The 144,179-nt window shown below is 48.3% G+C and overlaps 1 protein-coding gene across 5 annotated transcripts; it reads left to right on the plus strand.

Moving 5' to 3' along the window:
- The first annotated feature begins 10,997 nt into the window (after positions 1-10,997).
- On the plus strand, positions 10,998-102,798 carry SLC52A2 (solute carrier family 52 member 2). 5 transcript variants are annotated; one of them, XM_029592303.1, is made up of 7 exons: positions 11,267-11,692; positions 19,096-19,274; positions 28,340-28,471; positions 39,875-40,008; positions 89,108-89,975; positions 98,928-99,051; positions 102,002-102,798. In XM_029592303.1, coding segments are annotated over exons 3-7 (1,341 nt in total). In that variant the 5' UTR covers positions 11,267-11,692; positions 19,096-19,274; positions 28,340-28,469; the 3' UTR covers positions 102,215-102,798. The 5 variants fall into 5 exon arrangements, with proteins under 5 accessions (XP_029448164.1, XP_029448163.1, XP_029448161.1 ...); XM_029592304.1 differs by lacking the exons at positions 11,267-11,692; positions 19,096-19,274 and adding an exon at positions 10,998-11,201; XM_029592301.1 differs by lacking the exon at positions 19,096-19,274.
- The last annotated feature ends 41,381 nt before the right edge of the window (positions 102,799-144,179 follow it).

The raw sequence follows: 144,179 nt of genomic DNA on the forward strand, positions 1-144,179 counted from the left end.
GAGTGGATATGATAGAGGTCTTCAAAATCATGAGAGGTCTTGAACGAGTGGATGTGAATTGGTTATTTACACTTTCGAATAATAGAAGAACTTAGATTGTAAGCCCTCTGGGGATAGGGAAATACTTACAGTACCTGTATGTAAACCGGTGTGATATCTCAATTGAGATCGAATGTCGGTATATAAAAATAATAAATAATAATAATAATAATCGGAGAAAGTTCTTTTTCACTCAACGCACAATAAAGCTCTGGAATTTGTTGCCAGAGGATGTGGTTAGTGCAGTTAGTGTAGCTGGGTTCAAAAAAGGTTTGGATAAGTTCTTGGAGGAGAAGTCCATTAATGGCTATTAATCAAGTTTACTTAGGGAATAGCCACTGCTATTAATTGCATCAGTAGCATGGGATCTTCTTGGTGTTTGGGTAATTGCCAGGTTCTTGTGGCCTGGTTTGGCCTCTGTTGGAAACAGGATGCTGGGCTTGATGGACCTTTGGTCTGACCCAGCATGGCAATTTATTATGTTCTTATGATAATTCAGATGAACATTTTGCCTCGCTTTTTGTATTTTTTTTTTGTACAATTCCCATTCACATATCTGCCACCATACTGAAGTTCTGGCAGAAAAGGATGTTTAGCTATATTTGGAAAGAGAGAGCTTTTGAAGGAGGGTGGGATGATATCCCATGCAGATTTTCAGTTCCAACACCAAAAATGTGCCACTAACTTTCTAGGTTATGCACAAGTCTGACATTTCTTAAAGACACTACTAGACACTAAACAGGTGCACATAACCAAATCTTTATTTGAAAATTTCTGTGAACATGCTGGAAAAATGAAAGGCACAATATCAAAATTGTATTTTTTATTTAATAAACAGCCATCCAATTTGTTTTCACATATCAAAGTCTGGACACAGGATTTGGGGGTAACGCTTAGTGAAGAGGAATGGGACATAGTATTTCATAGGACTGCAAAATATTCTATTTCAGCGGCTATACAGGAACATTGCTACAAACACTTATATAGATGGCACTTAATCCCGGCGAGACTGTCATGTTCCCCAATGTGCCTGATCAATGTTGGAGGAATTGCGGGCAGACGGGTTCATTTATTCATATATGGTGGACCTGCCCCAAGGTGATACTTTTTTGGGATAAGATTAGGTGCTGGCTTGCTGACCTAGGGTTTGGGAGATGAGCCTTTAACAATTAAACATGTTTTGATAAACTTGCCTGCAGAGAAGCTTAGTAAAGCACAAGTATTTAGTTTACAGGTTATGCATTGCGGCGAGATGCGAACTGACGAGGGCATGGAAGCAGCATGAACCTTCGCCCTTAGCAGCAGCTGCAATTCATAGGCTTTATTCCCACTACCGGATGGCTTATCTTGCTACTGTGAAGCAAGCCAGGGTCGCAGCTTTCTATGCAATATGGGACCCCATGAAAGAATGGTTAAAGGGACATGGCTCAATGGGTTAGATCATGTTTGGACTCATCAGCATGGGATAATCTTACAGCACTGATATTACCGGGCCACGGTAAAGCTCAATATGGCTTCCTTACTTGACAGTGCACATCTTTATTTAATATTTATTTAGATTTATATTCTGCTTTTTGCAGCACCTCAAAGTGGATTACATTCAGGTGCTGTAGGTATTTCCCTATCCCCAGAGGGCTTTCAATCAATGGAGGGTGAAGTGAAGTGACTTGCCCAAGGTCACAAGGAGTGACAGTGGGACTTGAACCCTGGTCTCCTGGTTCATAGCCACTGCTCTAACCACTAGGCTACTCCTCTGCTTTGAGTTCTCTCACTTTGGTACTAGGGGAGGGGAGAAGATAACTGGAATGGAACGATTCCACTATAGGAAAGGATAAAATATTAGGATTCTCTATTTGAGGAAGAGAGACAGCTGAGGGGCGATAAGATAGAGGACAATAAAATAATGAGGGGAATGGAACGAGTAAACGTTAATCAGTTTACTCTTTTGAAAAGTACAAAGACCAGAAGACGCATAATGAAGTTACTAGATAATACATTTTAAAACTAATATGAGAAAATATTTTTTTATTCAAGTCATAAAGTTCTGGAATTCATTGCCAGAGGATGTGGTGAAAGCTGTTAGTGTACCTGTGTTTAAAAAGGTTGGACAAGTTTCTGGAGGAAAAGTCCATTAACCATTATTAAGGTGGGGTTGTAGAAATCCAATTCTTATCCCTGGGATAAGCACATGGAATCTCTCTACCCTTTGGTGAAATGGATTGGCCACTGTTGGAAACAGGATACTGGGTTGATGGACCTTTAATTTGAACCAGTATGGCAAATGTTATCTTATATACTTATATACTAAAGTTAACATAGGTTGGCCCATTTCTTAGTTTCCATCCCCTAGGGATCCACAGTCTTTGCCACATGCCTTTTATTAATTCCATTCCTGTTCTTGTCTTCACCACTTTATCAGGGAGGGCATTATTATTATTATTTAATTTTTATATACCGAAGTTTCATGAGAACATATCACATCAGTTTACAATAGTTAACAAATATTCATTTAAAAATATTTGCATTTCCAAAATTAAATGAAGAGAAGTAAATACGAAGTTTCATAATAAACTAATAAAACAAAATAGTAAATTAATTAAAAGTTAAAGAAGCATAACAGTAAGAGCAGAGACAATATAATTAACTAAATGTTAATATAATGATTAACTATATATTAATATATTTAATATATTAATTATATTAAATGTTAATATAATTATATTATAATTAATATAATTAACTAAATGTTAATATAATTAACAAATATAAATTGTTATTTATATTTGTTATTTATATTTGCTGTTCTATTTATACTTGTTATCTATGTTATTTGACGACTTGTTTTAATGTAACGCCATAACCGCGATTGTTCTGTTTCAATGGAAACCGACATGATTTGATATTTTCTTCAAGAATGTCGGTATATAAAAACTCTAAATAAATAAATAAATAAAATAAATGTTTATATTAAAGGGGAATATAATCCTTAGGTTAAAGCTCTTGGAAGGCTTGATTGAATAGCCATGTTTTAATAACCTTTTTAAATATTTTAATGTCAGATTTCATCCTTAGTTCCTGGGCATTCCAGGCATCCACCACCCTCTGTGAAAAAATATTTCTTGATGTCAGCTTTGAGTCACCTTGCGGCTCTTCCTAATCTCCTTTTTCTGCTTCTTTTGCTTAAGTGTGAAGTATTGAGCTGATTGATTCCATTTTTCTCCAGTGCGCTAAACAAAACCATTTGGAGATGGTGGCACGAGTGAGGGCTCGAGCTGATGAAATGATTCCTGTCCCAGTTTGTGGATAACCAGGGAGGTGGGAGAGGGCAGCGTAATAATGTGTCAAGGCCTCCTGTCTTGCGCATGTCACACACTGGTTGTTATTCTTGGGGAAACTGATTAGCAGTGCAGAAAATATCTCCAGTTTCAGAGTGCCCCTGTTGTAAGGGCTTGGCCTGACCTTTACCCAGCTAGGGTAAAGTTATTCTGCACTGGTTGATGGTTGCCCGGTCCCTTCTGTCTGGACGTTAATGGCTCTGTTCATTCCTCGTTCTGACACCCTGCTCTGATCCCTCTTCTGTCTCGTAGACTGTTTGCTGCCACGCGTGTGATCCTCAGGAGGAAGCAAGGCGCTCCAGAACACAGGTACAAAAATGTGTGGGCACAATACTACAGGGAGGTGTGCAGGATACAGAAACTTGTCATTGTTACAAAGGCATAACGAATATACAGAAGTATGTGTGCGATACAGGAACGTGTGTCTCTCTGTACAGCATTGAGATACATGAGTGATAGAAATAAGCAAAGTAAACAAAATGTGACCCGTGAGGATACAGAGACATGTTTGTGAGTGATAGGAGAGCTGAGCATGGGTGAGATAGAGACTGGCATGTGTGTATATGAGTGCGTGAGTGAGTGAGGGATGAGCGTGGGTGCAATTCAGAGACTGTCTATATGAGTGTGTGAGTGACAGAGGGATGAGCAGTATTGTGATACACAGACCAGCGAATGTGATCCTTAGGAATGTAGACAGCCGGGTGGCTGGTGGGCGTGAGGATCGCCTGGTAACTTGCCTACCTGGTGCGAAGGTGGCGGACCTCACGTGTCACCTAGATAGGATTATAGACAGTGCTGGGGAGAAGCTGGCTGTCATGGTACATGTGGGCACCAATGACATAGGAAAATGTGAGAGGGAGGTTCTGGAAGCCAAATTTAGGCTCTTAGGTAGAAAGCTTAAATCCAGAACCTCCAGGGTAGCATTCTCTGAAATGCTCCCTGTTCCACGCACAGGTCCCCAGAGGCAGGCAGAGCTCCGGAGTCTCAATGCGTGGATGAGACGATGGTGCAAGGAAGAGGGATTCAGTTCTGTTAGGAACTGGGAAACCTTTTGGGGAAGGGGGGAGTCTCTTCCGAAGGGATGGGCTCCTCCTTAACCAGGGTGGAACTAGACTGATGTTAACCTTTAAAAAGGAGATAGAGCAGCTTTTAAACTAGAACAAAGGGGAAAGCCGACAGTCGCTCAGCAGCACATGGGTCGGAATGATGAATCTTTGAAGGACACATGAAATAGGGCATCCCAAGAGAGAAGTTGCAATAAATGCCAAAGTGAACCAGGTGCCTTTAAGTAAAGTGCAGAAAGATTCCAAATTACCCCATCAGCTGATGAGCAGGTTAATACTAAGAAGAAACATAAGCTGGGAGAGTTAGTGCATAGCACTGGATGAAGAGGTAGATATAACCGGCATCTCAGAGATCTGGTGGAAGGAGGATAACTAATGGGACACTGTGATACCAGGGTACAAATTATATCAAAATAATAGGATCGATCAAATTAATGGAGGACTGGCACTAGATATATATATAAAGGGAGCATTGAGTCAAACAGGATAAAAGTTCTGCAGGAAACAAAATGCAATGTTGAATCTTTATGGATAGAAATTCCAGGTGAAAAAGGGAATAAAATAGTAATGGGTGTGATATTACCCTCCACCTGGGCAGAATGAACCAAAAGACAATGAAATGCTAAAAGAAATTAGGGAAGCTAACAATTATCAGCAGCACAGCAATGATGGGTGATTTCAATTTCCCCAGTATTGACTGGATGAATTTCACGTTGGCACTTGCTAAGCAGGTAAAGTTCCTAGATGAAATTTTTTTATTTTATTTAGTGTTTTTATTATACCGGCATTCATGACAGGTATCACATCATGCCGGTTTACATTTAACAGGGTGTGAAAAACAGAGAAATACAAAAAACTTTAACAAGTGCATGGTTAGAATATTGCAGTTACAATAAAACAGGGAAGTGCACGACTGGGAGCAGAAGAGAAAGTAGCAGAAGGAGTTTAACCGAGAGCAAATTATTTACAATGTTGTAGCATTAATGTAGTGAAGGAGATTGTTAATAGTGTGTTGGTGAGGTCTGATAGTAAATGGCCGGTAAACATTTCTTAAAAAGCCATGTTTTCAGCCTTTTCCTGAAGGTCGGTAGGCACGGTTCCTGTCGCAGTTCAGCTGGGATGGAGTTCCATAATGGAGGTCCTGCTGTTGAGAAGGCTCTGTCTTTCAGGGATTTGTGTTGAAAGGTTTTGGCGTGTGGAACATGAAATGATTCTTTATAAGACTCTCTGGGTCTGGAGGAGGTATGTTTTTTGAAAGGAATTTGTAAGTTGAGCGGAGCGTGGTGATGGATGACTTTGTGAATAGTAGAGATGGACTTGTAAATGATTCTGTAGTGAATTGGCAATCAATGTAGGTCTTTGAGGATTGGGGAGATGTGGTCAATTCTCCTAGAGTTGGTCAGAATTCTGGCTGCTGTGTTCTGCACCATCTGTAGAGGTTTGGTACGAGATGCAGGGAGACCTAATAAGATAGAGTTACAATAATCTATCTTAGAGAAGATTATTGCTTGTAAAATTGTTCTGAAGTCCTGAAAGTGGAAGAGTGGCTTAATTCTTTTGAGGACATGTAATTTGTGAAAGCAATCCTTGGTGGTTTGGTTGATGAATGCTTTTAGGTTAAGACGGTTGTCAATGATAGCTCCTAAGTCTCTTACGTGAGAGTTTTGAAGGTTGGCTGGTGGGTTTGAGGTGATGTTGTTGTTTTCCGGGGATATAAGCAGGAATTCAGTTTTTGAAGCATTGTGTTGTAGAGTACATGTTGCCCTCCAACAAAAAGAAAAATCTAAGAGAATTATAGAAACTCCAGTAGGGACTCCACATAGAGTCCTACATTTTAACCTGGTCACGTAACGTGTAAGTCAGTTTTTCTAACAGAGCTTCTGAATGTAGCTGCATCCTCCAGTCCCTTAAAGTAGCAACCGATTTCCATTTCCAAGCAATAACAAAGTGCGCAATATGTAGTATCTGCTGCACTACATCCGGCAGTATTTGCGCACCCACGGAGCCCTCCATAAACCTAAAAGACAAAGCGCCGAAGGGAGAGAGAGGGGACAGGCCGCGATCTGTATATTGAAGCAACCGACCCGTTGCCAAAAAACAGCGATCCGAGGGCAGTTCCACCAGATGTGCATATACATCCCAGGGAGATCGCATCCCCACCAGCATAAAGGCAAGGAATTGGGGGAAAATTTAGGGATAGCGATAAATACGCATAGTTGGATGGTCCAGAAGCTCAGTCCGTTTAGCACAAATGGAGGATTTGTGCACATTACACTATATGCTCATCCACTCCTTTGAAGACATGGAAAACCCCAAAGCCATTTCCCCTTGTCGTTCTACCTTTAGTATTGGGTGGAGATCCAGCCCAGTCTGGCAGATAAAATACAAAATAGCACAAGTTGTCTTTCTGGCCGGGCCATCCGCCAACACCAGCTCCAAAGGAGTGGGAGTAGACCATTTCCAGCCCTCTCTCTCCCTCCGTGAAAGATCCTGTTTAAGTCTCTCATAAGATCATGTATTATCGGGAATATCAAACTCATCCTGGAGATCCGTGAAGGTTAATAAATGTTCCCTATCTTACATGTTGCCCAAACAGCGTAGATCCGTCTCCCACCAACGTTTAACCTCACTGCTAAAGGAATGTATCATAAGAGCGGGATTTTTTCATAGTGGGGAAAAGGCCACGAGTCCCGGTTTATTAATGAGCAGTCTTTTCAAACCGTTTTTCATGTCTTAACTGTACAGGCAATAAGGGGACAGTTATGACAAGCTATTCTGCCCCCCAGCAAGAGGGGATCCCAGAGAGAAGAGAAATGAGGTCTGTGCCCTCAGCAAGATGCCTCTTAAATGCTAACCATGGTGCAGAAAAATCCCAGTATATCCATGCGAACACTCCAGAAAGACGGGCAGCCCAGAAGTAAGCCTGTAGGTCCGGGAAAGCCATCCCGCCCCACTTCTTAGGTCTGCACAGAGTGCGAAGACTAACCCTGGCCACCTTCCCCTCCCACAGAAAATCTAAAAGGGCACTTTTGCGAGAAGAGAAGAAAGCAAGGGACATTATTTATTTGGTGCTTTTCTATACCGGCATTCATGATACAATCATATCATGTCTGTTTACATGGAACGGGGGTACAATAACCTTAGATATTAACAAAGCGAAGAGAAGCAGAAGTGACAATAAAACAGGGGTGCTGGAACTGGGCGAAGAGGAAGAACAAAGCATAAGTAACTCAACGGCAATTATTTACATTGTGCTGAATGTACAGTAATGATTGCTATGTTGAATCAGTGAGTTGAAATAGATAAGATAGATGGGGCAAGATATTCATTTTAATCGCGTTAATCTTAACCCCCCCCCCCCCCAGGAGAGATAGCAGCCCCTCCAGTCCAATAAGTCTTGCTTGATCTTGGTCACCACAGAGGCACAGTTCAACCTATACAAGTCACTCATGTTAGTAGGGACTTTAATGCCCAAGTAGGTAAAAGAGTTTGCTGTTTGCCTGAAGGGTGCGAAGCAAGCCGGGAGCCCATGAGACCCACCTAACCGGTTTGGAAAAACCACCGATTTGTGATAATTAACCTTTTAACTCATTTCCCCAAAAGCTGCCAGCTCAGCTAATAATATTGGGCCCTCCTTATGTGGAGCAGATAAGAACAATAGAACGTCATCGGCATAGAGCGAAATGAGATGCCTTCGCTCGCCCATTTGAAAGCTGGAAAGATCTAAATGCGTCCGCAAGCATACAGCCAGAAGTTCGATTGCCAGGTCAAATAACAGTGGTGATAATGGGCATCCCTGTTGGGTACCTTTTCCTATTGTGAAGTAATGAGAGAGAAACCCATTAGTGAGAATTGTATAGAGCACGAATCCATCCCAAGAAAGGGGCGGGAAAACCAATTTTTTCCAATACTGCGAAAAGGCTAATACAGCCGGTCAAAGGCCTTCTCTGCGTCCAGGCTAACCACCAGAGCAGGGGCCCTTTCTTTTTTCGCTAATGAGAGGATATCAAATAATCGACTAGTATTATTCACTAATGATTGACCTGAAATAATAAATCCGGATTGGTCAGCCCCAACCAACGAGCTCATGCAGTTAGCCAACCAAATCTGCAGAGCCTTGGCCAAGATCTTAACATCTGCATTTAGTAAAGAAATTGGGCAATAAGCCTCAGTTTCATATTTATCCCGCCCTGGTTTATGAAGCAAAACGATGGTGGCATCAAAGAGAGTACCAGTAAGGGCCAGAGACATCTGTAGCTCCCGAAAAAAAGAAGCCAGTGGACCAACTAAGTCTGGCAAAAAGTGTTTGTAAAACTCCACCGGGTATCTATCGGGACCTGGGGTCTTCCTACCACGGAGGTTAGCAATTGCCTGTATTTCCAGCGTCGAAAGCGGCGCTGACAATCTTTCCCTCTGGGCCTCAGATAATGCCAGCAAAAGATTCATAGCCAGATAAGACTTGAGCGCTTCCATGGAAATTGGGCCCTCTGCAGTGTTTTGTTACTGAAAAAAGGCCGGAAACCTATCATTGATTCCCTTGGTGGAATGGACCACAGTTCCATCCGCCCCTTTCACCCCCGGCATCAACCTCCTTTGTGACCGGCGACGCAACAATCTGGCAAGCATAGATCCTGACTTGTTGCCAAACTCATAGACTCGCTGCTTAGAATAGCGTAAACCTGTTCTACATCCTTGAGTTGTAATTCCTGCATTTTTCTAGAGTGTGATAGATGCGGAAGGAGCCAGTATGCTTATGTGCCTTTTCCAGATGCCCGATCTGGACCTCCAAAGAATACTCCCACTTGAGCTTTTCTCTCTTTCAATAGGAAGCAAAACCGATTATGCTCCCTTGCAACACTGTTTTTAGAGTTTCTCACACCAAAACCAGGTAATAGTCTCTGGAAGCGTGGATATCGAAAAATTCCTGCATAGCTTTCTGAAGCATGTCACAGAAGGAGTGATTGCACAATAATGAAACATTGAACCGCCAGCTTTTCCCCGCACTGGAATCCGTTCCAAAATTAAGGAGTAGTCGCACAGGATTATGATCAGAAATAATCGTGGGTCCTACATCTGCCAACCCTAGCTGCGGCAAGAGGGAGCAAGAACATAGGAAAAAAAAAATCAGACTATAAGATTGGAAATGGGCGGAGAATCACGTGTAATCTCTTCTGGTAGGGTTTTGCTCTTGCCAAATATCCACCAAACCCATATTGGCCATCAGAGCTCACAGGGCCTCTGCTTCCCCTCTGGACCTATCGCTGGATGATCTGTCCAATTTAGGATCCAACCCCATGTTCCAATCCCCACCCATAATAAAGGGAGAAGATAAAAAAAAAGCCTCAGCCACTTCACATAACTGAGTATAGAAAGCCCTCTGCCCTACATTAGGACCGGAAATGTTAGCCAACACGAAGGATACCCCATGAAGCTCACACTCCTGAAAGAAAACCTCCCCTCAGTGTCCTTCTGCACAATAAGAGGGGGGATCTATGAATCAGAAGGCAAACTCCCCTGCTCTTTGAATTGTATGAGGAGTATTCAGCTCTTCCCACCCAGTCCCTAACAAGCTTAGCATGCTCCGAATCCAAGAGGTGAGCTCCTGGAGAAAAAACACTTCCACTGTTTTCTTTTTAAGATAGGTCAGAATTCTCCTACGTTTAACTGGGGACCCCATACCCTGCACGATTAGGGTGAGAATCTCAACCGGGGCCATGGCCTGGAGTTGAAAAGAGCAAGAACGACCTGAATATAAGAAGAGAAAAGAAAGAGGTCCTGGGATGCAGAACCGACTGTATTTTATAACCTCTAACCATTCCTAACAGAAACTGCCCCCCACCAACCTGACTACTCCAAACCCCCCCCCCCCCATAGTAAAAACAAACCCCATCCCTGAGCCCCGAAACACTGGCCCAAGGGATGACCCCTAGCAACACCAACTAATACCCTAAACCCCACCTAGAAAAGCAAAAGTAAATGGGGGAGCACCAGAGATCCACCCTCCTCTTCCCATTGCCCACCCGCAACCCACCCAAAGAAAAGTCCTCAATCCCCTCCGTTCCAGACATCTGGACAGGAAGCACTGAAGAGCCTGCAGCCCAGTGGGGTCGACATGGAAGGAGAGAAGAAATGGGAGTTGCGAGCGTGGGTATGGAGTGACTCTTGGAGGTGCCAGGCTCACTGCCACAGGAAATGCGGGTGCTGCTGAGAAAGGAAAATACTAGCAGAGAAGACCCCCACCCCGCCAGAAAAAAAATAACATAAGGTCTCCCCGCCCACCAAAAGAACAGTACTGACCCTGCCACCCCGCCTACATATTCCCTTAATGCAGTGGTTCTTAACCCTGTCCTGGGGACCCCCCAGCCAGTCGGGGTTTCAGGATATCCACAATGAATATGCATGAGAGAAAATTTACATACACTGCCTCCATAAAATTTTCTCTCATGCATATTCATTGTGGATATCCTGAAACCCCGACTGGCTGGGGGGGGGGTTGTCCCCAGGACAGGGTTGAGAACCCCTGCCTTAATGAAAGGAAGATGCGCGGGAGGGAGCCAGCACCCGGCGGAAGTTCCTGAAGGAGCGCGTGAGAGGCCCCGCGCGCGGAAAAGATCCCAGCGGAAGTTCCTGAAGGAGCGCGAGCGAGGCCCCGCGCGCTTAACTCCCGCCTGACTTGCAGGAAGGCCGCACTTCAGCCTGGAAAGATAACTATGCGGTGCCCCTGCTGGCCTGAAAGTTTCATGCGCCCGCACTATCACGGCAGGTGGGCGCAATCGGTCTCCTTCGGGACGGGTGCGCGTGCTCGGTCAGCCCGAGCTGAGAATAGCGGGTGAGCATGGGGGCCCGAGCCCTCTCTCCGCCCGCTCCGGCGCTGCTGGCATGCGCAGATCACTGCGCCTGTCCTCCGCCTCTGCCTCGCGCTGCCAGCGAGCAACATCTCCTGCCCTTCAGAGAGGGAATGCGGGCGAGCCGCGGTCTCCACCACCAGCTCCCGTATAGCGTGGAGACCGGAGGGAATCTCGACCGGCTCCGCCATGTTGTCCTGGTCGGAGGCGGGCCCTTTCATCGCAGGCTGCTCTCGCCGCCGCCATTTTTCGGCCTCTCCGCTTAGTGCGCTCCGTCTGCTCCTCCCCCCACAACATGGGCAGGGATTATTTCTTTGGCTGTTTTCTCCACCCTCGTTCGGAAGGATCGGGCCGCGGTCGGAGGGAGCTCTGAGGTGGGAGCGCGAGGTATCGCCACGTGACCGGCACGGTAGGTTTCTGAGGGGGAGGGGCCGCGAGGCTGATTCCTTGCTCTTTAGAGCCCTGGCTTTTCGCTTTCTGTCCCTGTGCGGTGTCAGCAGGGGATCCCCGCACGCACAGCCTCGGCAGCATGAGGACGCCCCGTAATGACACCGAGAGTCCCCCCCCCTCTCATCCCTGCAGCAAGTAGCACCACAGAGAAACACGAGGGCAGAAAAAGACCCAATGCATGGCCCCTCCACCCAACTACTGCAGCTTTATAACTCCCAGCACTGCCTCAGAGATCCCCCCACGTGCTTATCATTTCCTCAATTCAGATACTGTCTCTCTCCTCCACTGGGAGCCCGTTCCATGCATCCCCCACCCTCTCTGTAAAGAAATATTTCCTAAGATTACTCCTGAGTCTCCCCCCTTCCACCCTCTCCCTCCTACTAATCCTCTCTCTCTCTCTCTCCACCACCCTCTCTGTAAAGAAATATTTCCTAAGATTACTCCTGAGTCTCCCCCCTTCCACCCTCTCCCTCCTACTAATCCTCACTCTCTCTCTCTCCCCCACCCTCTCTGTAAAGAAATATTTCCTAAGATTACTCCTGAGTCTCCCCCCTTCCACCCTCTCCCTCCTACTAATCCTCACTCTCTCTCTCTCCACCACCCTCTCTGTAAAGAAATATTTCCTAAGATTACTCCTAAGTCTCCCCCTTCCACCCTCTCCCTCCTACTAATCCTCACTCTCTCTCTCTCCACCTCCCTCTCTGTAAAGAAATATTTCCTAAGATTACTCCTGAGTCTCCCCCCTTCCACCCTCTCCCTCCTACTAATCCTCACTCTCTCTCTCTCCACCACCCTCTCTGTAAAGAAATATTTCCTAAGATTACTCCTGAGTCTCCCCCCTTCCACCCTCTCCCTCCTACTAATCCTCACTCTCTCTCTCCCCACCACTCTCTCTGTATAAGTAAGTGCAAGGTGATGCATATAGGGAAAAATAACCCATGCTATAATTACACAATGTTAGGTTCCATATTAGGAGCTACAACCCAAGAAAGAGATCTAGGTGTCATAGTGGATAACACATTGAAATCGTCGGCTCACTGTGCTGCAGCAGTCAAAAAAGCAAACAGGATGTTAGGAATTATTAGGAAGGGAATGGTGAATAAAACGGAAAATGTCATAATGCCTCTGTATCGCTCCATGGTGAGACCGCACCTTGAATACTGTGTACAATTCTGGTCGCCACATCTCAAAAAAGATATAATTGCGATGGAGAAGGTGCAGAGTCTCCCCCTTCCACCCTCTCCCTCCTACTAATCCTCACACTCTCTCTCCACCACCACCCTCTCTGTAAGAAATATTTCCTAAGATTACTCCTGAGTCTACCCCTTCCCTGTACGTACCTGGATCAGTCCAGACCCTGGGTTATGTCACCAATCCAGCAGAGGGAGGCAGAGAAAACATTCTGCTGACTCTGACTATACCCTGGAGCACCACCTGCAGTCCCTCAGTATTTCTCTGTCTCCCAGCAGAGGTGGACATCCCTAACCCCTGCAGTCTGTAGTAATTTGTTATTTCCCTGTACGTACCAGGATCAGTCCAGACACCTGGGTTGTGACTCCGCACCAGCAGATGGAGACAGAGCAAAACTTGTCGGGCATCCCTACATATAGTAAGGCGCCACCCACAGCTCGTCAGTCTTACTCTGTCTCCAGCAGATGGGGCAGGTCCACCCACAGTCTCTGGTGATCCTGGTTAGTTAGTCAGGAGAGTTTGGTTTTGAAAAAAAAAAAAGAGGGAAATTTATTTCTAAGGCAATTCAGGGGTTTTTCAAGAAGAGGATCCCGTCCAGGTCCTGGAAGCCTCCCAGGGGGGTTGGAAGGTTCTGAGGGGACCATCCCTCCCTGGTTGAGGCCGCTGTTGAGGGCTGAGAGCCCGGCCCTTTCTGGCAGCAGCGTCGGGGGTTGACACCGGGGAGCCCGGTTCACTCACCCCCGTCGGAGAGGAAGAATCAGGACCGGGGCCAGCAGCAAGTAAAAAAAAAAATAAATAAATTTGGTTTTGGTAATTTTATTCACTGTGCCGGCCGGTCGCTCTCTCTCTCTCGCTCCTTGTTCGCGGGTAGAAGGGGGGGGACCGCCGGATCGCCGTAGTTTTTGATTTTCAGGTTTTTTCCTTTGCCTCGCTGCCCGGCCGCGCGCCGCTGAGCAGGGCGCGAATGCCGCGTGGTTCCTCCTGCCGCTCGGCGCGATCGCGAGTGTCGAGGGAGGGGCTCTGTACGACTTGCGTCTCGGGGGGTGAAGGGCCGTCCGAGAGCGGTCAGGGAGTCCGGACTCGGCCGCTGCGTTCGCCGCCGCGAGAGGGACCCGATGCAGGAGGCAGCTCAGAGCCGTTCCCCGCTTAGTGCGGGAACGGCGGCCATCTTGGACACGGTTCGTGAGGCGACGAGGAAGGCCGTGGAGCAGGCCGCGTTGCCGCCAGCACTTTCCCCGCAGCAGCGGGCCCCCGGGGGGGCTCCCCTGGGGGGGGACAGATCGCCTGCGAGTTGCCCTTCTGAGGAGGCCTCCTCGGATTCGGAGGCCTCCTTATCTTCCGGTTTCGCGGGACTGCTGCAGCAATTGTTGAAATACAAACGCTCAAAACGGAAGAGGAAGCCCGGGAAAGCCGGTCATCGCAAAAAACGGGCGGGGGAGGCCATCAGGAGGCCCGCGGACCCGCCCAGGGAGCGTCGGTCCTTGAGGGGGATTCCCCAGGACACCGAATCGGATTCGGTCTCGTCGGCAGTGGAAGAGCCGGACGAGGATCCGGGGGGACCGGACGCGCCCACCGACCCGGGGGCGGGAGGCCCAGGGACGGCCAAAGGAACGCCAGCCGTGGACGGAGACGACCCCAAGGTCGTCAGGTTGTTTAGGAAGGAGGAGCTGGCTCCGTTGATCCCGGCCATTCTGCGAGAAGTGGGAGTAGATGCCTCCCCGGTGGGGTCTCGGTCGGACGCCTCTCGGTCAGACGCCAAGATGGATCCTGTGCTGTTAGGCCTCACGGGACCGGCGGTGGCTTTTCCTTTTCACTTCTCGGCGACAGATATCCTGTTCCGGGAATGGGATACTCCGGAATTGGGCCTGAAGGTCAGTAAAGCGATGGATAAGTTGTATCCCTTACCAGAGGATGCTCTGGAGATGTTACGTTTTCCCAGGGTGGATGCGGCGGTCTCGGCAGTGACGAAGCGATCCACGATTCCCGTTACTGGGGCTATGGCTCTTAAGGATATCCAGGATCGGAAACTCGAAGCGCAGCTCAAGAAGGTTTTCGAAGCGTCAGCCTTGGGAGTCCGCGCGGCTATTTGCAGTAATTTTGCGTTACGAGCCGGTTTGTGCTGGGCTCAGGTGCTCCAGGCCAACGCAGGGCTTTCGGGAGAGGAAGCAACACAAGCAGATCACCTGGAGGCGGTGATCGCTTATCGTGCGGACGCGATGCATGACCTTCTGCGGACGTCGGCCAGGGCCTCGGCAGTTTCGGCTCACCGGTTACTGTGGCTCCAAAATTGGGCAGCGAATGGGTCCTCGAAAGCTCATCTGGGAGCCCTTCCGTTCAAAGGGAAGCTGCTGTTCGGTAAGGAGCTGGACGACCTGATGCGGTCTCTGGGAGAAAACAGGGCGTTCAAGTTGCCTGAGGATAGGCACCGAAGCAGGACATCCTTCTCTGGTAGGGCCCGTTTTCGGGGACCACGGAAGTCGCAGCAGCAGAGGTCGTCTGGGCCCTCCTATCGGGCTGGCTCTGGTTCTTCGAGAACATCGTCGTGGTCTCAGTCCTTTCGTGGCAGAAAATTTGGGAGGCGAGACGGTCCCGGGTCAGGCTCGGGGCCGAAAGCCTCACAATGAAGTACGGCTGGTCCGTTCCCTGCCGCCGGCTCCTCCGGCTGTGCCGAAAGTAGGAGCCAGGTTGGAGCACTTCTACGGGGAATGGACCAGTATAACGACGGATCAGTGGGTCCTCACCGTGATAAGACAAGGCTACGCGTTAGATTTTGCACGGATTCCAGCGGACAAGTTTTTGGTCTCCCCTTGCAAGGGTCGCGGCAAGCAAGCGGCCGTCCGGGATACGCTGGAGCGGCTACAAGACCTGGGTGCAGTAAGACCCATTCCCCCGGGACAACTCCGTCGGGGAAGGTACTCCATCTACTTCATTGTGCCAAAGAAGGAAGGTACCTTCAGACCTATCTTAGACCTGAAAAGGGTCAACAGGTGTCTTAGCGTTCCACGCTTCAAGATGGAAACGATTCGGTCGGTGATCGCCGCCGTGCGGCCAGGAGAGTTTCTGGCGTCCTTGGACCTCACGGAGGCTTACCTGCATATCGGCATTCTGCCAGACCATCAGCGGTTTCTACGCTTCTGTATCCTGGGCCGGCATTATCAGTTCAAGGCTCTTCCTTTCGGCCTCGCCACCACTCCACGGACGTTTACAAAGGTAATGGTGGTGGTGGCAGCCGAGCTTCGCAAGGAGGGGTTCCTGGTACATCCCTACTTGGACGACTGGCTCATCCGGGCCAAATCGGAGAGTCAATGCCGGCAGGCAGTCGAAAGAGTCCTGCAACTCTTGCGTTCCCTCGGCTGGGTGGTCAATCTCGTCAAGAGTCGCCTCGTCCCCACCCAGACGCTGCATTACCTGGGAGCGCTATTCGACACGAAGCAGGGCAGAGTGTTTCTGTCCCAGGAGCGGGTTTGCAAGCTTTAGAGCCAGGTGCGCAGGTTGTTGTCCCTGCGGTGCCCATTGGTCCGCGATCATCTCATGGTGTTGGGATCGATGGCGTCAACGCTGTCCTTGGTTCCCTGGGCGTTTGCTCATCTACGGCCATTGCAATCCGCATTGCTCTCCCGCTGGCGACCAGTGTCGGAGGATTTTCACATGCCACTTCCGCTCACGGATCAAGCGAGATCCAGTCTACAGTGGTGGCTCAGCTCAAACAATCTGACCCGCGGAGTGTCCCTGCTCATGCCCGCTTGGACAGTAGTCACTACGGATGCCAGCTTGTCCGGATGGGGGGCGGTGTGCATGGGCCGCTCGGTGCAGGGACAGTGGTCCAAAGCTCAGTCACAGTGGTCCATCAATTGCTTGGAGACCAGAGCGGTCTTGTTGGCGCTGCAGTCCTTTCTCCCATTGGTTCGGGGGAAAGCGGTCAGAGTGTTGTCGGACAACGCGACCACAGTGGCGTACATCAATCGTCAGGGAGGAACGAAGAGCCGGGCTGTCGCGGAGCAGACGCGACAACTAATGCACTGGGCGGAAAGACATCTGAGCAACATCGCAGCGTCCCATATCGCCGGAGTAGACAATGTCCAAGCGGATTTTCTCAGTCGACATCGCTTGGATCCCGGGGAATGGGAGCTGTCTGAGGGAGCTTACCACCACCTCTGCGAGCGGTGGGGAACGCCACACATGGATCTGATGGCCACCGCTCAGAACGCCAAAACCCCGCAGTTCTTCAGTCGAAGAAGAGAATGGGGGGCCGAAGGGGTGGATGCTTTGGTCCTCCCCTGGCCCACAAACGTTCTGCTGTATGTGTTTCCTCCTTGGCCTCTGATAGGCAAGGTTCTTCGGCGCATAGAGATGCATCCCGCAGAGGTGGTCTTGGTAGCGCCCGAGTGGCCACGGCGGCCTTGGTTCGCGGACCTCCTCCAGTTGACACGGGAGCCCTCTCTCCGATTCCGCGGGGAAACGGCACTTCTACGGCAAGGGCCTGTCTGTTTGGAGGACGCGGATCACTTCTGTCTCGCAGCCTGGCTTTTGAGAGGAAACGCTTGAAGGATAAAGGATATTCGGATGCGGTGGTAGCCACATTGCTGAGTTCTAGAAAGCGGTCCACGTCCTTCGCCTATGTTCGGGTGTGGACAGTGTTTGAGGACTGGTGTAGAGCTCGGGAGCTGAATCCTGTGCGGCCCTCCGTACCGGATGTTCTTGCGTTTCTTCAGGCTGGCCTTGCGAAGGGGCTGTCTTGCAGTACTCTTAAAGTTCAGGTGGCGGCGATTGGTTGCCTCAGAGGTAAGGTGCGCGGTAGGTCCTTGGGGCAGCACCCGGATGTGGCGCGTTTTCTTCGGGGAGCCAAACATTTGCGGCCGCCTGTACGTCAGCCATGTCCTTCTTGGAATCTAAATTGTGTTCTTTCCGCGCTGTGTTCGTCCCCTTTTGAGCCTCTGAGACGGGCGACACTTAAGGATCTTACTCTCAAGACGGTATTTCTTGTGGCAATTGCGTCGGCAAGACGTGTTTCCGAACTACAGGTGTTGTCTTGCAGGGAGCCATTCTTGCGCTTTTCGGCGGCGGGCGTCTCGTTGAGGACGGTTCCCTCCTTCCTTCCTAAGGTGGTGTCAGCTTTTCATTTGAACCAGATGGTTGAGCTGCCCGCTTTTCCGGAGGGAGAGCGTTCTGATCCTGATGCTAGACTATTGAAGAAACTTGATGTCCGCAGAGTTCTGCTCCGTTATCTGGAAGTTACGAATTCCTTTCGGGTTTCGGACCATCTATTTGTTTTGTGCTCGGGGCCAAAACGTGGTGGGGCAGCCTCCCGTACCACGATTGCGCGCTGGCTCAAGGATGCCATTGCTTCAGCGTACATACTGAAAGGGAAGGCTGTTCCCGTGGGTCTTCGGGCTCACTCGACGCGAGCACAAGCCGCATCGTGGGCGGAGTCTTCCCACGTGTCACCACAAGAGATTTGCAGAGCAGCGACTTGGAAGTCACTGCATACGTTTGCTAGACACTACCGTGTGGATGTTCAGGGCCTGGATTCAGGGGGTTTTGGAGAGAGAGTTCTGCGAGCGGGACTCTCTAGAGCCCACCCTCGGTAATTCAGCTCTGGTACATCCCAGGTGTCTGGACTGATCCTGGTACGTACAGGGAAAGGAAAATTAGTTTCTTACCTAATAATTTTCGTTCCTGTAGTACCAAGGATCAGTCCAGGATCCCGCCCGTATAGTCTGTTTGGTTGGGAGTTCTGCAGAGGAGAGTCCGCTCGGTTGGCACTCTATGTTGGTTTCTTGTGTGTTGTTGAGGCCTCTGGTTCTGGTAGTTCTGATCCAGCCGGGGGTTTGTTGAATTGGCCCGGGTTTGGGCCGTCTAGTTAGTCTGAGTTCAATTTTGTGCTTTGACATTACGTAAGACTGACGAGCTGTGGGTGGCGCCTTACTATATGTAGGGATGCCCGACAAGTTTTGCTCTGTCTCCATCTGCTGGTGCGGAGTCACAACCCAGGTGTCTGGACTGATCCTTGGTACTACAGGAACGAAAATTATCAGGTAAGAAACTAATTTTCCTTTTTTAGTCAGGTAGTTTAGGAGTTAATTTTTGTAGACTTTCTATTTCTCTTTAAGAGAGGCTGTTCTTTTCATATAAGTTATTGGGAAAAAAAACAAAGGTTTCTTGTCTTCACAGCTGTTCCACTGCCTCCCGGGAGGTTGCCAGGTCCTGAAGGGACTATCCCTCCTGGTTCTGAGGCTGCCCAAGTTGGGGAGGTTTGAACCCAGCAACCACTCCTGGCAGGGGTGATACCGGGGGGCCCGGCTCACTCACCCTACTTGGAGCAGCTCCTGGAGGCCGCGCCGTTTGGTCAGGTAAAAAAAAAAAAAAAATTATTCTTTGACAGCTGAATCGTGGTTTACTTACCTTTTGGTGTTCGGTGGGCCCATGCCTCGGTGCAGCTGCTCTCCTGCCCCGGACTCGTTTCGCTGCAGTGCTGGGACTGAGGCACTCCTGTCTACTCTGAGGGTGGCGACACAACAAGCTATTCAGGGTGCTTCTGACCCGCCTCCACTGTTGCTGCAGCCGGCGGTCCCTGGAAGGGACAAGCTGCGTGAAACATGGGCCATATTTATCTGCTGACAGCCTGGAGGAGACTTCACATTCTTCTTCTTCTGCCTTTTCAGGGGATTTTATTCATTTTTTTAGCAAAGCTTACAAATCTAGGAAGCTTCATTAAAAAACATAAGTCTCTCATCTGAACAGGGTTTAAAGCCACATTCCTCTAAACGGGCTAGATCTAAGGATTTGGGAGTGGGGTCAGCTCCGAAGCGTCCCCTTCGTCCAGGTCCGGATCAGTCAATTTTTTCTTCTTCAGAGGATTCTGAGCATGTCTCTTTACTTATCCCAGACAAGTCCCTGCCGGATGGGGATTTGGATGGAGACCCTGCTTTGGGTACTAGTTCAGACCCTCACATTGCGGATGGGGATGATCCCAAAGTAGTCCGTCTGTTTAGAAGAGAGGAACTTAGTCCCTTAATTCCAGCAATTTTACTGGAATTGGGTCTGGAGGCTCCAGTGAAGGATTCTCGGATGGGTAACATTGACCCAGTGTTGCTTGGCCTTAGAGGTCCAACGACATCCTTTCCTTTTCATCTTTCTCTCACTGACCTTTTGTACCGGGAGTGGGATACTCCTGAGTTGGGTCTTAAGGTAGCACGAGCCATGGAAAAATTGTATCCATTATCTGAGGAAGCTTTGGAAATTTTAAAATTTCCTAAGGTGGATGCCGCTGTATCAGCCGTCACTAAGAAAACAACTATTCCAGTGACCGGAGCTACAGCTCTTAAAGATCTCCAAGATCGTAAGCTGGAGGTTCAGCTTAAGCGAATTTTTGAGGTTTCTGCTCTCTGTGTGCGGGCGGCCATGTGTAGTAGCTTGGCTTTGCGAGCTGGCCTAAGATGGGTCCAGGCTTTACAAAACAATTCTTCCCTCTCTGAAGTGGAGGTTGCACAGGCTAGACTGGAAGCTACAGTTGCTTACAGTGCAGATGCTTTATATGATCTCCTTAGGACCTCGGCTCGCTCTATCGTTGCTTCAGTATCGGCTCTCAGACTTCTCTGGTTGAGGAATTGGTCTGCAGACTCATCCTCCAAAGCTCAGTTAGGGGCTTTACCCTTTAAAGGAAAATTACTATTTGGTAAGGAATTGGAAGATTTAATTTTGTCCCTAGGGGAGAATAAGATTCACAAATTATCAGAGGACTATCCTCGAAGCTCTTTCTCATCTCGCTCTCGTTTTTGGTCTAACAGAAGATTTCGTTCTTCTCGTCAGTCGGCTTCTCCGGCTAAACAGTCTTCAGGTAGACAACAGAATTGGTCTCAGTCCTTTTGTTGCCGCCGCTTTGGCAGACCTGGAACTTCCCAAGCCTCAGGAGGCACAAAGTCTGCCCAATGAAATGCGGCCGTTCCTTTCTCCGGTTCCCATCATAGGGGGCAGGCTGTCTCTGTTTTACGGGGAATGGGCCAGATGTACATCGGATCAATGGGTTCTATCAGTGATAAATCAAGGTTACGCTTTAGATTTTGTTAGGCGGCTTCACCACCACTTTCTAATTTCACCGTGTTCTTCCCTAGAAAAGTGTCTCATAATCCAAGACTCTCTACAGCGTTTAAGTGACCTAGGAGCTATAGTTCCAGTTCCAACATTGGAGGGGTTGTTATTCAATTTTCTTCATCGTTCCCAAAAAGGAAGGAACCTTTCGTCCCATTCTCGATCTCAAGAGTCAACCGTTGCCTAAGGATTCCAAAGTTTTGGATGGAAACTCTCCTGTCTGTCATAGCTTCGGTACACAGAGGAGAATTTCTAGTGTCTCTTGACCTCACCGAAGCTCATCTTCATATCGGCATTTGCTCTGATCATCAGAAGTTTCTCAGGTTTTGCATTCTAGGGCAACATTATCAATTCAGGGCTCTCCCGTTTGGATTAGCCACAGCTCCCAGAACATTTACCAAGATAATGGTTGTGGTGGCCGCACAACTCCAGGAAGGAGGGACTGTTGGTATATCCGTACCTGGACAACTGGTTAATTCGAGCAAAGTTGGAATCTCTTTGTCGTTCTACAATCAACAGGGTAATTAGCCTTCTGCAGTCACAAGGCTGGGTGATCAACAAAGACAAGAGTCACCTAGTCCCTTCCCAATCTCTGGACTTTTTGGGTGCACGGTTCGACACTCGTCAAGGGAAAGTGTTCCTTCCAGAGCATCGCCTTCTCAAGCTTCAAACACAAATTCGAGACTTACTGTCTATTCCTATTCCATGTGTGCGGGATTACTTGATAGTTTTAGGCTCAATGGCCTCTACTCTGGAGTTGTTTCCCTGGGCCTTTGCACATATGAGACCACTTCAGTCTGCATTGCTTTCACGCTGGAATCCGGTTTCGGAACTATACCACCTTCCCCTTCCTCTTACAGAGACTGCTCGTTCCAGCCTAGATTGGTGGTTACAGTCAGCGAATCTACAAAGGGGTGTACCTTTAGAGATTCCGGAATGGACCGTGGTCACTACCGACGCCAGTCTTTCAGGCTGGGAGCGGTATGTCAGAAAACATCTGTTCAAGGTCAGTGGTCGATCAATCAATTAGAGACCAGAGCGGTTCGTTTAACCTTGATTGCTCTTCATCTTCTCCTTTGCGGGAAGTTGGGCCGGGTTTTTTCTGACAATGCGACCACGCTAGCGTACATCAACCGCCAGGGAGGAACCCAAAGTTTCCTAGTAGCACAGGAAGCACGACAGCTGATTACCTGGGCGGAACAACACTTGCTCAGCATCGCAGCCTCACACATTGCCGGGGCGGACAACGTTCAAGTCTATTTTCTCAGTCGACATCATCTTGATCCAGGCGAGTGGGAACTGTGCGAGGAAGCCTATCAAATGATATGCAACAGATGGTCCATTCCGGCAATGGATCTCATGGCCACATTTCAGAATACCAAAGCCCCTCGCTTCTTCAGCCGCAGGAGGGAAAGAGTAGCGGAAGGAGTAGACGCTCTGGTACTTCCTTGGTGAAGGGATGTTCTTCTCTGTGTTTCCACCCTGGCCTCTGATAGGCAAGGATAGAAGTTCAACAAGTCGACATTGTTTTAGTGGCTCCGGAGTGGCCACGCCGTCCGTGGTTCGCGGACCTGGTCAGTCTAGCACTGGACGGTCCCCTACGATTTCGAGATCTACCATACCTTCTGTCTCAGGGTCCGGTTTGTTTGGAAGAGGTTGAACGCTTCTCTCTAGCGGCATGGCTTTTGAGAGGCGTCTGTTAAAGAATAAAGGTTATTCAGATGCCGTAGTAACTACTTTATTACGTTCTAGAAAGCCTTCTACATCTTTGGCTTATGCAAGGGTGTGGAAGGTTTTCGAATCTTGGTGTAATGAGCATCAAGTAAATCCAGTTCACTCTTCTGTATCAAATACTTTATCTTTTTTACAAGACGAATTAGCCAAGGGTTTGTCCTGTAGTTCCTTACGGGTACAAGTGGCAGCGCTTGGATGTTTTCGCGGTAAGGTTCAGGGATTTTCCTTGGCTACGCATCAGGATGTAGCGCGTTTTCTCAAAAGTGCACAACATCTATGTCCTCCATTTCGGAATCCTTGTCCTGCTTGGAGTTTGAATTTGGTTCTTAGGGCTCTGTGTTCTGCTCCCTTTGAACCCCTTAATCATGCGACTTTGAAAGATCTTACGTTGAAAGTGGTGTTTCTTTTGGCCATTTCTTCAGCTCGTAGAATTTCAGAGTTGCAGGCTTTGTCTTGCAGAGAGCATTTTCTTAGAATTTCTGATACAGGAATTTATTTACGAACTGTACCATCTTTTTTACCTAAGTTAGTGTCTTCTTTCCATTTAAATCAGTCCATAGAGCTTCCGGCTTTTCCGTGTTTAGATCATTTGGATCCTTCCTCTAAGGATCTTAAGAAATTGGATGTGCGACGAGTACTGCTGCGTTACCTTGAAGTTACAAACAGTTTTTGATTGTCTGATCATTTGTTTTGTGGAGAGGCCCTCGCAAGGGTCATAAGGTTTCTAAAGCTACGATTGCTCGTTGGTTAAGAGACAATTCGTTCAGCATATCTTCTAGCTCGTCGTGATCTTCCTGAAGGTTTGAGAGCTCATTCCACTAGGTCACAGGCTACCTCTTGGGCAGAATGTCAGTTAGTTTCTCCTCAGGACATTTGTAAGGCAGCGACATGGAAGTCGTTGCATACTTTTGCTCGTCATTATCGATTGGATGTCCACGCTCCAAGTTTGGCAGCTTTCGGAGAGAGTGTTCTCCGAGCGGGACTCTCTGGGTTCCACCCTAATTGAATCAGCTCTGGTACATCCCAGGGCCTGGACTGATCCAGGTAAGTACAGGGAATGGAAAATTGGTTCTTACCTGCTAATTTTCGTTCCTGTAGTACCATGGATCAGTCCAGACGCCCGCCCTTTGTCTGTGTATTACAATTATTTTTTTGGAGAGTCCGCTCGTTCACTGTTTGGGTGTCTAAACCGCCTTTCATACAGTCTATTTTTCTTAATGTTTTCTTGTTTATTCCCGAGATTTTTTTGGGGGGATTCTGCTTCCATTTAGGATTTGTGAGTTGGAAATTCGTTATCCTGTTTAGATAGCTAGTTAGTATTTTAGTAGTTACATTTCTGCTTCGATACTGTTCAATACTGATGGACTGCAGGTGGTGCTCCAGGGTATACGTCAGAGTCAGTAGAATGTTTCTCTGTCTCCCTCTGCTGGATTGGTGACATAACCCAGGGTCTGGACTGATCCATGGTACTACAGGAACGAAAATTAGCAGGTAAGAACCAATTTTCCTTTCCACCATCTCCCTCCTACTAATCCTCACTCTCTCTCTCTCCACCACCCTCTCTGAAAAGAAATATTTCCTAAGATTACTCCTGAGTCTCCCACTCCACCCTCCCCTTCTACTAATCCTCCCTCTCTCTCTCTCTCTCTCTCTCTCTACCACCCTCTCTGTGAAAAAATATTTCCTAAGATAACGCCTGAGTCTCCCCCTTCCACCCTCTCCCTCCTACTAATCCTCACTCTCTCTCTCCACCTCCCTCTCTGTAAAGAAATATTTCCTAAGATTACTCCTGAGTCTCCCCCTTCCACCCTCTCCCTCCTACTAATCCTCACTCTCTCTCTCCCCACCACCCTCTCTGTGAAAAAATATTTCCTAAGATTACGCCTGAGTCTCCCCCTTCCACCCTCTCCCTCCTACTAATCCTCACTCTCTCTCTCCACCACCCTCTCTGTAAAGAAATATTTCCTAAGATTACTCCTGAGTCTCCCCCCTTTCACCCTCATCTCATGCCTCTCGTTCTAGAGCCTGTGTATGGAAACCTTTGAGATTTTAAATGTCTCTTATCATATTATGCCCTCAAGGGCATGAAATCTCCATTGCAAGAGCAGGTTTATCTTTACAGATGCAGATCACTGGTCTGGCTCTGGGCTTCTGGGTGAGCGGCAGGGATGGCGTTTAAGTGAAGTTTTTCCCCTTCTTCCTTGTTTTGTTTTCTTGTATTGTTCTGCTGCTCCCCTTCATGCCTGTTTATTGTGTTTTGCTGTGAAGCTGTTTCCTTATGCAGCTGTTGAATATGTGGTGATATTTTTCCTGTTTTTTTTCCTTTTTGGAAATTAGATTAAAAAACAGGAAAATAGTTCATGAAAATGTCTTCAGAAGTTGTACTAAGAGGAAGGAATGAAACCGGAAGGGTTATTAAGAGAGTGAATATCCACGGAGACTGTGAAAGGCTGCAGTTGTGACCTGCCCAAAGGGAATCCAGTGCTTTGATTTGTTTATTGATTTAGTTTTCAGTCTTGGTTTTCACTCAGGTTTAAGAGGAGCTTGAGATAACAGCAAGGGAATCCCAATTACAGCTCTGGGAGTAACAGAAGCTATTAAAAGTGTCCCCAGGAAAGGCCGGCAGCCAGACATGTCCTGATTACTGTAACTCCTATAGGGGGAAAGATCAAATCCAGTCCCCATTGCCCCGTGCCCTCACTAAACGAGAGTCGTTAAACAGAGGTTGAGATAGCGAGAGGAAGAAGTGAATCCATAGAGCAACATTAGGGATAACAGTAAAGAGACCCCCACATGCCCCATCCAGTCTGCCCAGAAAATTCTTTAACAGATGGCGGGGAGGGGGGGGGGGAGGGCAGTAACTGCTGCTCCATGCAGGTTACCCCCGTGTTTCTGTTAAGGGCAGTAACTGCCGCTCCGTGCAGGTTACCCCCATGTTTCTGTTAAGGGCAGTAACTGCCGCTCCGTGCAGGTTACCCCCATGTTTCTGTTAAGGGCAGTAACTGCCGCTCCGTGCAGGTTACCCCTGTGTTTCTGTTAAGGGCAGTAACTGCCTCTCCATGCAGGTTACCCCCATGTTTCTGTTAAGGGCAGTAACTGCCGCTCCGTGCAGGTTACCCCTGTGTTTCTGTTAAGGGTAGTAACTGCCGCTCCCTGCAGGTTACCCCTGTGTTTATGTTAAGGGCAGTAACTGCCGCTCCGTGCAGGTTACCCCTGTGTTTCTGTTAAGGGTAGTAACTGCCGCTCCGTGCAGGTTACCCCCGTGTTTCTGTTAAGGGCAGTAACTGCTGCTCTGTGCAGGTTACCCCCATGTTTCTGTTAAGGGCAGTAACTGCCGCTCCGTGCAGGTTACCCCCGTGTTTTTCTTTGTCACCTCAGTAACAGAGACACAAACTCCCTGCACTACCAGCACTCTGTGACACATCACACCCTGCACCCTCAGCTCTGTAACACTCCCTGTCCTCAGAAACTCCCCTAATACTGGGTGCAGAGCAGAATTAGGAGCTTCCCCTTACTACTCACCATGCAACAAAAATATTCACATTCTGGTGTCACCTCAGTAACAGAGACACAAACTCCCTGCACTACCAGCTCTGTAACACTCCCTGTCCTCAGAAACTCCCCTAATACTGGGTGCAGAGCAGAATTAGGAGCTTCCCCTTACTACTCACCATGCAACAAAGAATATTCACATTCTGGTGTCACCTCAGTAACAGAGACACAAACTCCCTGCACTACCAGCACTCTGTGACACAACACCACACCCTGCACCCCCAGCTCTGTAACACTCCCTGCCCTCAGAAACTCCCCTAATACTGGGTGCAGAGCAGAATTAGGAGCTTCCCCTTACTACTCACCATGCAACAAAGAATATTCACATTCTGGTGTCACCTCAGTAACAGAGACACAAACTCCCTCCACTACCAGCACTCTGTGACACAACACCACACCCTGCACTACCAGCTCTGTAACACTCCCTGTGCTCAGAAACTCCCCTAATACTGGGTGCAGAGCAGAATTAGGAGCTTCCCCTTACTACTCACCATGCAACAAAGAATATTCACATTCTGGTGTCACCTCAGTAACAGAGACACAAACTCCCTGCACTACCAGCACTCTGTGACACAACACCACACCCTGCACCCCCAGCTCTGTAACACTCCCTGCCCTCAGAAACTCCCCTAATACTGGGTGCAGAGCAGAATTAGGAGCTTCCCCTTACTACTCACCATGCAACAAAGAATATTCACATTCTGGTGTCACCTCAGTAACAGAGACACAAACTCCCTGCACTACCAACTCTGTAACACTCCCTGTCCTCAGAAACTCCCCTAATACTGGGTGCAGAGCAGAATTAGGAGCTTCCCCTTACTACTCACCATGCAACAAAGAATATTCACATTCTGGTGTCACCTCAGTAACAGAGACACAAACTCCCTGCACTACCAGCTCTGTAACACTCCCTGCCCTCAGAAACTCCCCTAATACTGGGTGCAGAGCAGAATTAGGAGCTTCCCCTTACTACTCAGCATGCAACAAAGAATATTCACATTCTGGTGTCACCTCAGTAACAGAGACACAAACTCCCTGCACTACCAGCTCTGTAACACTCCCTGCCCTCAGAAACTCCCCTAATACTGGGTGCAGAGTAGAATTAGGAGCTTCCCCTTACTACTCAGCATGCAACAAAGAATATTCACATTCTGGTGTCACAAATTCCCTCCATCACTGGCCAATCCAGATCACTTGGAAGTCAGCAGATCGTGCAGAGAAAATCCCACACCCAAGTCTGTCTGGCTAATTCTTGTTAACGGCCCCTTCTCCTGGAATTTATCCAGAACTGTTTTAGGTTCATTCACACGACTTGCCTAGAAATTTCTCTGCACATTCCACAGCTTAATTGTGCATTGACTGAAACTTCCTTTTTAAAATTGGAATTCAGTGTCTGGAACAAGCTCCCCCCCCCCCCCTCTCTACGTCAGGAAGCATGCCGAAAAACTTTAAACAAGACCTGAGAACTTTCCTTTTCAAACAAGCCTACTCGGAACAACACACCTCCCTCCCATAACGCCTATCCCCACTGGCCTTCTCGACACTTCTGTAAAGAGTAATTCTCTTGTAAAAATGATATTGTTAAGCTTCGTATTTTATTCATAAGTTGTGAATCCTTGCAATGTTACCCTGTCTGTATACTCTCATGTTCTTTGTTACACTGTAAAGCACTTGTTGCTGATTTTCGATTTAATGCGAACCAATGAGATGTTCCCAACGTTCATCGGTATGTAAATAAATAAATAAATAGACAGTCTGCTACCAGTTAGTCATTTTCAAATCTCTTTTAATTTCTATGGTATGAGCAGCCACAAATCTCTGTGGCCAGAAATCAAAGCAAAGCTTTGCGCTTAGTGCAAACGCCATCAGGGGAAAAGATAGCCACGGTGTTTGCAGCAGGGCAGAGCGTGTTTGTTTCTCAGTCAGGGACGGCAGGAGACCTCACATGTAGGAGGCTCTGACGCACCTTTCCTGGTTTTCCTTTGCAGTTTTATCACTTACCATGCAATGCATGTTTTCTTTTATTTTGTAACTTTCACAGGCTCTCATGAGAGAGGCAGCAGCGCTCTGAACCTGCACGTCATTCGGGAATATGGCTTGAAAAATATTTTATCTGAGACTGGTTTGAAAAGGATCGTTTTTATTACAAACATTGTTTTGCAGGCTCTCACATGTAAGTAAAGAGTTTACTGTTTACCATTACTGTCAGGGTTACCGTGCTGGCCCCTTACACCATACCCTCTGGTATAAAAGACCACGTTATCACTGGCGCGTCCCCTCGCTCTCTCCACGTTATCACTGGCGCGTCCCCTCGCTCTCTCCACGTTATCCCTGGCGCGTCCCCTCGCGCTCTCCTCGTTACCACTGGCGCGTCCCCAGGCTCTCTCCTCGTTACCACTGGCGCGTCCCCAGGCTCTCTCCACGTTATCACTGGCGCGTCCCCTCGCACTCTCTCCTCGTTATCACTGGCGCGTCCCCTCGCACTCTCTCCTCGTTATCACTGGCGCGTCCCCTCGCGCGCTCTCCTCGTTATCACTGGCACGTCCCCTCGCGCTCTCTCCTCGTTATCACTGGCACGTCCCCTCGCTCTCTCCACGTAATCACTGGCGCGTCGCCAGGCTCTCTCCTCGTTATCAGAAAAGAGGGTTCGCACTCACAAAGCGGGGAGTAGCTTGTTATGGCGGTTACTACCCCAAACCAAATGTGCCTGATACTTCACTTTCGATGCACATCCAGCATGGCTCTCTGCTTCAACGGCATGGGAGAAGACTGATACTTCACGCATATCCAGCATAGCTCCCTGCTTCAACGGCAGGGGAGAAGAAAAACAACCGATAAGGGCTGAATAACATAGTCTGGGTAAAACAAATAAGCATGGGTGTAGCTTGCTTATTGCGGCGGCTACTACCCCTAACTAATCAAGCTAGATATTTCACTTGGATGCAGCTCCATCACTGCTCTCTACATTAAAGGTGGGGGTGGAAGGGAAATAGAACCAAGAGCTAAGAGAAACAGATAAGTATGAGAGAAAAAATGTGTGAAGCTTGCTGGGTAGACTGGATGGGCCATTTGGTCTTCTTCTGCCGTCATTTCTATGTTTCTATGTATCACTGGCGTGTCGCCTCGCTCGCTCCTCGTTATCACTGGCACATTCCAAGGCTCTCTCCATGCTATCACTGGCGCATCTCCACGTTTTCTCCACGATATCAATAGCACGTTCCAAGGCTCTCTCCACGCTATCACTGGTGCGTCCCCAGGCACTGTCCACGTTATCACTGGCTTGTTCTCACGTTCTCCCAGGACAAGCATCCTGCTAGTTCTCACATGTGGGTGACATCATCAGATGGAGCCCAGCACGGAAAACCTTTGCCCAGCCTGCCGCTATCCGCACGTCCATGTGAGCTCCCCCTTCAGTCTCTTCTTTTCCACGGTGCAGTAGCCTTGCAGTTGTGGAGCTCCAAACCCTTGATAGCATCTTCGCATAATTTCGGGGTTTTTTCCTTTTTCTGCATCCGGTCCCCCTTCAGTCGGGTCCTCCGATAGGTGCCCATAGCTTTGGCTATCGTTATTCACGGTCGATTCACAACTCCCGCTTCTCGGTCCCCGTCGGTCATCAACCATGCACGGGTCTCCTTTCTCGATGGTGTCACTGGGTTTTCGGCGATGCCCCCAGTGCCCGCGGATCATGTCCGTCACGGATCCGCATGAGGTCTGTATCCTCTGCCTGGTGGCCTCATAACGTCCGAGGGTGTCATTTGTATGATCAAATGAACCTCACAGGGCTTTGTGCTTGCCTGGATAAAATGGAGAAGCTTTTTGGCTCCACGAAACCCTCCGCTTCGGCATCGGTGTCTTCTACGCCAAAAGACTGTGGGGAATCCCCTGGCGGTTCCGCTCTCCAGTACTCCTAAGGATCGTGGAGAAGGAGATTGATCCTTGGGGGTTTCTCTCCTCCCCCCAAGCTCGGGGGGGGTCATCATCATCCTCAGCGCCGGGTAAAGACCAGACCGAGCACCAGAAAGCCAGGAAGCATCGACACCGGTCACCATCTCATTATGATTCCGGTTCTGGAGTGGCATCGGCATCTGCCGAGCTGCCATCAAAGGGGCACTGGCCACCAGAAGCCCCATCCTCCGGTGCCCCCGGAAGCCCGAGGCGTTCCCCACCGGCAACGGTGCTGGGCGCCGTGCCCCCTCAGGTTCCCTCCGAGGGTGTGCTGGCAACGCCTTGTCCCCCTTCTTCAGTCCTTACTTCACAGGACTTCCAGGAGGAGCTGGACCACAGGGTGCAATTGGTGGTGCTCAAAGCGCTTCAGAGAGTCGAGCTGTTGGTGCCACCAGCCCCCATACCAGTGCCCGAGTCTCCGCCTTCAATATTCTCACCTCTGTTGGAGCATCTGGACATCCTTCTTGGCGCCCTACCAATACAATCGGTGCCCGAGAGGCCCTCATTGCCTCCTCAGCCACCGATGCCTTCCACCGGAGCAATCCCAATTCCCAGGTCCTCCAAGGAGGATGAGGCCATGGGGACCGGGTGCCCATGCCTGCGGTTCCCCAGGCCACTGCTGGGTACACCGGTGTACCATGGCCGATGCCCCCCTCGATGCCTGAGGGCCCATCGATTCTGTCGGTGCCTTTGGGGCCCGGGCCTAGTGCCCCTCCCGGTCCCCTTCCTCAGCGTCCAGATCCTAGTGAGGAGGAGGGCCTCTATGACTCCTCTGACGTATCGTCCGAGTTCTCAGATGACCCCCTCTTGGAGCCTTCCCCTCCGGAGGAGTGGCGCCGCTCCCTGCCTGAGAACTTGTCGTTCGCCAGCTTTGTGAGGGTCATGGCTGAAGCCACACCCTTCCAGCTCCTGTCGAAGGAGGACTCCTGTCATAAGATACTGGAAGTCCTCCAGTTCATCGATGCTCCAAAAGAGATTGTGGCGATGCCAGTCCACGACATCCTTAAGGAGCTCCTCCTCCATATGTAGGAACACCCAGTATCGGTGGCCCCAGTGAACAGGCAGTAGGCTTTGAATGGTGGCACTTACCCCATCAGTTGGCGGTGGTGGAGTCCACACTCAAAAAGGCCAGACGCTCCCGGACATATGTTTCTGCCCCCAGGGGCACGAACATAGGGAGCTCGATTGTTATTGGGAGAAAAATGTTCCAAGGGGCTATGCTGGTGGCTTGTATTGGGCCTACCAGCTGTACATAACCCAATATGACCGCAAGCTGTGGAAGCAGGTCCAAGAGTTTGTGGGGCGCCTCCCCCAGCAACAGCAGGAAGTCCCTCGCGGCCATTGCCACGCTGGGCCTTGAGGCTGGTAGACACGAGGTCAGGTCGACCTACAACGTCTTTGAAACCACAGCCCGCCTAGCCACCAGGGGCTTCAGCACCAGACGGCTGTCTTGGCTTAGAGCCTCCGACCGGAGGTGCGGGACAGACTTGTGGACCTCCCCTGCACAGGAGAGAAATAATTATTATTTTATTATATTCTAACCCAAAGAAATATGTATTTGAGAAACACTGCTTACCAGTGTTATTTGAATCAATATCAGTCAAAAGAGGTACTTTAAGTACACGCCTGCATCATTACTCTCAATCAGCTCCAGATCTCACTGTTCTCCTCAAAAGTATCAAGACAACCTATAAAAACATACAAAAAATGTGATCAATCGCAATCCAGTCTTTCATGCTTTCCAGAGGGTGATAGGGTGTTCCTGGATTGAGGATATTGCCTTCATCATATGAGAGCATTCATATCGCCAATATGAAGCAATAATCCAGTGTGGGGTAAAAACTATCCGGGATATTAAGACCGCTGTTTATTAGAGGATGAAATCCTTCAAAAGCATTTATACGTCACCAATACTCACCGGCAACTGGACTCCCTCAAGAAAAATGTATACAGCTACCTAATAAAAAAAAATGTAAACAGAAGCCAAAAGATATTAAAAATGTACTAAATTTATTTATTTATTTATTTGATGAGTTTTATATACCATTATTTGGTTGAGCCATCATAACGGTTTACAAAAGTGAATAATATCTTGTAACTAGGCATTAGTAAGAACAGTAAACAGATTCTTAATAAATGAGTAGTGATACAGAAACATTTGAACTGTTAAACAATACTCAGGTCTCACAAATATTTTTTAAATAGAAATGCAAATTAGCCCAATTTGTTGCTTTGTATGGCGATATCAATGCTCCCATCCGATGAAGGTAATATTTTCAACTTGGAGAGCACCCTGTTATTTTCTGGAAAGCAGATACATCAGCCTTACCCCCCCTCCAAATCACACACAGCTCTTTTGGATTATTGCATCCCAGATGTTTGACTCTGCACTTCTTGGCATTGAATACCAGCTGCCAAATCTTCCATATTAGGAGCTACCACCCAGAAAAAGATCTAGGCATCATAGTGGATAATACTTTGAAATCGGTGGCTCAGTGTGCTGCAGCAGTCAAAGCAAACAGAACTTTAGGAATTATTAGGAAGGGAATGGTGAGTAAAACGGAAAATGTCATAATGCCTCTGTATCGCTCCATGGTGAGACCGCACCTTGAATACTGTGTACAATTCTGGTCGCCGCATCTCAATAAAGATATAATTGCGATGGAGAAGGTACAGAGAAGGGCAACCAAAATGATAAAGGGGATGGAACAGCTCCCCTATGAGGAAAGGCTGAAGAGGTTAGGACTGTTCAGCTTGGAGAAGAGACGACTGTGGGGGCATATGATAGAGGTGTTTAAAATCATGAGAGGTCTTGAACGAGTAGATGTGACTCGGTTATTTACTCTTTCGGATAGTAGAAAGACTAGGGGGCACTCCATGAAGTTAGCATGTGGCACATTTAAAACTAATCGTAGAAAATTCTTTTTCACTCAACGCACAATAAAGCTCTGGAATTTGTTGCCAGAGGATGTGGTTAGTGCAGTTAGTGTAGCTGGGTTTAAAAAAAGTTTGGGTAAGTTCTTGGAGGAGAAGTCCATTAACTGCTATTAATCAAGTTGACTTAGGGAATGGCCTCTGCTATTACAGGCATCAGTATCACGGGATCTTCTTAGTTTTTGGGTACTTGCCAGGTTCTTATGGCCTGGATTGGCCTCTGTTGGAAACAGGATGCTGGGCTTAATGGACCCTTGGCCTGACCCAGCATAGCAATTTCTTATGTTCTTATGTTTGGGGACAAGGTGAAGGAGGTCATGGGCAACTGAAGGATCAGCATGATACCCTTCGACAATTCTCCGCCAGCCCCTCTGAGGCCCCTTCTACTAGGAAGTCTTCCAGGCCAGGCTCTCGAAGCCCTTCTACTGGCCAAAGAAGTACTTCCCTCCAGCTGCCCGTACCCGGCCACCCCGGCCCAATACCAGAGACCGCAGCCGGCAGCAGCAGCAGATACCGAGGGCCCAACCAGTCCCACAACAGGCCCTGTCCCCCCGGCTTTTTGACTGGCGGCGAGGGGGCACAAGCCAAACGCCGGTTCTCATGGCGGCCAATTCCCCAGTCGGTGGCAGGCTCCTTCACTTCGCCAGTCGCTGGGAAGGGATCACTTCGGACTGGTTGGTCCTATCCATTGTCCACCAGGGCTACCGCTTGAACTTCAGCAGGCTCCCAGAGACCACTCCCCATGTCCATTGTGGGATTTGTCCAACCATCAGACCATCTTCCAGTCAGAACCTTCTGCCCTTCTAGTGGAGTGTACGGTAGAGTCGGTTCCCCGCAAGCAGTGGGGGCACGGCTTCTACTCGAGATACTTCCTCATTCCAAAGAGGAACGGCGGCTTGCCCCCATGCTCGACCTCAGGGTGTTAAACTGTTTTCTCGTAAGAGAAAAATTCAAGATGGTCTCTCTGGGCAATCTGATTCCACTCCTCCGAAGAGGAGACTGGCTCTACTCTCCTCGACTTGAAGGAGGCTTACGTCCATATTGCAATTGTCTCCAGCCACAGGAAGTACTTCTGCTTTCTGGTGGGGACGGCTCATTTTCAGTACAAAGTGCTGCCCTTTGGGCTGGCATCAGCCCCATACATCATCACGAAGTGATTGGCAGTGGTGGCTGCCTACCTCAGGTGCCGCTCGGTCCACGTCTTTCAATACCTGGACGACTGGCTGATCTGGATGATTCACACTCCGAGGCCATGAATGCTCTAGCCTTGACAGTCAACACCTTACAGACCCTGGGATTCATTGTCAGCTTCCCAATTCACACCTCAATCCATCTCCACAGCTGGACTTCATCGGTGCCAGGTTGGATACAGGACAGGCGAAAGCCTTTCTGTCCAGGGATCGAGCGGTCGCCTTCTCTTCGCTGGCTACCCTCGTTTGCAACCGGGTGACAGTACCAGCCCTTCTGCTGCTGGGCCATATGATGGCCTCAGTCCACATGACCCCCTTGGCTCGCCTCCGCATGAGGGACCCGCAGTGGGCCTTACGGTGTCAGTGGCGACAGGTATCCCAGGATCTGGAAGCGCCGGTGACTGTCACAGACCCTCTCCATTTTCCCTAGCCTAGTGGGAAGTCCTATCCAATCTGGAAATAGGACTCCCATTCCAGCCTGCTCCGCCCCAGGTGACCCTCACCACCGATCCCTCACCTCAGGGGTGGGGGCCCACAGGGACGGCCTGCATACTTAGGACCTTTTTTTTTTTTTACTGCGGCTGAATCCCACTGCCAGATAAACTTTCTGGAATTGCGGGCGATCCGGTATGCCCTGTGGGCCTTCCAGGACAGGTTGTCCTCCAAAGTTGTCCTCATCAAAACAGACAACCAGGTGGTTATCTGGTACATCAACAAGCAGGGAGGCACGGGCTCCTTCACCCTCTTCCGGTAGGTCTGGGATTGGTTTTGTCTCCAAAGGGATGTACCTGCGGGCCACATACATGCCGGGCCACCAAATCATGTTGGCGGACCACCTCAGCCGGTCCTTCTAACCACATGAGTGGTCCTTGAACTCAGCTGTGACAGCCAGCCTATTCTGTCGTTGGGCAGGCCAGACATGGACCTGTTCGCCTCTCCCCACAGTCACAAGGTGAGCATGTTTGTCCCTGATCCTGGGGAAGGACCGGCTGGCCTGGAACACCTTCTCCCTTCACTGGGAACAAGGCCTCCAGTACGCGTACCCCCCAATTCCACTCCTCTCGAAGACTCTGATGAAGCTGCGAGAGGACGGGGGGACCATGATCCTGGTGGCATCTTCCTGGCCAAGGCAGGTGTGGTTTCTTCTGCTCCAGGACCTGTCCATGAGTGCACTGGTTCCACTGGGGACGGCTCCCGACTTCCTATCGCAGAACCAGGGCACCTTGTGCCACCCGAACCTCTGGGCCCTGGCCTTCAAGGAGTGCATGATCCTCCAACCCCTGCAGCTCTTGGACGGGGGGGGGGTCTCCAGGGTCTTGATTGAATCCCAGAAACCTTCCACTCTGAGATCTTATAGCTGGAAGTGTTTCTCCACCTGGTGCTGGGGCCATGGACTGGACCCTTCCTCCTGCCTGCTTCCCCGCCTGCTGGATTATCTGTGGCATCTGTCCAAGTAGAGCCTCCAGATCAGCTCGGTCCTAGTACACCTCAGCGCCTACCACCAGGGGTTCAGCTGGGGTGCCCATCTCAGTCCAGCCACTGGTCGGATATTTCATGCTGGGCCTGGTCCAACCGAAGCCCCCGCTTCACCCGCCGGCAACCCCGTGGAATCTCAACGTTGTCCTAGCGGGGCTCATGTGACCTCTGTTCAGCCTCTCAAATCCCATGACCTGAATTCCTCACTTGGATAGTTTTATGTTCCTGGTGGCGATCACTTCCACTCGCAGGGTCAGTGAGATCCAAGCCCTGGTTACGTATGCTCCCTACACGAAATTCTTCCACGCATCCAACGTTTCTTCTGCCGAAGGTGGTGACTGCTTTCCACATCAACCAGTCAATCCTCTTCTCATGTTCTTCCCATGGCCTCATTCCCTCCCAGGGGAACGTGCTCTCCACACCCTGGTCTGCAAATGGGCGCTCGCTTTCTACTTGGATTGTACAGCGAGGCACAGACAGTCCACCCAGCTCTTTGTGGGGAAGCAGACCCTTTCCAACTGGCTAGCGGATTGCATTGCCTTTGCTATGAGTAGGCAGGCCTCCAGCTGGCTACCAGGGTGAAGGCTCACTCTCTGCGGGCTATGGCGGCATCAGTGGCCCACAGGCGGGTGGTCCCTATTGCCAAAATCTGCAGAGCTGCAACCTGGTGTTCACGCCATACATTTGCGGCTCTCTACTTTCTCGACAGGGATAGTCGTCAGGACAGTGCCTTTGGTCAGTCTGTCCCGAACAATCTATTCCAGTCCTGAACCCAAATGTCTCTTATCGTGCTCTCTGAGGGGCCAGACTGCCCCTGCTTCCACAACGCCGCAGTTGTGTTGTGCCCGTTGACACCTTGTTCTGCCACTGTGGGTCCCTCTGTTGCCAGGAGGCAGTCTGGAGCTCTGTACTCACCCACACGTGAGAACTACCATCCTGCTTGTCCTAGGACAGTGACGGCTAACCTATGACACTCGTGTCAGAGGTGACACGCCGAGCCGTTTTTGCTGACACGCGTAGCGTTTTGGGACTATCGATTTTTTTTTTTTTCGGCTGCGCCAACCCTATAAAATTATTTTTTTAGTTTTTTAGTATCCCTCCACCCCCCCCCCCCCCCCCCCAATGCCCCAGGGCGCAGGGAGGCGCATGCGGCGCAGTGACAGGCAGATAGGCAGGGCCGTGGTGAGGCTCACGTCACCACAGCCCAAACAAAAAGATCGTGTTGAACGCGCTGATGCTCCTCCTCCTTCCTGCCTGTGCGGCCCCGGAAGTAAACGTTGCCGGAGCCGCGTGGGCAGGAAGGGGTGAAGCATCAGCGCGTGCAGAAGAGGAGCATCGCTTGCACTTACGGGCCGCCGCGAATCTCAAATCACAGCGGCCCGAGAAGAGGAAGAAGCCCGGTAGCAGGGCCGCTGCAGAGCCCATCCTGCGCGACCCGCGAAGAGGAGGCCCAGAGGTGAGAGAGAGCTGAGGGTCTGTGTGTGTGCGCGCGTGTATGAGATGAGTTGAGAGATTGTGTGTGAGAGTGAGGACCTGAATGTTTGCAGAGACTGCATGTGCTTGAGCAAGACAGCATGTGGGAGTGAGAGAGAGCCTGTGTGTGTGAGAGTTAGACAGCATGTGCAAGAGAGAGACTGTGTGTATGAATGATTGTATGAGAGAGAGCATGTGACAGTGAGAGCCTGTGTGTGTGAGAGTTAGACAACATGTGCCAGTGAGAGCCTGTGTGTGTGTGAGAGAGAGCATGTGACAGTGAGAGCCTGTGCTTGAGCAAGACAGCATGTGGGAGTGAGAGAGAGCCTGGGTGTGTGAGAGTCAGACAGCATGTGCCAGTGAGAGCTGTGTGTGTGTGTGTGGGTGTGTGTGTGAGAAATGCATGTGAGAATGAGAACCTGACTGTGTGTTTGAGGGAAGAAGATGGAGCGAAAAGAAACAGAAAAAAGACAATATAAAAGGAATTGGCAAAAAAAAAAAAAATAAGAAAGGGAAGGTGGAAAAAATAAGAAAGGGAAGGTGGAAAAAAAAAAACAACCTGTGACCAATCAATTAGAAACTAAGATCAGACAGCAAAGGTTAAAAAAATATATATATTTTTAGTGACTGGCACATGTAATCTTTGGGAATGTGCAAGAATAGTAACATCCCCAATAGTCATGTGGCAGCAGTGACAGTGGCAGCAGAGGAATGAGAGAGGTTCCGAAGTTGCTGGCAAAAGAGAGGGGGGTCTGCCTTTAATGTGTGCATGTGAATGAATGGGACTCTGCCTGGGGGTGTATGTGTGTGAATGCATAGGTGCCTTCCTGGGGGTCTGTGTGTGTGAGAATGAATTGGTGCCTGCCTGGGGGTCTGTGTGTGTGAGAATGAATTGGTGCCTGCCTGGAGGATGGAGCGGGAGTGGTGTGAAAATGACTGGGAGCCTGCCTGGGTGTATGTGTTTGTGTGTATGTGAGGGAGCCAGTGAGTGTGAGAGCATGAAGTGTGTATGAGAAAATCCACGGGAGTAAGAGTTTGTGTGGAGGGGGGGTGGGGGGTGGTGGGGAGAGAGTGTTTTAATTGAAGATTTAGCCGACGAAATTCAGCAACAAAAAAGTCACTAAGCAGGCAAGGTAAAGAATTATTTGTTTTTGCTTTATTAATAAATACAGTACATATATTAAAATTATAACTTGTTATTATTAGAGCTACAATATCACAATTATGGATTTTCTAGAAGTGACACACCACCCGAGTTATGCTTGGGTTTTTTTGAATTTTGACACACTGACTCAAAAGGTTTGGCCATCACTGTCCTAGGAGAACAGAGTTGCTTACCTGTAACATGTGTTCTCCTAGGACAGCAGGATGTTAGTCCTCAGGAATCCTGCCCACCTCCCCACAATGTTGGGCTCACCTTCGTTTTGTTTAATTTTTCGCTCATATTTTGCTATCTTACGAGACTGAAGGGGGTGATGTCACCCACGTGTGAGGACTAACATCCTGCTGTCCTAGGAGAACTCCTGTTACAGGTTAGCAACTCTGCTCTCTCTCCACGTTATCCCTGGCGCGTCCCCTTGTTCGCTCCACGTTATCCCTGGCGCGTCCCCAGGCTCTCTCTCCACGTTATCCCTGGCGCGTCCCCTGGCTCGCTCTCCACATTATCCCTGGCGCGTCCCCTCGCGCTCTCCACGTTATCCCTGGCGAGTCCCCTCGCGCTCTCCACGTTATCCCTGGCGCGTCCCCAGGCTCTCTCTCCACGTTATCCCTGGCGCGTCCCCTCGCGCTCTCCACGTTATCCCTGGCGTGTACCCACTCTGACTGCATTTTATCACTGGCACGTCCCCACTCTGCATTTTATCACTGGCGCGTCCCCACTCTGACTGCATTTTATCACTGGCGCGTCCCCACTCTGACTGCATTTTATCACTGGCGCGTCCCCACTCTGACTGCATTTTATCACTGGCGTGTACCCACTCTGTCTGCATTTTATCACTGGCGCGTCCCCACTCTGTCTGCATTTTATCACTGGCACTTCCCCACTCTGACTGCATTTTATCACTGGCGCGTCCCCACTCTGACTGCATTTTATCACTGGCACTTCCCCACTCTGACTGCATTTTATCACTGGCGCGTCCCCACTCTGTCTGCATTTTATCACTGGCGCGTCCCCACTCTGTCTGCATTTTATCACTGGCGCGTCCCCACTCTGTCTGCATTTTATCACTGGCACTTCCCCACTCTCTGCATTTTATCACTGGCGCTTCCCCACTCTGACTGCATTTTATCACTCTCACGACCCCACTCTGTCTGCATTTTATCACTGGTGCGTCCCCACTCTGCATTTTATCACTAGCATCTCCGTCACACTGTCTGTATTTTGCTGCTGTCTCCTCTGGTAATAGAGAATTCCCTGCAGTCTCTTCCTGGAGGGATGTCCTGCACCGTTGCTAGCTGAGTCGGGAGAGGCTGGTGGTGCAGGAAGTCAATCAGGACCTGAATATTTGCAGACTCTGATCTCTGTCCTTTCCTCTCTCCTTGTTCCCTGGCTGCATTAGGAAGATGCCGGCGTCTTTGACGGGCAGAGAGCTGGTCTCGCACATTCTGGTGGCGTTGTTTGGCATGGGATCCTGGGTGGCAGTGAACTCCCTGTGGGTGGAGCTCCCCGTGGTGGTGAAGGATCTGCCAGAAGGTGAGATACTCCTGCATGTTTCTTTCAGCGGTATGAAGGTGGGGGAATGGGGAGCAGCACCCTAAGTCAGAACAACTCATCGGTAAATGAACCTGATGACGGTGTCCCGCACCAGTCCAAGCTCTGGGAGAATAATGGGGAAGCGTTTGAGGGGAGATCAGTGGTGATGTCTTATCTTGTTTATGGACTGTTGATTGCAGTATAAAAAGTTTTTTTTTAATTATATTTTGGGGCTGAGACATCCAACTAAAAGGGTAATGTAAGGACCTAAAAGCTTGGTTAGTGTTGGTCCGCCTTAATTATAATTGATGGTCTCGTGTGTTTTACTAAGAAGTTTTCAGATCCGCTGTATAGATTGAGGGCTGCAAACACGGGGTATTGTGTGTTTGTGCTGAGTGTGCAGTACCACACAGCGCTTACATAGTGACGGGGAATATTCAGTATATGCAGTCGCTTCCAAAAGTATTTGTCACCATAAAAAGTCATCATGTGTGAGTGCATTACAAATTCACTTACCTAGATTGCTCCAGACAATATGTGTATTCCAAACCACTATGTCCTTAAAGTACATTTTCAAAGTCACAATTCACTGTTTCTCTGCATTTTTGTAAGAGAAAATAAAAACCTGAAACATGGTGCTTGCATAAGTATTCAGCCCCTTCAGGCTAGCACTTGGTGTGACCACCTTTTGCTGCAATAACAGCTTTAAGTCCCTTGGGGTAAGTTTCTACCAGCTTGGGACACTCTCTGGGAGTGATTTCTGCCCATTCTTCCTGGCAGATTTGCTCCAGGCTGTTCAGGTTGGTTGGATGACGCTTTTGAACTGCAATTTCCCTGTACGTACCAGGATCAGTCCAGACGGTGGGTTATGTCCCCCGTCCAGCAGATGGAGTCAGACAAGGCTTCGGAGGGTGCTGTCATATTAACCAGTGCACCCTCTGCTAATCCTCGGTATCTTTCTGACTCCAGCAGATAGGAGTAGGGGAACCTGGTGCTTCCCCTGTCTGGAGGATATTTCCTCCTTGCTACTTGCCTTATTCGTTTTGTCTTAAGGTTGCATCAAGTTGTTAAAAAAAAAAAATTAAAAAAAAGAAAGGGACAGAGGAAACAAAGTTTTAGATCCTCTAGTTCAGCGGTTCTCAACCTATGGGTCGCGACCCCGGCGGGGGTCGAACGCCCAAAACACAGGGGTCGCCTTGTGTCGCGCGCTCCCGGTCTCTCCCGCTGCCGTTGCCGCCGGGCTGTCAGCACGTTCAAGCCCAGCGGGAACGGCAGCGGCGCTAGAAGAAGCTGTGCACCCGTGGCTGGGCCTTTTCTTCTTCCTGCGCCTGCCCCCCTCCCGTGACCCGGAACAGGAAGTGAATCGCGGTGCGCGGGAAGGAGAGAGAGCCGCGCGAAAAAGTAGCAGCAGCGGCTGCAGCATCGGTCCTCGAGCAATAGAAGCAGCCGGAAATGGAGAAAGGAGACAGCAGCATGAGCCTCCCGTGGCCGATGGGATTCTTCTTTCTTGGCCAGCGGAGGCTGCTGCAGCTCCCATTTGTGCTTGGGGGGGGGGGGAGGAAGTGAGTGAGAGAAAGAGAGAGAAGCAGCCAGCCAGCCTGTGTGATTGACTGGTCAGAGAGCTGATGTGTGTGTGTGTGAGAGACAATGAAAGTGATTAATCAGGGAGATGACCGATGTGTATGTGAGAGTGTGAGACATTAGTCAGGGAGGTGACTGATGTGTGTGTGTGAGAGAGAGAAAAAGCATGGAAGTGAGAAGTCTGGGTATGTGAGAAAGCATGGGCGTAAGAAGCCTGGTGTTGTGGGGGTGAAAGAAAGCATGGGAGTGAGAAACCTGGGTGAGTGTGCATGCATGAGAGAGAGAGACTGCTTGATAAGGTGATGGTGCGTGTGAGAGAAAAAGACTGGTGTGTGTGTGTGAATATGAGAGAATGTGATTCAGCAAATGAGAAGCCTGTGCACGTGGAGAGAACAAGCATGGGAGTGAGAGACTGGTGAGTGAGTGAGTGTGTGTGTGTGTGAGAGAGAGAGAGACAGAGAAAGTGATTATGAGAGTGAGAAGCCCATATATGTAAGTAGAACACGGGAGTGGGAAGCCTGTGTGTGTGTGTGTGTATGGCATGAGAGAAACTGTTCAGGAAGGTGACTGGTGTGTGTGTGCCAAAGACTGTTTGGGAGATGATTGGTGTGTGAGAGACAGAAACTGGTCATGGGGGCATGACTGGTATGGTGTGTGTGTGTGAGAGACATGGGCACTAAGGAAGAGCACCATAAGTATAGAGCTTAGCTTCTACTGCTGCTTCTGGTGTGTGCCACGGCCTGCAGGGAAGGGGAGTAGGAGAGCTGCTGGAGGGGGTAAGTAAAGGTGGCTTTTTAAGTTTATTTTTCTTGACTGCCATTTTAATTGTGTGATGTCTGCTTTTTTGAAATATTTTATTGGTGTTTGGAGAATGTTTAATAGTTTTTATGAGTTTTTAATTGTTGGATGTTCATAGCTGTTTTGAAACATTTATTCTGCTTATTAGTATAGTTTTACAATTATTTCTGTGTGGGGATCTATAGCTGCTTGCTAGTTCTGTTTTCCTAATAAAAGGTGTATTGGTTTTTAGGACCTGATTTAATATTTGTGGTGTTGCCTTTTCATAGATAGGGTTGCTCCTGTTTGAGTGTATTCCATAATACAGGTGTAACTGTGTGCGGATTAGTTTATGTGCATTACTACAGATCCTGGGAGTATGTTAGGTCGGTTCTGTGTCTGTTACCGAGATGAGATATTTTGCTAGCATGTAAGCGTTTGTATCGGTCTTATTTGTTGTGTTTTCTCAGAGGACATGCATTGGTGGTAAACTGCTGTCTTTTCATAAGTAGGGCTATTGAGCCTGGAAATAGAAGGAGTTTGAGTTGCTGTTACTGAGATGTCACCAGAACCAGAATATCTTTTTTGTAGGGTGAGTTGTATGGGGAATGTCATAATTCTGCTTTACATCCATTATTGTGGGTCAGGGGGGTTCCTGTGGATACAAACTGTACTTTTACATCTAGCCCCGTGACGATCATGGGTCAGTGTGCCATGCATGTGAGAACCTATGGTGAGTTGAGTTACATTCACATTATAAATGTCATAATTAAATGATAAGTGTGCACTAAAATCCAACCCCATCCATAACCCCGCCCCCATATGACCAAAGCCCCGCCCTCACCCCACCCTCACGGGGCGGGGCGAGGGGTCACCGCAACATGAGGAACTGTATTGCGGGGTCACGGCATTAGAAAGGTTGAGAACCACTGCTCTAGTCGGAGTTTTGTGTGGCTTGCAGATAGTGCTGTTTGGTCACCTCTCCCTCCCCCATTCCTCCCTCCGTGGGGTAAGTGTTCTTTGTGATTTTCCTCTCATTTCTTAATTCTTTCACAAGTTCTGGTCTTCTCACTGTTCTTAGGGAGGTGGATGCTGGTGGTGCCAGCCTCTCCCCCCCCCCCCCCCCCCCTCGCCACGTCCGGCCCCGAGACGCGCATTCCCCGGGGCCGCTGCAGCAGAGAGGTCTCATTCCTCTGCTGCCAATCACCTGGAGCAGCAGTGTAGCGGAGGTGTTTTCCCGCTCCCCGCAACGCGATTTCTCTGCCGGCACCGTAGCAGCTCATCCCCCCCCCTCTCCCCCGTTTGCCTCCAAGCATGCCGCGGCCGTCCCAATGCGCGGCATGTGGCGAACCGGGGTCGCTGTTGTCCCGCGAGGGTCTATGTTCTAGGTGCCTCCCTGGTGGGGAGGGCCCCTCCTTGCCGCCGGATAGACTTTCTTCACGTGCCTCAGACATCAGGGGCCGGCCCCGTCTCCGTTTTTCAGCAAGAACGGCGGCCATCAGAGGGTCAAGAGGAGGATTTCTTCGAGATGCCACCACCGATTTTGACTCCGGTCCCTTCCCTAGTTCCCCCAGGAGACTCCTCCACTGCCCCCCCCCCCCCCCCCCCCGGGACCCCCAGCTTTTTCGGCGGAGTTCATTGTTCTTACCCACAATGCCTATTTAGAACGACTGTAACATCCCAGGGCTCTCGCACTGGGACCACTGCCAGCCAAGGCCCCCCGGTTATCAGAGCCTCCTCCGGGGGACAGGACACAACGGGGGGTGCGCCAGGGACCCCTCAGGGGATGCCCAGGGTACACTTTGCCCCACCTCCGGTGGGAGGGGCGGGCTGTCTTCCAGATCCGGGAGGGGATCAGTCGTTGCCACATCTGGATGACCCTCTCATGGCAGCGCAACTGGAAGGAGATGACCTGAGGGTCCTCTGCATCTTTCAGAGAGAAGAGCTAGATGCTCTAATCCCTTATATTCTGCAGGAGCTGAACCTCGAACCCCCCCCCCCTCTACCCTCCAGGACCCTCCACTCCAGTCGTCGCCTCATCCAGCAAGAAGGGGGACCCAGTGCTAGCTGGCCTGCGCCCACTGTCCCGGGCCTTTCCCACACATTCCACCTTCCTCCAGCTTTTGGCCAGGGAATGGGATACTCCCGAGGCCTCACTCAAGGTTGGACGGACAATGGAAAAGCTTTATCCTCTCCCCGAGGATTTCTTGGAGCTTCTCAAGGTCCCTAAGGTGGACTCAGCGGTGTCGGCGTTACCAAAAGGACAACAATACCGGTTTCTGGCGGCACGGCCCTGCGGGACCTTCAAGATAGGAAGCTGGAAGTCTACCTCAAGAGAGTCTTTGAGGTGTCTGCTCTGGGAGTCCGTGCTGCCATTTGTAGTTCACTAGCGCAGAGGCAGGACTCCATTGGGTCCAGCAGCTCCTCACCTCTCAGGACCTGCCACCGGAAGAAGCAAATCAGGCGGACCGCTTAGAGGCCATCATAGCCTATGGGACGGATGCTCTATATGACCTGCTCCGCGTTCTGGCGAGAGTCATTGTTTCTGTGGTCTCAGCGACGCGCCTCCTATAGCTTTGCGACTGGTCGGCAGATTCCTCCTCCAAGTCCAGCCTGGGATCTCTCCCTTTTAAGAGCAAGTTTCTTTTCGGTGACTATCTCGACCAGATCATCAAGTCCCTGGGGGAGAACGTGGTCCATTGCCTGCCCGAGGACCGCCAGCGGACCACCAGATCGTTTAATTCCTCCAGAAGTCGGCCCCGCCCACAACGCCGCTATTGCGGCGTCAGACAGTCAGCGCCCTGGACACCTTCCAGATCCCAGTAGTGGCCCTGTTCCTTTCGCGGCCGCAGACCACCTTGAGAGGGGACGTCTCAAGGGGCCTCGTCCAAGTCCCCTCAATGACGCCAGACTCACCCACTCCTCGCGGCCCCCCCCCCCCCCCCCACATCGGAGGACGAATAGCTCTCTTCTATGAAGAGTGGGTCCACATCACCTCTGACCAGTGGGTCCTAGACATCTTAAGGAGCGGTTACGCCTTGGAGTTTGCTCGCGTCCCAAGGGACAGGTTCCTCTTCTCGCCTTGCAGACCGATTCACAAGCAGCTGGTTGTTCAACAGACCCTGGACAGACTCCTGGACTTCTGCGCCATCTCTCCCATACCCTCCGGAGAAGGTGGGCTTGGGTCATTATTCAGTCTACTTCGGGTACCCAAAAAGGATGGCGCCTTTCGTCCAATCTTGGATCTCAAGGAGGTCAACAAGTCCTTTCGGGTCCTTCATTTCCGAATGGAGACCTGCGCTCAGTTATTTCGGCGGTACATCAGGGAGAGTTCCTCGCCTCCCTCGACTTGACGGAGGCCTATCTCCACATCCCCATCCACAAGGCCCACCAGAGTTTCCTCCGTTTCAAGATTCTGAGCCAGCACTTACAGTTCCAGGCTCTCCCCTTCGGCTTGGCGACCGCCCCGCAGACATTCACGAAGATCATGGTAGTGGCGGCTGCTCTCAGACGGGAGGGGATCTTAGTTCATCCCTACCTGGACGACTGGCTCATCCAGGCGAAGTCCCTCTCCCAGGGGCAGATGGCGATCACCCGGGTCGTTCAACTACTCTAGTCGCTTGACTGGATTGTGAACTTCGCCAAGAGCAGTCTCAGTCCTTCGCAGCACTTGGATTTCTTGGGAGCAAGCTTCGATACGGTCCAGGGCAAGGTGTTCCTACGACCGGACAAAGCGCAAGCCCTCCGAGAGCAGATTCAGTGCTTCGCCGCGCTTCTGACTCCCACATCTTGGGATTATCTACAGATTTTGAGATCCATGGGTTCTACTATCGCTCTAGTACCATGGGCCTTTGCGCATCTGCGTCCCTTACAAGGGGCACTGCTTTCTCGCTGGAAACTGGGCTCGCAGGACTACCAGCTCATCCTCCCTCTTCCTCAGCTTGCCAAACCAGCTTGCGTTGGTGGTTGGATCCACTGATCTTGCACAGGGCACCCCTCTTGAGATCCCAGAGTGGGTGGTGGTCACTACCGATGCCAGCCTGAACGGTTGGGGGGCAGTGTGCCAACGGAGCTCAGCACAGGGGCAGTGGACAAAGGCACAGGCAGCCTGGCCGATAAATCGTCTGGAAACAAGAGCGGTACGTCTGGCGCTCATACACTTCCTGCCCCTTGTGCGGAACCGAGCGGTAAGGATTCTGTCGGACAACGCGACTACAGTAGCTTACATCAGCCGCCAGGGCGGTATGAGGAGCCGGCACGTGTCCCTCGAAAAGCCCGCCTGATGTCGTGGGCAGAGAGGTACCTCATGCACATTGCAGCCTCCCACATCGCAGGCATAGACAACATTCAGGTGGACTACTTGAGTTGACAGAGACTGGATCCCAGAGAGTGGTCTCTCTCCGAGGCGATGCAACTCCTCATTCGTCGCTGGGGGACGCCCCGTCTGGATCTCATGGCAACGTCTCACAACACCAAGGCATCAAGATTCTTCAGCCGCAGGCGAGAGCACGGCGCAGAAGGTGTAGACGCTCTAGTTCTCCCTTGGCCGGGCTATCTTCTTCTATACATCTTTCCTCCATGGCCCCTAGTGGGCAAGGTACTGCGGAGAATAGAACTACATCAGGGTCCCGTCATACTGGTGGCCCCAGAATGGCCACGGTGCCCTTGGTTTGCGGACTTACTCAACCTCGCAGTGGATGGCCCGGTACGCCTGGGCCACCTTCCTCACCTGCTCCATCAAGGGCCGGTATTTTTCGACCAGGCAGAACACTTCTGTCTTGCGACCTGGCTTTTGAAAGGCGCTGGCTTCAGCGCAAAGGCTACCCTGACGCAGGAGTCTCGACCCTCCTCAAGGCCCGGAAGACCTTGACGTTGGTCGCCTACGTGAGGGTCTGGAAGGTCTTAGAGTCTTGATGTACCGCCCATGGCACTCATATCAGAAGGGTCTCGGTGCCTCAGATCCTTGCGTTCCTGCAGGACGGCCTGGAGAAAGGACTCACCTATAACTCCCTGCATGTACAAGTTTCCGCACTGGGCTCGCTCATTCAGTCAACCAACCATCCCTCTCTGTTATCTAATCCGGATATTGCCTGCTTTCTCAAGGGGGCGAAGCATCTACGGCCCCCGGTTCAAGATCCATGTCTCTCCTGGAGCCTTAACCTGGTACTCAAGATTCTGGCAGGTCCTCCCTTCGAGCCCCTGCGTAACGCCATCATCAAGAATCTCACCCTAAAGACGGTCTTCCTGGTGGCCATCTGCTTCGCACGCCGCATCTCGGAACTACAAGCACTCTCATGCACAGAACCCTACCTCCGTTTCATGGACGCCAGGGTATCCTTACATACAGTGCCTTCCTTTCTCCCCAAGGTCATCTCAGCTTTTCATGTGAATCAGACAGTGGAGCTCCCATCCTTCTCAGCCGATGAGTCAAGATCTCTCCGTCTCTTGGATGTCAAGCGCAGCTTAATCGCTACCTGGAAGTCACCAACGACTTCAGTGTCTCAGACCATTTGTTTGTCCTTTGGTCGGGACCAAGGAACGGGTCTCAGGCCACGAAGACAACGATTGCCAGATGGCTCAAGGAAGCCATGGTGGCGGCATACATTGGAGCGGGTTGGATTCCTCCGTTGGCCGTCAAGGCCCATTCACTTCGTTCTCAGGCAGCATCCTGGATGGAATCCCAGTCTGTCTCCTCTCGAGAGATTTGCTGGGCGGCGACTTGGAAGTCTCTACACACTTTTATTATTATTATTATTATTATTAAGGCTTTTTATATACCGACTTTCTTGATACAAATCAAATCAATTCGGTTTACAATGAACTAAGTAGAATATACAATTAACCAATCAACAAGAGATACAGAGCATACAGTTACATTATAACAAGGAAGCCTTAACTTGGAGTAGGAAAATAAAGAAGGGGTGAACGGAGCAATAAATATATAAAGTGCAATAAAATAGAATAAATACTATATACAGAGGAGGGGGCAAGGAGCCAACCTCTCTTTAATGGATATTATGCATGAGAATTTGGAAAATTTTGTTTACAGAGATGTGTGGTGTACAATTCTAGATCAGGGAATGGAGTTTGTAGTGGGGAAGGCTTGGCTGAACAGCCATGTCTTTAGTTTCTTTTTAAAAGTTGTTAGACAAGTCTCCAGTCTGAGGTCCGGAGGCATGGCGTTCCACATGGAGGGGCCTGCAGTAGAGAATGACCGGTCTCTGATGTTTGCGTGGTGCACTAATTTGATTGTAGGAACGTGTAAAGATCCCTTGTAAGCATCCCTTAAAGGCCTGGCTGTCGAGTGCAGTCTGAGAGGATGAGACAGATCAAGCGGGGTTTGATGGTGGATATTTTTATGAATGATTGTGAGAGATTTATGTAGGATCCGGAAGTTTACTGGGAGCCAGTGGAGATCTTTTAGAATAGGAGAAATATGCTCTCTCCGATTGGTGTTTGTCAGGATCCTTGCCGCTGCATTTTGTAGCAGCTGGAGCGGTTTAATGGTAGAGGCTGGAAGACCATGCAGAATGGAGTTGCAATAGTCGATCTTAGAGAACAGAATGGCTTGGAGGACGGATCTGAAATCGTAGTGGAATAGGAGCGGTTTGAGCTTTTTGAGTACTTGTAACTTGTAAAAGCACTCCTTAGTAGTGTGTTTTATAAAATGCTTTAGGTTCAGGTGACTGTCGATTAGGACTCCAAGATCTCTGGCGTGTGATATATGTGGAATATTTTGTGATTGGAGAAGTATGGGACTACCTTCTGGAGTAATTAGTAAGAGTTCGGTTTTAGAGGTGTTGAGCACAAGGTTGGATAAGTAGTGGTTTATAGTTTGTAGATGAGCGTTCCATAACCTGAGTGTTGAGTCCAATGATTTGGATAAAGGGATTAAAATTTGAAGGTCATCTGCGTAAATATAAAATTTGAGTTTGAGGTTTGAAAGTAGGTGGCAGAGGGGGAGAATGTAGATATTAAACAGGGTGGGTGATAGGGAGGAGCCCTGGGGGACGCCAAAAGGAGCATTAGTATAAGGTGATTCCATGTTTTTAATTTTTACCTTATAGCCTCTATTACTGAGGAAAGATTCGAACCATCTGAGGGCTGAGCCTGTAATTCCTATGTCTGAGAGTCGGTTTAGGAGGATGTTGTGATTTACCGTATCAAAAGCCGCAGAGATGTCGAGGAGGGCTAAGAGAAATGACTGTCCTTTATCAAAACCAATATATAGTTGATCCAGGAGGGAGGTGAGGAGGGTTTCCGTATTGTGTTCTTTTCGGAAACCATATTGTGACGTGTGAAGTATATTGTGGTCTTCTAGGTAATTTGAAAGTTGCTTATTTACAATTTTCTCCATGATCTTAGATACAAATGGGAGGTTTGATATGGGACGGTAATTGTTGAGTTCTTCCGGGTCCAGGTTGGATTTTTTGAGTATGGGTTTGAGCGTGGCCAATTTGAGTGCGTCCGGGAATGTTCCTTGTGTAAGGGAACAATTGATGATATCAGCTAGATATTTGGATATGTATTCTGGGATGAGAATCAGTAACTTAGAGGGTATTTGGTCCAGAGGGTGGGTCGAAGGTTTCATTCTTTTTATCAGCGATTCTACCTCTAAGGTGTGGGTCGAATCAAAGGAATCCAATCTTATGTCTGAGTTAGGTAGGAGAACTGTGTCCGGAAGAGTAGGATTTGTGTTGACAGGTAATCTGGCTAGGGTATTGGTGATTTTATTTTGAAAGAATAAGGCCAAGTCATTGGCCTTTGATTGAGCTGTATCGTCAGGGATATTAGGAAGAGCTGTTTTGGTAAGTTCCGAAACATAGGAGAAGAGGGCCCTCGCATCATAGAGCATATCGTGGATGCGGTGAGCATAGAAATCTCTTTTTGTTCGAAGTATTGCTGATCTGTACTGGTGGAGAGTAGTTTTGTATATGGAAAGAGTGAGGGGATTAGAATTCTTCCTCCATTCTTTTTCTTTCCGTCTTAGATTTTGCTTCTGAGTGCGGAGTTCATTTGAGAACCACGGTTGCTTATTTTTATGGGAGGGGTTTATAATTTTTTTTTTTGACAGTGGGCATAATTCGTTAGCTATCATTTCAGTGATGTTTTGCCATGAGGTGATAGCTGAATTGGGATTTGAAAGATCCAAGTTTGGGAGATTTCTGATCAGGGATTTGCCAAGATCTTCTGAAGAACAAGTTTTCCTGTAGTATAGAGTTGTAGGCTGATGAGGTGTGGTCAATCCTGTTAATGACCTGAAGGTGGAGTTGATCATAAAATGATCTGACCATGGGACTGGTAGGCATAAGGGGGGTGAGAGTGGGGTGAGATTAGAATTTGTGAAGATAAGATCAAGAGTGTGACCCGCTTTATGTGTTGGTTGGTTAATGTGCTGTTTGAAGCCCATGTCCGAAAGTGCTGATAGGAAAGCATCACAGTTGGTCGATTGAGGACTGGCATCAATGTGGAGGTTAAAATCTCCAATGATTATGGCAGGAGAGTCTAGTTTTAAGTATTTGGCTATAACCTCTATCATGGGAGAGGCATCTTGATGTAAAAGTCCGGGAGGCGCGTAGGTGAGTAAGATTTGAAGTGACTTAGATTTGAATAGGCCTACCTCAAGTTTGGGTATAGTATAGATAGGTTGTTGCTTGAGGTTAAAAAGTTTTTTTGCAGCTATTAGGAGACCTCCTCCTTTCTTTTTCTTTCTGGGTAAGGAGAAGACATCATATGTCTGTGTAGGCAATTGATTTATTAGGACTGTGTCTGAGGATTTTAACCAGGTCTCTGTGATGGCACAGATGTCTGGTTTAGTATCTAGCAGATGGTCATTAAGGATGTGGGGGTTTTTTTGTGATTGATTGGGCATTGAAGAGTGATAAGGTGAAAAGAGCCAAACCAAGTAATTGTGTGACTGGTGAGATCATTACCGGGGTTAGATTTCTACGGGTTATAGGTTGATATCTTAGTGTAGGCTTCATCTTGGAGAAGGAGTTGTGATGTAATATATGTATTGGGTGTCCTTGCAACATGGTTGTATGAGGGAGAAGACTTTGATGGTGTTGTCAGAATCAGGTGTCCTATGACGTTGTGGCGGTAATAGATTGTGGAAAAGTTCTTTAAGGAGGTCTGAATGATATGTTTGGTTGTGTAATCTTTTGCTAGATGAATGCTGAGGCTATTGGTTGACTGCTGAAGTGGCTGGTTGAATGCTGAGACAGTGGGTTGAATGCTGAGACATTGGGTCGAATGCTGACATTGCATGACATTGCATGACATTATCATCTGCACCTACGGTCGTCAACTTCTGGGTACTTTGGCGACAGGGTCATTCGAGCAGGGCTTTCAGGGGCCCACCCGATTTAGGGAAGCTTTGGTACATCCCACCGTCTGGACTGATCCTGGTACGTACAGGGAAAAGAAAATTATTCCTTACCTGCTAATTTTCGTTCCTGTAGTACCATGGATCAGTCCAGACGCCCTCCCTGTTAATGTTGGGATTCTGGGGTTCTCCTGCTTGATCAGTTCCTCTACAATTTTGGTTTCTGAAGTTTGCCTCCGCTTCTTGAGGCTGTTCGACAGTTCTCTTTGCAAGTTAAAGTTGTGGCACCAGTTTGCCTTAATCACTGATAATCTTTTCTGATTCGTACACTTGATCCATCCTCCTTAGATTGTTGTTTTCTGGCTTTGATATTCTCTATACTGAGGACTTACAGAGGGTGCACTGGTTAATATCACAGCACCCTCCGAAGCCTTGTCTGACTCCATCTGTTGGACGGGGGACATAACCCACTGTCTGGACTGATCCATGGTACTACAGGAATGAAAATTAGCAGGTAAGGAATCATTTTCTTTTTCAAATAGTGCCACAGATTCCCGATTGGAATGAGATCTAGACTTTGACTTGGCCATTGTAGAACATTCATCTTTTTGTTCAGCCACTCCTGTGCTGCTTTGTCCTTGTGCTTGGGATCATTGTCCTGCTGAAAGATGAACTTCCCCCAAGGTTTAGTTTTTAGCAGACTAAAGCAGGTTGTCTTGCAATCTCTCCCTGTATGTTGCATTATCCATCCGTCCTTCAGTTTTAACAAGATACCCAGTCATGCTGCCACCCCTATACTTTACTGTTGGCATGGGGTTTGCTGAGGAATGGGCAGTGTTAGGCTAGTGCCACTCACATGGCCAGAAATCTCCATTTTTTGTCTCATCTGACCACAAAACCTTATCCCACGTTTCAGCTGGGTCACTTTGATACTTTCTGGCACACTACAGACGTGCTTTCATGTGGTTTTTCTTCAGTAATGGCTTCTTTCTAGTCACCCTCCCATGCAGGCCAGTTGTATGCAGAGCTCTTGATATGGTTGACTGATGCTCCTCCACTTCAGTGTCAGCCACTGAAGTCTGAAGCTCCTTCAAAGTGATTGTTGGCCTCTCTGTGGCTTCCGTCACAAGTCTCCTTGCTCTGACGCTGAGTGTGATTGACTGATGCACCTCCACTCCAGTGTCAGCCACTGAAGTTTGAAGCTCCTTCAAAGTGATTGTTGGCCTCTCTGTGACTTCCCTCACAAGTCTCCTTGCTCTGACGCTGAGTTTGATTGACTGATGCACCTCCACTCCAGTGTCAGCCACTGAAGTCTGAAGCTCCTTCAAAGTGATTGTTGGCCTCTCGGTGGCTTCCCTCACAAGTCTCCTTGCTCTGAAGCTGAGTTTGATTGACTGATGCACCTCCACTCCAGTGTCAGCCACTGAAGTCTGAAGCTCCTTCAAAGTGATTGTTGGCCTCTCTGTGGCTTCCGTCACAAGTCTCCTTGCTCTGACGCTGAGTGTGATTGACTGATGCACCTCCACTCCAGTGTCAGCCACTGAAGTCTGAAGCTCCTTCAAAGTGATTGTTGGCCTCTCTGTGACTTCCCTCACAAGTCTCCTTGCTCTGACGCTGAGTTTGATTGACTGATGCACCTCCACTCCAGTGTCAGCCACTGAAGTCTGAAGCTCCTTCAAAGTGATTGTTGGCCTCTCGGTGGCTTCCCTCACAAGTCTCCTTGCTCTGAAGCTGAGTTTGATTGACTGATGCACCTCCACTCCAGTGTCAGCCACTGAAGTCTGAAGCTCCTTCAAAGTGATTGTTGGCCTCTCTGTGGCTTCCGTCACAAGTCTCCTTGCTCTGACGCTGAGTGTGATTGACTGATGCACCTCCACTCCAGTATTAGCCACTGAAGTCTGAAGCTCCTTCAAAGTGATTGTTAGCCTCTCTGTGGTTCACTTACAAGACTCCTTCTTGCTCTGGGGTTGAGTTTTGAGGGCTGGCCTTGTCTAGGCAGTGTCTGGGTGGTAGGATGCAGCTTCCATTTCCTCACAATTGATCCAACAGTGCTCACGGGGATATCAGTTTGTAGCCTTTTCCTATCTTGTGCATGTCGATAAATTTTTATCTTTAATTTCCTTAGAATGCTCTTTGGTCTTCATTCTCACAGCTTTCCTTCAGAGTCACAGTCTGACCAATGGTACTAGAATTAGGGGATCTTTTATCCAGAAAAGCTGACCTGTTTTAATGATTCACAGGTAGAGGCCAACTGTAAGCAAAATGTTAGGGCAATATCTGTCATCTGTGTGAACTTAGAGCTTCCACAGAACATAAGAACATGCCATACTGGGTTAGACCAAGGGTCCATCAAGCCCAGCATCCTGTTTCCAACAGTGGCCAATCCAGGCCATAAGAACCTGGCAAGTACCCAAAAACTAAGTCTATTCCATGTTACCATTGCTAATGGCAGTGGCTATTCTCTAAGTGAACTTAATAGCAGGTAATGGACTTCTCCTCCAAGAACTTATCCAATCCTTTTTTAAACACAGCTATACTAACTGCACTAACCACATCCTCTGGCAACAAATTCCAGAGTTTAATTGTGCGTTGAGTAAAAAAGAACTTTCTCCGATTAGTTTTTTTTTTTTAATTTAAATGTTTATTGAAACCTGAATACACAATAACAGATCAAACTGGTACAAGAAATACAACCAAAAGAATTCAAGTCATAGTTGTTTTTGTTCTAATGGAACCCCTAGTCCCCCCCTCCCCCCGGAACGACAGCCGCAGGTATAAGCTGCACAGGAACGAAATCAGATCAGCATACTACAGAACCACATAGGCAAAAAAAAAACTATCACAGATGCATCCTGTAAGGGTTTAACCAAGAATGTTAGACATGTACAAGTAAGGCTCCTGGTACAGAACGTAACATTGCACTACCTATAAAGGTACGCATATTAGCGACACATTAGATTCCTACAGGTAAATAACAAGGTCGGGCATCCTGCACAGATGTAACGTACCAACAATGTTCCCTAGAAACCAGCTGTAGGCATTATAATTGAGCGATGTAAGTCGTAAAAGGGTTCCAGATTTTTTTAAAGGAGGCTTGCCTATGATATTTATCTGCCGTAAGGGACGCTAAATGGTATATGGAATGCAAGTTTACCGTGACCTCAGAAACAGAAGGTAAAGAGGGCGTCTTCCATCTCCGTGCCAAGGAAGTACGAGCCGCTATGAATAACTGGGACCCAAATTTCTTTTGGAATTTATCAAGGGTAAGGGGAAACATATTTAACAACGCCGTTTCAGCTAACAAGGGCACCCCTACCCCTGTAATATCACTTAGCAGGGTAAATATAGCTTCCCAAAATGAAAGGAGACATGTGCAAGACCACCAAATATGTAGATAATTGCCCTCACCAATACCACACCGCCAACAAATCGCAGGTATATTAGGATACATACGATGTAACCTATCTGGGGTAAGATACCAGCGAAAGATCATTTTATAACAGCTCTCCTGCAACTTGGCAGAAATAGAGCAGTGGCGGGCAATAAGGAGAGCCTCATCCCAACTCTTCACACAGAATTGCTTACCCAAATCACGTTCCCATTGTTGTCGATATTTACCATAGGCCTGATCAGGGGGAAAGAAAAGTTGATAAATTTTTGAGATGGCCCCAGTCAGGTCATCCCCCCTTTGAAGATAAGCTTCCAGTAAGGATCTACCCGGTCTGAGCGATCCATTCCGCAGAATACTGCGTATAAAATGTGCCATTTGTTCGTACAAGAGAAAGTCCCGATGGTCCATATTATACAAAGCAAAAAACCGTTCCCTAGGGATAAGGGTGCCCTGCTGCAGTAGATGGCCTACAGTAATAATTCCTTGCTCCCTCCAAAACCCCATGCGAGAAGACTGGAACCCAACAATGAGGTGAAGGTTGTGCAAGAGGGATGTTTGATAAAAGTATTGATGGTCACCCACTGTCTTTGACTTAGCCAGAGCCCAGATCTTTAAAGTAGTCTCCAACGAGTTGGGGAGGCGAGTTACCGCCTTCCAGGTACGCTGTGGCTGCCAGAACATGGCTGCTAGCCCCATGGATCCCACCAAATCCTGTTCGATATGTACCCATTGCTTCAGCGGCGGCTGACGAGCTATATCAAAGATCACTCGTATTTGCCCGGCATAATAGTACCAGGTTAAATTGGGCACCGCCAGGCCGCCTTGATTCTTGGGCAAGAAAAGCACTGACCTGGCGATCCGGGGAGGCCTACGCCTCCAAATGAAGTCAAAGACCTTCTTCTGCCAATTGCGGAGTATCGAGGAGGGAATAACCACAGGTAAGGCAGTAAAAAAATATAAAAATTTAGGCAAGACATTCATCTTGATGACTGCAATCCGACCTAGCCAGGAAAAGGGTACCTTGTTCCACCGACTAAGATCAATGGTCAACTTATGGACCAGTGGAGTGAAATTAAGGGAAAACAACTCAGATAGATTGGCTGAGATCAGAATGCCCAAGTATTTAATGTGTGTTTTGGCCCATCTAAAGGGAAACTGCGATTTAAGCAACCCCTGATCCTGGGAAGATAGGTTAATGTTTAACAATTCGGATTTCTCCAAGTTCACTCGGAGTCCCGCCACGCTACTAAATTTAGTGAGCTCTCTCATGACACCTGTCAGAGAGGTATGGGGTCTAGTGAGAGTCATCAAAATATCGTCCGCAAAGAGAGACAACTTGTATTGTCGTCCTCCCACCTCCACTCCCCGTATATCCTCGGCCGCCCGGATATAGGCAGTTAAAGGTTCTAAATATAGAGCAAAAAGTAAAGGGGACAAGGGGCAGCCTTGCCTAGTTCCCCGACCAATAGCAAAGGGATTCCCATATCCATTATTAACTTTAACTCTGGCTTGTGGGTGGTCATAGAGCCGTTTTAACCAGTTAAGAAAATGAGGGCCAAAATTTAATTTTTGCAAAGTGGAGAATAAGAAAGGCCAATGGACGAGTTCGAAGGCTTTTTCAGCATCGATGGATAACAGTACCATCGGCTCGCCGGCTTCCCGCACCCACCACATGAGGTCCAAGACTTTCCTAATGTTGTCCGCTGCCATTCTGCGGGGAACAAATCCCACCTGATCTGTGTGAACCAAATGGGAAAGGAATCTGTTGAGTCGGAGCGCTAGTATACGGGCCAATATTTTTAAATCGACATTGATGAGGGAGATGGGTCTGTAGGAGCTGCACAAGGTAGGGTTCCTGCCAGGCTTAGCTAGAACCGTAATGCCAGCAACATTAGCTTGCGGGGCCACCACTCCAACCCCCCTGAGGCTATTGAAATAGTTTGTTAGAGGTTCCACAATGGCAGGGGAACATTTTTTATAATATGCACCAGATAGTCCATCCAATCCAGGGGCTTTGCCCGGCTTCAGGGATTTAATAACCTCCTCTACTTCCTCCATTGTAATGGGTAAGTCCAACAGCTGCTGCGTCTCCTCATCTAAACTAGGTAGGCTGATGGCGGCCAGGTAAGTCTCAATATCGCCTTGGCCTATGTTTTTCTCTGAGCTATATAACGCTTCATAGAAGCGCGAGAAGGCCTCCCGGATCTCCACGGAGTCCGTGACAGTATCTCCAGATGAATTTACAATCCGGGAGATATGATTCTGAGTCACCTTCGCCTTCAATTGGCGAGCCAACAATCTGCCCGCCTTGTCCCCTCCCTCGAAATATGCTTGCCTGGTAATATCCATGGCGTGCAGCAGCTGTTTGTTATCCAGTTGCTGAAGTTGGGATTTAAGATTCAGCAGCTTTTGATAACAGGGTTGTGAGTGGGTACGCATGTGTTCCTGCGCAAGCAAGCCAATCTGCTGCAAGAGAGTTTCCCTTTCCTGTAGTCTCTGTCTTTTACACGCTGCTGCCTGTGCAATGAAAGTGCCCCTGATGACGGCTTTAGAACAGTCCCACAATACCCCCGGGGTTATGTCAGGGGTGGCATTGGTGGTAAAATACTCCTGTAACTGCGTTTCTAACGTTTGAATAAAGCGATTTTCAGACAAAAGTGATTCATTTAGTTTCCAGAAGCGAGCACCAGGATCCCTCCTCCCCAAGTCGACTGTTAAACTAATAGGAGCATGGTCAGACCATGTAATAGGTTCGATATCAGAGCCTCTTATTTGGTGGCTCATCCCTTTATCAACTAGAAAATAATCAATGCGGGAATAGCTATGGTGTGGGTGGGAATAGAAAGTGTAAGAGCGAGAGTGGGGATGCATGTCCCTCCATATATCCGCCAGCTGCCATTCATCTCGCAGGCCTTTGAGCCGCGCCCGCCGTGGCTGCCGGGCAGTAGGCAGCTGTATGGAATTATCCTTTACAGTGTTTAGGGTTAAGTTAAAGTCCCCCCCAATAATCAGAGCCCCTTCTGCGTGAGACAGTAAAATGGTCTGTAAGGAGTGAAAGAAAGAAGACTGTTCCTTATTGGGAGCATAAAGAGAAACCAGGGTGTAAACCTGGGAACCAATCCGAAGTTTAAGAAGGATAAATCTCCCCCCTGGATCTTCAACCTTAGTCACTAGATCATATACCAATTGGGAAGAGATCAAAATTCCCGTGCCTGAATATTTATGGTGAGGTCCGCAAGCTGAGGTATATACATGAGGGAACTCTTTACAACGCAATAAATGACTATGCCTATGCTTCAAATGTGTTTCTTGGATAAAAGCAATATCCGCCTGGAGGCGGATCAATTCTTTCCTAAGTAGATAGCGTTTCCTGTAGGTGTTCAGCCCCTTTACATTAAGTGAAATTATTATAGCCATAGATAGAACAGTGAAAGGTGCCTATATGATACCTGAAAATGCCATCAGCATCGCACGAGCTAAGCCTGACCGGAGCGTTTCCAAAGAGTACCATGCCCAAACCCAGAATGTGCAGTAGGCAGAACTGCCAGTGGTGTGGAGTGTAGTGAGTTGATATTGCCTGCATGAAGCTGTCTATTTCCCCCCTGACTAACAACGGGACTCGCTGGTACGATGCGAGACCCAATAGCGGGGTAGCCTAACTGACAACGCATGGACCCGATCCCCCCCATCATCCCCTCCCCCCAGCCGGCATAGTGCTAGCTCTACAAAAAACTTTGCAACGGCAAACAAGCAGACTGTGTGGTAGAAAACATAACTCGTGTCCAAAGTCTCCCCTGATAAGTGTAAAGGATTAAGCTTAGGGCGATAGCTGTTGCCAGACCTATACACAGTCTCCATCAGCCCAGTCCTTCTTGTATCCCCGTGGCTTGAGAGCGCTGCCTCCTCAGTCTTCCTTTACCCAGTCCTGGGCGACTCCATCTTGGGGCCTGCGTGGTCACCGCAGGAGCTGGAACCTTCGGAACAGAAAAAGGCGCCGCCAAACCTGCTTGTTTGAAACTCTCCACTGCTTCAGTCAGCGAGCGCACCCGATACGTAATTCCTTTTCTTTGAAATACCAGGGCAAAAGGAAACGCCCATCGGTAGCGGATTTCTTCATTGCGCAGAGCTGTGGTGACCTCCCGCAGCTGAAAGCGTTTTTGAAGCGTGGACGGGGCCAAGTCATTAAAGATACTGAAGTTTAAGTCCTGCCATTTCAATTGAGGGTGATCCCTGGCTGCTTTTAGTATCTCCTCCTTGACACGGTAATGATGGAATTTTACAATAATGTCCCGGCATTGGTTTTCTTTGCGAGGGCCCAAAGCCCTGTGCGCCCTCTCAAGGTCTATAGTCGGGTAGGTGTGATCTCCCTCCTTAAGGCCGCTCGTGGAGGCTAAGATGTGGTGACAGAGAGCTTTTACGGTGGCCACGCAATCCTTATAAGTCTCAGATTCAGGGATGCCCCGGATACGGAGGTTCGCTCTCCTCGAGCGGTTTTCTAAATCCTCCACTTTGTCTGACATCGATTCCATGTCAGCGAGTAACTGAGACTGTTGTTTAGAAATTAGATCTGCTTGTATGCTCTGGCCCTCCACACGAACGTCCAAGTCATCCACCCGATGTCCCAAGGAATTCAAATCCTCCCGCACGTTTGTGATAGATTCCAGTGTTTCTGCTTTGTGAGACTTGAGGTCCGCTCTGAGTTCTATGAACCAGTTGCGCATCTCAGTTCTGGTCGGAAATTCTGCATGGCCCACGACACCTGGGGAGTCTGCTGGTGAAGCGGCCGACCCAGGCTCCTGCAAAATGTCTGCCGAGCACGCTGCTTGTGCGGCCTGGTCCTCGCTATCAGCCAGCATTTCTCCGGCGACTTTGCTGAAAGCGAATTGTTTTAAATCTAAGGATTTTTTACGATCCGTCATCTTCACTGGGAGGGACACTGATTGTATGCAAAATTTTCTCTCGGCGAAGTCTTATTGCTGCAAAATAGCCGATTTTAGCCGGGTTAGAGGGAGAGCGAGGCGATCAAGCGTCCATTTTGTTGCGCTGCTCGCTAGCGCCCCCTCTCCGATTAGTTTTAAATGTGCCACATGCTAACTTCATGGAGTGCCCCCTAGTCTTTCTATTATCCGAAAGAGCAAATAACCGATACACATCTACCCGTTCTAGACCTCTCATGATTTTAAACACCTCCATCATATCCCCCCTCAGTTGTCTCTTCTCCAAGCTGAACAGCCCTAACCTCTTTAGTCTTTCCCCATAGGGGAGCTGTTCCATTCCCCTTATCATTTTGGTCACCCTTATCTGTACCTTCTCCATCGCAATTATATCTTGTTTGAGATGCGGCGACCAGAATTGTACACAGTATTCAAGGTGCGGTCTCACCATGGAGCGATACAAAGGCATTATGACATTTTCCGTTTTATTCACCATTCCCTTCCTAATAATTCCCAACATTCTGTTTGCTCTTTTGACTGCCGCAGCACACTGAACCGACGATTTCAATGTGTTATCCTCTATGACGCCTAGATGTCTTTCTTGGGTAATAGCACCTAATATGGAACCTAACATTGTGTAACTATAGCATGGGTTATTTTTCCCTATATGCATCACCTTGCACTTGTCCACATTAAATATCATCTGCCATTTTGATGCCCAATTTTCCAGTCTCACAAGGTCTTCCTGCAATTTATCACAATCTGCTTGTGATTTAACTACTCTGAACAATTTTGTATCATCTGCAAATTTGATTATCTAACTCGTCGTATTTTTCCAGATCATTTATAAATATATTGAAAAGTAAGGGTCCCAATACAGATCCCTGAGGCACTCCACTGGCCACTCCCTTCCACTGATAAAATTGTCCATTTAATTCTACTCTCTATTTCCTGTCTTTTAGCCAGTTTGTAATCCACGAAAGGACATCGCCACCTATCCCATGACTTTTTACTTTTCCTAGAAGCCTCTCATGAGGAACTTTGTCAAACGCCTTCTTAAAATCCAAGTATACTACATCTACTGGTTCACCTTTATCCACATGTTTATTAACTCCTTCAAAAAAGTGAAGCAGATTTGTGAGGCAAGACTTGCCCTGGGTAAAGCCATGCTGACTTTGTTCCATTAAACCATGTCTTTCTATATGGTCTGTGATTTTGATGTTTAGAACACTTTCCATTATTTTTCCTGGCACTGAAGTCAGACTAACCAGCCTGTAATTTCCTGGATCTCCCCTGGAGCCCTTTTTAAATATGAGGGTTACATTTGCTATCCTCCAGTCTTCAGGTACAATGGATGATTTTAATGACAGGTTACAAATTTTTACTAATAGGTCTGAAATTTTATTTTTTTAGTTCCTTCAGAACTCTGGGGTGTATACCATCCGGTCCAGGTGATTTTACTACTCTTCAGTTTGTCAATCAGGCCTACCACATCTTCTAGGTTCACCGTGATTTGATTCAGTCCATCTGAATCTTTACCCATGAAAACCTTCTCCATTACGGGTACCTCCCCAACATCCTCTTCAGTAAACACCAAAGCAAAGAAATCATTTAATCTTTCCGCGATGGCCTTATCTTCTCTAAGTGCCCCATTAACCCCTCGATCATCTAACGGTCCAACTGACTCCCTCACAGGCTTTCTGCTTCGGATACATTTTAAAAAGTTTTTACTGTGAGTTTTTGCCTCTACAGCCAACTTCTTTTCAAATTCTCTCTTAGCCTGTCTTATCAACGTCTTACATTTAACTTGCCAACGTTTATGCTTTATCCTATTTTCTTCTGTTGGATCCTTCTTCCAATTTTTGAATGAAGATCTTTTGGCTAAAATAGCTTCTTTCACCTCCTCTTTTAACCATGCCGGTAATCGTTTTGCCTTCTTTCCACCTTTATTAATGTGTGGAATACATCTGGACTGTGCTTCTAGAATGGTATTTTTAAACAATGCCACGTCTCTTGCACACCTTTTGCTTTTGTAGCTGCTCCTTTCAGTTTTTTTCTAACTATTTTTCCCTTTTGAAAGTTTAGCACGAGAGCCTTGGATTTGCACACTGTTCCTTTTCCAGTCATTAAATCAAATTTGATCATATTATGATCACTATTGCCAAGCGGCCCCACCACCGTTACCTCTCTCACCAAGTCCTGTGCTCCACTGAGAATTAGATCTAAAATTGCTCCCTCTCTCGTCTGTTCCCGAACCAATTGCTCCATAAAGCTATCATTTATTCCATCCAGGAACGTTATCTCTCTAGCGTGACCCGATGATACATTTACCCAGTCAATATTGGGGTAATTGAAGTCTCCCATTATTACTGCACTACCAGTTTGGTTAGCTTCCCTAATTTCTTTTAGCATTTCACTGTCCATCTCACCATCTTGACCATGTGGACGGTAGTATACCCCTATCACTATAGTCTTCCCTGACATACAAGGGATTTCTACCCATAAAGATTCAATTTTGTATTTAGTCTCATGCAGGATGTTTATCCTGTTGAACTCTATGCCATCCCGGACATAACGCGCCACACCTCCTCCTCTCTGTCATAGCGATATAATTTGTACCCTGGTATAGCACTGTCCCATTGGTTGTCCTCTTTCCACCATGTCTCTGAGATGCCAATGAAGTCTATGTCATCATTCACTGCTATAGATTCTAATTCTCCCATCTTACTTCTTAGACTTCTGGCATTAGCATACAAACATTTCAAAGTGTGTTTTGTTTGTATTTTCATTCTGCTTTTTAATTGATAGGGATAAGTTAGAATTTTTTTAGCTCTGGTGAGTTTTTAGTCACAGGCACTTGGGCTACTTTTCTAATTATTGGAACCTCACTGTCGGGATGCCCTAATTCTAATGCATCATTAGTATCCTTTGAAGATCCCTCTCTCCGAACCATGCGCTGCTGAGCGACTGTTGGCTTTCCCCTTTGTTCTAGTTTAAAAGCTGCTCTATCTCTATCATCCAGCAGATGGTGCACATGCGTTTGTCTACCGGGGATTGCTTGTAATTGTCTTTATTCTTTTTTTTTTTTTTTTTTTCAATCAGCCCGATGCAATACCAGCGCTTTAAAAAAAGTGTGTCCAAACTGGGTGCACATTTTTTGAATGTGTGCACATCCACCTGTTCTGGGCTCTCGATGCAATAGGCAAATGAGCTATCATGCTGAAAGGGACAGTAATGGGTAATTTGTGCATCGAGCACCCTGGAGAAGTGGCTGTGTGCTGACAAGAGCCTGGCCAGAGCTCCCTCCCCACTCCCGGCAGGGCTGCTCCTGATTGGTCCTGTTCACTGTCACTGCCGGCAGGGGTTCAGATTGGGCCAGACCTTGGGGATGTTGCTTTCTATGGTTCCCCCTATGAGGAAGCACAGAAAGCAGGATTATTTTTTTGTTAAGCCCTTGAGCGGGACATAACCGGGCAGCCAGAACACCCATCCCCACCCAGCCTCGCTGGACTCCAGTGATTACACACAGAGAAATAAACGTGACACATAATTAGGATGAAATGGCCACTGCCCTTTATCAGAGTCCCTAACAGGGGAGTCTAATTTAGGCCTTGAGTCCGGCAATAATGTCCTCACATTGCTACAGGGCAGGTACCGATAACGCTGATTTTCCGCCAAGTGGAACTGAAGGGTCTCACTTTCCCACGAGCCCCCGGACAGGCATCGTGACTGCCAAACACCGGATGGGATCTCGGCCCAGCCACCACAAAGCAAGCCCCGTTGGAGCCCCTCCCCACATATCTAGCCCTTGAGCCATGAAGGCCCCGGACCTGGGGACCAACATTGATCGTTCGTGGCAAAGGAGTGTTGGCCCCTAGGCCTCTCTTGTATATACCAGCACCTCCCAGCTTCCTTTTAACATCTCTGTATTTACAAATGCTTTCCTGGACTTGGTCGCCGCCGCTATAGGAGCCCGGCACACGTGGCCATGATAGTACCCTTCCCCCGCACGTGACGGGCTACAGCTCATGCATCATATCAGTGAATAACCTCCAAATAGCTTGGAGGAACAGATCATTTCCGAAGTTCGATAAGTGTACTCTGTCCGAAGCATATAACTCTGCACAATACCCGTCCACCCATTCATGTCGCAGAGGATAACCATGCCGGTGTTGTATACCTATGGCTACCTGCCGATTTAACAGAGAAATGCTGCTCTGCGTGGCCCGTTTCTAGCTTTGAGAAAAATGCTAGGGCCTCTAGGTGTGAATGAACCATGTTACTGGACAGTCCCTGCTGTTTGGCATGCACTATGTTGCTAATCAAGAGATCTTCTAGTACCTGGCTGCTGGGCCAGCGGTTTGCAATGAGAAACGCCTTCATCTTGTTGTAGTTACGAATGTATGAGTTCCATTTGGGTGGTGCAAGTGACTTACAGCATCTCGCGCGCTGTCCGGTTCCGAAGGACCAAAGCTGTTCCAGGACCTCTCTGCTGTTCGGCTCGGCTTGTGGTGCTAGCTTCCTGAACAGGGACCACGAGGGGCAACGAGAAAGAGAATCCACTGTCTCATTGTCCATTCCAGGAACATGCTTCGTTCGCGTGCAGGCAGCATAAAACAAATTCCCTCAGCAGCTCTGCCACCAGGAGGCACTTGGAAGGTCTGTTTGTTTATTGATTGAACTACTGCAGCATTGTCGCACCAAAACACCACCCGTTGACAGCTGGGGGTGTCACCCCAAATATGTACAGTGACAATGATAGGAAAAGGCTCAAGAAATGTGATGTTCTTGCTTAAGCCCCATGCAGTCCAGCTGTCCAACCAGTGCGCAGCCCACGGTTTCCCTTAAAATAGGCATCAAATCGAATGCCTCCTGATGCGTCAGAGCATAACTGAAGGCCATTGCTGCTGACCAGGCTAGGAAGCCAGACTGAGACACCATGAAAGTCTCTGAGGAAATTGACCATAAATTCAGGTCTTCCCAAATGGGCCTGCTAACCTGCAGGTGTTGGTGGTCACAAACTCAACCTACCATGAACCAAATTAAGCAGTGCAGGCAACGTTGCGTTGGGGGCAGCCGCCCACATGGGTGCAGTGAGCACCCAATTAGTCACAGCGCCTGCATATCCGTGCTGGGGGGGGGGGGTCACCCATTAATTCTGCTTTCTGTGGCTCATCCTATTTAGTACTGCTAGGAAATTAATAGGAGGAATCACAGTAAGCAGGATTTTTTGTATTTTTAGTGTCCGTCCAGGCAGGCATTAAATTTGCAGTGTTAAAATGGGCACCATGGCCACACAGCAATTTTTTGCTTTGGGAGTAATGAATTTATATGTGATGAGGCTATTAGCTGTGTGCTGGTTTTGGACACGCCAATCCCCTTATTGCACGAGGGCTTTTGGACATGCATCCAAGCACGTGTAGAGCTGTGCACTCAGCCGAGCGCACTATATTGCATCGGCCTGTGTTTCTGGAGGAGAAGGCGACTGGATTGCACCGCTTGCCTCCTGAGGTGATACCGTGGTGACCCTCCCTCAGTTGAGTGCTGAAGTCCGATAGTCTTTTGTCAGGCATGGACTTAAACAAAAGAGACAAGTAGCGGTTGCAAGCCGAGAGAGGCTTGGCGGTGAAGGCTTTCACCCTCTCCCTCTGCAGCCAGAGACCCGTTCCTGCTTCAGCTAAGGAGGGCTGACATCAGGTGAAAAAAAAAAAGATAAAACTGAAGACGATTTGGTAGTGAGGCTCTCCTTGCCTCTTTTGCCTTATCAAATGTTTCTCCTTGGGGTTGGTGTTCGGCGTCTTCCCGCTCACAGCTATGGGGAATTCAGTTAGGTGTGGAGGCAACGAAGGCTCAGCAGATTGAGCAGCCTTTTGGCTAGGCCCTGCTCTTCAGGCTTAATGTCTTCACCACGTGGTAGGCATTGGCGGTTTCTTCTGCACACCTACTGGTGCTCCTAGTTCTGCAAATCCTGTTTGTGTGCGTGCTTATGCAGGCTAGTGGTGTGTGCTCTTCTATGCTTCTCTGAGCACATATTGTGCACGCATGGCTCAGCGAATATTATGCTTATATTGTGCGCATAGCTGTGCACATGGCTATGCGTGTATCGCTTTGTGCTCGCAGCTTTTGTGCACGTAGTTAGTTTATGCTTGTGCCTGGCTGTACAGCTGCCCTAGTAGCTGAATGCATATCTCTGTGCACAACTTCTGTGCATATCCAAGCATCTTCTTGGGTGTATATCACACTGTAGCACTCGGCAGCTGGCAGCATGACACAAGCATTGAAGAAATCCATGCGCTTGGCCATTGGGCTGCTTGCCTTAAGGAGATACAGCCGGCATTATTTTACAAGCCTGTATCATCGATGCTTAAGGTGCTTTGCCTTCTACTACTGTGCTGATGCTGGTCCATCCCCTCAGTCTGAGGGGAATAGGTTTGGAAGCGACCCTCCAAGAGTGGCCCCTTCCTAATTGATCCATGGACAGACACATCTTCAGGACAGGCTAGCTCTAGGGATGTCGGGTTTCAGCCTGTGGGCCTGGTATGAACCCATCCTCCCTTTCCTGGGTGGTGAACCTGGCCAAGAACAGCTACAGCCGACTCTGCCACTGGAGTATCCCTGCATTCATTTTGATGCGAAACAGGGCAGAGTGCGTCTGCTAGAGAATTGCATTCCAAAGTTGATTGATCATGTTCTCTCTCGGTGAAGGACTATTCGCCTGATGGTATGGTCTTAGCTTCACGTCCTGGGTTTCATGTCTGCCGCATTGGAGGTTGTTCCCTAGATGGGGGCACATGTGTGCCCTTTCCAGTGCATGTTGCTGCTTTCCCACTGGGGCCCATGGTCGCAGGGCTTTGTGGTCGAGCCACATGGCTGTCCTAAAGTTAGCCTGATAAACTTAACTGGCTAACTTTAAGGTAGCCTGTAGTGCTGCTGTGCCACTAAATGTCCCAGCTAAATTAGATGAATAAGTGTATCCAGCCTAATGTAAGAACATAAGAACATGCCGTACTGGGTCAGACCAAGGGTCCATCAAGCCCAGCATCCTGTTTCCAACAGTGGCCAGTCCAGGCCATAAGAACCTGGTTGTTGTGTTTTGGTGGATCCTTGGGTGCTGTGGAGATGACTACACCCATGGGAGGTGCCCCGTGAGGAGCCATAGCACTGGGCTAGACTCTTATACACAAAACACAGGGATTGAACTTTATTAGACAGCTTGATGTTGGCCACCAGGTGACAGTAGTGAGGCAGTCAGTAGTTGCAGTCTCTGGAACCTCGGCAGAGGGAGCCCTTCTCTCCTGATGAAGTCAGGAGGTTCCGCAGCAGGTCTCCCAGCGAGGAGATACTATGAATGACATAAACTGAGAGTTAGAGTACTCACTAGGTGTTTGCTGTTGATATGCGATTCCACCAGATAAGTTGTAGAAGGAACAGCACTGAGGCAGGGAAAGCAGGCCCTGGAGGAGCGAGTACCTGATCCCTGTAAGGCACCTGAAATAAAGCAGAGTGCCTCCAAGGAGCAGGTACCCAGGTTAGCAGTCACCCTGAAGGGCAGAGAGAGAGCTTCCTGCGGCAGCTCGGAAGCGGCAGAGTTGCTTAGACAGGAACGGATTCGAGTCCTTGCCAACTCAACGAGCTAGCAAATCTGTGAAAGTAAAATACCCAGATGGCATGACGTCAGGATGAGGGAACGCCCTCAAGGTTCGCGCCAAGGGTGGTACAAAGACGTGGGTTGCGCACGCGCACCCTGGTAGGTACCTGGGAGGAGCAATGGCGGAAGGCTGCACCATAGCCGTTCTGGGGACGCCAGAGTGGTCGACTTGTAGACGCTGCGGTAGCCATCTTGCCCAAGTAAGCGGGAGGAGCCGAGAATAAGGTGAAGCAAGCGGGGCGAAGCCGTCGAAGACTGACGGACGCAACACTGGCAAGTACCCAAAAGCTAAATCTATTCCATATTACCGTTGCTAGTAATAGCAGTGACTATTTTCTAAGTCAACTTAATTAATAGCAGGTAATGGACTTCTCCTCCAAGAACTTATCCAGTCCTTTCTTAAACACAGCTTCTCTGAGATAAAGGATTTCTTCAGCATCTCAAGGATGATTAGACCCATATAGAGTTATCCCCCCCTCCCCCCGTCACAGATAATATCTCAGATTTGTAGTGGGGACTGTTACCTTCAGTATCATGTTCTACGTTTTGACCTAGCGTCAGACCTGCATGTCTTTACCAAATGCCTTTCCATGGTGGCAGCATACCTATGTAAACTGGGGTGCATTCATTTCCCTATCTTGACAATTGTCTGGTCAAGAGCACATCACAGGTGGGTGTCACAGAATCAATATGCAAAACCATCCAGATGTTGGCGTTATTAGGGTTCGTCATCAACTACCCCAAGTCTCAATTGAGCCCATCATCTCAGTTGTAATTTATCGGAGCTCTGCTAGACACGACTTGGACAAGAGCTTTCCTTCCACTATAGAGGGCTACCACAGTCACTCAGCAGTGCATGGTTCGGAGAATTGTATCATTGAAGGATACTAATGAAACAGGAGAGTTAGGGCATCCCAACAGAGAGGTTCCATTAAGAGCAAAAACAGTCCATGTGCCTATATGTAAAAAATCACCAAAGCTAATGATTTCCGAATTATCCCTAACAACTGAAAAGCAGGTTGTTAATACAAACAAAAAGCACACTTTGAAATGTCTGTATGCCAATGCCAGAAGTCTAAGAAGTAGGATGAGAGAGGTAGAGTGTATAGCAGCAAATGATGAGATTGACATAATTGACATCACAGAGACTTGATGGAAGGAGGATAACCAATGGGACAGTGCAATATCAGGGTACAAATTATATTGCAATGATAGGGAGGATCAACTTGGTGGGGGTGTGGCACTTTATGTCCGAGAGGGTATAGAGTCTAACAGGATAAAGATCATACAAGAGACTAAATGCTCAGTAGAATCTATATGGGTAGAAATCCCATGTGTGTTGGGTAAGAGTATAATGATAGGAGTATACTACCGTCCACCTGGACAAAATGGTCAGACAGATGATGAAATGTATGAGAAATCAGGGAAGCTAACCAATTTGGCAGTGCAATAATAATGGGAGATTTCAATTACTCCAATATTGACTGGGTAAATGTAACATCAGTACTTGCTAGAGACATAACGTTCCTGGATGTAATAAATGACTGCTTCATGGAGCAATTGGTTCAGGAACCAACAAGAGAGGGAGCTATTTTAGATTTAATTCTTAGTGGAACGCAGGATTTGGTGAGAGAGGTAATGGTGTGGGGCCACTTGGCAACAGTGTTCATAACATGATCAAATTTAAACTAATAACTGGAAGGGGAACAATAAATAAATCTGCAGCTCTAACATTAAACTTTCAAAAATAGAAAAAAACTGAAAGGTGCAACTGCAAAGGTTAAAAATGTTCAACAGGCATGGACATTGTTTAAAAATACAATCCTAGAGGCGCAGTCCATATGTATTCCACACATTAAGAAAGATGGAAAGAAGGCATTCTCACAGGACAAGCAGGATGGTAGTCCTCACATATGGGTGACATCATCAGGATGGAGCCCAATCACGGAAAACATCTGTCAAAGTTTCCAGAACTTTGACTGGCCCCTACTGGGCATGCCCAGCATGGCCCCAACCCTGCAGCCAGCAGGGCTCCCCCTTCAGTCTTCTTTTTTCCTCGCAGCAGTAGCCTCACGATTTAGGAGCTCTGAACACATTCCTGACAGGAATTTTTTCCTCACGGACTTATTTAAAATATCTTGCCCCACAGGGGTCCCTCCTCTAACTTTCTCTGGCCGCGGTACTCCGGTACGTTTTTTTGCCGTTTTTCATCGGTTACCGTCGAGTTTGGCCCTCGCGGCCTACTACTAATCGTCGACCGTACCGCAGCTTGATTTTTTTTTATGGTCATGGCGTCGGGTTTTCGTCGGTGCCCGGATTGTACTCGCACCATGTCTATCACAGACCCTCATAGAGTCTGTGTAATGTGCTTAGGCCGTGAGCATGATGTCCTGACTTGCACCAAATGTGCCCTTATGACACCAAAAGGTCGCAAAGCCAGAATGGAGAAGATGGGACTCCTCTTCCGTGCTCACACCCCGACGCCGTCCATCGCATCGATGTCATCGGAACCGTCGAAGTCGCACCAACATCGACAACCGTCCGGTGACCGCCCGCCATCGACGTCTTCACGGCCATCGACTCCCGTTTCTCCCCCTTAAGATCGAGGGGATCGAAGGGAGAAACATCACCATCGGCATTGTAAGTCTCGGACCGTCGAGGGAGCAAAATCATCGACCTCGCCACCGTCCGAGCCACCGAAGAAGCCCCGTCCAGGAACAGCACCGACCACTCCTGAGGCCACCCTCACCCGATCGGGGTTTGGGAGTCGCGATTCCACCTGTAAAGGTGGTCCCTCTGACTGTGCCTCAGCCTCCCTCTTCCGTCACGGAGCCAGAGCTGATTGCCCCAGGTCTCCAGGAAGAACTGGACCGGCTGGTCCAGGAGGCCATCGACAAGGCGATGCAACGGCTCCAGGTCCCTCCGGCATAGACATCGGTACCGAGAGTGGAACCGGTCACAGACCTGATTCCAGCAGCGCTGGCACTGCTGCTATCCCTGGTGGAGGCGCTCATGACTGCTCTTCCACCGGTGATTCCCGGGTCTCTGGCTCCGGTGTGATCCCCGATGACAGCCTCATCGGGAGGAGAAACACCGTTTCACATCCCTCCTTCGGGAGTTCTGCCTCAGCCATCGATGCCATGTCGTCCCTCGCCACCGATTCATTCATCGGGAGCGATACGCACATCTGCGCCATCGATGCCTTCGATACCGGCACCGATGCCTTCCAGGCCATCCACGGTGCCCCCGGCAATTCCCTTGATTTTCTCGGAACCTCAGCCGGGGCCTTCGGGTATCCAACCCCCTTCTCGTCCTACAGGTCAGCCTACTGATCCTTATGACACCTGGGGTGATGATACTTCCTCAGACACCGATGACTTACCTTCACCTCCCTCTCCTACTGAAAGTAGAAAGCGTTCTCCTCCAGAGAAGGAAATGTCAGAATTGGTCCCTTTCCAGCTTCAGACGGAGCAAGACGATAGGCACCAGATGATGGAGCTTCTCCAATTCCTGGATGCCCCTAAGGTGATCACTTCTATTCCCATTCATCAAGTTCTTCTTGACCTCAAAAAGAACTGGGAAAATCTTGGATCCATTGCCCCAGTACACAGGCCGACACTACTTATCTAGTACAATCAGCCCCTGACTTTCAAAAATCTCAGGTTGACCACCACTCAGTTGTGGTGGAATCAGCTCAAAAGAAAGCAAAAAGGACAAAACTACACTCTTCTACCCCTCCTGTCAAAGAACACAAGTTCCTCGACAATGTTGGTCGTTGTGTTCCAAGGGGCCATGCTTATCTCCAGGATTGCTTCTTACCAGCTGTATATGACCCAATACAACAGGGTCATTTTCAAGCAAATACAGGACTTCTCTGAAACCCTGCCTGACCAATTACAAAACATCTTCAAACCCTTGTTCACAAGGGATTTGAAGATGTCTCCACTAGAGTGTCTGCAGCTGCCATTTCGGCAAGACGCTGGGCCTGGCTCAAGTCTTCACATCCCTCCTTCGGGAGTTCTGCCTCAGCCATCGATGCCATGTCGTCCCTCGCCACCGATTCATTCAAAAAAGATATAATTGCAATGGAGAAGGTACAGAGAAGGGCTACCAAAATAAGGGGAATGGAACAACTCCCCTATGAGGAAAGACTAAAGAGGTTAGGACTTTTCAGCTTGGAGAAGAGACGACTGAGGGGGGGATATGATAGAGGTGTTTAAAATCATGAGAGGTCTAGAACGGGTAGATGTGAATCGGTTATTTACTCTTTCGGATAGTAGAAAGACTAGGGGGCACTCCATGAAGTTAGCATGGGGCACATTTAAAACTAATCGGAGAAAGTTCTTTTTTACTCAACGCACAATTAAACTCTGGAATTTGTTGCTAGAGAATGTGGTTAGTGCAGTTAGTATAGCTGTGTTTAAAAAAGGATTGGATAAGTTCTTGGAGGAGAAGTCCATTACCTGCTATTAAGTTCACTTAGAGAATAGCCACTGCCATTAGCAATGGTTACATGGAATAGACTTAGTTTTTGGGTACTTGCCAGGTTCTTATGGCCTGGATTGGCCACTGTTGGAAACAGGATGCTGGGCTTGATGGACCCTTGGTCTGACCCAGTATGGCATTTTCTTATGTTCTTATGACCTTTGCCCAGAAGTACAAGACAGGCTCTCTGATCTGCCCTGTATAGGAGATAATCTGTTCGGTGAACAGATTCAGCAAATAGTGGCTGAATTAAAGGACCATCATGAGACCCTCAAACAGCTCTCATCGATACCTTCTGACTTCCCTTCTAGACAGCCCTTCAAGAAGGACTCTACGAAGTCATTCTTTCGTCCAAGGAAGTACTATCCTCCTCCAACAAGGTCCTGAGTTACGAAGCCTTATCAGAAATCTCAGCCCCGCCAGCCCCGGAAGCAAAAGCCACAAGCAGCTCCCCAGCCGGGTCCTGCTTCAGGTTTTTGACATTCCCTTGGAGAGCAGCAGCCTGATCCCTCTGCCAGCCATACCAGTGGGAGGTCGATTGTGCCATTTTCACAGCATGTGGCAATCAATCACAACCGACCAATGGGTGCTAGCAATCATTGCTCAGGGTTACCACCTGAACTTTCTTGCTCTTCCACCGGATTCACCACCTCTACAAGCATGGAGAGTAAACGACCACTCTCTCCCTCTGGAGCAGGAGGTTTCCCTTCTTCTCCAGTTAAGAGCAATAGAGCTCGTCCCTCTTTCACAACAAGGCCTAGGGTTCTATTCCTGGTACTTTTTGATCCCCAAAAAATCCGGGGGGCTTCGTCCAATTCTGGACCTACATGCCCTCAACAAGTACCTCCAGTGGGAAAAGTTCAAGATGGTAACCTTGGGCTCGCTTCTACCTCTTCTACAAAGAGGAGACTGGCTCTGCTCTCTGGACCTCCAGGACACGTACACCCACATTGCGATAGCTTCAGCTCATCGCAAGTACCTCAAGTTTTTAGTGGGCCCAAAGCACTATCAATACAGAGTGCTTCCATTCGGCCTAGCATCAGCACCACGAGTCTTTACCAAATGTCTCGTGGTTGTCACAGCCTTTCTCAGGAAAGAAGGTGTTCACGTCTATCCCTATCTAGACGACTTGTTAATCAGAGCCCCAATCCAGCAAGCAGCTCAATCGTCCCTGGATTTGACCCTACACACTCTAATTTCTCTAGGATTTCTCGTCAATTACGAAAAATCCTATTTTAGTCCCATCTCAAACCTTGTCGTTCATTGAGGCAGACTTGGGCACCTTACAGGCAAAAGCCTTTCTACCTAATCAACACGTGCAAACCCTCGTTTCTCTCGCTCACCAGTTGCAGTCTCAACATACAGCAACTGCTCGACAATTCCTTGTCCTTCTCGGACACATGGCGTCCTCAGTCCATCTCACACCAATGGCCCACCTGGCCATGAGAGTCACGCATTGGACTCTGAGGTCACAATGGATTCAAGCGACTCAGCCTCTGTCAACCATTGTTCACATCACCGACGCACTCCGTCTGTCTCTCACCTGGTGGAAAGATCAGAACCATCTCCTCCAGGGACTGCCTTTTCATCTGCCAGATCCTCAACTCATTCTCACCACCGATGCTTCCAACCTCGGCTGGGGAGCTCATGTGAACGATCTGCAGTCACAAGGATTTTGGCCTCCAGAGGAAGCGAAACACCAGATAAATTTCCTGGAACTTCGAGCGATGCGATATGCTCTCAGAGCTTTTCAGGATTCTCTATCAAATCACGTTATCCTGATTCAGACGGACAACCAGGTGGCCATGTGGTACATCAACAAGCAGGGAGGCACAGGCTCCTTCCTTCTGTGTCAGGAAGCTGCGCAGATTTGGGTGGAAACGCTCTCCCGCTCGATGTACCTCAGGGCCACCTACTTGCCGGGAGTACACAATGTCTTGGCAGACAAACTGAGTCGTGTCTTCCAACCACACGCGTGGTCGCTCAACCCCCCGGTAGCGACCTCTCTTTTCCAACAATGGGGTTATCCCCAAATAGACCTCTTTGTGTCCCCTCAGAACCACAAAGTGGACAATTACTGCTCCCTCATTCGGAGCGAGCGCTCTCAGCCCAGAGATGCATTCTCCCTCTCGTGGGCAAACGGTCTGCTCTATGCATTCCCTCCACTTCCTCTTCTCTCGAAGACTCTCGTGAAGCTCCGTCAGGACAAGGGAACCATGATCCTGATACCACCTCACTGGCCATGCTAAGTGTGGTTTCCCATACTCCAGGATCTCTCCATCCGCAGGCACATTCCCTTGGGAATGCACCCGCTTCTGATCACTCAGAACGACGGATGTCTACGCCATCCCAATCTTCAGGCCTTGTCCCTGACAGCATGGATGTTGAAAGGTTAATCCTTCAACCACTTAACCTTTCAGATTCGGTTTCTCGTGTCCTGATTGCTTCACGGAAGCCTTCCACAAGAAAGTCTTACTCCTATAAATGGAAAAGGTATGCATCATGGTGTTCTTCGCAATCCCTTTTCCTGTCCAATCCCAAGGTTTTTGGACTATTTCTGGCATTTATCGGAATCAGGTCTAAAGATCTCTTCCATCAGAATGCATGTCAGTGCGGTAGCCGCCTTCCATAAAGGTGTCGGGGATGTCCCTATATCAGTACAACCCCTCGTAACTCGTTTTCTTAAAGGCTTACTCCATATCAAGCCACCTTTACGTCCTCTGGCCCCTTCTTAGGACCTTAATCTGGTTCTCGGGCAGCTCATGAAACCACCCTTCAAACCTCTTCATTCCTGTGACCTAAAATATCTCACATGGAAAGTGACTTTCCTTTTAGCTATCACTTCAGCCCGCAGGGTTAGTGAGTCACAGGCTCTAGTTACCTATCCGCCTTACACTAAACTCCTGCAGGACCGGGCGGTACTCCGCACTCACCCTAAATTTTTGCCTAAGGTAGTTTCGGAGTTTCACATTAATCAATCCATCATACTACCTATCTTCTTTCCCAGGCCCCACTCCAACCCAGGGGAACAGGCTCTGCATACCCTTGACTGTAAACAGGCTCTAGCGTTCTACCTAGACCGCACAGTTGCCCACAGGAAGAGCACTCAGGTATTCATCTCTTTCCATTCCATCAAATTAGTGCAACCTGTGGGTAATCAGACTCTTTCCTCCTGGTTGGCAGACTGCATATCCTTTTGCTATCAGCAAGCAGGCATTCCTTTTCAAGACTGTGTTAAAGCACACTCTGTGAGGGCCATGGCGACTTCGGTAGCACACCTACGATCGGTGCCGCTTCCTGACATTTGTAGAGCTGCCACCTGGAGTTCTCTCCACACTTTCGCAGCCCACTATTGCCTAGACAAAGCCGGAAGACAGGATTCCATCTTCAGCCAATCTGTCCTGCGTAACCTATTTCCAACGTGATGTACCCACACCCTTCCGCCTGCCCGGTGGGGTTCAGGATGCCCTCTACCAAATTCCACCCCAGTTGTTGTGCCTGTTGCACACCGTTGGGTACATTTGGTGCAGGTTCGGACATCCTCAGCTCGGTACTCACCCATATGTGAGGACTACCATCCTGCTTGTCCTGTGAGAAAGCAAATGTTGCTTACCTGTAACAGGTGTTCTCACAGGACAGCAGGATGTTAGTCTTCACGAAACCCGCCCGTCACCCCGCGGTATTGGGTTCGTAACGTTTTGTTTTATTTTTTCAGCACTGCCTGTAGCTATTAAATAAGACTGAAGGGGGACCCCTGCTGGCTGCAGGGTTAGTGCCATGCTGGGCATGCCCAGTAGGGGCCAATCAAAGTTCTGGAAACTTTGACAGAAGTTTTCCGTGATTGGGCTCCATCCTGATGATGTCATCCATATGTGAGGACTAACATCCTGCTGTCCTGTGAGAACACCTGTTACAGGTAAGCAACATTTGCTAAACGATTACCGTCATGTTAAAAGGTGAGGTGAAGGAGGCTATTTTAGCCAAAAAAATCCTTCAAAAATTGGAAGAAGGATCCATCTGAAGAAAATAGGATAAAACATAAGCATTGTCAAGTTAAGTGTAAAACATTGATAAGACAGGCGAAGAGAGAATTTGAAATGAAGTTGGCCATAGAGGCAAAAACTCACAATAAAAACTTTTTAAAATATATCTGAAGCAAGAAACCTGTGAGGGAGTCGGTTGGACCATTAAATGAGCGAGGGTTTAAAGGGGCTCTTAGGGAAGATAAGGCCATTGCAGAAAGACTAAATGAATTCTTTGCTTCCATGTTTACTAATGAGGATGTTGGGGAGATACCAGTTCCTGATATGGTTTACAGGGGTGATGAGTCAGACGAACTTTAGGAAATCACTGTGAACCTGGAAGATGTAGTAGGCCAGATTGACAAACTAAAGAGTGGAAAATCACCTGGACCGGCTGGTATGCATCCTAGGGTACTGAAGGAACTAAAAAATGAAATTTGTGATCTATTAGTTAAAATTTGTAACCTATCATTAAAATCATCCATTGTACCTGAAGACTGGAGGGTGGCGAATGTAACTCCAATAAAATTATTCAGAGTAGTTAAATCACAAGCGGATTGTGATAAATTGCAGGAAGACCTTGCAAGACTGGAAGATTGGGCATCCAAATGGCAAATGAAATTTAATGTGGATAAGTGCAAGGTGATGCATATAGGGAAAAATAACCCTTGCTGTAGTTACACGATGTTAGGTTCCATATTAGGAGCTACAACCCAAGAAAGAGATCTAGGCATCATAGTGGATAATACTTTAAAGTCGTCGGCTCAGTGTGCTGTGGCAGTCAAAAAAGCAAACAGAATGTTGGGAATTATTAGGAAGGGAATCTACAATATAAATAGGCTCTGACCAACGGCCCGCAAATGCGCAGTAGAGCACGGCTCAACCCGACATGCCACGCGGGCACGAGAGCACGTCAGTCAGAGCGGAGCGGCGCCGGGAGGAAATGGAGCCGTGTGAGGGCTGCGGTGAGGTGCGTGCGCACGAGAGACAGAGACCTCCCATCTCCGTGTCTGCGCCGTCTAGCAAAAGCGTGGCCGCGTTTAACGGGACTCTGGGGTGGCGGGCGAGCGGCCGGGTCTTGCACACTGCATCACAAGCGCTGCAACTTCTTTGTCATCCCAGGTAAGCCTTGAGCAATACCGTAGTTTGCTAACTTCTAACCCCCAGCCCCTCCCCCGAGAACCGCACATGAACGGCAAGTATAGTCACCTATTTCCCACAGCTTGAGTCTCTCCCTCCACCACTGAGGAAGGGGGCGGTTGTAGGGACGGCCGGACCGTCAAGTAAACGTACAGTACACAGGGAGGAAGGTATGCAAGCTTCCCATGTCTGTTTGAGACTGATGACAACACTGTTTCCCTCCTCCCCCCCAGCACCGCCGCCGCCTCAGGCCCTTCGCCGTGCTGGGGGGGGGCAGAAACGGAGTGTTGTCATCAGTCTTAAACACACAACAGTCGTGGGAACTTTGCAAGGTCTGGCAAGAGTACAGCAAACTCCTCAGCGGAGAGGAAACAAAAATCAAGCACGCTGCATTTTTGTTTGGAGAGAGGAGCTGTCAGCGAGGTGCCGCGCATGCTCAAACCACATTGCTTTTACCAATGTCCCACTTAAACTGTCTTTGGAGAGAGCAGCTGTCAGTGAAGTACCGACTGCTGACTGATGTTCACTTACATTGTTATATTCAGCACTTGGTTAGTGCTGAATATAGACTACAGGCAACAAAGCACCCAGTCCTCTTAAACAAAGCCCACTGGCTAAGTGACTGAAAGTTGCCATATTACCTAATTTTGTTATAAACAAATCTTGGTGACCGCTGAATATAGCTACCAGGCAACAAAGCTGACAGACGTATTTAACATAGCCCACTGGCTACGTCACTGAAAGTTGCCACACTGCCTAATTGATTCTGAACAAATATTGGTTAACGCTCAATATAGCCTACAGGCAAGAAAGCAGTCATATTTATTCAACATAGCTCACTGGCTACGTGACTAAAAGGAGCCCCAATACCTAGTTCATTTTGAGCAAATATTGCTTAATGCTGAATATACACTCCAGGTAACAAAGTACCCACATGTATTAAACATAGCCCACTGGCTACTTGACTGAAAATTTGCCCACTCCCTAATTGATTCTGAAAAAAATATGCCACGTAGAAAACAAGAAATGACAGACACGAGCGTGCTGCTCATGATTTTCAGTTTAAAAGGAGGAAAGCTGAAAGCAAAAGAATTAGACGTCCAAACAGATCTCAAGAAGAAAGAAATACAGAGCTGGAAAGACTTCGCAATTTAAGAGTGAATCAGAATGAAGAACAAAGGGTTGCAGAAAGAGAAAGATGTCAAAACTCAAGGATTCAAAGTCGCTTACTCAACCTTGAAATGTCTAGAAAGAAAGAAAGCTTTACAAAGATTAGACGAGTTTAAGGAAAACAATATATACATTAGTGACCTTGGTAATTTCAACCACATCTGTGAACATTGTAATGCAAAACATTTTAAAAATGAACACCCAAGCGACAAAAAGTTTAATGTGTGTTGCAATAAAGGAGCTGTTGTTTTGCCAGCTATAACTACAAGTGATTACATTATTAACCTGATAACTGGACAAGATCCAGATTCTAAAATATTTATGGAAAATATAAGATCTTAGAATAGCGCTTTAGCCTTTGTGTGACTTGGAGCAAAGATTAATGTCCCCAAAGGTTTCGGTCCATATTGCTTTAAAATACATGGCCAAATATATCATCTTTCAGGAACACTTCATCCACCTGAAGATAAGAATCCACAAAATGCCCAGTTATATATTTTGTACAAGTCACTTGCAAATGATGAAAGGATGAATAATCCTGCAAACAAGACTTGCAAATGACATGTAATGGAAAAGTTAGCTGATATTATTGGATCTAATCCCTTAGCCGGCGCATACAAAATGATGCATGAGATTGAAAAAGAACAGATAGAACTACATGGTAATGATGTTAAAACTCCAATATACGTATGAGAATTTTACAAAACAGGGCTTCAGATCTTAGACGATACAATCCACAACGTTGCACTGAGGTTGCTATGGTGTTTGTCAGCCCTGACGGGGAACCCCCAATTGACAGAGATTTATTGGTTCATCTGGGACCTGATGAAAGTGTACTTGGAACAAGTCGAGTAGACTATAGAGACAGAAATTTGGACGCTCTTTGTTATCCTCTTTTATTTCCAAATGATGAACAAAGTTGGGGTATTGGCTTAGCTTTACACAATGTGAGAGCAACAAGCTCAAGGCAAAAATCCCTTAAACATTATTATTCCTGTTATTTGCAAATTAGGGACAATTTTAATCCTTTCCTAAGAGCAGGATGGTTGACACAATAAAACGTTGTCGATGCTTATATTAAAGCTGAAAGCAATGATCTCAACTTCATAAGAAGCAAGCAAAAAGAGCTGAAAGCGTGATGAGTTACAACATATTGCAGACCCTGGCAAAGCCCAAAATGCTGGAACACGGGTTATTTTGCCATCAGGTTTTACTGGTAGCCCCAGAAATATGCAACAATGTTACCAAGATGCTATGGCGATCACACTGAAGACAACTGTTTCATATTTCTATCTCATGTTCGCCTGATCAATTCATTCTTCCATGTCTTTGCTTTGTTTTCCTTCTTTTCTGGTTTCACTGATCCCACCTAGTGTCTAATTTTTAACCGAGCCCTTAAGTCTGAGAGTAATTCTCAACAGATCTTTATGTACCTTCAGTGCTAGACTTCAGTCCATGACCTCTGTCTAATATCGCCTTTAGTTTTGCACTCCTAGTTAAGATTCTTTGTTACCTTGGAATGTTCGCCTACACCAGTGGTCCCCAAACTGTCCTGGAGGGCCACCAGCCAGTCGCGTTTTTGGGATATCCACAATGAATATGCATGAGAGAAAATTTGCATGTTATGGAGGCAGTGCATGCAAATTTTCTCTCATGCATATTCATTGAGGATATCCCAAAAACGTGACTGGCTGGTGGCCCTCCAGGACAGGTTTGGGGACCACTGGCCTACACCATTTTTCCATTGGAATTGACATTTATTTTCTGGTTCAGAAAGTTATTAATTGTTTATTAATAAATACTTACTCGGAACTTGATAAATACTTAACTATTTATTGAATAAGGTTATGTTTCTCAACGGGCAAGTTTGAAGCGCTCTTATACCAGTTACTTTTTTTGCCTCTCCCTTTTGTTCCATGTAACGCTCACATGCGATGTTATGTTTCATTGTAAACCGGTGTGATTTGCATTCTATACAGGAATGTTGGTATATAAAAGTTAAAAATAAATAAATAATAAATGAAATATGGTAAATTTTTATTTACCATACCAGACCTTTTTATTACAATGACCTGTAATCCAAAATGGAAAGGACCCAAAAATCAAATCTGAAGCCGATCGATGATGCTGGAAGCAGAACAAACAATAGTGATCGGTGTATCAAGGGATTCTTTATTGGTATATTGCCAGACTCTGGCCGAGTTTCGCTCCCGCAGGAACTACCTCAGGGGCTACTACAAGAACAACATTAATAAAATTACAGATATACAGTAGACAAATGAACATAAATGTGTGTCAATACAAGTAAAATATTAAAATCAAAATAAATAATAAAACGTGTATATATATTTTCCAAAAATGTACAAAATGACTGTGCTCATATTGTGACATCTATACATATAGGCTAACAATTGATGTGTGACTTCACAATATTTGTTGTGCACGATTTATGTGTATACGTGTGTCTGCAAACAGTGGGCGTGGATTTAATGAGAGAAATCATCAGTGAAAAGAAAACTTGTATCATAGTGAATACCTGTACCAGTGGTTATTTGTCTTATGTAACACTTCAATGTTATGACATTACAACATGTAAATTGTGAATCCTAAAACAGGGAAAACACGGTGTTATAAGGAGAATGTACACACTAAAAAATTGAACATGTAATAATATGAAATTAAATTATCTAAAAATATAGATGAATAAAACATAATAAAAATTTAAAAATGGTGGTAAAACATGGAAAAAATGATAAAAATAGAAAAACAATAATAAAAGGACAAAAAGACAGTAAAATGGAACTCTATGAATAATAATCTTGATTAGATAAAAAACTGATAAACAATTGCGATTGTGTTAATATAAAGTGTACGTCGCAACCACTAACATACCCATAAAATATGTTGGTAAAAGTAATTTAAAAATGTATTGAACGAATAATGTTGAGAATGATTAAAAGCCCTGAACAGTGGCTGAATGCTAATGCTCATGTAGCTTGCTGGTGAGGTAACGTATACAAAAGTATTAAAATTTATAAAAAAAGGACTAGATAGGTTACCTTAGTAGTTGATGTGCAGACCGTATTTCCAAATTGAAATATTAAAATATATGGAGTTATTTCTGAAAAATCTGTTGTAAAACACAACCAAGATACAATAAAAAGAATCGGGTATATTTAGTGGCAAATGACGCCAAAGTTTAAAAGGACCGTTATTGGCAAGGAAAAAAGGATAACCACTAAATTAGAATCATAAACGTGTGTAGAAAAAATGCAATATCGGCAGTGCTCACAAACCGCGGTGGAGACAGACGAATGGAATTTGACTTCAGACAGTATCGCGAATTATTGAAAAGCACCGGGTGCAATTATCAAAGATACTGGCGGCTGCCCTCATATTGGACAACATAAAAATTGCATGACAATTCAATGCACAGTGTCTGTATTTGTAAAGAACAAGGCAAAAGATAACCATCATGGGGCGGATTTTAAAAGCCCTGCTCGCGTAAATCCGCCCGGATTTACGCGAGCAGGGCCTTGCGCGCCGGTGCGCGCAGAGCCCTGGGACTCGCGTAAGTCCTGGGGTTTTTTGTCGGGGGCGGGGCCGATCGATGCTGCGTTTTGGGGGCGGGATGTGGTGTTTTGGGGGCGGGCCCGGCGGCGTGGTTTCGGCCTGGGGCGGTCTGGGGGTGTGGCCGCGCCCTCCGGAACCGCCCCCGGGTCGCGTCTCGGTGCGCTAGCGGCCCGCTGGCGCGCGGGGATTTATTTCTCCCTCCGGGAGGCGTAAATCCCCGGACAAAGGTGGGGGGGGGGTTTAGATAGGGCCGGGGGGGGTGGGTTAGATAGAGGAAGGGAGGGGAAGGTGAGGGGAGGGCGAAAGCGAGTTCCCTCCGAGGCCGCTCCGATTTCAGAGCGGCCTTGGAGGGAATGGAGGCAGGCTGCGCGGCTCGGCGCGCACCGGCTGCCCAAAATCGGCAGCCTTGCGCGCGCCGATCCTGGATTTTAGCAGATACGCGCAGCTACGTGCGTATCTGCTAAAATATGCGTCCCGGGGCTTGCGCGCACCGCTGAGCCTGTGCAAAATAGGCTCGGCGCATGCAGGGGGGGTTTGGGGTAGGTTTTCGGGGGTACGTGTGTACCCCTTTGAAAATCTACCCCTATATGTATAGATGTCACAATATGAACACAGTCATTTTGTACATTTTTGGAAAATATATATACACGTTCTATTATTTTTTTATTTTAATATTTTACTTGTATTGACACACATTTATGTTCATTTGTGTACTGTATATGTATGTCTGTAATTTTATTAATATTGTTCTTGTAGTAGCCCCTGAGGCAGTTCCTGCTGGAGCGAAACTCGGCCAGAGTCGGGCAATATACCAATAAAGAATCCCTTGATACACCGATCACTACTGTTTGTTCTGCATCCAAAATGGAAAGAAATTACTAAAAATATGGCACGTGGTGAAGCACCTGGAAATAGACAAGACTTGGTTGATAAGGTTTTTAAACTTAAAGAACTTATGGAAAAAATTGAAAAGGATGAAATATTTGGAAAAGTAAACGCATATGTTCAGGTAATTGAGTTTCAAAAACGAGGGTTCTCACATGCACATATTTATTTATTTATTTATTTATTTAAGGTTCTTTTATACCGGCATTCAAGAACTCGTTCACATCATGTCGGTTTACAGAAAACAAGGATGCGAAAAATTCAACCAAAACATAAATAAACGTGATGAAGAGATGCAGTTACAATTAACAGGGGCTAATGAACTGGGGTTGTGAGAAATAAAGAGAGATAGAGAAGGTTAATTATATACAAATGATCTTTATATACATATGATCTTTACCTTAGCTTTCAGCGACAAACCAAAAGATGTAGTCACAATTGATTGAATTGTTTCCGCAGAAATTCCAGATGCTGACTTGTAACCTACATTGCACCAGATTATAAAAAAAAACATGATACATGGACCATGTGAAAGAAGAAATTCAAATTCTCCATGCTTAGTTGATGGAAAGTGTTCTAAAGGATTTCCAAAGAAGTTTCAAAATGAAACTGCTACGAATGAGGATGGATATCCTACTTATCAGAGAAGAAATCTAGAACCAGTAACACTTGGTAAACATAGGATTGATAATAGTTGGGTTGTTCCTTACAATCCTTACTTATCACTTCGTTACAATTGTCACATTAATATTGAAATTTGTGCTTCTGTTAAAAGCGTTAAATATTTATTCAAATATGTATTTAAAGGCAATGATTGGACCAATGTGAATTTTAAAGTCGAAGTACAAACTTGTTTTGATTCTCGCTATGTCAGCTCTCCTGAGGCTATATGGAGAATATTTCGATTTGACAAGCATCAGCAAAGCCACCCAATAATGAGACTAGCAGTTCATCTCAAAGGTGAACAAACTGTTCTATATCGACCTGATTTAGAAAGTGTTTCAAGAGCTCTTCAGCAACATCAGGACACCACTTTAACTGCATGGTTTAACATGAATCAAGAAAATGATGCAGCGCGCGTGTACAAATACACTGAGATCCCAGAACACTTTGTATTCAGTCAAAAAGACCGCAAATGTCTACCTAGAAAAGCTGGATTTGGAAAAACAACTGGAAGAATGTATCCCATAAGCATCGGTGATACTAAACGATATTTCTTAAGACTGATACTACTGCATGTGCCTGGAGCAACGTGTTTTGAATTTCTAAAACCCGTTAATGGAGTTCAGTACGACACATACTTTCAGGCTGCTAAAGCACAAGGTTTGACAACCGATGAAAATATTTGGGACGATACATTAGCTGATGCTGCAGGTGCTGCTATGCCCAGAAATTTAAGGGATTTATTTGCTTACATTTGTATTTACAGTGGGCTCACCGACATGTCCAGTTTATGGAATAATCACAAAACAAGTTTAATTGATGACTTTGTAAAAAAAAAAAAAAATGGTCATTTCTTCTCCCATGAGTGCAACCTCTGTGAATCTTATGCATTAAGAGATATACAAGATGTTTTGATGACACATGGAAAAAGATGCAATGGCTTTTCTCTACAAATACCTTTGGCAGACCTGCTGATTCAGTTTAATGATGGAACTAATGTGCAACTTATTTATTTATTTATTTTATTTAATAACTTTTATATACCGACGAACGTTGGGAACATCTCGTCGGTTTACATAAAACAGAACTTAGCAACAGGCTTTACAATTATTGCATAATTAAATAAGGAACATTCAGAACATACAAATAACAGATTAGATTAAATAAGTAAAATTATCAAAGTGGGATACGTGAAAGAGGTTATCTAAACGGGGGGGGGGGGGGAGATTCTGATATATGGGAGGGTATCCACATTTAAGGAGGTATATATACACGTGATTGGGAACAAATATTTATATACAAATTTTTTATATACAATATGTAGTTCTGATAAAATTCACTTTATGGGAGGTAAGGGGAAGAGGAAATTTAAAGTAGAGGGAGGGGGTAAGAAGGAGGTGGAAAATAGGAGGGGGGAGAGGTTAGGAGTTGGAGGGGGTGGGGGTGGGGTGAGAGTGGTTGTGTGAATATTAGGGGTAGGAGTAATTGAAGAGCCAGGTAAGGTGACCCAGGTCTGCGGGGGGGGGGGGGGGGGGTGAGAGTGTAATGTGTGAATATTATGTGTAGGAGTGTTTGAAGAACCAGGTCTTCAGGTTTTGCCTGAATATTTTTGGGCAAGTTTCTTGGCGGAGGGAGGTGGGTAGCTTATTCCAAAGAAGCGGGCCTGCTAGGGATAGGGCCCTTTCGTTTGTGGTGCGGAGTTTAGTAAGTTTAGGTGAGGGGGTGTGTAATGTAGCTAGATATTGTTTTCTAGTAGGTCTATTGCTGTTGTGAAATGAGAAGTGTTCTTTGTACCAGTGCATGTTCTGGTTGTGAAGAGATTTGTGTATTAGGGTGAGCGCTTTGAAGGCAATTCTAGATGCTACGGGTAACCAATGTAGATGTTTGAGAACCGGAGTTATGTGATCATTTTTGTGGGTGTTTGTGAGTATCCGGGCGGCTGCATTCTGGAGGAGTTGTAAAGGCTGTATGGTGTTTTTAGGCAGGCCTAATAACAAGGAGTTGCAGTAATCTATTTTCGTTAATATGAGGGCTTGTAATATGGTACGGAAGTCATTGAGATGTAGGAGAGGTTTGAGTCTTTTGAGAGACAACTATCGGAAGAATTGCAAGCAAGTTTAAACCCTGAACAAAAACAAGCTTTTGATGCAAACAAACTGCTATGAATTCTACCACACAACAAATTAAATGTTTCTTCTTAGATGGTCCTGGTGGAACAGGAAAAACCCATTTATATAGAACTTTACTAACTTATATTTGAGGTAATGCATAAGTTGTACTGCCCATAGAAGCTACAGGAATTGCAGCTAATCTTTTGAAATATGTGAGGAACTTACCACTCTCAGTTTAAACTACCTTTAAAACGTAACGAAACGTCTGTATCACGTATCAAAATGAACTCCAAAGATGCAAAAACTATTAGTGAATCAGTATTAATCATTTGGGATGAAGCAACCATAACTCCTGGGTTAGCATTTGATTGTGTTGACCATTTGCTGAGGGAAATAACACATGATACAAGTCTTCCTTTTGGAGGAAAACTACTATTAATGGGTAGTGACTTTAGACAATGTTTACCTGTAATACCTGGAGGCGATTCATCAGAAGTAGTTTAAACTTCCCTGAAGTTTAATAGAAGTTGCCATAATTTTAAGCAATTGAAACTGCATCACAATATGAGGTCTTCAGACTTCACTTATAGTGAATGGCTTATTAAACTTGGTAACTGTGAATTAACAAATAATGTTGGCCTTACTGAAAACATTATCAAAATTCCATCTTCTATAGTAACTGAGGATATTATTTCCGATATATTTGGGACTATTTTGGTATCCAAATACGTTGAAGCATATTCTAAAATAGCTATTTTATCACCAAAAAATGAAGATGTAAATTAAATTAATATACAAGTTGTAAGTAAGCTGGAAGGAGAAGAAAAAGCTTATCTAAGTTCTGACAGCCTGTTAAGTGAAGATGGTGACAATGTTAGTGACTATCCATTTGAATTTCTAAGCACCTTATATCCATCCGGTACAGCCCCTCATAGTTTGAAAATTAAGAAGGGAGCAATCGTTATGCTGCTTAGGAACCTAAACACTAATAGAGGTTTGTGTAATGGGACACGATTGATTGTGGTTGATTTAAAGCCCAACTTAATAATGGCAAAAATCCTAACTGGCAGCGCAGAATGCGACACAGTATTCATTCCAAGAATAGATCTGATTACAGATTCTGGATTGCCATTTCAGCTTCGAAGACGTCAATTCCCTGTAAACTTAGCATTTGCCATGACCATTAAGTCACAAGGTCAAACATTTGATAAGGTTGGAATCTACCTACCGAACCCAGTCTTTAGCCATGGACAGCTCTATGTATCATTTTCAAGAGTTAGAAAAGATTCAGATGTCAAAGTATTAGTTAAAGAGACATCTGAACAAGGAAAATTGAATCAAGGGTCTAATTCTGTTTACACAAAGAACATAGTATATAAAAGTGTGCTTTAAAAATTAACTCCTGTTGACTTCTTTGGCTCTTCCATTACATGTTTCCAAACACATTTCTCGCCCGTTTTAACGGGCTTAACTGCTTGTGGTGAATAAAATGGAGATGTCATAATGCCTTTGTATCGCTCTATGGTGAGATCGCACCTTGAATACTATGTACAATTCTGGTCACCGCATCTCAAAAAAGATATAATTGCGATGGAGAAGGTACAGAGAAGGGCAACCAAAATAAGGGGAATGGAACAGCTCCCCTATGAGGAAAGACTAAAGAGGTTAGGACTTTTCAGCTTGGAGAAGAGACGACTGAGGGGGGGATATGATAGAGGTGTTTAAAATCATGAGAGGTCTAGAACGGGTAGATGTGAATCGGTTATTTACTCTTTCGGATAGTAGAAAGACTAGGGGGCACTCCATGAAGTTAGCAAGTGGCACATTTAAGCCTAATTGGAGAAAAATCTTTTTTGCTCAACGCACAATTAAACTCTGGAATTTGTTGCCAGGGGATGTGGTTAGTGCAGTTAGTGTAGCTGGGTTTTAAAAAGTTCTTGGAGGAGAAGTCAATTACCTGCTATTAATTAAGTTGACTTAGAAAATAGCCACTGCCATTAGCAACGGTAACATTAGTTTTTGGGTACTTGCCAGGTTCTTATGGCCTGGATTGGCCACTGTTGGAAACAGGATGCTGGCTTGATGGACCCTTTGTCTGACCCAGTATGGCAATTTCTTATGTTCTTATTTTCTTAAATTTAGGAAACTACTGAAGACTTTATTTGTTCAGACCTTTCCTGATAGAGATTTCTTATGATTGTTTTATTATCCTTTTTATAATTTTTATTCTGTTGAGTACTGTATGATTATGGATTCTTTTTACTATGTTTTATTGATTGTTTTATGTTCTAATTGTATTAATTTGTCAGTTTTATTTTAAATTGCCTTGATTTTTGTAGGAATAGCAATTAATCAAATGTAATAAACTAAGTATATGTAGGTCTGCCTAAATATCTGTTGAAAGTTCTCCAATTAGTACAGAATAATTAATGGTGAGAATAATTTGTGGCCTACAGTGTGGTAACGAGGGAAAGCCCTGTATGAAAAAATTGCATTGGCTGCTGATAGCTCAATGGATCAATTTAGACTATTATCCTCTCTGCATAGAGTAATCTAGGATGAATTTAGTTGTCTGTCAGAGTATATACACATTTACTCAATCCCAAAAAACTACTTGCTGTTCCTTCTAGTAGCATTTAGGCTACAGTGTACCTGGTCGAAAGCTTTTTCATCGTTAGTCCTGTTCAGTGGAATTAGATTGCCTTTAGATCTACTACTTCCTGTTTTGTTATTCTGGCACTATTGTTTTATTGTGTTTCTTTTAATTGTTACCTGCATTGAACATACTGGATTTGTGGGCTGTAAGATTTTAAAATAAATACATGCATAAACTTTATTCGGACATCTCTCATTATTCTCCCCAATAGTTGCATGTAAATAGTGCATAATATAGGGGTTAGAGTGCAGCCTTGGAGGAAGAGTTACCTATTGTTGTCTGTGAAGGATTGAAACAATTAGAAAGCTATTTAACAAAATGGTATGGTCTACTGCACCAAAAGCAGGATTAGAGTGACCTAAGGGCACTCCCGGAGAGTTTTTCACCCAGCTCACTGTGAAGATGTGACAGCAGAGTTTCACGCAGTCCTGCTTGGGGAGTTCTGACCGTTGTGTACGGTGGTTCTTCAAGAGATGCCCCTTTAACCAGCCCAACCCCTATCCCTACCCCTTCTAGGCAGGTTTCACTTCAAGTCCAGAACCCTGAGGAAGGGGGCCTTGTATAACCTCGCTGCTGAGGTGGGGGAGCAGTGTCTGACGTTCCCATTTCGTAGCACAGAGGGACCTTGTTTAATGGCCTCGCTGACATCACCCTTCAGTCAGGCCTGGGTTGTGTAGACATGATGAGGTGGGGGGAGCAGTGTCCTGATGCCATCTCTCTCTCTTTCTCTTCCTGCAGGATGGAACTTGCCCGCATACCTCACCGTGATGATCGCCTTTGGGAACCTGGGCCCTATCGCAGTCACCCTTATGCATAGGTTTGCTCCAAAGCTGCTGAAGGAGCAGTGGCTGATCCATGGGATCCAGGCGTTGAGTGTGGTGGCAGCAGCCTTCCTGGCCCTCTTCTGGAAGCAGACGGTGCTCGTGAGTGGCAAGGTGCACAGCTTGGCCTTCCTGCTGCTGGGCTTCGTTCTGGCCTTGCTCTGCTGCACCTCCAATGTCACCTTCCTGCCATACATGTACCAGTTCCCGCAGGCCTTCATCCGCACCTTCTTCATTGGGCAGGGTCTCAGTGCACTCTTCCCGTGCATGGCGGCACTAGGCCAGGGTGTTGGCCAGCTGGAATGCCGCAACAACAGCTTTGGGAATGCCACAGAGCCCTTCTACTTCCAGGAGAAGTTCAGTGCCACCGAATACTTCTGGTTCCTCTGCAGCTTGCTCACCATATCCGGTATCTCTTTCGTGGGACTTGTGCACTGGCAAGCGAAGGAGAGGAATGTGGAGGGGGTGCGTGAGCGGCCAGAGAGCTCTCCCCACAGTAGCCAGGGGTCAGAGGAAGCCGTCCCCCTAAGGGACAGCGTCCCCACACCTGCCGCCCTGGAAGAAAGAGTGGAAATTGTGAGAAAGCCCTCCCCCTTCCTGACATGGAGGAATGTATACCTGTTGGTGCTGCTGGCAGTCTCTAACGCCCTGACTAATGGCGTGCTGCCGTCGGTGCAGACGTACGCCTGCCTGCCCTATGGGGCCCTGGCATATCACCTGTCTGTGGTCCTGGGTAACATCGCCAATCCTGTGGCCTGCTTCATCGCCATGTTCCTGCTGTGCAGGTAGGTAGCAGGGAACTTCCAGTTACTCCCCTTGCTCAGTCAGGAGGGGATATGCAGTTTCTCACAGGACAAGCAGGATGGTAGTCCTCACATATGGGTGACATCATCAGGATGGAGCCCAATCACGGAAAACTTCTGTCAAAGTTTCCAGAACTTTGCCCCCTACTGGTCATGCCCAGCACGGCACCAACCCTGCAGCCAGCAGGGGTCCCCCTTCAGTCTTCTTTTTTCCGCGCAGCAGTAGCCTCGCAGTTTAAGAGCTCTGAAGAGATTCCTGACAGGAATTTTCCTCACTGAGTTAATTAAACTTAAATTGCCCCACAAGGGTCCCTCCTCTAACTTTTCTCGGGCCGCGGTACTCCGGTAAGTTTTTTACCCGTTTCTGTCGGTTACCATCGAGTTTGGCCCTCGCGGCCTGTCGACCGTACCGCGGCTCGATTTTTTTCTATGGCCATGGCGTCGGGGTTCCGCCGGTACCCGGACTGTACTCGCACCATGTCTATCACAGACCCTCATGGAGTCTGTGTAATGTGTTTAGGCCGTGAGCATGATGTCCTGACTTGCACCAAATGTGCCCTCATGACACCAAAAGGTCGCAAAGCCAGAATGGAGAAGATGGGACTCCTCTTCCGTGCTCACACCCCGACGCCGTCCACTCAAAATGAGCCTTGTCCCTGACAGCATGGATGTTGAAAGGTTAATCCTTCAACCACTTAACCTTTCAGATTCGGTTTCTTGTGTCCTGATTGCTTCGCGAAAGCCTTCCACAAGAAAATCTTATTCCTATAAATGGAAAAGGTACACATCATGGTGCACTTCGCAGTCCCTTGATCCCTTTTCCAGTCCAATCCCAAGGATTTTGGACTATCTCTGGCATTTGTCACAGTCAGATTTAAAGACCTCTTCATTCAGAATGCATGTCAGTGCGGTAGCCGCCTTCCATAAAGGTGTCGGGGAGGTTCCTATATCAGTACAACCCCTCGTTACCCGCTTTTTAAAGGGCTTGCTCCATATCAAGCCACCTTTACGTCCTCCGGCCCCTTCTTGGGACCTTAATCTGGTTCTTGGTCGGCTCATGAAACCACCCTTCGAACCTCTTCACTCCTGTGACCTAAAATATCTCACATGGAAAGTGATTTTCCTTTTGGCTCTCACTTCAGCTCACAGAGTTAGTGAGTTACAGGCCCTACTTACCTATCCGCCTTACACTAAACTCCTGCAGGACCAGGCAGTACTCCACACTCACCCTAAATTCTTACCTAAGGTAGTTTCGGAGTTTCATATTAATCAATCCATCATACTACCTACCTTTTTTCCCAGGCCTCATTCCAATCCAGGAGAACAGGCTCTGCATACCCTTGACTGTAAACAGGCTCTAGCATTCTACCTAGACCGTACAGCTGCCCACAGGAAGAGCACTCAGGTATTCGTCTCTTTCCACCCCAACAAGTTAGGACAACCTGTGGATAAGCAGACTCTTTCCTCCTGGTTGGCAGACTGCATCTCCTTTTGCTATCAGCAAGCAGGCATTCCTTTCCAAGACCGTGTTAAAGCACACTCTGTGAGGGCCATGGCGACTTCGGTAGCACACCTACGATCGGTGCCGCTTCCTGACATTTGTAGGGCTGCCACCTGGAGTTCTCTCCACACTTTCGCAGCCCACTATTGCTTGGACAAAGCCGGAAGACAAGATTCCATCTTCAGCCAATCTGTCCTGCGTAACTTATTTCCAACGTGAAGTACCCACACCCTTCCGCCTGCCCGGTGGGGTTCAGGATGCCCTCTACCAAATTCCACCCCAGTTGTTGTGCCTGTTGCACGCCGTTGGGTACATTTGGTGCATGTTCGGACATCCTCAGCTCGGTACTCACCCATATGTGAGGCCTACCATCCTGCTTGTCCTGTGAGAAAGCAGATGTTGCTTACCTGTAACAGGTGTTCTCACAGGACAGCAGGATGTTAGTCCTCACGAAACCCACCCGCCGCCCCGCAGTGTTGGGTTCGTAACATTTTTATTTTATTTTCGGCACTACCTGCAGCTTTTTAACAAGACTGAAGGGGGACCCCTGCTGGCTGCAGGGTTGGTGCCGTGCTGGGCATGCCCAGTAGGGGCCAGTCAAAGTTCTAGAAACTTTGACAGTTTTCCATGATTGGGCTCCATCCTGTGATGTCACCCATATGTGAGAACTAACATCCTGCTGACCTATGAGAACACCTGTTACAGGTAAGCAACATTTGCTATCTTTGTGGCAGTGACGTGAGATCTGCCTCGAGCAGGCAGCAAAGGAGGCTTTTCTACCTGAGAGTCAGTGATAAGATGCATCACCCCAGTGTTACCGAAAGCCTCCCCAGTCAGCCAGGGCATTGCGAATGCAGACAGCCCACGCTCCCGGTGCTGCCGGAGACTCCAGTGCCGGCCCTGCAGAACGGAAGAAGAGCTGCACTGCTCCCTGTAGCACCTCCTGATGGTCTTCGGGAGGCGAGAGGAGGTGTTAGGAGAGGGAAGATTGCTGGGGAGGGAGGAAATAGAAAGAGGTGAATGCTGCCGGAGGAAGGAGCTCGGTGCTGAAAGGAGAAGTGCTGCATACATCTGGTAATGCCATAGACATGAATAGGAGTGGCAGAGGAGGGGTGAATGCTGGGGAGGAGGAGAGAGGAGTGTGATGGATGAGGGGGAATGCAAAGGGAAGATAGGTGGCAGGGCTCGCTGGGGGGAAATGAGTGTCAGATGTGGGGGTGGTGAGAGTTGCATGGGCTGCACACGGGAGCACTGAGTGTCAGAAGGTGGTGGAGTTTGGGAGCGGTGAATGTTTGAAGAGAGTCAGGTGGGGGTGTGGTGAGAGTTGCATGGGTTGCAGATGGGGGCTGCACACGGGAGCACTGAGTGTCAGAAGGTGGTGGAGTACGGGAGCGGTGAATGTTTGAAGAGTCAGGTGGGGGTGTGGTGAGAGTTGCATGGGTTGCAGATGGGGGCTGCACACGGGAGCACTGAGTGTCAGAAGGTGGTGGAGTACGGGAGTGGTGAATGTTTGAAGAGAGGCAGATGGGGGTGTGGTGAGAGTTGCAGGGGTTGCAGATGGGGGCTGCACACGGGAGCACTGAGTGTCAGAAGGTGGTGGAGTACGGGAGCGGTGAATGAATGTTTGAAGAGAGGCAGATGGGGGTGTGGTGAGAGTTGCATGGGTTGCAGATGGGGGCTGCACACGGGAGCACTGAGTGTCAGAAGGTGGTGGAGTACGGGAGCGGTGAATGTTTGAAGAGAGTCAGATGGGGGTGTGGTGAGAGTTGCATGGGTTGCAGATGGGGGCTGCACACGGGAGCACTGAGTGTCAGAAGGTGGTGGAGTACGGGAGCGGTGAATGTTTGAAGAGAGTCAGATGGGGGTGTGGTGAGAGTTGCATGGGCTGCACACGGGAGCACTGAGTGTCAGAAGGTGGTGGAGTTCGGGAGTGGTGAATGTTTGAAGAGAGTCAGATGGGGGTGTGGTGCTGGGGATTGAGGGTTGGGAGTGGTTGATGAGAGCTCCTTTGCTCTGCTTTACAGTTTGTGTCCCACAGCCTCCGCCCGGGCAGCTGCCCTCAGGATGCATCGTTTGCAGAAAGCATTTAGCATACACTAAGAAGCGTGCGGGAGTGGGGAAAGATTGTTTCTGTAATGATTCATGGCTGCAACAGAGGCCAGAGTGGAGAGGTGCCCGTGAAGCTTCTCTTAATCAATTTAGCAGGTGCCAAAGATAGCCCAAAACACAGTAAGGGGAGCAAACCAGCACCGACATTTGTTTGCCATTGTACAGACCGATGCAGCACCGTGTGCTCAGGCTAGAGCACAGGTTATAACCCCTGCTTGGATGCGTGTTTTGTATACAGTAAGGGAATTAGCGTGTCCAAAATGCGCATCCAAACCAGCGCATAGCTAATGATACTCATCATATGTAAATGCCATGTTGATAAGGCTATTAGCTACCTGCTTATGTAAAAAATAAATGTGTGCCTGATGTGCACATTTTTACCCTCGAAAATTAACGCCAGCCCCGGAGCTGGCGTATTAAGTAAAGTCTTGCCAAAGGACAGGTTACGCAAATGGACATTCAATTTACGAGCCTGCGTTTTCCTAGCCCGTGCAGAGCCACTTCTCCTGGGCGCTAGGGACGCACGTTCTCTCTCCTCGCGCCCCTTTTTAGCGCAGTGGCTTATTAACCTAGTGCAACGCGTACCCAGGAAAGGTGCTTGTGCGCGTCTCTGGTTTGGACGCACGTTTTCAGCACGTCTGCATGAGAAACCTTCTGTGGAAGCTTCAGTAATCAGCAGGAGCTGCTGGAAGCACTTCTTGTGGTTTCAGCCATTGGCATGCGGTGGGCTACGGATTGCCTGTGATTCCCCCTCCCCGGTGCAGGAAGGTAAGGAGGCAGTGGGCTGCAGCTTTCATAGCCTGCAATCAGTGCATTTGCCGGGATCTGCCACTCCCCTTCCCGCTGTCATACATTCTGCCAGAGATCTTTCTCTAGCTTCAGGTATCAGGGTTTGTAGCAGGATCCATCATTCATGTTGGCAAATAGAAAGTCAGCACAGCAAAGTGAGGTCTACCCAGTAACCAAAATAAAATGAGTGCAGGCAGAAAGACGTACATTTTCTACAATTTGACTGATATTTGGAGCTGACTATCTAACCCTTCTCCCAGGCTCCCACTTCTCCCACTCCCCTCCCCTCTTTTTCCAGCTGCTTGGTGCCCCAGTAGAAGTGTGCAGGGGTCACTGTTTTACTGAACGGAGACAGTCAGAAGGGCATTCTGTGCACAGGACTGACTGATGTCCCCATTCAAAGACCCACAGAGAAAGGCAGGGCTGTCGCACAGACTGAGACACAGCACCCACTCACAGTCCCTGTGACAATTCCACCCAAACAGGAAAACCCACAGGCAGGAGGGGGCTGACGCACAGACTGAGACACAGCACCCACTCACAGTCACTGTGACAATTCCACCCAAACAGGAAAACCCACAGGCAGAGGGGGCTGTCACACGGACTGAGACCCAGCACCCACTCACAGCCCCTGTGACAATTCCACTCAGGAAAATCCAGAAGCAGAGGGGGCTGTCGCATGGACTGAGACATAGCCCCCACTCACAGTCCCAGTGACAATTCCACTCAGAGGAAAACCCACAGGCAGAGGGGGCTGTTGCATGGACTGAGACACAGCACCCACTCACAGTCCTGGTGACAATTCCACTCAAAACAGGAAAACCCACAGGCAGAGGGGGCTGTTGCATGGACTGAGACACAGCACCCACTCACAGTCCCCGTGAGAATTCCACTCAGAGAGGAAAACCCACAGGCAGAGGTGGCTGTCGCACTGAGTAAGACACAACACCCACTCACAGTCCCTGTGACAATTCCACTCAGGAAAATCCAGAAGCAGAGGGGGATGTCGCATGGACTGAGACACAGCTCCCACTTGCAGTCCCTATGACAATTCCACTCAGAGGAAAACCCACAGACAGAGGTGGCTGTCGCAGTGAGTGAGACACAGCACCCACTCAAGTCCCTGTGACAATTCCACTGAAACAGGAAAACCCACAGGCAGAGTGCGCTGTCGCACGGACTGAGACACAGCACCCACTCACAGTCCCTGTGACAATTCCACCCAAACAGGAAAACCCACAGGCAGAGGGGGCTGTCGCATGGACTGAGACACAGCACTCACAGTCCCTGTGACAATTCCACTCAAACAGGAAAACCCACAGGCAGAGGGGGCTGTCGCAGGGACTGAGACACAGCACCCACTCACAGTCCCGGTGACAATTCCACTCAAACAGGAAAACCCACAGGCAGAGGGAGCTGTCACATGGACTGAGACACAGCACCCACTCAAGTCCCTGTGACAATTCCACTGAAACAGGAAAACCCACAGGCAGAGTGCGCTGTCGCACGGACTGAGACACAGCACCCACTCACAGTCCCTGTGACAATTCCACCCAAACAGGAAAACCCACAGGCAGAGGGGGCTGTCGCATGGACTGAGACACAGCACTCACAGTCCCTGTGACAATTCCACTCAAACAGGAAAACCCACAGGCAGAGGGGGCTGTCGCAGGGACTGAGACACAGCACCCACTCACAGTCCCGGTGACAATTCCACTCAAACAGGAAAACCCACAGGCAGAGGGAGCTGTCACACGGACTGAGACACAGCACCCACTCACAGTCCCTGTGACAATTCCACTCAAACAGGAAAACCCACAGGCAGAGGGGGCTGTCGCATGGACTGAGACACAGCACCCACTCACAGTCCCGGTGACAATTCCACTCAAACAGAAAAACCCACAGGCAGAGGGGGCTGTCGCAGGGACTGAGACACAGCACCCACTCACAGTCCCGGTGACAATTCCACTCAAACAGAAAAACCCACAGGCAGAGGGGGCTGTCGCAGGGACTGAGACACAGCACCCACTCACAGTCCCTGTGACAATTCCACTCAGGAAAACCCATAGGCAGAGGGATCTGTCGCAGGGACTGAGACACAGCACCCACTCACAGTCCCGGTGACAATTCCACTCAAACAGGAAAACCCACAGGCAGAGGGGGCTGTTGCATGGACTGAGACAGCACTGTCGGACTCCATGTCCTCCCTACCCAAGAGGAGGGGGTTGAGGCTGTGTCACAGTCCCGCACTCAGTACATGCTCCCTGCTTCTGTTCAGCACTGCGAATACCACTCGTGCTTGTCAGCAACTGGGATTTTTCCCATCCCATCAGAGGAAAGTCCTGCATGTACAACTGTTTTGGATAGCCAACACCTTGCCGCCAATGTTTAACCATCATTCATTTATTAATTTATAAAATGTGTATCCCGCCAAAGCTCGGGGCGGCGCACTGCGTGACGTGTATTCACTTTTGTTTGCCGCTCAGTTCTTCTTGGACTGAGACATCTGAGGTTGTTTCTTGTTGCGTGGATAATCAGGAGCTCATCCTTGGAGAGGATGAGGGCTAACCTGAGCTATGGAGGAACGGGAGACACAACCTCAGACATCTCAGTCCAAGAAGAATGTCGTCCGTGTATAAGTGGCAATCGGGACAGAGACCAGCAGGTAGTGACAATACAGATGTAAAAAGTAACGCTGAATGGGCCGACCCCTGGGTGCCAACTTGAGGAATGCTTACCCACTCAATCGTTTAGGTAAGATTTTAACCACTCCAGGCCCAAGCCATGAACCTCAACCTCCCGCAGGTGAAATAGAAGAATGTAGTGATTTGATGGTGTCAAATGCAAAAGAAGTGTCCAAGATGGCTTGGAGATATCTTTTGCCACTGTGGTGACTTCTCAGTGAATCAATCAAACAGGCCCATACAGTAACGTGCGCGGGAGAGCTGGCACTCCGAGGCGAGTGCCCGCTCTCCCAATGCGCACCCAGGCACCTCTCCTCTCGCGTCCCTAGCACCCCCGCGGCGGCTGTCAGCGGGTCTGACAGCCGACGCTTAATTTTACCGGCGTTGGTTCTCAAACCCACTGACAGCCACGGGCTTGGAAAACGGATGCCGGTAAAATTGAGCGTCCGTCTTCCAACCCGCGGGCAGTGTTTTTTTTTAAAAGATTATTTTTTTTATTTTTGGGGCCTCTGACTTAATATCGCTATGATACTAAGTGGGAGGGTGTACCGAAAAAGCAGTTTTTTCTTCTTTTCTATACGCTTGCCCGGTGCCGGCTGAAATGAACTCCTGCCTTTGGTTAACTTCTGAAAGTAAAATATGCGGCTTGGCTTGGCTGCACATTTTGCTTTCTGTATTGCGGGTGAATACCTAATAGACTCATCAACATGCATTTGCATGTGACGAGCGCTTTTAGTTTCGGGGGGGGGGGGGGGGGTTGGCTGCGCATTTTCCACGCGCTATCACCCCTTACTGTATAAGGGGTAAAAATAGCGCATCGAAAACGCGCGGCCACATGGGGGCTAACGGTGCGCTCAGCCGAGCGCCCCATACTGTATTGGCCTGATAGAGAGCAAGAGTGTCTCAGTATTTAATGCATGGCTGACCCCCAGTTGAAATGATGAATACGTATGAGATGAAGCAATACCCAAAAAATAATTTTGAACATATGAGGGAAACTGTAAAACACAGAAATAAATTATTAATTCTTAAAATCCCGGGAGTCGATGTCAGAGTATTCAGTGCTTCAATCTCCTGGGGCTAGAACCTCTGTCATTTACATGCACTTTTTTAACATCAATTACTTCATCCCATTCATTATATTTGTACTTTTATATCATCAGTGGAATCTACTCTAGATATTACCCTTTTAAAATACATTAAGTGAATTTCTTGATATCTTGGAAAAACTTATCTCATTTTTACTACTTGATATCTTGAAACAACTTATCTCATTTGTCCTACTCGATATCTTGAAAAAACTTATCTCATTTTTACTACTCGATATCTTGAAACAACTTATCTCATTTGTCCTACTCGATATCTTGAAACAACTTATCTCATTTTTCCTACTTGATATCTTGAAACAACTTATCTCATTTTTACTACTGGATATCTTGAAACAACTTATCTCATTTGTCCTACTCGATATCTTGAAACAACTTATCTCATTTGTCCTACTCGATATCTTGAAACAACTTATCTCATTTGTCCTACTCGATATCTTGAAACAACATATCTCATTTTTGTTACTATTGCTGCTGTCGCTGTTTCTTATTCTTGCCTGGGCACTGAATACTCTGATACCGACTCCCGGGATTTTAAGAATTAATTAATAATTTATTACTGTATTTTACAGTTTCTCTCATATGTTGAAAATTATTTTTTGGGTATTGCAATTTGAGGGGTATTGCCATTGAATTCTGAAGGTTTATTGTAAATTCTTGAGATGAAGCAATGCCAGATTGGTAATAGAGGAGCAGAGTTTGCACATGTCAAGCTCTTTACGCCTTATCTTTCCTTTCTCACCAGGTCTCTGGGGGGTTTGGGGCTCATCTCCGTAGCTGGGGCTATGTTTGGGATCTATTTGTTGGTGCTGGCTGCCCTTAGCCCCTGTCCCCCATTAATGGGCAGCAATGCAGGAGTCTTCCTGGTGGTAAGTGTAATCCCCCACATGACTTTTAACTTACCTATTTCTCCACTCTCTCGAGTTGTCAGTTGATCTGGATCTCATCCTTTCCCTGTGTTTTCAGGAGATCTGACTCTTGTATATCTCTTCTTAGGCTATCCCCTAACTGCTGTGATAATATTCTTATCTGGATCTCCTTTTTTCTTTCCACTCATGATCTCTGGGATGCTGTCCCAAATGCTCTTCCCTTATCCACTCTCTCTCTGCGCCCTCAGATGGTCTTGTGGATCCCCTCCCAAACAATTTTATTTTACCTGGCATGCCACTCGATCTCCTGGATCCTACCCATTAAAGCTGTTCCATTATCTGGCTCTCCTCTCTCTGTGCTGTCAGATTATGTAGCAAATGCTTTTATCTGGATTTACTTTTCTCTCTGCCCTCAACAAATCTCCTAGATGCTGTCCCTAAGGGCTCTTCTCTAACTTCAGAAATCTGGATCCTGTTTCTACATCTCTTCTCTTACCTGGCTCTCCTCTCTCTCTTCGCCCTCAGGTGACCTCATGGATCCTGTCCATGAACATTCTTCTCTTACTGTTTCTCCTCTCTGTCCTCAAGTGACCACCTCGATCCTGTCCATGAAAGTTCTTCTCTTACCTGGCTCTCCTCTCTCTCTCTCTGCCCTCAGGTGACCTCCTGGATCCTGTCCATGAAAGTTCTTCTCTTACCTGGCTCTCCTCTCTCTCTCTGCTCTCAGGTGACCTCCTGGATCCTGTCCATGAAAGTTCTTCTCTTACCTGGTTCTCCTCTCTCTCTTTGCCCCCAGGTGACCTCCTGGATCCTGTCCATGACAGTTCTTCTCTTACCTGGCTCTCCTCTCTCTCAGGTGACCTCCTGGATCCTGTCCATGAAAGTTCTTCTTTTACCTGGCTCTCCTCTCTCTCTCTGCCCTCACGTGACCTCCTGGATCCTGTCCATGAAAGTTCTTCTTTTACCTGGCTCTCCTCTCTCTCTCTGCCCTCAGGTGACGACCTGGATCCTGTACATGAAAGTTCTTCTCTTACCTGGCTCTCCTCTCTCTCTCTCTCTCTGCCATCAGGTGATCTCCTGGATCCTGTCCATGAAAGTTCTTCTCTTACCTGGCTCTCCTCTCTCTCTGCCCTCAAGTGTCTTCCTCCATCCTGTCCATGAAAGTTCTCTTACCTGGCTCTCCTCTCTCTCTCTGCCATCAGGTGATCTCCTGGATCCTGTCCATGAAAGTTCTTCTCTTACCTGGCTCTCCTCTCTCTCTGCCCTCAAGTGACTTCCTCCATCCTGTCCATGAAAGTTCTCTTACCTGGCTCTCCTCTCTCTCTCTGCCCTCAGGTGACCTCCTGGATCCTGTCCATGAAAGTTCTTCTCTTACTGTTTCTCCTCTCTCTCTTTGCCCCCAGGTGATCTCCTGGATCCTGTCCAAGAAGGTTCTCTTACCTGGCTCTCCTCTCTCTCTTTGCCCTCAGGTGACTTCCTGGCTCCTGTCCATGAAAGTTCTTCTCTTACCTGGCTCTCCTCTCTCTCTCTCTGCCCTCAGGTGACCTCCTGGATCCTGTCCATGAAAGTTCTTCTCTTACCTGGCTCTCCTCTCTCTCTCTGCCCTCAGATGACCTCCTGGATCCTGTACATGAAAGTTCTTCTCTTACCTGGCTCTCCTCTCTCTCTCTCTGCCATCAGGTGATCTCCTGGATCCTGTACATGAAAGTTCTTCTCTTACCTGGCTCTCCTCTCTCTCTGCCCTCAAGTGACTTCCTCCATCCTGTCCATGAAAGTTCTCTTACCTGGCTCTCCTCTCTCTCTCTGCCCTCAGGTGACCTCCTGGATCCTGTCCATGAAAGTTCTTCTCTTGCCTGGCTCTTCTCTCTCTCTTTGCCCCCAGGTGATCTCCTGGATCCTGTCCATGAAGGTTCTCTTACCTGGCTCTCCTCTCTCTCTCTGCCCTCAGGTGACCTCCTGGATCCTGTCCATGAAAGTTCTTCTCTTACCTGGCTCTCCTCTCTCTCTTTGCCCCCAGGTGACCTCCTGGATCCTGTCCATGAAAGTTCTTCTCTTACCTGGCTCTCCTCTCTCTCTTTGCCCCCAGGTGACCTCCTGGATCCTGTCCATGAAAGTTCTTCTCTTACCTGGCTCTCCTCTCTCTCTCTCTCTGCTCTCAGGTGACCTCCTGGATCCTGTCCATGAAAGTTCTTCTCTTACCTGGCTCTCCTCTCTCTCTCTCTCTGCTCTCAGGTGATCTCCTGGATCCTGTCCATGAAAGTTCTCTTACCTGGCTCTCCTCTCTCTCTCTCTGCCCCCAGGTGACCTCCTGGATCCTGTCCATGAAAGTTCTTCTCTTACCTGGCTCTCCTCTCTCTCTTTGCCCCCAGGTGATCTCCTGGATCCTGTCCATTAACGTTCTTCTCTTACCTGGCTCTGCTCTCTCCCTGCCCTCAAGTGACTACCTTGATCCTGTCCATGAAAGTTCTTCTCTTACCTGGCTCTCCTCTCTTTCTCTGCCCTCAGGTGACCTCCTGGATCCTGTCCATGAAAGTTCTTCTCTTACTGTTTCTCCTCTCTGCCCTCAGGTGATCTCCTGGATCCTGTCCATGAAAGTTCTTCTCTTACTGTTTCTCCTCCCTGCCCTCAGGTGATCTCCTGGATCCTGTCCATGAAAGTTCTTCTCTCTCTCTCTGCCCTCAGGTGACCTCCTGGATCCTGTCCATGAAAGTTCTTCTCTTGCCTGGCTCTCCTCTCTCTCTTTGCCCCCAGGTGATCTCCTGGATCCTGTCCATGAAGGTTCTCTTACCTGGCTCTCCTCTCTCTCTCTCTGCCCTCAGGTGACCTCCTGGATCCTGTCCATGAGAGTTCTTCTCTTACCTGGCTATCCTCTCTCTCTTTGCCCCCAGGTGATCTCCTGGATCCTGTCCATGAAAGTTCTTCTCTTACTGTTTCTCCTCTCTGCCCTCAGGTGATCTCCTGGATCCTGTTCCTGGGACTCTTTTCATACCTGAAAGTGGTAATTGGGAGTTTATTGCATGAGGCTGGCCATGTGGCCCTGATTTGGTGTGGAGCTGTTATTCAGGCTGGCTCACTGGTCGGTGCCCTGCTCATGTTCCCCATGGTCAGCATCTACAACCTTTTTCATAGTGCGCTGGACTGTGTGGAGAGCTGTGCACCCTGACATGATGGGAACACCCAGAAGGGCCCTTTCAGCAGAAACAGTGATCAGATGCATCCTCAATGCTGTGAGACGTGGACAGTAGTTTATTCTACAGCTAACCAGACAAAGTTTGTTACTAAAAAGAATATAGCATGGGTACCTATGAGGGGATTCATCCAACTGGGGGGAGTTGCTGCCTGGGCTGATCCCACAGGAAAAATGAGGGAATGTGCTTCAGGGAATAATGCCTAAGGAGGAGGTATGGACTGATCCCATGGGGAAAGAAGATGAGGAGCTGCACGGAGACAACCCTAGGGGTACTGGTAAAAGGACTGACTCTCAGGGATAGGAGGGGAGGGGCCTGCATGGACAGAACCCTAGGGGTACTGATGAAAGGACTGCCCTCTCGGGGATAGAAGGGGAGGGGGCTGCACGGAGAGAACCCTAGGGGTACTGGTGAAAGAACTGATCTCTCAGGGATATAAGGGAAGGGCTGCATGGAGACAAGTGTAAAGCAGTGCTTCTCAACCCAGTCCTCGGGACACACCTAGCCAGTCAGGTTTTCAGGATACCCACAATGAATATGCATGAGATAGATTTGCATGTACTGCTTCCATTGTGTGCAAATCTATCTCATGCATATTCATTGTGAATTTCCTAAAAACCTGCCTGGCTAGGTGTGCCCTGAGGACTGGGTTAAGAAGCACTGCGCAAAGGGGAGTGGTGAAAGTGCTGATCTCCCAGGGATAGAAGGGAAGGGGCTGCATGGAGAGAATGTGGGAGCGTGGTGAAAGAGCTGATAGAGGGTGATGAGGAGACCCCTAGGGAGTGGTGAAATGGCTTATCACAGGGATAGAAGGGAAGGGGCTGCATGAAGAGATCCTGAGGGGGGAGTGGTGAAAGGGCTTATGACAGGAGAGAACTCGGGAGCGTGGTGAAAGGGCTGATCTCACAGGGATAGAAGGGAAGGGGCTATATGGAAAGAACCTGAGGGGGGCGTGGTGAAAGGGATTATCACAGGGATAGAAGGGAAGGGGCTTATTGGAAAGAACTCGGGAGCATGGTGAAAGGGCTGATCTCACAGAGATAGAAGGCGAGGGGCTGAATGAGGAGAACCCTAGGGAGTGGTGAAAGGACTGATCTCACAGGGATAGAAGGGGAGGGGCTATATGGAAAGAACCTGAGGGGGGCTTGGTAAAAGGGCTGATCTCACAGAGATAGAAGGCGAGGGGCTGAATGAGGAGAACCCTAGGGAGTGGTGAAAGGACTGATCTCACAGGGATAGAAGGGGAGGGGCTATATGCAAAGAACCTGAGGGGGGCGTGGTAAAAGGGCTGATCTCACAGAGATAGAAGGCGAGGGGCTGAATGAGGAGAACCCTAGGGAGTGGTGAAAGGACTGATCTCACAGGGATAGAAGGGGAGGGGCTATATGCAAAGAACCTGAGGGGGGCATGGTAAAAGGGCTGATCTCACAGAGATAGAAGGCGAGGGGCTGAATGAGGAGAACCCTAGGGAGTGGTGAAAGGACTGATCTCACAGGGATAGAAGGGGAGGGGCTATATGGAAAGAACCTGAGGGGGGGGCAGTGTTGAAAGGGCTAATCTCACAGGGTTAGGAGGAGAAGGACTGCATGGGCTGATCTCATAGAGATAGAGGGGAAGGATATGTATGAATTTACCTCCAGAGTAAGTGGGAAGCAAGGGATGGTGGCGGACTGTGCTCCTATCTCTCCACCCCAACAACAACAACAACATATATACACACAAACGCACATTTTGATCAGAGCCAGGAAGAGGAGTGGGGGTTCCTCATCCTGTCTAGGCCTGAATGGTACATTGGGCTGCACAGCAGTACAGTGTCCTGTACTTGGATTTGGAGGAAATGGAGAGAACCAACAAGTTGCGGGGGGAGGTCCTGGGATGGAGGACTGAAGGGGGAAATAGGGGGAGGGGTGCTAGGGATAAAAGGTCACGGGTATAAGACTGAAGATGGGAAGGGATGAGAGAAAAGTCAGGGGTGGAACTGGGAGATAAGAGGACTGAGAGCCAGAAGGGAGGAGTAGATGGGGGAAGAGAGTCTGGGAAGAAGGAAGAAATTATTAGAGGAGTGGAGACAGACAAGAGAAAAGGTCAATTTAGAAGGAAGTAAGTCAGCCTGTAGTGTGAGAGGATGAAAGAAAGGAGTGAACAATAACACTAAAAGGATGAAAGTAAAAAATATCCAAATGTGCCAGAAAGGTTGGAAAACATTTTTATAAAGTACAAAGGTTATTCATATTAACCAATATAAATTCCACATAAATGTGCTCATACTACAAAACATACGCCTCAGCTGCTGCAGAACACAGGCTCCAGGCATCGCCAACCTTGTACCCAGCAAAACACTCACTCTCCACACAAACCTCTCGCATCCTCTCTCATACACTTCCTGCAGAACACTGAGGCTCCAGGCATCCCCAGCCTAGTACCCAGCAAAACACTCACTCTCCACACAAACCTCTCGCATCCTCTCTCATACACTTCCTGCAGAACACTGAGGCTCCGGCCATCCCCAACCTAGTATCCAGCAAAACCCTCACTCTCCATACGAACCCCTCGCATCCTCTCTCATACACTTCCTGCAGAACACTGAGGCTCCGGCCATCCCCAACCTAGTATCCAGCAAAACCCTCACTCTCCACATATACCCCTCGCATCCTCTCTCAATCCTCTCTCATGCACTTTCTGCAGAACACTCAGGTTCTGGGCATCCCCAACTTAGTACCCAGCAAAACACTCACTCTCCACACGAACCTCTCGCATCCTCTCTCATACACTTCCTGCAGAACACTGAGGCTCCGGCCATCCCCAACCTAGTATCCAGCAAAACCCTCACTCTCCACATATACCCCTCGCATCCTCTCTCATGCACTTTCTGCAGAACACTCAGGCTCTGGCCATCCCCAACCTAGTACACAGCAAAACCCTCACTCTCCACACGAGCCCCTCGCATTATCTCATGCACTTTCTGCAGAACACAGGTTCCGGCATCCCCAACCTAGTACCCAGCAAAACCCTCTCTCTCCACATATACCCCGCGCATCCTCTCTCATGCACTTTCTGCAGAACACTCAGGTTCTGGGCATCCCCAACCTAGTACACAGCAAAACCCTCACTCTCCACACTTACCGCTTAGCATTCTCCCATTCTATCTCACATACACTTCCTGCAGAACGCTGGCGCTCCAGGCATCCCAAACCTAGTACCCAGCAAAACACAGGCCACACTTACCGCTTAGCATTCTCCCATTCTATCTCACATACACTTCCTGCAGAACGCTGGTGCTCCAGGCATCCCAAACCTAGTACCCTGCAAAACACAGGCCACACTTACTGCTTAGCATTCTCCCATTCTATCTCACATACACTTCCTGCAGAACGCTGGCGCTCCAGGCATCCCAAACCTAGTACCCAGCAAAACACAGGCCACACTTACCGCTTAGCATTCTCCCATTCTATCTCACATACACTTCCTGCAGAACGCTGGTGCTCCAGGCATCCCAACCTAGTACCCAGCAAAACACAGGCCACACTTACCGCTTAGCATTCTCCCATTCTATCTCACATACACTTCCTGCAGAACGCTGGTGCTCCAGGCATCCCAACCTAGTACCCAGCAAAACACAGGCCACACTTACCGCTTAGCATTCTCCCATTCTATCTCACATACACTTCCTGCAGAACGCTGGCGCTCCAGACATCCCAAACCTAGTACCCTGCAAAACACAGGCCACACTTACCGCTTAGCATTCTCCCATTCTATCTCACATACACTTCCTGCAGAACGCTGGCGCTCCAGGCATCCCAACCTAGTACCCAGCAAAACACTGGCCACACTTACCGCTTAGCATTCTCCCATTCTATCTCACATACACTTCCTGCAGAACGCTGGCGCTCCAGGCATCCCAACCTAGTACCCTGCAAAACACAGGCCACACTTACCGCTTAGCATTCTCCCATTCTATCTCACATACACTTCCTGCAGAACGCTGGCGCTCCAGGCATCCCAAACCTAGTACCCTGCAAAACACAGGCCACACTTACCGCTTAGCATTCTCCCATTCTATCTCACATACACTTCCTGCAGAACGCTGGCGCTCCAGGCATCCCAAACCTAGTACCCTGCAAAACACTGGCCACACTTACCGCCTAGCATTCTCCCATTCTATCTCACATACACTTCCTGCAGAACGCTGGCGCTCCAGGCATCCCAAACCTAGTACCCAGCAAAACACAGGCCACACTTACCGCTTAGCATTCTCCCATTCTATCTCACATACACTTCCTGCAGAACGCTGGCGCTCCAGGCATCCCAAACCTAGTACCCAGCAAAACAGAGGCCACACTTACCGCTTAGCATTCTCCCATTCTATCTCATATACACTTCCTGCAGAACGCTGGCGCTCCAGGCATCCCAAACCTAGTACCCAGCAAAACACAGGCCACACTTACCGCTTAGCATTCTCCCATTCTATCTGACATACACTTCCTGCAGAACGCTGGCGCTCCAGGCATCCCAACCTAGTACCCAGCAAAACACAGGCCACACTTACCGCTTAGCATTCTCCCATTCTATCTCACATACACTTCCTGCAGAACGCTGGTGCTCCAGGCATCCCAAACCTAGTACCCAGCAAAACACAGGCCACACTTACCGCTTAGCATTCTCCCATTCTATCTCACATACACTTCCTGCAGAACGCTGGTGCTCCAGGCATCCCAAACCTAGTACCCAGCAAAACACAGGCCACACTTACCGCTTAGCATTCTCCCATTCTATCTCACATACACTTCCTGCAGAACGCTGGCGCTCCAGGCATCCCAAACCTAGTACCCAGCAAAACACAGGCCACACTTACCGCTTAGCATTCTCCCATTCTATCTCACATACACTTCCTGCAGAACGCTGGCGCTCCAGACATCCCAAACCTAGTACCCAGCAAAACACAGGCCACACTTACCGCTTAGCATTCTCCCATTCTATCTCACATACACTTCCTGCAGAACGCTGGTGCTCCAGGCATCCCAAACCTAGTACCCAGCAAAACACAGGCCACACTTACCGCTTAGCATTCTCCCATTCTATCTCACATACACTTCCTGCAGAACGCTGGCGCTCCAGACATCCCAAACGTAGTACCCTGCAAAACACTGGCCACACTTACCGCTTAGCATTCTCCCATTCTATCTCACATACACTTCCTGCAGAACGCTGGTGCTCCAGGCATCCCAACCTAGTACCCAGCAAAACACTGGCCACACTTACCGCCTAGCATTCTCCCATTCTATCTCACATACACTTCCTGCAGAACGCTGGCGCTCCAGGCATCCCAAACCTAGTACCCTGCAAAACACTGGCCACACTTACCGCTTAGCATTCTCCCATTCTATCTCACATACACTTCCTGCAGAACGCTGGCGCTCCAGGCATCCCAAACCTAGTACCCTGCAAAACACTGGCCACACTTACCGCCTAGCATTCTCCCATTCTATCTCACATACACTTCCTGCAGAACGCTGGTGCTCCAGGCATCCCAAACCTAGTACCCAGCAAAACACAGGCCACACTTACCGCTTAGCATTCTCCCATTCTATCTCACATACACTTCCTGCAGAACGCTGGTGCTCCAGGCATCCCAACCTAGTACCCAGCAAAACACTGGCCACACTTACCGCCTAGCATTCTCCCATTCTATCTCACATACACTTCCTGCAGAACGCTGGCGCTCCAGGCATCCCAAACCTAGTACCCAGCAAAACACTGGCCACACTTACCGCTTAGCATTCTCCCATTCTATCTCACATACACTTCCTGCAGAACGCTGGCGCTCCAGGCATCCCAAACCTAGTACCCTGCAAAACACTGGCCACACTTACCGCCTAGCATTCTCCCATTCTATCTCACATACACTTCCTGCAGAACGCTGGTGCTCCAGGCATCCCAAACCTAGTACCCAGCAAAACACAGGCCACACTTACCGCTTAGCATTCTCCCATTCTATCTCACATACACTTCCTGCAGAACGCTGGCGCTCCAGGCATCCCAAACCTAGTACCCTGCAAAACACTGGCCACACTTACCGCCTAGCATTCTCCCATTCTATCTCACATACACTTCCTGCAGAACGCTGGTGCTCCAGGCATCCCAAACCTAGTACCCAGCAAAACACAGGCCACACTTACCGCCTAGCATTCTCCCATTCTATCTCACATACACTTCCTGCAGAACGCTGGTGCTCCAGGCATCCCAACCTAGTACCCAGCAAAACACTGGCCACACTTACCGCCTAGCATTCTCCCATTCTATCTCACATACACTTCCTGCAGAACGCTGGCGCTCCAGGCATCCCAAACCTAGTACCCAGCAAAACACTGGCCACACTTACCGCTTAGCATTCTCCCATTCTATCTCACATACACTTCCTGCAGAACGCTGGCGCTCCAGGCATCCCAAACCTAGTACCCTGCAAAACACTGGCCACACTTACCGCCTAGCATTCTCCCATTCTATCTCACATACACTTCCTGCAGAACGCTGGTGCTCCAGGCATCCCAAACCTAGTACCCAGCAAAACACAGGCCACACTTACCGCTTAGCATTCTCCCATTCTATCTCACATACACTTCCTGCAGAACGCTGGCGCTCCAGGCATCCCAAACCTAGTACCCAGCAAAACACAGGCCACACTTACCGCTTAGCATTCTCCCATTCTATCTCACATACACTTCCTGCAGAACGCTGGCGCTCCAGGCATCCCAAACCTAGTACCCTGCAAAACACTGGCCACACTTACCGCTTAGCATTCTCCCATTCTATCTGACATACACTTCCTGCAGAACGCTGGCGCTCCAGGCATCCCAAACCTAGTACCCAGCAAAACACTGGCCACACTTACCGCTTAGCATTCTCCCATTCTATCTGACATACACTTCCTGCAGAACGCTGGCGCTCCAGGCATCCCAAACCTAGTACCCAGCAAAACACAGGCCACACTTACCGCTTAGCATTCTCCCATTCTATCTCACATACACTTCCTGCAGAACGCTGGCGCTCCAGGCATCCCAAACCTAGTACCCAGCAAAACACAGGCCACACTTACCGCTTAGCATTCTCCCATTCTATCTCACATACACTTCCTGCAGAACCCTGGCGCTCCAGGCATCCCAAACCTAGTACCCAGCAAAACACAGGCCACACTTACCGCTTAGCATTCTCCCATTCTATCTCACATACACTTCCTGCAGAACGCTGGCGCTCCAGGCATCCCAAACCTAGTACCCAGCAAAACACAGGCCACACTTACCGCTTAGCATTCTCCCATTCTATCTCACATACACTTCCTGCAGAACGCTGGCGCTCCAGGCATCCCAAACCTAGTACCCAGCAAAACACAGGCCACACTTACCGCTTAGCATTCTCCCATTCTATCTCACATACACTTCCTGCAGAACGCTGGCGCTCCAGGCATCCCAACCTAGTACCCTGCAAAACACTGGCCACACTTACCGCTTAGCATTCTCCCATTCTATCTCACATACACTTCCTGCAGAACGCTGGCGCTCCAGGCATCCCAACCTAGTACCCTGCAAAACACTGGCCACACAAACCGCTTAGCATTCTCCCATTCTATCTCACATACACTTCCTGCAGAACGCTGGTGCTCCAGGCATCCCAAACCTAGTACCCCAGCAAAACACTGGCCACACTTACCGCTTAGCATTCTCCCATTCTATCTCACATACACTTCCTGCAGAACGCTGGCGCTCCAGGCATCCCAACCTAGTACCCAGCAAAACACAGGCCACACTTACCGCTTAGCATTCTCCCATTCTATCTCACATACACTTCCTGCAGAACGCTGGTGCTCCAGGCATCCCAAACCTAGTACCCAGCAAAACACTGGCCACACTTACCGCTTAGCATTCTCCCATTCTATCTCACATACACTTCCTGCAGAACGCTGGCGCTCCAGACATCCCAAACCTAGTACCCAGCAAAACACAGGCCACACTTACCGCTTAGCATTCTCCCATTCTATCTCACATACACTTCCTGCAGAACGCTGGCGCTCCAGGCATCCCAAACCTAGTACCCTGCAAAACACAGGCCACACTTACCGCTTAGCATTCTCCCATTCTATCTCACATACACTTCCTGCAGAACACTGGCGCTCCAGACATCCCAAACCTAGTACCCAGCAAAACACAGGCCACACTTACCGCTTAGCATTCTCCCATTCTATCTCACATACACTTCCTGCAGAACGCTGGTGCTCCAGGCATCCCAAACCTAGTACCCAGCAAAACACAGGCCACACTTACCGCTTAGCATTCTCCCATTCTATCTCACATACACTTCCTGCAGAACGCTGGCGCTCCAGACATCCCAAACCTAGTACCCTGCAAAACACTGGCCACACTTACCGCTTAGCATTCTCCCATTCTATCTCACATACACTTCCTGCAGAACGCTGGCGCTCCAGGCATCCCAACCTAGTACCCAGCAAAACACTGGCCACACTTACCGCCTAGCATTCTCCCATTCTATCTCACATACACTTCCTGCAGAACGCTGGCGCTCCAGGCATCCCAAACCTAGTACCCTGCAAAACACTGGCCACACTTACCGCCTAGCATTCTCCCATTCTATCTCACATACACTTCCTGCAGAACGCTGGTGCTCCAGGCATCCCAAACCTAGTACCCAGCAAAACACAGGCCACACTTACCGCTTAGCATTCTCCCATTCTATCTCACATACACTTCCTGCAGAACGCTGGCGCTCCAGGCATCCCAAACCTAGTACCCAGCAAAACACAGGCCACACTTACCGCTTAGCATTCTCCCATTCTATCTCACATACACTTCCTGCAGAACGCTGGCGCTCCAGGCATCCCAAACCTAGTACCCTGCAAAACACTGGCCACACTTACCGCTTAGCATTCTCCCATTCTATCTGACATACACTTCCTGCAGAACGCTGGCGCTCCAGGCATCCCAAACCTAGTACCCAGCAAAACACTGGCCACACTTACCGCTTAGCATTCTCCCATTCTATCTGACATACACTTCCTGCAGAACGCTGGCGCTCCAGGCATCCCAAACCTAGTACCCAGCAAAACACAGGCCACACTTACCGCTTAGCATTCTCCCATTCTATCTCACATACACTTCCTGCAGAACGCTGGCGCTCCAGACATCCCAAACCTAGTACCCAGCAAAACACAGGCCACACTTACCGCTTAGCATTCTCCCATTCTATCTCACATACACTTCCTGCAGAACGCTGGTGCTCCAGGCATCCCAAACCTAGTACCCAGCAAAACACAGGCCACACTTACCGCTTAGCATTCTCCCATTCTATCTCACATACACTTCCTGCAGAACCCTGGCGCTCCAGGCATCCCAAACCTAGTACCCAGCAAAACACTGGCCACACTTACCGCTTAGCATTCTCCCATTCTATCTCACATACACTTCCTGCAGAACGCTGGCGCTCCAGGCATCCCAAACCTAGTACCCAGCAAAACACAGGCCACACTTACCGCTTAGCATTCTCCCATTCTATCTCACATACACTTCCTGCAGAACGCTGGCGCTCCAGGCATCCCAAACCTAGTACCCAGCAAAACACAGGCCACACTTACCGCTTAGCATTCTCCCATTCTATCTCACATACACTTCCTGCAGAACGCTGGTGCTCCAGGCATCCCAACCTAGTACCCAGCAAAACACTGGCCACACTTACCGCTTAGCATTCTCCCATTCTATCTCACATACACTTCCTGCAGAACGCTGGCGCTCCAGGCATCCCAAACCTAGTACCCAGCAAAACACAGGCCACACTTACCGCTTAGCATTCTCCCATTCTATCTCACATACACTTCCTGCAGAACCCTGGCGCTCCAGGCATCCCAAACCTAGTACCCAGCAAAACACAGGCCACACTTACCGCTTAGCATTCTCCCATTCTATCTCACATACACTTCCTGCAGAACGCTGGCGCTCCAGGCATCCCAAACCTAGTACCCCAGCAAAACACAGGCCACACTTACCGCTTAGCATTCTCCCATTCTATCTCACATACACTTCCTGCAGAACGCTGGCGCTCCAGGCATCCCAAACCTAGTACCCAGCAAAACACAGGCCACACTTACCGCTTAGCATTCTCCCATTCTATCTCACATACACTTCCTGCAGAACGCTGGCGCTCCAGGCATCCCAACCTAGTACCCTGCAAAACACTGGCCACACTTACCGCTTAGCATTCTCCCATTCTATCTCACATACACTTCCTGCAGAACGCTGGCGCTCCAGGCATCCCAACCTAGTACCCTGCAAAACACTGGCCACACAAACCGCTTAGCATTCTCCCATTCTATCTCACATACACTTCCTGCAGAACGCTGGTGCTCCAGGCATCCCAAACCTAGTACCCAGCAAAACACTGGCCACACTTACCGCTTAGCATTCTCCCATTCTATCTCACATACACTTCCTGCAGAACGCTGGCGCTCCAGGCATCCCAACCTAGTACCCAGCAAAACACAGGCCACACTTACCGCTTAGCATTCTCCCATTCTATCTCACATACACTTCCTGCAGAACGCTGGCGCTCCAGGCATCCCAAACCTAGTACCCAGCAAAACACTGGCCACACTTACCGCTTAGCATTCTCCCATTCTATCTCACATACACTTCCTGCAGAACACTGGCGCTCCAGGCATCTCAAACCTAGTACCCTGCAAAACACAGGCCACACTTACCGCTTAGCATTCTCCCATTCTATCTCACATACACTTCCTGCAGAACGCTGGTGCTCCAGGCATCCCAAACCTAGTACCCAGCAAAACACAGGCCAGACATACCTTGCTCCATCTTCACATTTTGTTATGAACTATCCCTTTGACTTCGTGCTCCTCCCTCATTACATATTCTCTTTCTCCCTCTGCTCCTCTTCCCCCTCCCCTGTTTTATGTATTTCAGTTTAGTTCTATGTAAACCGATATGATGTACCCACGAATACCGGTATAAAAATGCAGTTAAATAAATAAATGCACTTCTGCAGGACACGGCTCCTGGCTTACCCTGCCTAATACCCAGTGAAGTACTCATCACAGGTACTCCTCCCCATCCTCACATCCTCTCTCACCGACACCTCCTGCAAAATGCTGCGGCTTTGTGTGTTCCCTGCCTGGTGTTAAGCAAAACATTTACCACACACACCCCTGACATCCCCTCTCATATACTTCCTGTACTTAGGAATAATGTTCAGATATCACTAAACCAATCCCAAGAGCCACCATTTAAATAAACTGCATATGTTGTTAGAAATGGTAGAATTTCCTTTTAGTTTGTGTCCCCCGGTGGGTATCAGTTTCTATGTACAGCAGGGCTTCTTCTCCTATCTCGGTCACTTCCTAATGTGGGCGCTGGTGTGGCACCACCTAAAAGCCGAGCCCCCAGATGATGGGGTAGGTGTGAGTGGGCCCTCCATTTTCCTCTGCCCCTACCCTGCTTGCCATGTTTTGATGTATTTAATCCTGTTCTGAGCTCTAAGTTCAAATCCCACTTCTCCTTTTTGTTTTTCTGCAAGTCACTTTGAATCCTGTTGCTGTGGGGGTTCCTATTTAGATTGTAAGCCCCTTGGGGCAAGGACTCTGTTTCTGTCTGTAAATTGTTGGGCAGTGCCCCTATAGAGGGTGCTATATAAATGCCAAAATGAAATAAAGATATTGACAGCAGGTCAGGGGGTGAATATTTTATGGTCTGTAAAGGGAAGATTTGCTTTGCCAACGATAGGGCCAGAGAGTAGAGATTAGAAAAAGGTGGTGGGAGCCTTGCATGTCTTCCATAGTTTGTGTCTTGTTCATCCATGGTGGGTGAGGGATTGTTTTAAACTCACACTAGACAATTTCTGAGCGTTTTGACACTGACTCGTCTCCTTCTCTATCCTTCGGTGCCAGGCTGTATCAGTGAGAGGATAAATCAGGCAGGGTTGTTAGTGAAAGCTGGGCAATCTTGTTCACCTCCTATTCCTGCTTTGTGCTTGTGAGCTCTGTCTTATCTCTGCCCTTCTCCATCTTCCTACACTCTACGCTTGGCATAGACTTCCTGAGGCAGTGCCTCTTGCTCCCTTCCTGCTCTTATTCAAAATCAATCTAATCGCCCATCGCTTGGAGGCTGCCGCACCTTCTCATCCCACCTGTGCTGGTTTAGACAATTTCCTATATTTGTCCTTGTTTGTCCTTCGTCCACTGTAAGCTCTACACCAGCGGTTCTCAACCTGTGGGTCGCGACCCCGGCGGGGGTCGAACGACCAAAACGCAGGGGTCGCCTAAAGCAGGTCTCCAACCACCGGTCCGCGGACCAGTACCGGGCCGTTGGGGTTTTTTGCCGGTCCGCAGCGCCGCGGCTGCTGCGGGGAGGCGGGGCGAAGCTGGCGACCTGCCTCCTCCAACCCCAAAACAGTGGCGTAGCCATGGGTGGGCAGGTGCCCACCCAACTTAGACCCAGGCCCACCCAACTGGCACCGGAACTGCAAGGCTGTCGCGGGATCCCATCCCCGCGACAGCGAACAAGAGAACCCACGCCTCGCGCGCCATCACGGCACACATGGGGAAGCGCTGCTGCGGCCGTATGGCCAACCGGTCTTCCTGTTGAGGGGGGGGGGAGTGGAAGCGCCGCGCGCAGCTTCCGCTTCCTCCCCCCAATGCAGGAAGATCAGCTGCCTCTCCTGCTGCCACCCGTTCTCCTGCTATCTTCGGGCCAAATGGCCCGCCGAACTTCCTGTTTCGGGGGGGGGAGCGGAAGCGCCGCGCACAGCTTCCGCTTTCTCCCCCAGAGCAGGAAGATCAGCTGCCTCTCCTGCTGCCACCGGCCTCTTGCTATCTTCGGGCGTCGGGCCGATCTTCCTGGGGGGGGGGGGAGGAAGCGGACGTTGTGCGCTGCGCTTCCGCTCCCCCCCCCCCCCCGACAGGAAGTTTGGCGGGCTGTACGGCCCGATGCCCGAAGATAGCAGGAGGCCGGTGGCAGCAGGAGAGGCAGCTGATCTTCCTGCTCTGGGGGAGAAAGCGGAAGCTGTGCACGTGCTTGAATGTGTATGTGTGGATGAGAATGGGAGTGTGTGTGGGTGAAAACTGGAGCCTGGGTGTGTATGTGGGTGAGAATGGAAGCTTGAATATGTGGGTGAATGGGAGCTCGAATGTGTGTATGTGTGGTTGAGAATGGGAGCCTGGGTTTGTGGGTGGGTGAGAATGGGAGCTTGAATGTGTGTATATATGGGTGAGAATGAGAACCTGGGTTTGTGTGGGTGGGTGAGAATGGAAGCTTGAATATGTGGATAAGAATGGGTGCTTGAATGTGTGTATGTGTGGGTGAGAATAGGACCTTAAATGTGTATATGTATGGATGAGAATGGGAGCTTGAATATGTGTGGGTGAGACTGGGAGCATGGGTTTGTGGGTGAGAATGGGAGTCTGGGTTTATGTGTGTGGGTGAGAATGGGTGCCTGGATGTGCGTCTGTGTGTGCATAAGAATATAAGCCTGGGGAGGGGTGAGAAAGTGAGAACTTGTATGTATGTCTGCAGAGAATGTGAGCTTGGGGGGGGGGGGGGGAGAGCATATGAGAGTGACAGCTTGAGTGTGTGAGAGGGAGTCTGTGAGAGAAAGCGTGTATGTGTGTTTGTGTGTGTGTGTGTGTGTGGAAGGGAAGAAGACAGTAATAGAAGAAAGACACCGAAAAGGAATTAGGAAATGAGCTATAAGGGAAAAAATGGGAAAAAGAGACCAGGACCAACTGATTAGAAAAATACAAAGATCAGACAACAAAGGTAAAAATATATATCTATATTTTGAGATGTTAGCAATTTAAATATAAGCAACACAACCGCTCTCTCAAAATTTATGGACAGGTAGGAGCCGTGTATAAAATCGTAATAATAAGAAGGCTAAAGTACCACAAATCACCGTGAATTATGTTTGTGTCATTAAGTAAACCTCATACTTAGGCGTAGATGTGAATGCTATGCTGCATAATTTGGCATTATTTATCAGTAAAAAAACAACTAGTAGACCTGCATGCCTACAGCCCACCCATGTTAACCTTGTGCCCACCCAAAAAATCAATTCTGGCTACGCCACTGCCCCAAAAGGGAAGAGACATGGCCCAAAAAGCTAGCGCGTCGCAGTGACGTATGTTGCTGGAGCCGCGCAGGCAGGAAGGAGGTGTATCAGCCACTGCAGGTGCTCCTCCTACTTCCTTCCTGCCCGCCCTGCCCCGGAAGACAAATGTTGCCGGAGCCGCACGGGGAGGAAGGAGGAGGCGCGCCAGTCGCGTGGGTAGAAGAGGCGCTTCAGCCGCGTGCAGAAGAGGAGCAGCGGGGCCGGGAAGACTAGGGCCACTGCAGAGCCCATCCTGTGGCAACCCGTAAAGAAGAGGCCCAGAGGTGAGAGAGAGGTGTGTGCGAGTATGAGATGAGTTGAGAGACTGTGTGTGTTTGCAGAGACAGCATGTGAGAGCCTCTGTGTGTGTGAAAGAGACAGCATGTAAGAGTGAGAGCCTGTCCTTGAGCAAGGCAGCATGTGGGGGTGTGAGAGAGCCTGTGTGTGAGACTCAGACAGCCTGTGCCAGTGAGAGCCTGTGTATGTGTGTGTGAGAGAGAAATGCACGTGAGAATGAGAACCTGACTGTGTGTTTGAGGGAAGAAGACAGGTGGAGAGAAAAGAAATAGAAAAAAAGGCAATATTAAAGGAAATGGCAAAAAATTAGAAAGGGAAGCAGATGTAAAAAAAAATAAATTACTTTTTACTGATTGGCACATGTAATCTTTGGGAATGTGCAAGAGTAGCACTTTCTCTATGGCGGATCTCACAATGTACGAGATCAACATGGAGGAAGTGGAAACCCACGGGGCCTGCACAGAGGAGGCAGCAGAATGGGCTTCAGTGCCAATAGCAGCAATCAGTGCCTCCCCAATAGCCACGTGGCAGCAGTGGCAGTAATTAGATTAATTGTTTGACTCAGCTGGAGGTGACAAAGTATGAAGTGGGATGTGAAATCAGCTTGATCTGGTGGAGAATTAGGATTGCTGTTACACATGAACTGTATTTGGCAAACATAAAGGGAGCCAGGATAATCAATTGATGCCTGCAGCTGAGGACTGATTCATTATGACTCATGTAGAATTAGTGCATTTTCCAGATTAGTCTGCATAACACAATTCTCAACATTCAGCATTATTTCTGCTGCATAGACTTTTATCTGAGAGGCTCTGAGGTTGTGAGGGAGCCAGTAAGAGTGAGAGCATGAGTGTGTATGAGAAAATCCAGGGGAGTAAGAATGTGTGTGAGTGGGGGGGGGAGAGTGTATCAGTGTCTGTGAGAGTGAGAGATTATGGTGGGTATAAGAGCATGAATGTGTAAGTATGTGACAGTGTATGTGTGAGAGAGAATGGACATGTGAGTGTATGTATGAGAGAGAGAGGATAACCTCCTAATCCTCGACAATATCAGGGTGACTGGAAAGCTGGTTAAAATGCTAATAGTCGTTCTACAATTCCTTCCCTTTCATATTCAAGTTATTTTTCCATGTTTTTTTTGTAACTTTCTCACATCCAAAATATTGTTATAATATTTGTTAAGTTTCATACTATATTTGTTGTTGTATTGGGAAATGTTCTTTACTTTGTTACTCTCTGTCTTTACTCACATTGTTAATTGTAAACCGGGTTGATGTGATTCCGATCATGAAACTCGGTATAATAAAAATAATAAATAAATAAATAAATAAATAAAATAAATAAATCAAGAGCTCCCATGTATGGACAGCAGGGGCTTTTTAAAATCCTTATTAGTTTTAATTATTGGGTGTTATTTGATATATGTGCTGTTTTGAAATATTATTGGTGTTTGGGAAATTATAAAAATGTATATGATTTTAATTAATAGAAATTCTATTTATCAGTAATTTTAAAATATTCTTTTATTAGTATGGTTTTACTATTATAACTGATGCTTTATGTTTCTTAATTTTATTGTTTTATGAGGAATGGTGGTTCTGTTTATAAATGTCATCCAACCCCATCCATAACCCCGCCCCCATATGACAAAAGCCCCACCCTCACCCCGCCCTCATGGGGCAAGGGCGGGGCGAGGGGTCACCGCAACATGAGGAACTGTATTTCGGGGTCACGGCATTAGAAAGGTTGAGAACCACTGCTCTACACGGAAGGGACTGTCTCTTATGGGTGTTGTACACATTTAGCAGCGCTCTAGAAATCAGCAGTAGTGCTTGCACATCAGCTTTTGCTATTAAACTCTGCTCTAACTGGGTTTTCCCTTAACACAAGCGCTGAATTTTATCTGAAACTGCTCTGTCTTGGTCTGTAGCAGTTTATGCTTCATGTGAGATTGTGGGGCTTTCTGCTGTTCACCTGCAGGAGCCTTTATTGCCCTGCCCATTTAGACATGGAAAGTAATCTGCAAGGAGCCTGCTTCGCAGTACACTCAAGACTCCACCGCATAATTGCAAAGTGAACTTTTGCCATGCGTTTGCACTGAAAATCCTCAGGGTCTGTGCCCACATTACCCCATTCTTCAGAAGGCATCAGAAAGGATACACCTCAGTGCCAACTCTACCCCGGGGAGCCCTTCCCCATAGTTCATGTTAAAACATGCACATAACTGGTTTGTGCACTGCTATGTGCACAGAACCTGGGCTATTAAAAAGAAGAGAGGCAAAAATGTTAATGCACAATATAAATAAAAGTAAAAATTAAAAGCAGGAAGTCCAGAAAGGCAGTAATAAGGGCAGTGCCCTCCTGGTGATGCGGCTATGCCTTTGCTCACATTTTTCTGGCCTGTTTTTTTGCTCTGGATAGATAACACTTCTCTTCCTCTGTCCCCATGGCCCATCCTGTACTGTCTAGATACTTTTATGAAAAGAGTGGGAGCAGAGCAGTGCAGTAACTGTGGGGCAGCAGTTGTCTGTGGATGCAGTGTTGTACTCTGTCTATCTTGTTCTCTGGACTGAGGATAAGGATTGCTCATGATACAACTAGTCAGAATTAAAGGGGCCTCCTGCTATCCACAGTCAAAGTTGTGCATCCACTCCCACAGAGGATCCCAAAATCAAGAAGATTGATTATAATGGAGTATGGAAGGGTAATGTTGCATTTGGCGATCTGCAGCCTCCTCCTGCGAATCTCCGCATTCACTGGGTCCCAGCAGCCGCACTATGATGTAGCCAGGCCGTTCTCCCTTCCTGTGCAGAAGGCCGCCGCTCCTCGGCATGGCAGGAGGGGGGCTGACGCTCTCCCTACGCCCTCCTAAGGCACGCGCATGCCCACTCACAGCTCATTTAAAGGGCCTGTGGCAGGAAAAGGCCAGTGGCACCCTGTGAGCACTTCATAAGGAAAGGCCTATCGAAGGCCCCTGATGACTCCCCTCCTCACCCTCTCCCTCCAGCCTCCATGTCCCAAGTTCCGGGATTCTTATTTTCAGTTCCTGGTTTTTGTCTCTGTCTTAATTCCAGTTGTCTTCATCTTCAGTTCCTGGTCTTCGTCATCCTTGCTCTTCAGTCCCAGGGTCAGTTTTTATCTTCTCATAGGCTCTGAAAGTAAGCCTGAAGAAAACAAAAGTTATGATTTTCCAGAAAAAGCCAAAAAATCTCCAATACAAATTCAAATTCTTCCTAAATAAGAAGTTGAGTGTTCCCTAGACCAGTGCTTCTCAACCCAGTTGTCAGGGCACACCCAGCCAGTCAGGTTTTCAGGAAACTCACACGGACTATGCATGAGAGAGGTTTGCTTACATTGAAGGCAGTGCATGCAAATCTAACTCATGCATATTCATTATAAATATTCTGAAAACCTAACGGTCTAGGCATGCGCCTGTGACTGGATTGAGAAGCACTGACGAAGACCAGGGGTGGCCAACTTCTGATCTCGAAAGCCACAAACAGGTCATGTTTCCAGGATATTCACAGTGAATTTCCATCAGATAGATTTGCATACAGTGCATGCAAATCTATGTCATGCATATTCATTGTGCATATCCTGAAAGCCAGGTCTGTTTGAGGGTTGGCCACCCCTGTCCTAGACTATGGAAACCTTGGCCTGAGCCTTAAGTGCACTTGGGGGATTGAAATTATAATTTATTAATTTTGTCAAAAAACATTTACATGTAATAAGAAAAGGAAAATAGAGCGTTACAACATAAATCACAGTTCAAAATTTAAACTTTCAAATATAGAAAAAGAAAATTATTATGTAACTAACACATACAGACCCCATAATCAAGGGGGAGCCTATCTTCTAGAATTATATTAAAGTAATTATGAAACATTCATAACTCAAGAGAAATCTATTCCATTTTTACCAAACATTTTACTCCTATAAGGGCGGTAATCCACTCAGCCACTTTTATCTTGAAGAAAAGTTTCTAGATGCCCTGGGTCCACGAAAATAAACTTATTTTTTTGATAGGAAATCATGCATTTACAGGGGTATTTTAGAAAGAAGGTGGCCCCTAAGGCCAAAACCCTCTGTTTCATTAACAAAAATTGTTTCCTTTTGTGTTAGGTTACCCTAGACACATCGGGAAAAATTTGCAATGTTTGTCCACAGAAGGCATAATTGGGGGATTGAAATTAACTTGAAAGATATTACAAACTCCAAGACCTTTACATGCAACAAAGAAATCTGAAAATACCAACCCTCCAATAATAGTAATCATTCAACTAATCCTCTCATTATATTTTATTTTTAAATTTATATATTGCCCAATCATAGATCTGGGATGTGTCATTAACTCCAAACTATACAGAATGTGAAAAATCCCCAACAGAAATCCTGCACCTCTACACACACTTCCTGTCCTCAGAAACTCCACTAATACAGGGTGCAGAGCAGAATTAGGAGCTTCCCCTTACTACTCACCATGCAACAAAGAATATTCACATTCTGGTGTCACCTCAGTAACAGAGACACAAACTCCCTGCACTACCAGCACTCTGTGACACAACACCACACCCTGCACCCCCAGCTCTGTAACACTCCCTGTCCTCAAACTCCCCTAATACTGGGTGCAGAGCAGAATTAGGAGCTTCCCCTTACTACTCACCATGCAACAAAGAATATTCACGTTCTGGTGTCACCTCAGTAACAGAGACACAAACTCCCTGCACTACCAGCACTCTGTGACACAACACCACACCCTGCACCCCCAGCTCTGTAACACTCCCTGTCCTCAAACTCCCCTAATACTGGGTGCAGAGCAGAATTAGGAGCTTCCCCTTACTACTCACCATGCAACAAAGAATATTCACGTTCTGGTGTCACCTCAGTAACAGAGACACAAACTCCCTGCACTACCAGCACTCTGTGACACAACACCACACCCTGCACCCCCAGCTCTGTAACACTCCCTGTCCTCAGAAACTCCCCTAATACTGGGTGCAGAGCAGAATTAGGAGCTTCCCCTTACTACTCACCATGCAACAAAGAATATTCACATTCTGGTGTCACCTCAGTAACAGAGACACAAACTCCCTCCACTACTAGCCCTCTGTGACACAACACCACACTCTGCACCCCCAGCTCTGTAACACTCCCTGTCCTCAAACTCCCCTAAAACTGGGTGCAGAGCAGAATTAGGAGCTTCCCCTTACTACTCACCATGCAACAAAGAATATTCACATTCTGGTGTCACCTCAGTAACAGAGACACAAACTCCCTGCACTACCAGCACTCTGTGACACAACACCACACCCTGCACCCCCAGCTCTGTAACACTCCCTGTCCTCAGAAACTCCCCTAATACTGGGTGCAGAGCAGAATTAGGAGCTTCCCCTTACTACTCACCATGCAACAAAGAATATTCACATTCTGGTGTCACCTCAGTAACAGAGACACAAACTCCCTGCACTACCAGCACTCTGTGACACAACACCACACCCTGCACCCCCAGCTCTGTAACACTCCCTGTCCTCAGAAACTCCCCTAATACTGGGTGCAGAGCAGAATTAGGAGCTTCCCCTTACTACTCACCATGCAACAAAGAATATTCACATTCTGGTGTCACCTCAGTAACAGAGACACAAACTCCCTGCACTACCAGCACTCTGTGACACAACCTCACACCCTGCACCCCCAGCTCTGTAACACTCCCTGTCCTCAGAAACTCCCCTAATACTGGGTGCAGAGCAGAATTAGGAGCTTCCCCTTACTACTCACCATGCAACAAAGAATATTCACATTCTGATGTCACCTCAGTAACAGAGACACAAACTCCCTGCACTACCAGCACTCTGAGACACAACACACCACACCCTGCACCTCCAGATCTGTAACACTCCCTGTCCTCAGAAACTCCCCTAATAATGGGTGCAGAGCAGAATTAGGAGCTTCCCCTTACTACTCACCATGCAACAAAGAATATTCACATTCTGGTGTCACCTCAGTAACAGAGACACAAACTCCCTGCACTACCAGCACTCTGTGACACAACACCACACCCTGCACCCCCAGCTCTGTAACACTCCCTGTCCTCAGAAACTCCCCTAATACTGGGTGCAGAGCAGAATTAGGAGCTTCCTCTTACTACTCACCATGCAACAAAGAATATTCACATTCTGGTGTCACCTCAGTAACAGAGACACAAACTCCCTCCACTACTAGCCCTCTGTGACACAACACCACACTCTGCACCCCCAGCTCTGTAACACTCCCTGTCCTCAGAAACTCCCCTAATAATGGGTGCAGAGCAGAATTAGGAGCTTCCCCTTACTACTCACCATGCAACAAAGAATATTCACATTCTGGTGTCACCTCAGTAACAGAGACACAAACTCCCTGCACTACCAGCACTCTGTGACACAACACCACACCCTGCACCCCCAGCTCTGTAACACTCCCTGTCCTCAGAAACTCCCCTAATAATGGGTGCAGAGCAGAATTAGGAGCTTCCCCTTACTACTCACCATGCAACAAAGAATATTCACATTCTGGTGTCACCTCAGTAACAGAGACACAAACTCCCTGCACTACCAGCACTCTGTGACACAACACCACACCTGCACCCCAGCTCTGTAACACTCCCTGTCCTCAGAAACTCCCCTAATAATGGGTGCAGAGCAGAATTAGGAGCTTCCCCTTACTACTCACCATGCAACAAAGAATATTCACATTCTGGTGTCACCTCAGTAACAGAGACACAAACTCCCTGCACTACCAGCACTCTGTGACACAACACCACACCCTGCACCCCCAGCTCTGTAACACTCCCTGTCCTCAGAAACTCCCCTAATACTGGGTGCAGAGCAGAATTAGGAGCATCCCCTTACTACTCACCATGCAACAAAGAATATTCACATTCTGGTGTCACCTCAGTAACAGAGACACAAACTCCCTGCACTACCAGCACTCTGTGACACAACACCACACCCTGCACCCCCAGCTCTGTAACACTCCCTGTCCTCAGAAACTCCCCTAATACTGGGTGCAGAGCAGAATTAGGAGCTTCCCCTTACTACTCACCATGCAACAAAGAATATTCACATTCTGGTGTCACCTCAGTAACAGAGACACAAACTCCCTGCACTACCAGCACTCTGTGACACAACACCACACCCTGCACCCCCAGCTCTGTAACACTCCCTGTCCTCAGAAACTCCCCTAATACTGGGTGCAGAGCAGAATTAGGAGCTTCCCCTTACTACTCACCATGCAACAAAGAATATTCACATTCTGGTGTCACCTCAGTAACAGAGACACAAACTCCCTCCACTACCAGCACTCTGTGACACATCACACCCTGCACCCCAGCTCTGTAACACTCGCTGTCCTCAGAAACTCCCCTAATACTGGGTGCAGAGCAGAATTAGGAGCATCCCCTTACTACTCACCATGCAACAAAGAATATTCACATTCTGGTGTCACCTCAGTAACAGAGACACAAACTCCCTCCACTACCAGCACTCTGTGACACAACACCACACCCTGCACCCCCAGCTCTGTAACACTCCCTGTCCTCAGAAACTCCCCTAATACTGGGTGCAGAGCAGAATTAGGAGCATCCCCTTACTACTCACCATGCAACAAAGACTATTCACATTCTAGTGTCACCTCAGTAACAGACACAAACTCCCTGCACTACCAGCACTCTGTGACACAACACCACACCCTGCACTCCCAGCTCTGTAACACTCCCTGTCCTCAGAAACTCCCCTATTAATGGGGGCAGAGCAGAATTAGGAGCTTCCCCTTACTACTCACCATGCAACAAACAATATTCACATTCTGGTGTCACCTCAGTAACAGAGACACAAACTCCCTGCACTACCAGCACTCTGTGACACAACCCCACACCCTGCACCCCCAGCTCTGTAACACTCCCTGTCCTCAGAAACTCCCCTTAATACTGGGTGCAGAGCAGAATTAGGAGCTTCCCCTTACTACTCACCATGCAACAAAGAATATTCACATTCTGGTGTCACCTCAGTAACAGAGACACAAACTCCCTGCACTACCAGCACTCTGTGACACAACACCACACCCTGCACCCCCAGCTCTGTAACACTCCCTGTCCTCAGAAACTCCCCTAATACTGGGTGCAGAGCAGAATTAGGAGCATCCCCTTACTACTCACCATGCAACAAAGAATATTCACATTCTGGTGTCACCTCAGTAACAGAGACACAAACTCCCTGCACTACCAGCACTCTGTGACACAACACCACACCCTGCACCCCCAGCTCTGTAACACTCCCTGTCCTCAGAAACTCCCCTAATACTGGGTGCAGAGCAGAATTAGGAGCTTCCCCTTACTACTCACCATGCAACAAAGAATATTCACATTCTGGTGTCACCTCAGTAACAGAGACACAAACTCCCTGCCAATACCAGCACTCTGTGACACAACACCACACCCTGCACCCCCAGCTCTGTAACACTCCCTGTCCTCAGAAACTCCCTTAATACTGGGTGCAGAGCAGAATTAGGAGCTTCCCCTTACTACTCACCATGCAACAAAGAATATTCACATTCTGGTGTCACCTCAGTAACAGAGACACAAACTCCCTGCACTACCAGCACTCTGTGACACAACACCACACCCTGCACCCCCAGCTCTGTAACACTCCCTGTCCTCAGAAACTCCCCTAATACTGGGTGCAGAGCAGAATTAGGAGCTTCCCCTTACTACTCACCATGCAACAAAGAATATTCACATTCTGGTGTCACCTCAGTAACAGAGACACAAACTCCCTGCACTACCAGCACTCTGTGACACAACACCACACCCTGCACTCCCAGCTCTGTAACACTCCCTGTCCTCAGAAACTCCCCTAATACTGGGTGCAGAGCAGAATTAGGAGCTTCCCCTTACTACTCACCATGCAACAAAGAATATTCACATTCTGGTGTCACCTCAGTAACAGAGACACAAACTCCCTGCACTACCAGCTCTGTAACACTCCCTGTCCTCAGAAACTCCCCTACTAATGGGTGCAGAACAGAATTAGGAGCTTCCCCTTACTACTCACCATGCAACAAAGAATATTCACATTCTGGTGTCACCTCAGTAACAGAAACACAAACTCCCTGCACTACCAGGTTATCCTGGAATTAACTGAAAATCTTGGAAATCATTCAGTATCTATTTAGGAAACCTGCTCTACCCACCCAGCACTATCACGCAGAACTCAAAGAAGAACAAAAGATGATAATGCAATTAGAGTAGAAGTATTTAATTGCACAAAGTTTTGAAAATGTACCTTTAAGTGTTTTAGCTTTTCTTATGAGAGATGCTCCAATCCTCTCATCATTTGGTTGACTCTCTTAAGCTCTGCCACATTTTTTTGAGATGTATATGACCAGGACTGTACAGAGTGGTCCAGGTTTAGTCACATATGAGCTCTAACAGAGGCAGAATATCTTCAGAATTATCTTCGACAGATTTCCAAATTATTGCTAACACATGGTTGGCTTTTTGGTTGCTACTGCACTGATGGTTATAGGAGCCACACTAATTCCAAAATCCCTCTCTTGATAGCTTTGTAGATTGGACAATAGTTTGGATTTTTCTCCCCAAGTGCGTCACATTGCACTTGTCTATATTAAATTCCATTTGCATGTCTAAGTTCCCAATTTTTTTAGATCCTCCTATAGTTTTACAAATCAACTTCTGTTTTAGCTGCTGTACATAATTTGGCTTCATCTGCAAATTATGCAACTAGACTCGTTACCCCATCTTTTGGATTATTTATCAAGCAATTGAATGGTCACAGAGTTGTGGTTGGAGTGGTAGGATTTGAACTAGGAGTTCAGGGTTCAAGTCTTGCTGTTGTTCCTTGTGACAGTCACTTTACCTTCCATTACCTCCTATTTTCCAAAGGGGGAGAGCCAGAGAGAACCCAGCTCTAAGGCCCTTCTACTAGTTAGGTATTTATATCTCTATAGGAGGTCCAGCTAGTAACTCGAGGTGAGGTTTAGGTATTAGTGTAGGGGTTAGTGGCCACTTTTGCATGCAGAGTGAGACGTAGGAACAGAACAGTGCTCTCTTGTGAAGATTTCATGTCCTTCGGAGTGAGGACAATCACACAACGATGAGATTTGATAGACATCAAGCTAGTTTGCGAGAACTGTTGGAAACCGGATGCTGGGCTTGATGGACCCTTGGTCTGACTCCCTATCTCTTGTGCAGGACTTTGTGTTTTTTGACTTTTAAAAAGGCATTTAACAACGTCAGCAGGTTCACCAGCATCCTTGTTCCTCCATTACAATTTGTGAGACATGCTGGCTAATTCCTAATTATGTGGCCAATGTGGAAAATAACTACTACACAACAAACGTCAATGGAAACAAAAAGGTATCAACAAAAAAAATTTCTTTTTTCTTTTTTTTATTCCAATCTTTTTTGTATTTTATATGTGGAAAAAAGGATTTGCATTCAGAAAAAAGCAGGGAGTAGCTTGCTTTATGGCGGTTACTACCCCAAACCAAATAAGCCTGATACTTCACTTTCAATGCATATCCAGTGTAGCTCTCTGCTTCAACAGCAGGGGGAATGAAGAAAAGGTGATTTTATATTCAGACAACAACCAACAAGGACTGAATTACACAGTCTGGGTAAACAAATAAGCATGGGTGTAGTTTGCTTGTTATGACGGTTAATACCCCAACTCAATTAAGCCTGATACTTCACTTTCAATACATATCCAGCGTAGCTCTCTGCTTCAATGGCAGGGGAATGAAGAAAAGTGGATTTATATTCAGACAACAACCAGCTGTTTTCAATGATTTAGATCAATATATGTATATATTTACTTAGTTTTGTATATAATTACTTAGTTTATTATATGTATAAAATTACTTACAGGCTGATACAGTACAGTGCGCTCCAACGGAGGGCACTGTTAGCCTGCTATTGGACGCGTGTTTTCCCTTACCCCTTATTCAGTAAGGGGAGGAAAACGCGCGTCCAACCCGCGGCACCTAATAGCGCCCTCAACATGCAAATGCATGTTGATGGCCCTATTGGGTATGCGCGCGGGATACAGAAAGTAAAATGTGCAGCCAAGCCGCACATTTTACTTTCAGAAATTAGCGCCTACCCAAAGGTAGGCGCTAATTTCTTCCGGCGCCAGGAAAGTGCACAGAAAAGCAGTAAAAACTGCTTTTCTGTGTACCCTCCGGCTTAATATCATGGCGATATTAAGTCAGAGGTCCCGAAAAGTAAAAGAAGTAAAAAATAATAATAATTTGAATTCGGCCCGCGGCTGTCGGGCCGAAAACCGGACGCTCAATTTTGCCTTCTGGTATGGATCCTGGAGAGGGTGACTGGGTTAGAAACTGGCTGAGTGGTAAATGGAGCTCACTCTGAAGAGAGAGGCATCACCAGTGGTGTGCCGCAGGCTTTCTTCTTGGTGCAGTTCTTTTCAATGTTTTATAAAAACTATTGTGAAAGGACTATCAGGAAAATGTTGTCTTCTTGCTGATGATACCACGGGAGAGACCCAGGAATGTGTGGAAAAGATGGAGGAGGGAGATCTAACAAAGCTTGACAAATGCATTTAATGCATTTCTGCTGCAAAACCCAAGGGAGCAGTAAAGTCTAGGGGGTGAAATTGTTCTATGCATGAATCAAGAAAGTCTTGGAGACAATCGTGTTTAATGATCTCAAGGGAGGCAAAAAGGTGGATAAAGCGAAGGTAAAAGCCAGAAAGCTGCTTGGGTGCACAGGGAAAGGAAGGGTCAGCAGAAAAAGGGAGGTGACACTGCCCCTGTATAGGTCCCTGGTGAGACCTCACTTGGGATACTGAGTACAGTTCTGGAGACCCCACCTTCACAAGGATAGAAACAGGATGGAGTCGCTCCAGAGGGAGGCTGCTAACATGGGCAGTGGTCTTCCTTCTAAAGCAGATGGGGAGAGACTTAAAGGTATAAACATGGACCCCCTGGAGGAAAGGTGAGAGGGGGAGATAGGATAGAGACCAATGTTCCTTTTAATATCTGAAAGGCTGCATGCGCATTTTCTTTTGTGCGACATTTTATAAGCTGAGTTCCGATTTGTGTGCTGTGAGCCAGTATAATGGAAATATCAGGATTTCTTGTGCGCGGTACGTTTCCGCAGGGTTCATGGTCTGTGTGCACATGCTGTTACGGTCCCGGGCCGTGCCCCGGTCCCTCCACCTACCTCGGGGGCGGCCCGGGCCGTTTCGGGATGTCTTCGGGCCTGCAGGCCCTCCAGCGCGTCTCTCCCTCCTCGGGAGAGATGTTGACGGCTTGGCGCAGCTGGCCCCGCCCCCTGACGCGCGCGGGGAGGAGCTCCCCTTAAAGGGGCCAGCGCGGGAAAATCCTGTCTGCAGCTGTGGATGACGTCAGATGCCTTCAGGGTATAAGTACCCTGCATCTACTTCACCCCAGTGCCTTGCAACAAACCAAGAACAATGCGTTCTTGGTTTGTTCTTCGTCCCGCTTCTGCCTTCCCTCCGCTGTTGATTCTTCTGGACTCTGACCTCTGGACTGGCTGCGGACCGCTCTCCGGCTTCGATCTGTGGACTGGCTTTGGACCGCTCTCTGGATACCGACCCCTGGACTGGCTGCGGACCGTTCTTGGACTCCGACTCCTGGACCGACTTCTGGATTACCTACGACCTGCTGGAGGCGCCAGCCATCCGGAACCACGAACTGCAGGAGGCGCCTGCATCCGGACCACCCTCACCTTCAGGAAGTTGCCTAAGTCCCAGCGGCCGTGTCCCTACGGGCTCCTCCTGGGGGGACTTCGGCTTCCAGGGTGAATCTCCTAAAGTCCCAGTGGCTGGACTCCTAAGGGCTCCTCCCAGGGGAGTGCCGGTATCCAGGGCGAAGAGTCTTCTACCGCTCAGGTCCAACACCGTCCATCCGTCCAGTGGGGATCTAGTCCTTGGTCGCAAAAGACTTCACCATAGACCAGTGTGTCAGCCAGCACCGAGCTTCCGAACCGCCTCCTGGTTGGGACATTCGCTGTGGACCTCTACAGCACTCCATCTTCTGTTCCAACCAGCCCAAGGGTCCACGAACGTAACAGTTTGCAAGGCCATGGACCCGGCGGACCTTGCGGGCCTGAAGGCCATTCCCGGCATAGCCCAGAGGCTGCAACAACAGCAAGCATGCTTGGACACTCTGACGGCCACAGTACAAGCCTTAGCCGACCGCGTGAGTGGAACATCGGCTGCTAGTTCCAATGCATCCTTAGCTGGGGTCTCTGCTGCTTCTGCCCCTATCCAGATGCCAGTACTGTCACGATTCTCCGGAGATATGAAGCTTTGCCGAGGTTTCTTGAACCAGTGCTATATCCGGTTCGACCTTCTCCCGCTTCAGTTCCCAACTGACCGAATCAAGACCAGTTTTATTATTTCCCTTCTGGATGGGAAACCTTTGGCCTGGGCGTCCAACCTTCTGGAACGCCAGGATCCTCGTTTGAACAATCTGGTGCACTTCATTTCAGCATTTAGGCAGGTCTTTGATGAGGCCGCCCGTAAACCCACCGCTGCTTCTGAACTACTACAACTACGGCAGGGCAACCGGCCCTTAGCTGACCATGCTATGGACTTCCAAACACTTGCTGCCGAATTAAATTGGGGAAGTGACAGCTTACATAGTATTTTTCTGGAAAGCCTCTCTTCGAGATTACAAGATGAGTTGGCAGGCCGAGATCTTCCCGACGATCTGAATGGACTGATTGAATTAGCAGGTCAAGTGGACCGCCGCTTACAGCGTCGTTTTCGGGAGAGGAGAACACCCCATAGAACCGACACCTCTGGAACCATGTCCGTACACAGTGGGAATTCTCCCCCAGCTTCCTCAAGGCCCCAAGATGTCGAACCCATGCAAGTGGGTCGAGGTCCTCTCTCCCAGGGGGAAAGAAGAAGACGTCGGTCACTAGGTCTCTGCCTGTACTGTGGTCGAAAGGGCCACTTCCTTGCCCATTGCAGTGAGCGTCCAGGAAACGCTCAGACCTAGGGACGATGGGGGAGCTAACCCTAGGTCATGCCGCCGCTGACTCCCCATGCTTTGTTCCAGTAACTCTGTTACTCCCGGACGGAGAGTTCGAGACCCAAGCCTTGATCGACTCAGGGGCCGAGGAGAGTTTCATCCTCCAGGAGCTTGTGCAGCAACTCCAGATTGGGGTACAACCCCAAGAACCTCCACTCCGGATATCCTCTATTCAGGGGAGAATTCTTCCAGGTACCATTGCCACACGTACCTCACCCCTCGTCTTACGTACAGGCGCCCTGCACCAGGAGGAGATCTCCTTCCTCATCTTAGAAAAGTCTATGCATCCCATTATCTTGGGGTTACCCTGGCTCCGGAAGCACTCTCCAGTCATTGCTTGGGATTCACTCCAGTTGGCATCCTGGGGTCACGCCTGCTTTAGTACTTGTTTGACGGATTTACCCCGTGCCCCGGTGGCTCTAATGACTACCCCTCTGGCATTATCTCTTCAGTACGGGGAGTTCCATGATGTTTTTTCCAAGGAAAGAGCTGAAATTCTTCCAGAACATCGTCCATTCGACTGCGCAATCAACCTCTTGCCTGGTGCCACTCCGCTGCGAGGCCGGGTTTATCCATTATCCCTTCCAGAGACTCAAGCCATGTCTTCTTACATCCGGGAGAACCTGGAGCGAGGATTCATTCGGCCATCTAAATCCCCAGCAGGGGCAGGCTTCTTCTTCGTAGCCAAGAAAGATGGGTCACTCTGCCCCTGCATCGATTACCGTGGCCTGAACAGCATCACTCGGCGAGATCGTTACCCTCTGCCTCTGATTCCGGAGCTCCTGGACAGGTTACAGGGGGCCAAGTTTTTTACTAAATTGGACCTGCGGGGAGCCTATAATCTGGTAAGGATTCGTCCCGGCGATGAATGGAAGACCGCCTTCAATACGAGGGACGGCCATTATGAATACCTGGTTATGCCTTTTGGTCTGTGTAATGCCCCGGCGGTCTTCCAAAACCTTATGAATGAGGTTCTTCGAGACATGTTACACTCTTCAGTCATTGTCTACCTTGATGACATCCTTATTTACTCCAAGGACCTAGAAATGCACCGCCAACACGTCCGACAGGTACTGCTTAAGCTTCGAGAAAACAAACTTTACGCTAAGTTAGAGAAATGTGTGTTTGAGCAAGAATCATTACCCTTTTTAGGGTATATTGTGTCATCCACCGGTTTTCTGATGGACCCCGAGAAGGTTGCTGCAATCAAGAACTGGCCACAACCCCAGGGGGTGAAAGCCCTCCAACGATTCCTGGGGTTCACCAACTTTTATCGGCAATTCATTCCGCACTACTCTCAGAAGGTGGCTCCTCTAACTGCGCTCACCAAGAAGGGGGTCGATGCCAAAAATTGGCCGACTACGGCCATACAAGCCTTTCAGGACTTAAAAGAAGCGTTCCTCCAAGACACCTGCCTGCACCATCCTGACCCCCAGTGTCAGTTCATCGTTGAGGTGGATGCTTTGGATACAGCTGTAGGGGCAGTCTTAAGCCAGCTATCTGCCCGAGGCAAGCTTCTGCCCTGTTCTTTTTACTCTCGAAAACTTTCCCCCACTGAGAGGAACTACGGCATTGGGGATAAAGAGCTACTGGCAATCAAACTAGCTTTCAACGAGTGGCGTCAGTGGTTGGAGGGAGCACTACATTCGGTTATCGTTTACACCGATCACAAAAATCTCGAGTACTTGTGTCGGGCTCAGCGCCTCAATCCACGGCAGGCACGATGGGCACTCTTTTTCAGTCGCTTCAATTTTTCCCTTTGATACCGACCAGCAGCAAAGAACATACGAGCGGACGCGCTCTCTCAGACATCCGAACCCGAAGATGCACCCAACCCGCCTCAATACATCCTGGATCCAGCCAGGGTCTTGTTAGCTGCCACTGAAGTGGCTCCAGCGGGTAAGACGGTGGTTCCTACGCGGTCTCGAAAGAAGGTCTTAGCCTGGGCCCATGATTCACTGACCGCGGGACATCCAGGGATCACCCGAACTCTAGAACTCTTGACCGAATTCTACTGGTGGCCCTGAGTTAAGGAGGACGTACGACAATATGTCCAGTCGTGTCCTACCTGTGCTAAACACAAGCCTTTCCATGGATGCCCCTGGGGGCTTCTGCAGCCACTGCCTACTCCTACGGAGCCCTGGACCCACCTCTCCACCGACTTTATTGTGGACTTGCCTGTTTCCGAAGGGAAGACGGTGATTTGGGTCACGGTCGACCACTTTTCCAAGATGGCCCACTTTGTGCCTCTCGCCAAGCTGCCCTCGGCGCCGGAACTGGCCAACCTTTTCATACACCATGTATTTCGTCTACATGGTTTACCTTCACACATCTCCTCCGACCGTGGACCGCAGTTTACCGCTAAGTACTGGAGATCCCTGTGCAGGAAATTTGGGGTGCGCTTGGACCTTACTACAGCCTTCCACCCACAGGCCAATGGCCAGGTCAAATGGACCAACCAAACGCTGAAGGCCTTTCTTCGAGCTTTTGTTGGGGATCTGCAAGATGACTGGGTTTCCCTTTTACCATGGGCTGAATTCTCCTACAATCGTCATAAGCATTCAGCGACCGACCAGTCTCCGTTTCAGCTCGTTTATGGGGAAACCCCCAGGCCTCCATTGCCTCTACCTTTATCAGTCTCCTCTCCAGCGGTTCAGCTCACTGCCCAGCAGCTGCACTCCCTGTCGACGTCCACCCAGGAGAAGCTCCGACTTGCTTCGGCTAAAGCGAAGAAATATGCCGATCGTCGACGACGGCCAGCTCCGATCTTCCTGCCAGGAAGTAAATTTGGTTAAGCACCAAGAACCTTCACCTGCGGATCCCGTCTATGCGACTGGCTCCTAAGTATGTGGGGCCATTTTCGGTCTTGGAAAGGGTAGGGACAGTATCCTACCGTCTGCGATTACCTTCCACTTTGCGGATCCATAATGTATTCCACGTCTCCCTGCTTAAACCGCTGGTGCTCTCTTCCTTCCATGACAAACCTCCAGTACCTACTACCACTGAAGCTGAAGTAGACGGCATTTATACTGTAAAGGAGGTTTTGGACATTCGGTTTCATCGACGCCGGTGGGAGTACCTCCTCTCATGGGAAGGGTATGGTCCTGAGGAGAATTCCTGGGAACCATCTTCCAATATCCTGGACAAGAATCTCCTCCACCAGTTCCATCTGGATCACCCAAGTAAACCCAGGCCTCCAGGGAGGGGGCATAGGAGAGGGGGTACTGTTATGGTCCCTCCACCTACCTTGGGGGTGGCCCGGGCCGTTTTGGGACGTCTTCGGGCCTGCAGGCCCTCCAGCGTGTCTCACCCTCCTCGGGAGAGACATTGACGGCTTGGCGCGGCTGGCCCCGCCCCCTGACGCGTGCGCGCGGGGAGGAGCTCCCCTTAAAGGGGCCAGCGCGGGAAAATCCTGTCTGCAGCTGTGGATGACGTCAGACGCCTTCAGGGTATAAGTACGCTGCATCTACTTCACCCCAGTGCCTTGCAACAAGGTTCCTGGAGTTGGTGTGTTCTTGCTGCGTTCTTGGTTTGTTCTTCGTCCCGCTTCTGCCTTCCCTCCACTGTTGATTCTTCTGGACTCTGACCCGTGGACTGGCTTTGGATCGCTCTCTGGCTCTGACCCCTGGACTGGCTTTGGATCGCTCTCTGGCTCCGACCTCTGGACTGACTGCGGACTGCTCTCCGGCTTCGACCCGTGGACTGGCTTTGGACCGCTCTCTGGATATCGACCCCTGGACTGGCTGCAGACTGTTCTTTGACTCCGACTCCTGGACCGACTTCTGGATTACCTACGACCTGCTGGAGGCGCCAGCCGTCCGGAACCATGACCTGCAGGAGGCGCCTGCATCCGGACCACCCTCACCTTCAGGAAGTCGCCTAAGTCCCAGCGGCCGTGTCCCTACGGGCTCCTCCTGGGGGGACTTCGGCTTCCAGGGTGAATCTCCTAAAGTCCCAGTGGCTGGACTCCTAAGGGCTCCTCCCGGGGAAGTGTCGGTCTCCAGGGCGAAGAGTCTTCTACCGCTCAGGTCCAACACCGTCCATCCGTCCAGTGGGGATCTAGTCCTTGGTCGCAAAGGACTTCACCATAGACCAGTGTGTCAGCCAGCACCGAGCTTCCGAACCGCCTCCTGGTTGGGACATTCGCTGTGGACCTCTACAGCACTCCATCTTCTGTTCCAACCAGCCCAAGGGTCCACGAACGTAACACACGCACAGCTTAGAGAGAACAGTGTCAGAGGCGATTAAATACCTCAGGGGTATCCATGCACAGGAGGTGGGGTCCATTTCATTGGAAAGGAGGCAGGGCCGGTGCTTCCGTTAGGCAAAGCGACAAAATTTTGGGGGGGGAGGGGAAGGGTGCAGAATGCATCCAGCATGAGGCCGAGAGAGGGAAAAGGCAATACTGCCAAGGAAGGGGGGCGCTGTGCTGGAGCTGCCGCCAGTAGGTAGAGTGCACGACCGAAGGTTCACCGAGAGCAACAAATACTCTTGCACCGGCCCCGTAAAGAGGTGACGGCTTGAGGATGAGGCGCAGGGGGTGTCTAGGGCTAACGGCACTGATTTGCTAGGGTTGGTTTTTTTGTTGGCGACAGCTGAGTTTCCGTACCTGTGAGAGGCAGCGGTTGCTCTTTTCCGTTGCTGCTGGATGAGCTTTCGGGGGATGGATCCCTTTGGGACGCTGCATGGTAGTGGTTGGAGCGATGGCCATCTGTTGCTTTGTACTTGTTAGGAAGGATGGAACGCAGTTCTAGTTCTCATCATTTGATTGCAGTCCAGCACTCTCCTCATTAACCTCCTCCTGTGGAACTCTTTATCCTCCCTTCCTCAGGGCCCCTTCTCACATTCTCCACCATAGGATGACCTCCTTTTTGGTAATTAGATTTACATCTGAAGCAATCACACTAAGATCAAAGGAGGCAGGAAATAGGCTTGGCAGTTTCTAATCTGTCTTCCTGATGGGCCAGGTCTTTCCTTTTTAATAAACTGCACGGCACCGCCTGGGAGAATTACTTGCAAAACAATGAGTCTTCAGTGTCCTAACTTAGGGTTCCTTGTAAACGAGTTTCCGAAGGCAGTGGCAGCCGTCCCAAAGCAAATCCGCTGGATCAAAGTGAGCGCATCCAATGCAGAAACCTCAGGCAGGGGGACGTGTGAGGCATCTAAAGTCATCACGTGGAGCCCGGCTTCAGCCCCGCAGGGCAGCCGCAGAAAAGCTGTTTCAAGCCAGGGATACCCAATGCTTGTTAAAGACTTTCACATGGGATGAGCACAGGCTCTCTTGGAAATATGGCGGCAGAAAAAGAACATTAGGCCTGTTCAGTCAGCAAAAACCACACAACTGCTACCACTCCCCCAGAGATACCCTGTGCTTCTCCCATGCTGTCTTCAATTCAGATACTGCCCTCCCCACCACCACCACCACCCTCTCCCTCCTACTAATCCTCACTCTCTCTCCACCACCACCATCCTCTCCCTCCTACTAATCCTCACTCTCTCTCCAACACCACCCTCTCTGTAATAAATATTAACCAAGATTACTCCTGAGTCTCCCCCCTTCCACCCTCTCCCTCCTACTAATCCTCACTCTCTCTCTCTCTCTCCACCACCCTCTCTGTAAAGAAATATTTCCTAAGATTAATCCTGAGTCTCCCCCCTTCCTCCCTCTCCCTCCTACTAATCCTCACTCTCTCTCTCCACCCTCTCTGTAAAGAAATATTTCCTAAGATTACTCCTGAGCCTCCCCCCTTCCACTCTCTCCCTCCTACTAATCCTCACTCTCTCTCTCTCTCTCCACCACCCTCTCTGTAAAGAAATATTTCCTAAGACTAATCCTGAGTCTCCCCCCTTCCTCCCTCTCCCTCCTACTAATCCTCACTCTCTCTCTCTCCACATCCCTCTCTGTAAAGAAATATTTCCTAAGATTACTCCTGAGTCTCCCCCTTCCACCCTCTCCCTCCTACTAATCCTCACTCTCTCTCTCCACCACCCTCTGTAAAGAAATATTTCCTAAGATTACTCCTGAGTCTCCCCCTTCCACCCTCTCCCTCCTACTAATCCTCACTCTCTCTCTCTCCACCACCCTCTCTGTAAAGAAATATTTCCTAAGATTACTCCTGAGTCTCCCCCTTCCACCTTCTCCCTCCTACTAATCCTCACTCTCTCTCTCCACCCTCTCTGTAAACAAATATTTCCTAAGATTACTCCTGAGTCTCCCCCTTCCCACCCTCTCCCTCCTACTAATCCTCACTCTCTCTCTCCCCACCTCCCTCTCTGTAAAGAAATATTTCCTAAGATTACTCCTGAGTCTCCCCCCTTCCACCCTCTCCCTCCTACTAATCCTCACTCTCTCTCTCTCCACCACCCTCTCTGTAAAGAAATATTTCCTAAGATTACTCCTGAGTCTCCCCCTTCCACCCTCTCCCTCCTACTAATCCTCACTCTCTCCCCCCCCCCACCCTCTCTGTAAAGAAATATTTCCTAACATTATTCGTGAGTCTACCCCCTTCCGCCCTCTCCCTCCTACTAATCCTCACTCTCTCTCTCCACCTCCCTCCTGTGTCTCCCTCTTCCACCCTCTCCCTCCTACTAATCCTCACTCTCTCTGTACATCTCACTCCTCAGTCTATCCCCTTTCCCATGACCACTTGGCCTCTTGAAATACCTAAAAATTGTCAGGCCAGCATCCTATCTCCTGTAGTATCCATCAGATCCCTAAAGTAAAAAATAAAAGATTTTATTTTTTTCCATGGAAAACAACCCTGTGCTTACCAGAAAGAAAGCCAAAATGCCGCTGTGGAAAAAGCAGAACAAATCCCATCTGAGTGCCATTTCTTGCTTTAAAGGAGAGTGTCCTGCCAGCGACTCTCAAAGTGGCAGTCACTCTCCCAAGCTCTCACACTCATTGCCCCCTCATAAACCTGCCACTCACTCTCAAAAGCACTGCACCTCCACCTGCGACACAGCCAGACACAGCCAGACCGTGGAGCCCAGGAAAACCCACCAAGGACGGCAAAGCTACCCCAAACCCAGCAGGATATATTACAACAAAGATACCATCAGCCTTCCTCCTTCCAAGAGGCCCAGTGAGGTGCAGCATCCTGGTCTTCTCGAGCCTCCCTCTCCTCTTCCCACGCTCAGGGGCCAAGCAGCAGAAGAAAGAGGATGACAGTAACTAGGGAAGCTGCAAAGGCGATACAGGAAACTGTTTTATTTCAGTTTACCCATCTATGTTCTAATATGTGCCCTGGCAGGAATCCAATCTGTAAACATAAACTGAGAGGACTCCTGCAGGAGGAGGGCCCAGACCAGGCCCGGGTTACCTACGTGCACCCAGCGCTGGTAGGTTTGATAGGAAAGACTCAGAATAACCGGAGCTGAGAGAATAAAGTTGCACTCATGGCATGCAATGTCCAGTGCCACTGATGTGCTAGGCGCCCTGCAGAGCTGCCAGTCAAACTCATGTGAGGCTGAGCTATCCGGGAAGTAGTGCTCCGTAGTGCCGGCAGAGGTTCTTGCAACACTCTCCGTTCACACACTGCCCTACCTCGTGGCCCACACAGCCAGGTGGCACACAGAGGATGCAACCCTTCTGGAGGGTTCTTCCAGCCTGCGCAGTCTCTGTAAATCTTCTTCTTTCCAATTAGACAGAGCCCACGGCCGTCCTGGATTTTAAAATGTTGCATTTTGCCCCAGACATCATTAGTGCCCAAAACAGTCTCTCAAGGGTTAGGCTTGGGTTCCCCCTGCCTCTCTGCTCCCTCATAAGGAGAATATTTAAACATAAGCGCAGTGACGTCACCCTCCCATGTGATCTCACGAACGTATGCACCGCGCCGCGCCGTGCGTGCCCTCTCACCCACCGCGGTGCCCTGCCCGCTTCCAGCACCCTAGGCGGCCGCCTAGCTTGCCTAATGCCTCCCGCCGGCCCTGCATAAGTGCCATTCTGGGTCAGACTGAGGTCCATCCAGCCCAGCGTCCTGTCTCCGACAGTGGCCGGTATCTCACTCCCAGGGATAAGCGCCGGCTTTCCCAGGTCTACCTGGCTCATAACTCTTTATGGACTTTCCAATCCTCTTGTGAACCCCCCCATGCCTCATCCCTTTACTATGTCCTCCCGCAACAGATTCCAGAGCCCGATTGTGCACCGAGTGAGAAAACACTTCGTAGAATTCGCTTTAAATCTTCCGGTTGTTACTGTCCTGGAGTGTCCCTGTGTTATGCTTGGGCTGTGTTCACAACACCCAGAAGGGTGGCTCCAGGTGGAGAGAGATAGGGATGGCTGGAAACAGTGTCAGAGTCCAGGCTGGGTCAGGGCACCTAGTAGTAAGACAAAGAGTCCGAAGGCCACACACGGACACAGGGCAGAGAGCCCGAAGGCCTCACACACACACAGGGCAGGGCAGACGGCCCATAGGCCACACACGGACACAGGGCAGAGAGCCCGAAGGCCACACACGGACACAGGGCAGAGAGCCCGAAGGCCTCACACACACACAGGGCAGGGCAGAGGGCCCATAGGCCACACACGGACACAGGGCAGAGAGCCCGAAGGCCACACACGGACACAGGGCAGAGAGCCCGAAGGCCACACACGGACACAGGGCAGGGCAGAGGGCCCATAGGCCACACACGGACACAGGGCAGAGAGCCCGAAGGCCACACACGGACACAGGGCAGAGAGCCCGAAGGCCACACACGGACACAGGGCAGAGAGCCCGAAGGCCTCACACACACACATGGCAGGGCAGAGGGCCCATAGGCCACACACAGACACAGGGCAGAGGGCCTGAAGGCCACACACGGCAGGGCAAAGCAGGGTAGAAGGCCCGAAGGCTGCGCAAGGCAAAGCAAGGTCCAAGGACCACACGCACAGCAAGCAAGGAAGGCTAGAGCAGGGAGCCCAGGTGAGCTCGATGCCGAAGCACCAAGGGAACTGCCAGGCAGGGATATAAAGGGAAGACCAGAACATAGAGTGAACAAGGGAGATGGACTGGGCCTGTCAGGAGAGCCAGCTCTAGAGGGACCCCTGGTGGTGAGGCGGTTGCACAGTAGCCATAGCCGTAACACCCTGCTCTGATCTGTTCCCCTCTTCTTCACGTTCATCAGCCCACACCCAGGGACGCACTTATTTTATAACTTGCATGCATATATGTGCGCATGTTATAAAACAGCCTGGCCACGCGCATGTGGGCGCCACTATTTAAGTGGACGTGTGCAAATGCCACTTTTACCACATAAATCAGGGTATTTTTAAAGGGGTGCCCGTCGACACCGTTTCCAGTTTTACCTGTTCATTCCCAGTTCACCCAGTTAAGAAAGAGGTCCTCCTACCCCCCCCATGGTTTGATAGCCTTCACTTCCTCCGGTTATCCCCAACCCTTAAACCCCAGGATCTGCCTCTACCTTTGTTTTGTAACTTACATGGCATCCATAGTAGAAGTGAAGCTAGCGGTAGTAGACGTCAGCGTGCAATGGATCGCGTCAGTTTTTACGAGCACATCTCAGCTTCATGTCCCGTCCAGACTACACCCATGCCCAGCCTCTTTCTGAAAGCGTCTGAGATGTGCGGGCTGCAGGATTTACGTGTGCATCCGGCTGGCTTTTAAAATCCGCTTGCTGCGTGCGAGCCCGACATATTCGTGCATCCTCTAATTAACGTGCACGTTGGGCTTTTTAAATTCAGCTTTTAGAGAGGCATTGGTGGAAACATCAAGACTCCTTATGGAGGGAGCGTTCTAAGGAATCTCTGTAAAGGTACAGAACATCATGTTTACATAAGGAGCTGGAGCACATTTAAGATCTCTATTGAGAAGTGAATAACCAGTCAAAGGAATTGTTTGATAGATAAAGTCCAGTGACTACATGATCATTTGGGTACTGTGACTGGACCCCTTTCTGTTCAACCAACAACTCATCATTATCCTCTGGAAAATGGATTACATTTACATTCAACATATCATCGGAAATCTCATCTACTAGGGCAGTGTTAGATCCACCAAGCCCTTTCACAATCGTACAATGTACAAGAGAGGTATCATACAAGTTAAATCAGTCTACAGTGAGCGCTGAGATATTGAAGGAGTCGGTTGTTAGACCAGTACAAAAAAATGTATGATGCTTTCACCAGATATAGTGGATAATTATTGGGCGATTTCAAATCTTCCACTATATTTATTTATTATTTATTTATTTATTTTAAGTTTTTCTATACCGGCATTCGCGATAAATATCGCATCATGTCGGTTTACAATTAACAAGTAGATAGGGAACAAAAGGCAATAAATAACATTGATCTAAGTAATAATAATAATAAAATAATAGTAATAGTAGTAAAAAACGTTAAACAAGAGAAGGCTAAGGAATGCAGTTACAATAAAACAAGGGAGTAATATAACTTGGATCAGAGAAAAGAAGCAGGGGTTTAAATATATATAACATATATGCCAGTCAATGTGCTTATAGCGTTGAAGAATTGCCCTTATGAGGTAGGGATATTAATTACTATGATTGAGGCAAAGTCTGAGCGAATAGGTAATAATGGAATAGGTTTAGTTTAGTTCAGGAAAGGCTTTCGTGAATAGCCACGTTTTAAGTCTTTTCCTAAATGTAGGAAGGCAGGGTTCCTGTCGCAAATCTGGTGGGATGGAGTTCCACAATGTTGGTCCTGCAGTGGAGAAAGCCCTGTCTCTGGCGGTTATGTGCCTCATGGATTTGGAGGGTGGTACTTGTAGGGTTTCTCTATAGGACTCTCTGATTGGTCTTTGGACGTGAATTTTTTGAGAGGAATTTGAAGGGTGAGCTGAGAGTGTTGATGTATAGCTTTGTAAATAATGGTTATGGACTTATATATGATTCTGTAATGAATTGGCAGCCAGTGCAGATCTTTGAGGATTGGTGATATGTGGTCTCTTCTCCGTGTGTTAGTTAATATTCTAGCAGCCGTGTTTTGGACCATCTGAAGGGGTTTGGTGTGAGATGATGGAAGACCTAATAGCAAAGAGTTGCAGTAATCTAGTTTCGAAAAAATTATTGATTGTAGAATAGTTCTGTAGTCATGAAAATGGAAGAGTGGTCTTATTCTTTTTAAGACTTGGATTTTATAGAAGCAGTCCTTAGTAGTTTGATTTATGAATGCTTTTAGGTTTAACCTGTTATCCATGATAGCTCCCAAGTTTCTTACTTGTGGAGTTTGTAAATTGGGTGGAGGATTTGTGTCGATGTTACTGTTTTCAGATGAAATTAGGAGGAGTTCGCTTTTTGAAGAGTTTAGTATTAGATTAAGGTTTGAGAGGAGTCCATCAATTTTTTGAAGACAAGTTTCCCAGAATTCTAGAGTTTTGGTGTATGATTCCTTGACGGGGATGACTATCTGGACGTCATCTGCATACAGAAAGTGTTTAAGGTTTAAGTTGGTTAGCAGTTGGCAAAGAGGGAGCAGGTAGATATTGAAGAGCGTTGGTGAAAGGGAGGAGCCCTGTGGAACTCCCGTAGATGAAGAGTAGTGTTGAGATTCTTTGTTGTGAATTTTGACTTTGTATTTTCTGTTCCCTAAGAACGATTTGAACCATGATAGTGCTGTTCCTGTTATTCCGATGTTTGCTAATTGGATTAGTAGGGTGGAGTGGTTAACCGTGTCAAAGGCGGCTGAGAGGTCCAGGAGGATCAGTAAATAAGTGTGACCTTTGTCCAGGCCCATGATGAGGTAGTCGGTCAGTGAAATTAGTAGTGATTCGGTGCTTAAAGCTTTTCTGAAGCCATATTGAGATGGGAACAGAATTTTATGTTCTTCGAGGTAGTCGGAGAGTCTGGAGTTAACTAATTTTTCCATTACCTTAGCTATGAAAGGGAGATTGGATATAGGACGGAAATTGGTAGGATCATTAGGATTTAAGTTGGGTTTTTTTACGAGCGGTTTGATGGATGCAATTTTCAGGTTGTCCGGGTAGATTCCTTGTGCTAGAGAACAGTTAATAATGTCTGTCAGAGCATTGGAGATTGTGTCTGGTATTAGCAGAAGTTTGGATGGGATGTGGTCTAAAGGGTGAGATGAAGGTTTCATTTTCTTCAGTGTAGACAGTATTTCAGAATTAGTGATGGGTTCGAAGGATTGTAGAGTAATGTCTTTGTTGTGGTGGAAGTATGTGTTGGGTGGTGTTGAAGTGTTGGTTCTCAGCTGTGTTATTAGGTTGGAGATCTTGTTGCTAAAGAAGAGGGCCAACTCCTCTGCTTTTTCTTGTGCTAGGTTGGCAGGGATGTCAGGAGTCATGGTTTGCGTTAAATTAGATACATAGGCAAAGAGGGCTTTGGAATCAAAGATAATATGGTGGATCTTCTGTGCAAAGAAGTCCCTTTTTGTTTTTAATATAGCGCTTTTGTATTGGTGGAGTGCAAGTTTGTAAGCAGAGAGGGATGTCTGTGTTGGTGTTTTTCGCCATTTGCTTTCCTTCTGTCGGAGGTAGTGTTTCAGTTTTTGAAGTTCTTCTTTAAACCAAGGTTGTCTTTTGGAGGAGTTGTGTTCGAGTTTTTTTGTTGCCAGAGGACAGAGATTGTTGGCTGCAGTTTCTGTTATCATGGACCAAGAGTGGAGGGCTGAGTTGGGTGATGAGATGTCTATGAGAGGGAGTTCTGGGCCAAGATGATTGTGTAATTCCTCGGATGTGCAAGATTTCCTGTAAATGAATTCAGGTTGTGGGACAGGTTTTTTGCTTATTTGTTCTAGCAAGAAGGCGGAAGATATTAAAGTATGGTCAGACCAGGGAACAGGTTGGCATTTGGGTGGAGTTGAGTGAGAGATGCTAGAGTTTACGAATATAAGGTCCAGGGTGTGACCTGCTCTGTGGGTGGGTTTATTTATGATCTGCTTGAACCCTATGGCCGACATGGCGGTTAGGAAGGATTCGCAATTGGTTGAGAGAATGGGGTCGTCGACGTGTAAGTTGAAATTTCCCAATATTATAGCGGGATGCTCCAGATTTAGGTAAGTTGTTGTTAATTCTAGGATGGGTGAAGCATCGGATTCCAGAAGGCCTGGAGGAGCATAGATTAGAAGGATTTGTAGACTGTCAGATTTGAATAGGCCTGTTTCTATTTTTGATGGAGAGTTGATTGGGAATTGAGTGATTTTTAGCTCTTTTTTGGCTGCTAGGAGGATACCTCCACCCCTTTTTTTCTTTCTGGGGATAGAGAAGATATCATAGATTTGAGTTGGAAGTTGGTTTAGTAGTGCGGTATCCGATTGTTTAAGCCATGTTTCAGTTATGGCGCAGAGGTCAGGATTTTTGTCCAAGAGAATGTCGTTGAGAATTAGTGTTTTCTTGGAGAGTGATTGTGCGTTGAATAGTATCAAAGAAAAGAGAGCTAGGCCTAAAGTTTGGGTAAACGGGGAAATCATGATGGGGATAAGGGATTT

The sequence above is a fragment of the Rhinatrema bivittatum genome, chromosome 2 (genome assembly GCF_901001135.1).
Source record: "Rhinatrema bivittatum chromosome 2, aRhiBiv1.1, whole genome shotgun sequence".
Classification (NCBI taxonomy): domain Eukaryota; kingdom Metazoa; phylum Chordata; class Amphibia; order Gymnophiona; family Rhinatrematidae; genus Rhinatrema; species Rhinatrema bivittatum.

Bases quoted from the DNA above. Each gene is read 5' to 3' on its own strand.
- SLC52A2 (XM_029592304.1), top strand. The intron at 40,009-89,107 runs GTGAGATACTCC...CTCTTCCTGCAG, and splicing joins GGTGAAGGATCTGCCAGAAG to GATGGAACTTGCCCGCATAC. The intron at 89,976-98,927 runs GTAGGTAGCAGG...CTTTCTCACCAG, and splicing joins GCCATGTTCCTGCTGTGCAG to GTCTCTGGGGGGTTTGGGGC.